This window comes from Linepithema humile, chromosome 1 (assembly GCF_040581485.1).
Source record: "Linepithema humile isolate Giens D197 chromosome 1, Lhum_UNIL_v1.0, whole genome shotgun sequence".
NCBI classification, from domain to species: Eukaryota; Metazoa; Arthropoda; class Insecta; order Hymenoptera; family Formicidae; genus Linepithema; species Linepithema humile.
The window spans coordinates 15,219,388-15,363,566 of record NC_090128.1 but is presented as its reverse complement, the minus strand read 5'-3'; the positions used below and the strand labels follow the sequence as shown (position 1 = coordinate 15,363,566).

Below are 144,179 nucleotides of genomic sequence, written 5' to 3'. Positions count from 1 at the left end.
ATAATTTTATGTTACCTTAAAGAAAAAGTGTATACAGAAGTACCAAATACTCGAGAAAATATGGTGGAACATATTAGATATGCTTGCGCACAAATAACGCCAGATACACTTTCTACATGTGTACAAGCATTCCAAGCTCGAGTTAATAAATGCATCGAAATGGAAGGTTATCATTTCGAGCATTTATTGTAATTGAATAGTGAGAGGCAAGGGGACTCACCGAAATAAAGCACCCCGATGGTGAGAGAAAATGGCAACAACTAATTTTTACTGATTACAGCGCCATCTATCACGAAAAAATGTCTTGGACAAAATTTACGTATTTTTTTCCAAGGAATCTGAATCTGCAATAAAAAATGGGGGTTCACATTTAAAATTTCAAAGTTGCCATCCGCTCCACCCCCAAGGGGCGGTGGGGGTGGGATAATTTTTACACAGGCAGACGTCCCCCTTGATAATATTAAAAGTTTATTTGGGACATTTTTTCGTACAATGCTTATTTTTCGAAATATTTAGTTGTCTCAAGTTAAATGGGACACCCTGTATAATGTCCTGAAATCTGCCGTTGGACATTTGTTTTCCAGGACGGTCCTGGAAGCTGCCGTTAGACATATTTGTTTTCCAAGACGGTCCTGGAAATAACCACTGTTCTGAAATCTACCATTAGATAGAATGTCTTGGAAAACTTCAAATTTAAATTGAAGTTTTCCAAGAATTAATGTTCCAAGTTTTTCAAAAATTAATTTATTATTTTTTTGTTTTTTTTTGTCGTTTACTTGTATTTTGATTTTGTCTTTTAACTAATTAATTTTTTGTGTTTTGACTAATTTCTTATAATCTCGTTTTTGTTTCTCTAATTTGCAAGTTAGACGGTCCGTGGCTTCACACATATATATTTAAACTAACTACAAATAATGTACGACACGTATTATCAGAGGTATTTATACCCATAATTTTTCAATAATTTGTTTGAGCTTTTAGAATGCTCCTAATTTGTGTGTTTTTTCGTTTTACATTAACAGGATGCGTTTCCTAAATAAAAAACTACGCTTATTAATTGATTAATTAAACGAACTTACGTGAAGTTTGATTACAATTATGCTGTCTCGTCCGGATGGATAATCGTAGTAGCGTTCAGCTGCGCTATCCTCAACAGGTTTTTAACACCAGATTCAAAAAAGGCGCCGCTCTCTTACACTGAGGCGCGCCTATCTGCACTCACGGTTCTTCATCAGTTCAAAGCGAACAAATCTGAAAATATGGTGTGGGTGGGAGGGACTCTCCATACGGACGAGACAGCATAATTGTAATTGAACTTCACGTAAGTTCGTTTAATTAATCAATTATGCAATGTCTCGTCCGGATGGATAATCGTAGATGTTTAAAGTTCAGATTTGTAAGGAGTCAAAAGTTAATAAAGTACAACTTTATTTGCCTTTTGAACGTTCTTATTCATTTTATCCGAAATGAACTTATGACCAAATCTACACATATAAGACCCGAACACCAAATAGTCAAATCTTTATATATGTCCCGTTAACCGAGAGCTAATAAATAGGCTTACGAAATATTCGGGATTGTAGCCTGAAAAGAAGAGTCTGTAATTATCGGCCAATTATAAAATCAAGCAAAAACATCCAAAGACTTGCCCCAGCCAGCAGTCCGTCTAATTTTGACTAAACTACACTCCTACTTGCTGCGAGAGGTGTCGAAGCATGGCGAGTAGAATGTACTGAAAAAATATTTATATCAACTCCCGATGCGTCTAGTTCTGTTTTGGCCCCACAATCTAGTGTCTGGGAAGAAACTGAATCGTGTGAAACACGACCAGCGAGAAAGAAAGAGTCGCGGCTCCTCTGACGGAGGTCGCAAGTGACCTGAAGATAAAATTTTATCAAGGAAACAACACAGAATTCTGATTTGTCCAGGAAAGGTTTGAATGCAAATAAAGACTGAGCTTTCCCAACGTCGGAGATTTTGAGTTTAGCCGGGATTTTTAAGATTACGGAATCTGATGTAATAATGTTCGATAGTTGTATAGCTGCAAGCGTTTGCATTTTTTGCGCAGTTGGGAAAGCGAGAGGTGTTATCAACTGCCGCAATATCAATTCCAGCCCGAGACCCTCCTGCGGATATAAAGTGGCCAAATGATTAATTACTGGAGATGGATTTAAGATGTAATCACAACGAGGGCGTTGTGGTTTTAAAATCGCAACACCCTTGAAACAACTTTTTACTAACAGGGTGCAATCCTCTTTCTTTTGAAGAAATAGGAGATATGGCCAAGCGATATTTAAAACAGCATAAAAGCCTACATCTGAAAAGGAGGAAGATAAGGATTCTAGAAAGACAGGGACCGACGGGGCAAAACAGCTGACCCTTTCGTTTACAGAAAGACCAACATAATCTACGGGGTTCTAAATATTGCGCTATTGTAGCGTCCGACCTTGATGCGAACAGTGCAGTCAGAGCTAAGGACTGTGTCCTCTTAAGCAAACAAGCTTGCCGGAAAATTTCGCGGCTACTAAGGAAATCTTGTTCCATTTTAATGAAAACGTATCAACTGTTTGTGCTAAGGAATCCGAATGCCAAGAGCCAAATCGCTGGCACTTACTATTAATCGATGTGGCAAACCATTCAGTATTAAAACGACTAAGATAAAAATTAATTCTGTCGAAATATTCCTGACCCAGAGCGCACTCTGTTTCTTCCAACACGAGGCGAAAAATGTGGAACGCTTTACGATTTTGCGTGTCATCTTTGCGCAGGAGCCATGCTAATCTTCTCTGTATCGTTCCAATTTTAATATATGTACTGCCAAAGCAAGTACTGATTCAGTGCCTGCCTCAATATTTTGAACCGATGGAATATATGAGGCATAAACGAATATATCCCGTTCTGCGCACCAATACCAGATTTTACTGGCAAGTTCAGCTAACCTGAAAAATTTTATTGAATCCACACAATTAATTAACAATGAAAGAGCTGTGGAATTATCTACCCTTAAAAGGGTGTTAGATTCTTGTAAGCGAGCCTCAACGAATCTCAGTGCGTGAAATACGCTAAAAGTTCCACTTAATTAATACAATGTTTATAAATACAGCTTTCTACCATAAAAGGCCCTCTCCGAGCAAAGCTGGAAAGGACATCTGGAAGGGGCTTTGATGTTATCGTTTGTTGCCCTAAAAGTTATAAACTTTACTCTTTCCAGGATCTTAGTATGCAGCATACCATACCCCACGGCCGGGCAAACCGATATCAGAAAACCATTCTAACCTGCCAAAAGACAAATCTTGCATTTATTTTTACTTAATATGATAATAGTCATTTGTAGGAGATTATCTCTTCTGTCTGGCGGAATCAAAACCGCCAAATCTTGGTTATTAAAAATGAAACCCAGAAATTCGGCAAGACTTCGTTGACATGAGTATACTCTTACCTTTGTTAATAATAAATCTTAGAGGATAAAAAACTCATCGTTGTAGCGACACCTTCCGCACATTGGTCCTATGTTGGTGCAATGGGGAGAAGGTCGTCCAAGTAAACCACCGAGAAGAGACCCTTCTTACTAAAGTATAAGACTGATTGTAAGCTCTTCGTGAAGATATCAGGAGCTGAAGCCAGTCCAAAAGGTGGGACTTTAAACTGAAAAAGTTGATTTCAAAAACGAAAGCGCAAAAACTTCCTATCATCCTGTATGGATTAGTAAAAGGAAGAATGCGTCCTCTAAATCAATTAAAACAAGAGATTATTTATGGAGAGGAGGCAAATTACCGTTTTCTAGTCCTCTAGCTTGCACTGCGGAGCGATAATAAACTAATTGAGGCAATTTATATTAAACATAAATAACCCTCCTCTCGATTGATTTCTTAATAACCAAGAACGGAGATAAAAATTAGACCTTACAATCCGCTACAATCTCGATTGTTCCTCTATCGAGAAGTCTGGAAATCTCCTGGGAACAAATCTGTTCCTCCAACTTGGATAAGTGTTATGTGACCGGTGGCCTATAGCCAGCAATAGGCTGAAAGATTATCCGGTCTGATATAATTTCCTTCCACCGGGAAAAAAATAAGACAACCTGCCAGCAATATTTACTTCCTCTCTGTCTAGTATCTCCTCGACTGGGATCTGGAGCGGTATGATGATCGGCGACTGTTGTTCGTTGCCCCTGTTCTCCTCGTTGCTAATCTCAAGTATCTCACAGGGGCGCGGGCGTTACCCGGTCTAACGGGGGCTACTTACGATGGTTGCTTAATTGGTTGCTGAATCTTCCGAGATATTGTTAGCGGCGTTTTAATAATGTTCCTGGATGATTTCTCCATAGAGGCCGCTGTTCTCATCTGCTCTCCAAAAAAAGAGAAAAAGAAGGTCGTCAGCTGGAATGGCATCCGTTGTATTTTTGGCGATCAATTTAAGGGCGGGTGTAATTCGCGCTCTTTTACTCAAAGAGAGTCGATAAAAAGGGCCACCAGGATCCTTGTTTCGTGTTCGGTCAACTCCGCGCGAGCGGAGAGACTCACACGAGCGTCCGAAGACGCCGTGCTTTATCTAGCGACCGAATCGTCGCGCGTGTCTTTATTGCCGCCGGTATTTTTTGATCCGGTCAGCGACACTCGCTCCTTCGTTGACTTTTGTTACAGCCACTAGGGGATCCTGATGTTGATAATGGGGGGGGGGGAGGGGGATCCGACCTGCTTTAATGCATTCTTTACCAAAATTTTTGAAACGGATTCAGCAAAATTGATTTTTGACTTGGAAGGGGGGGGGAAGGTTTAACCCCAAGCCCTCCCTCAGGATCCGCCAATGGTTACAGCTATGCGAGCCTCAGGACCGAAAGCATTCTGCGTAGCTAGCCTGAGAAAATCCGAGATGGCTTCGCCTAAAGCGCACAGCACCATGCCCACTTGAGCCTGATTCAAGGTGGGGGCCTGAGAAATGTTACCTCGGGAGGGGAGTATTTTCTTAGTAAAAGCTCCCATTGATCTGCGAGAAGCCCGTTACGCGTTAGATCACGCCACCTCTGTGTCACTAGCTCGTTCCAGGATAAAATTTCCTCTCCCTCCAGATCGGAACCAAACAATTGTTTAGTAAGAGAATCCGCAGTATCCTCTTTTAAGGCCAAGATTATGGACAAGGAGTCTTCTATTAGCGTGTTTCGCTTAGATGGTAGATTTCTTAGATGGTCTAAGGGACGTGTCATCCTTGACTAAGATCTCACCTGCCACTGCCAAAATCCATTGGATGTTCCGAGTATTCGGACAAAAAAGGTTGTGTCGTCATGCCGCCTGTATTTCGCAAATACAGATCCAGCAATATCATACACACCTGAATTGTGGGTTCGTTGGTTCCACTTGTCTCGCAAGGGATACCAGAATATTCGAATCAGATCTCTGATAGATTCTGACTTGATACGTGACCCATGATCCGCCTGTTGCACAGGGAAAAAAGACGGGGGGAGGGGGGGGGGAGGGAAGGGCAACTGGGCGCCTAACCTAACTTTGCGTCAAAATGTCATTTAAGCGGGACATTCTCTTCCGAGTCCGCCAGACGTTTGTTGATGACGATCTCTTACTCTTCCTCGACCTATGAGGAGACCTACCCACACCTGAAAAAATTAAAAACCAAAAAATCAAAAGGAAAAACTACACCTAACGTGTTGAGGAATCGCACAACAGGAAAACAATGAATAACCGTGAGTGCAGATAGGCGCGCCTCAGTGTAAGAGAGCGGCGCCTTTTTTGAATTTGGTGTTAAAAACCTGTTGAGGATAGCGCAGCTGAACGCTACTACAATTATCCATCCGGACGAGACATTGCATAATTATCATTATCAACGCTTCTCTATTCATGTAATAATTTGTTTGTAAAAATTGACACTGAAGATGGCCACATCCCTTGGCCGAAACGTCCGTGTTTAATTAATAAAAGTGAATTTTTGAGCATCTCAACCCAGCTCTTGCTCTATTGCTGTATATTAACACAATTCTTAATTTAATTAAGGAAGAGCAATAACCTAATATTATTTGTAATTTTAATTACACGCTAGCCTTAAAAATGCGTTATCGTTTTCAAAATTTATTTATCTATACTTTGGCAGATATTTATGCGGTTTATTAAAAAATTGTATGAAGTTGTTTGATTTAATGGTGAAAGTACGATCTCGCATTCTGTTTTTGAAAAAATGTATCCGTTATAATGTCACACCTCCGCATCTTAAATGGTCACTTACAAAACATTTACATCAATACCATGTGAACTCATTCAAAAGGTTGACAAATATAAACAAAGATGTGACTACCCGACAAAAACAGTTACGTTACATCCACGTCGAATCTACGTAATTTACGTGGATTATGTGGATGCGGATTTATCCATGAATTATCCATATTCAACGTTCTTTTTTCATCACTATATCGAAGTAATTTATCCTCGAAATATCGATATAGATTTTATGTGGATATTTCTACTGAAAATGACGATTGTTCAATCAAGATATATTATGTTCATCAAAATATGATTTTCAATAGATAATCAATTTATTATCTTTGTATATACAGAATATAAATGAAGTATACTTGTCATATGTAAATTATATATGACATTAAACACACACACAAGATAATATTATTTAATAAAGAAAGGAAACATAGTGATAATAAGAATTAAAATAATTGTTACACAGTGAAGCATTAAAATAATTTTATTTTGATCGACATACAATGAATCTATCAAATGCAATAAATCTATGAAAAATAACATAGCAAAGCTGTTTGTATTTACAATATTTATATATATGTAAATACGCATATCTTTTTACTGTAGTTATAATGTTTCAGAATGTGGCATTGGAAAACAAACACGTCTTGAATTAATCCAATTATCTTCCGCGTCTTTTTCAGGAAGAGGCAATATAACCATTTTTTTTTAAATATCATCTAAACACCATTTCTTTAGTGATCCAAGATTGTTAACGATATATATATTTATAAAACTAGAAAAGAATGGATAAGAAAATAAATTTGATTTTTTTTCAAACTTTCTGCCAATCAAATAATTGTCTTCATTACATTTTATAATATTTTCGATTTTAACTATTTTATTAGCTTTTGTTAGACAATATGCATCCGCAGAATTTGAAACGAATGTTTTATCTGGCATATGAATTTTGTTATATTGTTCGCCTTGACAATTTAGAGTTGGTCCCAATATATGGCGTTTTTCAAATGATAAATTCTTTGCAGAATAAAAAGAGTGAAGCATATTTGCTTTTTCTATAATACGGCAAACTATTTGAGAAAGCGTCTTCCCTGGTGCATGCAGAAAGTTTTTCATGTGTCCTAAAGAACTCTCAAATTTAAAAGCATTAAATTCTTCAAGATGTCCATGTAACTGACAATCTGCAACAATGTGTATTAAATGATGAACATTATATACTACAAAGGTTTGATCATACATTTTATAATTGTGCTTTACAAACAATCTAAGTAATTTGTCTGCGTCAATGGCATAATCTTTGACTAACACAGGATCGACTAGAATTCGAACAGCACTGGCAAATAATAGAAAATTTGTATAAACTTCTCGCGGCATAAATCTAAAAATTAAAAAACCCTTTATACACTGAGAAAAAAAATATAAAAAAAGAAAATTTCCTTAAGTAGTATAGCTATGGGAGTTCTGATCCAGGCATCTGAGGAGGTGCGCGGGTGAAGGGGGGAAGAAGTTGAGGGGGAGGGGGTAATGACGTCATCGTTTTAGAGGAGAGGGGGTAATGACGTCATCGTTTTGTAGGAGAGGGGGTAATTTCGGAGTGGAGGGGGTGACAAGGAAGGTGCGGGGGAGAGAGGAAGGTATCGGATTACATAAATTCCTGGAAGAGATAAGGATTCCTGGAAGAGATAAGATAAGGATTGTTTATATAAACATGAGTCATATAGAGATAAGGATTGTTTATACAAAAGGTATCGGATTACACTGCGTCAGCACTTTTGGAGTGGAGGGGGTGACGAGGGAGGTGAGGGGAAGGTATCGGATTACATCAATTCTTGGAAGAGATAAGATAAGGATTGTTTATATAAACATGAGTCATATAGAGATAAGGATTGTTTATACAAAGGGTATCGGATTACACTGCGTCAGCACTTTTGAAGTGGAGGGGGTAACGAGGGAGGTGAGAGGAAGGTATCGGATTACATCAATTCCTGGAAAAGATAAGATAAGGATTATTTATACAAAAATGATTTATAGTTCTAAGAATTATTATAATGGCGTTATAGCTATTTTTAGGCCGCTCTTAGAGCGCCAGATTTAAGATAAGGACTGTTTATATAATAATGTTTATGTTAAAATGTTTATATAAAAGTAATTTATAGTTCTAAGAACTATTATAATGACGTCATCGCTATTTTTAGAACCTTTGCAGGCATTTGCAGGTTCGTGCAGGTTTATAAATTACGTCATTGCAATGTTTATACAATAAGGCCCGCGGAAAAATTACGAGTTTTCAAAGTCATTCGCAGGTTCGTGCAGGTTTTTTCTCCACATCAAAGGGCAGCGCTATTTTAGGCAGCGCTATTTTTAGAACAGACAAGTGGAGGGGGTGATAAGGAATGTATATACAAATATTAGGCAGCGCTATTTTTAGAATAGACAAGTGGAGGGGGTGTTAAGGATTGTTTATACAATAAGGTTATATAAGGCTCACAAAGAACGAGTGGTATAACAGTCGAAATGTTCATCGCACTCTCAGATGAACGTGATATTCTCAATTTAACAGCTGCGGAGTTAGAATTTGTGCCGAAGGTGATTTTATTAAACAAGTTTGCTCGGTTCGTGGACCAAGTGTGGGAGAAACTTCCGGAACACGTAAGAGTGGACCCAGAAGTGCAGGGGTACCGTCGGTGCAAGAAACATCACAATCAGCCGTGGCAGCGCGACCACATCGATGGACCCGCGCCATATATTAAAGATTGCACTCTGTGCGAATTAGGTAAAAAAAATATCTCTAAAAATAGAAAGTGAGAAATATTCAGCGAGTAGATATTTAGGTGTATTGTAAAATGTTTCAGAATCTCCACGATGCGACAGCCGAGGAGTCTCGTTGAACTCACCAGGAAGGTCATAAACCAAAACGTTGCAAGCAGATACCTATTGAGCGATCTACCGCTTCCGGAGAAGTATATTCGGCAATTGTATCAGACATATAGTCGGGATCGCTTCGCAAAATTGTTACCAAAGTGTAAGACGCAAGCCGAGTACTTAGGTATCATACAGTTGATGTGTTGTGTCGATGCCGACGAAATGTCGGAAATGCTTGTATGCGAATATTAAAATAAAAAAATTTTATATTTAAAATGTAAGTTTTTTTATCATCATCATCCCGCTGTAGTAATATAAGAGAACGCGTCGATTGTACCGACTTATCGCGCGTTAAGTTACAGCGATCACATCTAACACTCTTTACAATTCATTTAAACAAATGTTTTCGGTATATAATTTCTTAACTATTCTTTTTTTATTATGTTTTTTAAATCTGAATCTGTATTCTGTCTATAGTAAAAACTTATTTCTTACTAAAATATGGGAGAAAGGTAAAATAAAGAGGAAAAAAAAAATAAAATTTAAATTAACTGTCTATAGTATAAACTTATTTCTAATGATATTTTTAGGATGAGAGGAAAAATAAGAAGGAAAAAAATAATAAAATTTAAATTAACTGTCTATAGTATAAACTTATTTCTAACTTAAATATGGGAGAAAGGTTAAAAAGCGCTATATTTTATAACAAAATTTATTTGGAATATATTGTTAAATTAACTGTCTATAGTATAAACTTATTTCTAATGATATTGTTGTGCCCGTACTATTTCGCCGCTGATGCTGTGTGTTACAGCTGACGGACCAATCGATAATATCGATCGGTCATTAGAGAGTTGAAGCCATATGGCATTTATTAATAATCTTTCTTATATTCGTTGTCAAGACAACGAATATTGATTAACAGTTTAAAGGGTCTCTATGACAGTTATAAACAAACTGTCATATGTCAGATCTGAGATAGCTGTCTGCTCGGGCGGACGTATACGACAGCTCCGGTCTTTAAATCTTATTTTCGGTTATTTATTGTATGAGTTACTGTTGAGTTACTGTTCTTATTAAAGTGTTCTCTGTTTATTCGAAGTGTTGTGTTGTGTTGCTTGATTTCGTGAGTTTCGTTGTCGTGCGTGAAATACCGGTTCGCGGACGCAACAATATTTTTAGGATGAGAGGAAAAATAAGGAGGAAAAAACAATAATAATATAATTTAAAATATAAAATTTATTAATATTTTTTTTGGAATACAAAGAGTATGTGTGTAAAATAATAATATAATTAAAATATAAAATTTATTAATATTTTTTGGAATACAAAAAGTGTGTGTGTGTGTGTGTGTGTGTGTGTGTGTGTGTGTGTGTGTGTGTATGTGTGTAAAATAATATAGAGAAAAGATATAATAATCCGCGAGTCCATCATCTGAAACAGAAAAAATTTTATTAATAATCCAAAAATATTAAGTATGATACTTATTGAATGTAATACTTACGGTTGCACATCATCGTCCGCAGAAAGCGCTCCCGCCGTCGCACAGTGGGGCGAAACGTTCAAAAATCGGTCAATGGGCGGAAAAAAAAGTTGCATAAATTTTAATTTTTCACATATTTTTATATTCTTTACACTCTAATCTATCTAAAAATATGTTTAGGGCATTTATTTTTATTAATATTTGTACTAATAATAATTAATGAATTTAGTATTTTGAAGAAATAGTGAATTTACTGTAGATTGTAGCTTGAGTTTAAGAACTCTCAGATTGAAAATAGACGAAAACTCTTGTCAAATTTCTATTACAACAAAATAAATATGTTCCAAAGATGACATAAATATTATTTTTATGTTGTCAAATAATTTATTATACATAATATTTATATTTCAATACATGTAGTTAAAGAGAATTGAATTCAAATGTTTAAAGTACCAAAAAGTTTACGGTCCAAAACGGTCCAGACTGAAATATACGTCAATCTACAGAGCAAAGTATGTAGTTTCTTAGCATATACGTTTTGTATCCCCCTTCGTCCCCCTTTTGCAAAAAATTTCTAATTAATGTTAGTTCGATGCGGCTAGTAGCGCCTAACTGGTTCATTTTCTTTTGAAATTTTTAAATTTAATCGCGAAATCTGATGCAAACTACACTTTGTTTTGAACCATTGTTATGACTAACAATTTTATATAAAAAAATTGATAGAGAAAACAAAAGTTATTAATTTTTAAATAAATTTTTTCATAAAGTAAAAAAATTATAAACTAATTGTACCGCATCAAATTTCAAATTTTTCTTTACGATAAAAATAATCATTTGTTGATTACTTCTCAACTCCTGCATTTTTTTTTATGTCTTCCATTGAGATTTTGAAATTTTCGATCTATTAGACGGCATGCGCGATGATCTAAATATTCAGTATCTTGTCTGAATGAGAAAGAGAATTTCTTTATTACACGAAAAGAATTTTTCTGGAAAATAATAACACATATGATATATGCGCATAATAGTAAATAAACATAGAATGATGTTTTTTATCTCAGCAAGTTGGAAACATGTAAAAATCAAGCAAAACTCCGCATTTACACACCACTGAATGGATTTTAAAGACATTGTAGGCATATAATGTAATATTCTTTAGAGATCGTCGCTATCACGATCGAAAGTCGAGGACATGTTTATTTATTTAATTGCTTGCCTCGAAAAGTTGTCATGAGCGACAAAATGTGGACCCTATCAATAACTAATCCGGGGGGGGGGGAAGGGGCAATAACTAATCAGATTCAAAGAAATTGCGTCGTATAATTGGCAGATTAGAGTGATTTTTGGGGTGGGTAGGGATATGATAACTCTCAGGAAGATATAAAAATCGCGAAATCGCTCTCAAAGACATAATTTGTTGAGCTCCTCGAACATTAGCCAGCAAAAAGTTAATTTATACTTGTTTGACTTTACTCGTATCTTACTCGACTGTACCGTAATTGACTCGTGTCTACATCATGGATAATTTCAAAACAAATGGTGATGTATTTACCTTTATACGTGATAATAATCTGAACAAATATGACTGCAATGCCGTGACAGATGTCATCCTAAGAACTCTCAAGATCGAATTATCTCAATCTGCTTTCGAAGCATCACGATCTAAATTTTCAAATTTCTTGAAACATTTCAAAGCAAGATGGGCAGCAAGTAGATATAACGTTGAAAAATTTTGTAAAAAAAACGAGACATGGTTGAATAGTAAATTCTCATTCCCAGACGAGATACTACGGTCAATTCCAAGTTCATCATGCACACCGCCTAATAGATCAAAGTCTTTTGAAAATCTAAGTGAAAGACATAAAAGAAAAAGAACTCAGGAAGTAAGAAATAATCAAGAAATGGTCGATTTCATTGTAAAAAAAAAATTGAAATCTGATGAGGCGCAATTTGTTTACGATTTTGTTCAAAAATATCCAGAACATGTTGAAAAAGTGAAGCAATTCTGTGAACAACTATTAGATGGGACGGGATCTATTGACAAAGAGACTGCGTTGAGTACTTATGTTTCAGCGAAATTAACACAAAATCAATATAATATTATTCGTGATGTTACAAAATTTGAATTTAGAAAATTACCAAATTTTGCAGTGCAATTTTGCAGTGCAAAATGTTCGACTTATTATTAAATGTCAACTACATGATTATTTAATTTGACAATAATAATTGAGTTATTATTAAATTATTTGATATTTTAGGAAGATTAGAACTGTTCAGAGATTGTTATTCTTCAACAAAAAAGTTAATTACACTGTAATAATTCTTTTTTTTCTTTATTTAAGTGAATGAATTTTGCTATATGTCGATAAAGCATTTGTTAACTGTATAAATTATTTTAATTATAATTAAATTGATTTTTTAGTTTACAAACTTGAAGTATATTATTCTTAGTTAATATATACCAAATTTCAAGTTTTTTTATTGAAAAATATTAAAACTATACGTCAATGACCGCGAAAAGAGGTATTCGCCCCACTGTGCGCCGCCTGCAATACTACCGCGGTGCGCGCCGCATTACATTCCATCTGCTGGAACTGTGTATTTAAAATTTCCAGCAGCCTTACTGCCGTCATCATGTTGCCCCTTATATCCTGCCTACAAGCAAAAAAAAATAGTATAAGAATAAGAATAGTATAAGATGAAGATTAAATCTTTCATATGTAATAACAGATAGCAATACTTACATCGATGCTAGTATCACCCCGTTTCCATTTCCGTGTACATCGTAATGTACTTGAAAAAAGTGCAGCACGTGTTGCTGCTGCACAAGCCTCGTCGCCTCTTCGAATTGGTGGATCGCACCGTGCAGGACGGCGATTCGGTCCGTCAGGGCCCTCATCAACTGCTCGATCTCATGTATTTCCAAACTGTATAATGCAGCCATTGCTAACGTAACACTTCCGTTAAATATCTTGCGTGAACTTGTGACCGTCCCAGCCTCCGACGCATTTTTATAGTACATCCCTTAGATGTGGTGCAAATCTATGTGACCGCTCTACGGGGGTTATCTTTTCAAACATACTCCAAATTTATAATTGTGAAACATAATTCTTCTCCCGAGTAACCGAATATCGGTCGATAGGTGTTTGATAGATCTAGTATAAACTACTGCAGGATAAACAAATTGTACAAAAGATATCATAGCGATTCCATAAGATAAAATCTTCGTAAATACTCGAGGGTATCTTACACTCTTAGTATAAACTACTGCAGGATAAACAAATCGTACAAGAGATATCATAGCGACTCTATATAATGAGTTTGACACCCGTGAATATTTCTCTCACGAGGTTGTATTACTATTATTTACAAACTATTGCTGCAAAAACAAAAGATACGTATGACACACGTAAATACTTATCTCACAAGGATGCCTTACACTCATGAAAAGTTAAATTAATGTATGATAAATGTTAAAAATTGTTTCAACTGAGCCTCTAACGCCTTTCACGATTACGAGGGGGGACGGGAGACGCTTGAGTCGTCCTCGGACGAGGCTCGACCACAGCTATCGGCTTGTGGTACACTCCGCAATCCTTACACTTCTCGTATTCGGAATTTTTTCTATTCTGATCACGCTCCATTTTCTATACTTTTTTCTCCACCGCATGCACACTTTGAACTGATAAATTACTCTCTTCCGCACACCTTATATACAGCTCGACGCAAAAACGTCAATTTCGCTGTAGTAATAAACGTTGAAATACGTTCGATAGATGTACAAAAGTTGTACGTAAGATGTTCAACAATACGTTCAAAGACGTTCGATAGACGTTCGATAGATGTTAAAAGTAGTTCGATTGACGTTCAAAGACGTACGATAGACGTTCAATAAATGTCTGAAAGATGTTCGATAGACGTTCAAAAACGTACAATAGACGTTCAATAGATGTTAAAAGTAGTTCGATTGACGTTCAAAGACGTTTGATATACGTTCAATAAATGTCTGAAAGATGTACGAGATAAGCGATAAGTCATATTACATGGTGGATTATGTGATCGGTAAAAGGTGGAATAAAAGTCATACGAGTGTGATATACATCATTTTATTAGAATAAATCATAGTTGTTTTACACGTTTGTTACGCTCAAACCACCACTTGTACAATTTGCAAACATTCCGCATAGCACAATGTCTCGTGTGATACCCACAACGCAAGGTTCCGATTACATCCAAGTTCGTCAGGCGTGCGATATCTTCGTAATCCATATCGATCGTTTCGATCTCTACATCATCTTCCAAAATCTCGCACAGCCACTTTTTCTTCTCAAGTCCTTTTACGTATATCGGAGGCGGTTCCATACCAATAGCATTGTTGATAAGACTTTTCATCTGACTGTACGAGACGTGTCCATCTTCCCATCGGAAGCCGTGGTGGTGTATCCGTAACCAACACACCAGCGATTTTTCCGATTTTGTCAACAAATACCACGGTACGTGTTCACGAAATACGTAATGAGATAACGTTTCGCCATCTCGAAGTACCGCTACCTCTTTCACAATAAAAATGTTGTTGAACGCGTAATCTTGCAGATCGACGAAAATTGGTACGTCAGACATCGTCGTCGACCGTCGGAAAACTGACATGTCCGCGTACGCATCTCCAATTTATAAAAAAATCATACGAGTTTGCGCACAATGTTGTTCAGTGGATTATATTCAACCATTCGATCGTGTATAATGAGACAATAGGCGGTGGTGTTGGCCGGTATATTTTCCTTACAATCAAATTCTATTCGCACGTCAACGGTAACGCTCTTGACAGAGTCGTTTTGTCGCGAACAATCTATGACTACGAACGGACCGGCTTTCGAGAATTCATCGATGTCCAAATACGTATTATCGAATCCGTAATAAGCTTTGCGGAAACGCGCATACATGTTGTACAGTATAGCGTATCGATTTCTGTCGAAATCCAAGTTCATGTCGTCGTACGGATAAAAATCTGAATTCAGATACAGTCTCACATTGGTGAGTTTACAAGCGTCAAATTGCGTAGCGTTTTCAGACAGTACGTTTTTTCGACCGGTTTGGAGAGCAAAAATTACGTATCGCGGTTTTTCCAATTGCGTCGCGGCTTTGACCGCCCAGGAATGCTTCGTTGTATTCTGCAGCAGAGGAAATTCGTACGGATCCCACGAACGGAAGCACACGCTCTTAGATATCTTCCGCTTTCCAAAGTTCGAAGAAGAGACAGCTTGTTGACTTCGCTCAGAGATACGTGCGGCATTCGCCACTGTATCTTGAGTAGTTCGATCGTTGGATTCGTACCGACTCGTCCAACGAGAGAATTATTATCGTTGCGCGATCGTATCAATACAAGTTCGTGACGAGCGTTGATTACAATCCGTTTGTAGTCCTCGCAGAATCCTAAAAGAGTATTGAACAGAACGCAAAAATTAAAGTTTCCATCGAGCAATGGATTTCCATCCGGATTCCACGATGTGTATTTCAACATCTTGCTCTTCTCCGTCGTCAGCGATACATAGTTTTTGATCGTGCTCGTTATTCCAACGTTTCTGTTACGATCGATTTCAACTCCGTCGAGCTCGTATCGCATTTCATCAAACATGAACGCGACACAATTATTTCCCATTATACACACGTTATCTCTATTCTCATCGGCAGGAGTAACGAGTTTTCCTTCAATGTAGAGAAAACTCTCACACGGCAACGTGTACAAATCCTGTTGCTGTATAGGTATTTGTATCTCGTCGCTGTGTCCCAACGTCGTGTTAGCGTACGGATTGTACGTGTGCATCTCATATTTCACAATACGCTCGTCGAAGACGGGCTCGTCAGCGATGTCGAGTATATCTATCTCTTTAATCGTTTCTCACAACGAATCCCAATGATTTTAAAAAGTTTACGTTTGTCGTACTGAGCCTCTTGAATGGCGATGTTTTCTCAATTTTCGTTGTTCTCTCAATCACTCGCTGTTTGTTCAACACGAGCATTTCCTCGCACCACGTCGCCGCAAGTGCAGTCTGATGGTAATCTCCTCTCCGCGAAAATCAATCAATCGTCCGTCTTGATCCACCACACGCAAGGTGATATCGGTAACGCTCCTCGCGATGACCGGAAGGTAAATGATTTGCGCCGGTGTTTCCGGTGTTTCCGAGACTTTATATCCCGGAGGCACGTTTGGTGAAAATTCGTGTATCGTGTGCACCGACCTGTTGTTGGCGTACGCACCCGCGGTAATGCTGCATTCCACTCGAATAATGTTTACGTTGACGATGTTTACCGAGGAGTCTGATTCGTGCAACTTTCTCGGTTCCAGTATACGACCCGTCGAAAATCCAAACAGCGGTCCGATGGTATTCGGTTTGGCGAAATTTATTTGAAAAGCGCACATGATTTCACTCTTCATGGTATTAACGTTGGGACGAAGTGACAATGGATAATCTTGCTCTTCACCTTTTCCTCGTTTTTGCAGTATCGCGCGTTTCAGATAAGAAGCAATGGCGTCCAATTCGTACGATCCTTCGGGAATTGTAATTTCTTCGTCATTGTCATCGAAATAAAATTTATTGTTCGCTACTGTCACGTTCGGAATCGTGTTGTAAGTCTCCATCGTGGTTAGGCCGAGCTCGTAGTCCCCATCGCTCAAGTCTATCGGTGGAAAATAATCCACCGTGAGAACGCTGCTTTTACCGCTTAGAGTGAGCGTCAGCGACATTGCCGAGATTCTATCGACGACTGATGTCGATCGATGGCGGATCGATTTTTATATCTATTTTCTGGAGGAACAGGAGGCACAATTGTCCGCAGATCGTTTGATCGTACGTCTGGTAGACTGTGCGATTGTACGTTATCGTTGTATCGGTGCCTCCGAGGTAGCATGTAATCTCGTTCGGCGGTTGCAAATTGCCAAAGCTGTCAAAGTATACGGCGCGATCGTCTCTCTTGTCGTACGCCACCCAATGCGTGCCCGGCCCGTCGACATCATCCAAATTCACGATACCGCTCTCATTTTTATGTATCTTGTCGGGTAAAGTGTTACGCATGTAGACACCTCGGAAATATGGTATTCGCATACGCTTCGCTATTTGTAACAACTGTAGATTGGTGGTGGCACCCGCGGGCATCTCTATCGTTTTTTCGACGTTTTTTTTTTTTCTTCAATCCTTTGCCCCGCTTGTACGGAGCGAGATAAATCCCCCGTCCTTCCATTGCTTTATTGTGACGTTTCGTTTCTTCGAGTTGTCGTCGCGCGGCCTTAGAGTCGTTCACCACCTTTGCAACACCCGCCGCTCCACCGGCAAGCGAACCGATGACTCCCAAGAGCGGTAACAACGGTAACATACCACCGCGTTTCGCAGTCGGAAGCGTTCTCTTCTTGGTCTTCTTCTGTCTCTTTGTCATACCCATCCCCAATTTCGTCTTTGCTTTCATAGCAGCCCATACGGCGGTAGCAGCGGCCCTCTCACCGAGAGTCGCGTCCGCAGCGGTGATCCGCACCCGCGCTTTATCGGCGAGAACGCGATCGGCTGCGTGGCGGTCCGCTGATTCGCGGTTTTGCGAGTACGCAATGTCGTGATCGCGGCACGCCGCGTCCAACGGATTGATACCTCGATCCCCTCGCGCGAGTCGTTTCCGCAGACGAGTCCCCGGCCCGCAAAATTGGTAGCCGGGTATATGCAGCTCCAACGATAGTCGATTTATCACACTGTTCAGTAAACCGGCACCCTTGTATCGTTTCATAGAGCGCGAATTCTAACGTATCGCGTGTAAATCATATTTCCAACTGAGGTGTGTTTCGACAGCGCTCACCTATAAATAGGAGGCGCGTATCGATCATTAACTAGTAGAATATCAAAGTTTGTCGGACGACGAAGTACAATGAATAACCGGGATAATAAGAAGAAACGGAAGGAGGTGAAAACGCAAACGTGTATTGCTAATCGTGTGTTTGAAACAATATTTTTTTTTTTCAGGATAATGTCCGAATCATGTATGGAAATAGAGATATTTTAGATCTAGCGACAAATATCCGAGCACCGCTCTTTCCAACAACCGATGCTGTGCACTCGTCGCGTAGTAACAAGGATGAGAAAGAGTCTGGTAAAAAATGAAATTTGTACAACAACCGTACACGATCCGTGTGAAAAACATGGATGATAAGACGCAAGGGGTTTGTGAGAAGGCGTGCAGACATGGTAAAATGTTGCCAAACACGATACGCGGTATCATTTGCGGTCTCTCGAATTGCGGTAAAACCAATGTAATGATTAGTCTGCTGGAAAGTCCAAACGGTGTACGTTTCGAAAACGTGTACGTGTACTCGAAATCGTTGAATCAACCAAAGTATCGATATCTCGAAAGATTGCTCGGATCGATCGATGAAATCGGCTACTTTACATTCTCGGAGAACAACACAATTGTACCGCACAGCGAGGCATTACCGAATTCCGTATTCGTCTTTGACGATATAGCGTGCGACAAGCAGAATGCGATACGCGAGTACTTTGCTATGGGTCGACATTCGAAAGTCGATTGTTTCTATCTGTGCCAAACATATGCAAAAATACCGAAACATCTCGTGCGCGACAACGCGAATTTACTCGTAATATTCAAGCAGGATGGAACAAACCTTAAGCATGTCTACAACGATCATGTGAATACGGACATGACGTATGAAGATTTCAGTACATTGTGTCACGCATGTTGGCAGCACAAGTACGGATTTTTAGTGATAGACAAGGATAGTACGATTAACGATGGACGATACAGACGTGGTTTTAACGAGTTTGCGGCAGAGCTACCAGTTTTCCCCGGAGAGCTCCACACGCACACAACCGAGACCCGCTGACGTCACGTGTCCGTGTGCGCTCGGCTGTCGACTGGTAGAAGTAAGCGGACCTATGTCTTGTATCTCCTTCCCACCAAGCCTAGCATCAAACCGGTTTTGACGCTCGCACCATTTCTTCTGCCAAGCGTTGGCAGCAAAAATGCTTTCCCGAATTTCGCTCCACGCGACTAAGTCGACTAGCGGCATGTTGCTTTCGCTCGACGCGATATTTTTTCTGAGATTTAGTCTTTTATGAAATATATATCATATTCATATTAATAAAATATTTTAACATTATGTATTTGCAGAATAATATTTTTCACGTTAATGTATAAAATAAGAATAAAGTAATAAAAATTATATATCGCAATATATAAACAAAACAAGTAACATTTCTACAATTTTAGTAGAAAAACATTTTTCCTATTAAGACATATTAACATGAGTTAATTGCGATAAAAATAAGCTTTAAACATATTTAATATATTATTTATTTATTTATATGTTCCAATTTTACACATTAACGTGAAAAATCACATTATAAATGCATAATATCTTTTGTAAATAGCAAGATACATTGAGAAGTAAAGGAAAAAATTGATTGAAAATAAAAGAAACATGTTTTTACTTAAAAAATATTTATGACTATCTTATTCAACACAAAAGTAATCTGGACAAAGCATACCAATGTGATTATACATTGGATAGTTTAGTATTTTAATTTTATTTTAACCATTTTAATATAGTGGTCTTCCGCACCACCCAAGAGGTGGATCTTCGCCAGGAACCCTATTGTACCACTTTTCATTTTTCTTTATACATTACCTTTATATAGATGTGGTGTCGTTTGCAGACAAGATACTTATCATACACTTGTCGGTCATAAATGTGGTGTCATTTGTAGACAAGATACTTGTTACATATCGTTTACAAGTGTGTCATTTGCAGACAAAATACTTGTTACATGCCTGTCGTTTATAAGTGTGGTGTTCTTTGTGGACATATTAATGAAACTTTATTTATCTTAATTAAAAATGATAAGGGTCAACAAATAATAAAATTATAAAAGGAAAGGAGCAATAGGAATCAAAACGCTAGATTTTAGTGCGAACGAACTTGTATTGAGTTATAATAAACATCAGTATAAACAGACATTTCATAGCCTGTCATCAGGCTATTCTTAGTGTGGAATAAATAAAATTCATATGAAAACGCACGCTGATTTACATTAAGATTTGAGTTAAAACAAATATAATTTAGACGCAAGATTTGTTGTAAAATTAATAAAAAAAGTTAGTTTTAACATTGATATAATCAATGTTAGCTCGTCGGTTTTACAAATAAAAGCTCGTCGGTTTTACAAATAAAAGATAGAAGAAAAAAATTAAAAATTGAAAATTTGTCAAAAATTTTATAAAAAAAGTTAATTAAAATAAAATAAAATAATAAAATTAATTAAAATCATTCAATATTCGAGATCAACAAGTTAAAGAAAAGTTAGTCAATAAAAAAATAATAAAATAAAATAAAATAAAATTTACAAAATTTATGTTAAGATAAATAATAGTTTTTTATTATTGTATGACCTCTTCCCCGACTGCCTCTTCTGTTCCTCCGGCCACCTCTGTTGTTTTGGCCTCCTCTTCTTCTTGTTATTCCAGAAGAACCTGGTCTAACATGATTGTCATATTGTAAATTTCGCCGAGCGTACCACCGTGCACGCGACCAACCACCTCCTCTTCTTTTTTTTCTAAAAATAAACACATTTATAGTGTAACGTCCCCATATTTTAGCAAGTAGATTTCCACTCGTAAATTTTTGTCTTAAACTTTCTAGTTTATCGCCTCTTGGAATTATCGCTCGCTGTATCAATAGCGCTCGACACATGTCGCCAGAAAGGCGCAACACGAAACCTTTCGCGTAACGTAAACCCCTTGTTGCGTTTCAAAGCGTACGACTATAAATTATCTGTCGTCGCTCTCAAAACTTAGGTCCGGATATCACCTACGGTTTTATGTTAACCATACCACTCTCAAAACTTAGGTTCAAGTATCGCCTGCAGTTTTATATAAACCATGCCTCGAACATTCGATATTCTAAAGCGAGATTACATTCATGTGCGGTCCTATTGCATAGGACAAACCTTTGTCTCTGAAGATCCAGAGGAGTATAAATACGGGCCCTGCGATGCCGCCGAGTCAGTATTCAATTTTTCAGTAAGCCGTCAATACTCAGTCAGAGAGTCAGTTTCGGTCAAATCGTTAGTTTTCGCATTCGCAATTTCAATTCTGACTCAGTCTCGGTCTGTGGGGAAACGTTACGCTTGTCGGTCGCCTCGATTGGAATATCTTTATAGGTACTCCTTAGCTAGTTGCGTTCGTGAAACCAGCTTCGTGAATCCTACGGCAAAAGAGCGTCTTTGCAAAGAATGCATCGCTAGCGAACCGATTGAATATAAAAGTTTATTCGTAGTTTTAAATGATAGGCATTACGCATCCGTCGGGCGTCGCCGCCCAAGATTACATTGCATTATTTGCCATCGCTACCTCGCGTTGATTCAACCGATTTCCGAGTGTCACGAATGCGAAGACAGGTACCTTAATTATATGCAAAATCTCGCTGAAAACGGAGAAAGTTTTTATGATCAGCGAAACCCAATGTTACTCTCTTAAATTTTCGGTCAACATATACTTGATGCATTCTAATGGTATTAAGCGATTCTTTCATTTCAAATGCATGATAATAAAACTTAAATAATTACATGTCAGTCACAATGGTTGATTACTATTTCTTACTACGTTGCTGCATTATTATCATATTCATTTTCTTGTGGTCTTACTCGGATTCATTATTCGCCTCTATTTAAATTAACTATTCATTAAAATACGGCCCTAATTATTACTATACACGTTGTTTTGCAGAGTCGCAACAAAATATCGATGCGATACTGCTTTCCTTAAGATTTATTATTTGAATTTATTATTCATTAAAATACGGTCCTAATTATTACTATACACGTTGTTTTGCAGAGTCGCAACAAAATATCAATGCGATACTGCTTTCCTTTACGATTTATTATTTAAATTTATTATTCATTAGAATACGGTCCTAATTATTGGTCATACACGTTGTTCGCGTAAGGAGCAACAAAATATCAATGCGATACTGCTTCCCTTACGATCTCTCATTTAATTTCGCTACCCATTAGAAAGGGATTTTGGTTACGATTTTTTATATTAAACACAACATTTGTGTTTCACGTTCTTTTTCTGATCTTTTACTTTTTCATTGGTTCATGAATCTTACCGATTGAGTCTCGCGTAAAGGTGCGAACACTACGTGTTACCGCCACCGCGCCGGGACGTGACATTAAATTTGGTGACAGCGGTGGGATTGTTCGAACAATTAATTAAAAAGTGTCGCATAGGCACGCACGCCTTACGGTAAAATTTTGGTATTGCTACGTCTATTAAAATGGATACGCGAAATAAAAAAGGGCCTAAACCAGAAGGGGGTTTTAGTGAATCAGAAATTGAAATTATGAGCGCGAAACTCGCCCAGCAACAATCGCAATTACAAATGCAACACGCAGAATTGCAAAAACAAGATCAAGCTCTTAGGATTCAGCGCGAACAATTCGAACGCGAAAGAGACGAATCTTTACAATTGTTGGCCGGAGAACGACAACAAATCCGACAAAAAGAATTAGAATCCCGACAGTTACAAGAGAGCGAAGACGCGTTTAAAAATGAGATTTTGCGGGAGTTGAGTCAGTTACGACAGGAAGTAGATAGTACGCGATTAACGAATAGGGAGCGGGGGTATAATCAACAGGAGGAACAAGCGGAAATGTCGCCAATTCCGAAGGTATCTTTTCGCGAAGCTACCGAATCCGTACCTACATTCGACGGATACAATGTTCCATTATCACAGTTCGTACGCGCTTGCCGTCGCGCTAGAGAACTAGTGCCTTCATTTTCCGAGCGAAATCTCACGAAACTATTAATTAACAAACTCCGCGGTAGAGCCTACTACGCCGTCGAAGATGAACCGTGCGAAACAATAACACAGTTGATTGATCTTCTAACTACCGCATTCGGTTCACCAAAAACAGTAGACCAATATCGTGGTGAATTGAGCACTGTGTATATAAAACCAAACGAACACATGCTCGATTACATCAGTCGTATCAAAGAGCTTCGCGCCGCTATTTTAGACACCGAACGACGCGAAAAGGGGTCAGTAACCCATTTGTTAGTCAAAGAAATCGATAAATTAACCGCGAAATCATTCCGCGACGGGTTACCGTTAGAATACAGGTTGCAAATGCCGTTAGATGAAGAATTCGATCCGTTTAAAGCTTTCGGTGTCGCCAAAGCCCTCGCGAAAAGGCATGAATTAGATAGGCAAAGATATGATACGCGACCGAAAAACGAGCGTATCCCCGAAAGATACCCGGTTACTTCTATCGGACGTCCCCTCGCGCAATCGACACCCAATCATCGGTACAATAATAACATCAACTCTCGAAACGAGCCGATTTATCGTGATTCGCGTGGACCCGCGGCACCGCGCCACGGTTTTGCAAATAAAGAGAATGCACCCGATCACAATCAATCAATTTCACGAAATCAAAATCTGCGGAACGAATATCAAAATCCGACTCGGGTAGAAACCGCGCGTAATTTACGCCCAAATAACCATAATAATAATAACAATACTGTGGAAAAATGGTGCCGCTACTGTAAGAACCGCGGGCACGAAATCGAAGAATGTCGCAAACGAGAATATAATAACTCACAGAAATTGCAGTCGGGAAACGCGCAAAATCCCTCGGGACAAACGGGCGCACCCCGAGTGGACTTCGTAAAGAATTCGCGTCCAATAAACGTAATCGAAGCCACCCCGAGCACATCATCGGAGTCGCAACCCTAAACCCGACTGAATTTTCGCATGCTCCGACTGTCTCTATATCCGCAATTGGGCTTCTTCAACGAATAGATTTTATGTTAGATACGGGCGCCGCGCCAAATTTAGTGAAAAAACGGAGCGTACATCCCGAGACTCCTGTCCATACACAGGAAATATTATTCCTTAGCGGAATAACTAATGGTAGAATTAAAACTCTCGGGTCTATTGAAGTAAATTTTATGGGTTATCCTGTCACTTTCCATATCGTTCCTGATAATTTTCCCATCGCGCAAGAGGGCATCCTAGGATTTGACTTTCTTCGCGATGCTACTAAAATCGATTTTCATGGAAAATGTATGCATTGGCAAGGGGTGATCATCCCCTTCGCGCTACGAGAAACTATCGTAGTACCTGGTAGATCAAGCACGACACTTTGCCTTAGGGTTACTAATTCTGAAATCTCCGAAGGTTACATTCCGCGACTTAGCGTCGGACAAGGAATCTACTTCGGTGATGCGGTCGTGACGAATCGAAACGGAAAGGTATACACTCGAATAACTAATACGAATAATTCTGATATTCGACTCGAAATTCCTAGTATAGAATTACAGGAAATCGAGAAAATTTCTAATCGTCCTAGTGACAAATTCAATTCTATTTCTTGCGATAAAGATAAAGTAAAATCAAGCGATATAAATATCGATTGTCTTAGTGACAAATTCAATTCTATTTCTTGCAACAAAGATGAGGCAAAAGCAAGTGATATAAATATCGACTGTCCTAGTGACAAAGTCAATTCAATTTCTTGTGGTAAAGACGAAATAATTTCGAGCATTGATTGCATTAGTGACAAACTTAATTCAATCTCTTGCAATAAAGATAAAACAATTTCGAGTAATAAAGATTCTAATAATGTTGGTGACGGATCTGACTCTATTTCTTGTAGTAAAAACAAGACTATTTCGAATGGTAAAAATTTTGATTTTTCAACCAACGGGCGTAATCCTAATTTTCATGGCAAAAATGAGATAAATTCAAAAGGTAGATCGACGCGTTGCGCTACAGTTCATACGAAAGGAAACGAGAGAGTTCAAATCATCCGGGAACTCCTTCGGCTAGATCATTTAAATAAAGAAGAATCGGAACACATCGACATGCTTATTCAGAAGCATAGCGATCTCTTTCGATTACCGGATGATAAACTTACGTGTACAACCGAGATGAGCCATAAAATTACGACGACCGACAATCTACCTATTAACACTAAACAGTATAGATTCCCGCCTATTCACAAGGAAGAGATTAACAAACAAGTCAAAGAACTTTTAGATAATAAAATAATTAGATCATCTGATTCACCATACAATTCTCCCTTGTGGATAGTGCCCAAAAAACCAGACTCCAAGGGAAATAAAAAATGGAGAATGGTCATAGATTATCGCATGCTTAACGAAAAAACGGTAGGCGACGCTTACTCCCTTCCGAATATTACCGATATCCTAGATCAATTAGGGAGCGCGAAATACTTTAGCGTATTTGATCTTGCGTCCGGTTTTCATCAAATTCCTATGGACACGGCGGATGCACCGAAAACAGCATTCTCGACGCCGTATGGTCATTATCATTTCAATCGCATGCCTTTCGGGCTCAAAAACGCGCCCGCTACTTTCCAGCGGTTAATGGATCAAATTTTATCAGGCCTCCAAGGCATAGAATTATTTGTTTATCTCGACGACATCGTGATTTATGCAAGTTCATTGGAAGAACATAAAATAAAATTTAATAAATTAGCGGGTAGATTACGACAAGCGAATCTTCGGTTGCAGCCCGATAAATGTGAATTCTTGCGTAGAGAAGTAAATTATCTCGGGCATGTCATAAGCGAAACGGGTGTCAAACCCGATCCAAAAAAGATACTCGCTGTACAGGAGTTTCCGAGACCCAAAAACGTTAAAAATATAAAACAATTTCTTGGTTTGGCTGGTTATTATCGCAAATTCATTCCTGATTTCTCCAAAATTGCCAAGCCATTAACCGAATTATTGAAGAAAGATGTAAAGTTTATTTGAACGAGTAAGCAGAAAGATGCGTTTGTTTATTTGAGAAACTCCTTATGCTCGGAACCTCTTTTATAATATCCGGATTTCACTAAACCGTTTATTGTAACAACCGACGCTTCAGGTTACGCGATCGGAGGTATTTTAAGTCAAGGCGTGATAGGTAAAGATTTGCCGATAGCGTATACCTCGCGTTTATTGAATAACGCGGAATCAAATTATTCGACCATCGAAAAGGAATTGTTAGCGATAGTATATTGCGTTAATTATTTTAGACCCTATCTTTACGGGCATAAATTTTTACTTGTGACGGACCACAAGCCGTTAGTTTGGTTACATTCGGTTAAGGATCCGACTTCGAGGCTTGTTCGTTGGAGACTTAAATTGGCGGAATACGAATACGAGGTCATTTATAAGGCCGGTAAAATTAACATAAATGCAGACGCTCTGTCTAGAAACCCAATAAGTGATCCTACCTTCCCCTCCAACATGCCAAAATCGCTCCAAATCTTACCACTATTCACAGATAGCGAATCTGTTAATCTTTCTCCCAATCATAGCATTGTACAAGACGATACGAACTACCAAGACGATGACGATGACATAGAGGAAATTGAATCATCTGTGATTCAAAATATGAATAACAATCGAGAGACGGCAGATATACATGATCTGACGGATTTTTCTGATGACGATTTGTCAGATGATGATTTTTCCAAAAACGAAACAAATAATGATAACGCAGTAAGCGAAAATTTTAATATAATTCACGATTTTGGACTTCACGAAATTCGCGACAATTTTTTATCGCGAAGTGATGATTTAGTGATATTCGTCACACAGAAGGGTGAACCTTGTGACAAGGGAGCGCGAATGCTCGCTGACGTTGGCAAACTCCCGCCTATTTCTGAGAGTGCTCTTGCCCGAGCCAGGGTAATAAATCACGAAAATAAAAATATAATTGCTTTAGTGATAAAAGAACGGGTATCAAGTTTGACGGAAATTGAATTTATTGAAGAATCTTTGCACTCGTTATTAGATGTGGTAACTGAACTTGATCTTAAAACTATTTCAATTTGCAAAGGTGATGTAGCTAGTATCGGTTGGAATGTGATTGCTTCACTCCTTCGACGGATATTCTCCGAAAGCGAAACAAAAATACTGATTTGCAATAACGAAATAATTTTACCACCCGAGGAAGACCGTTTTAAAATAATAACGGAAAACCATTCGTCCATTATCGGAGGACACAAAGGTGTAACCAAAACGTACGATCGGATTAGGCAAAAATATTTTTGGCCCTATATGAAACGAACTATACAAAATTTTATACAAAAGTGTAAAAATTGTCAGCTTAAAAAACTGGTACGCGTAAAGACTAAACAACCAATGACTCTGACTGATACACCCGATACGGCATTCGACAAAATCTCTATGGACATAATGGGACCGTTACCCGCCTCAAGATCAGGCAACACTCATATATTGACGATCCAAGACCTCCTTACTAAATACTGCCTTGCGATTCCTCTCAAACATACCACTGCTACCCATGTAGCCGATGCATTTATCCAAGATTTTATTTGTACATTCGGAGCCCCGAAAGCTCTTTTGACTGATCAAGGTACAAATTTTGTTAATATTTTGATGCGTACTGTTGCGCATAAATTTAGAATTAGGCAATATAAAACTACTGCCTACAGGCCTCAGTCGAACGGTTCGGTAGAACGCTCACACCACGTTTTGTGGGAGTATTTGAAACAATTTGTTACCCGTAAAGATTGGGACGAATATCTAAAATTTGCATGTTTTTCTTATAATACAAGCGTGTATGAAGGTACGAGATATACGCCTTATGAATTGGTTTTTGGTAAAATTGCTAGAGTTCCAAGTAGCGATCCATCTTTGGATGATATTCGTAACGAAAGTTATGCTAATTACTTGACTCAATTGTTTTTTCGTTTAAATGAGGTACAAGATAATGCTCGAAATAATTTAATCAGGTCAAAGGAAAGGTCAAAGACTTATTACGATAGGCGAATTAAGCCGTATGAGTTTAAAGTAGGTGATAAAGTTTATTTGTTAAAAGAGCCGAACAAAAACAAACTGTGTGATTAGTATATCGGCCCTTACGATGTTATTCGGGTGATGAACAATAATAATGTTAAATTGGCAATAAGTTTACACAAGACTCGAATTGTGCACGCTGATAAGTTACGTATCGCAAAGGATGCACCTCACTCTACGGATCCCCCACCAGTCATCAATGAAGACTTATATAACTGGCCATCGGAACAATCAACAGCCAGTTCATCAAGAAGGAATCGGACGACATCATCATGAAGGCTACTCTAATCATACTCCTACTGCTCGTACCCCTTTCACTGGGACTCACTGGGTACGATTGCACAGGAAACGGATTAAATATAACGACACTCTCGCTCATTGATATTGGTGATTGCAATTTGGATAGTATCGAACCCAATCGAGAGGAAACATACATCCAATGCTACAACTGTCCGACTTTCATCGTATTAAGGTCATACAATGTAAAGTGGAAATAGACCGCATTGTATATCATTGCGGAATGCATTCTCACATTTCAATAGTGCACAATGGACAGAGAAATTATGTTCAAGAAATTGGATCAATTGGCTGCTCTCGTCTTCACGAAACCGGAACTGTCGTGATCGGAAATGCAATAATTGATCGTGTTCCGCAAAACCGTACTAGCCGACACAGTATTACTCTGGCCGGATCGGTTGCTACGGATGGGCGCTGTTCTGGTGCACAATATACCGACGGACAGGGATCATGGGATAGCGTTGTTGTCCAAGCCACCGTCAAGGTGGAATTACACTCATTTGAAGCTCCAGTAAAAAGAGTTTCAAATCTCGTGATGCTGCCATCGGGAACAACATGTGATGCCTTCACAGGATACTGCATAGATTCAGAAGGAAGTGAATCTTATTGGCCTATAACATCAATCGACAATTGCCATTTCGACCAGTATGATACTTTATACGAGGGGTATGCTACCAAGCTTACACCGCGAGATAATCAATCCACGCCTGTAGTATATGCAGTTACAACACATGGAACGACTTTCGCACTGGCAAAAACTACAGAAGTTAATCTTTGTGGATACAGAATCTACCACACGGAACATCCGAAGCTCTTCATCTTCGAAACCCAGCAAGGGAAAGCATTCAGAACACGTTCTAAAACGCCTGTAGACAATTTAGATATATTTGCTTACGTGAATTCTAAATTTGTCTACATCGAGAAGCATGTCCAAAGCCAACTCTCAACACTATACCAAGACATCATGGAACAGAAATGTGCTCTAGAAAAACAAATCCTGAAGAATGCACTCTCACTGGCCAGCATCGCCCCGGACGAGATGGCCTCTCGAATTATGAAAAACGTTGGTTACACAGCAGTAATCGCCGGTGATGTTATTCACATCATCAAATGCGAGCCTACCGAGTGCAAAATTAGACACACAGAAGACTGCTACAACGAGCTTCCAGTTTATCATCGGAATATTTCCATGTTTCTGCTACCAAGATCAAGAATTCTTTCCAAAGCGGGAACTCGGCGAGACTGCAACGAACTTTTGCCTACGATGTACAAGTTACATGGAATTTGGTTTCGGACGGGACAACGTCCAACGGAGTCACTGCCTCCACAAACCATTCAACCTCTCACCAATCCAAAATGGAAATACGTCAACCCTTCATCGCTTGCCACAAGCGGAATTTACACAAACGATGATCTGGAACGATTGCAGGACCATATAATGTTTCCAGTCGAAAAGCCGTCAACTTTACATAATTTGGCTCGAGGAGTGATGGGACAAACCGTTCCATCCGGGAGCATTTCAATTTTGGGTCTTCTGGACGAGAAATCTTTGGATCAGCTGGCTGAAAGCACCGGTAAAAGAATTTGGAGGGGCTTTATCAGTTTTGGATCCGCGAGTGCAGGAGTGCTCGGAATTTTTATCGTTATTCGAGTAACGAAACTTGTCATCGATACGATCATCCACGGTTACGCTCTACATTCTGTTTATGGATGGAGCTTACATCTTTTGGGAGCCATCTGGACTTCCATCACTCATTTATTACTACATCTGGGACAAACGGCACCAATCAAAGAGAAGAAGACTCCAAACCAGGGTGAAAACGTGGAACCATCCGCTCCATCACCTGTGCCGATCTGCGAACAATCTCAGGAATCGTCCTCTGGTGAAAATTGTAATGTGAGTGAACATAAATACTCTTATAAAGAATTAAGACAATTGTTAGACGACTGTCCACGCGACATCGTACCCCAGGTTAAAGTAACGAAATAATATTTTGAACTATCTTGTACTCTCATATATATATGGTTGCGTATATTTCATAATCTCTCCTTCATCATATTATCTTGATAATTTTATGGTTAAGTATATTCCATTATGCTTCGGTAATTTTATATATGGTTGCAAATATTGCACTATTTCTTGTCCAAATTTATGTTTCGCTATTTTTGTATTGTGTGCTTCATGGTTATAATTGGTATACGTCCAAATATTGGATCAATTTTGTCAAATTTTATGTTTTATTTTTGTATTGCGCGGTTTATGGTTATAATTCGTATACATCCAAATATTGGATCAATTTTGTCAAAACCTATGTTTTATTATTTTGTATTATGCTTTGGTTCATAGCTATAATTAGTATATGTTCAAATATTGGCGCATGGTCCAATATTTTATTTTAGGGGGGGAGGTGTAACGTCCCCATATTTTAGCAAGTAGATTTCCACTCGTAAATTTTTGTCTTAAACTTTCTAGTTTATCGCCTCTTGGAATTATCGCTCGCTGTATCAATAGCGCTCGACACATGTCGCCAGAAAGGCGCAACACGAAACCTTTCGCGTAACGTAAACCCCTTGTTGCGTTTCAAAGCGTACGACTATAAATTATCTGTCGTCGCTCTCAAAACTTAGGTCCGGATATCACCTACGGTTTTATGTTAACCATACCACTCTCAAAACTTAGGTTCAAGTATCGCCTGCAGTTTTATATAAACCATGCCTCGAACATTCGATATTCTAAAGCGAGATTACATTCATGTGCGGTCCTATTGCATAGGACAAACCTTTGTCTCTGAAGATCCAGAGGAGTATAAATACGGGCCCTGCGATGCCGCCGAGTCAGTATTCAATTTTTCAGTAAGCCGTCAATACTCAGTCAGAGAGTCAGTTTCGGTCAAATCGTTAGTTTTCGCATTCGCAATTTCAATTCTGACTCAGTCTCGGTCTGTGGGGAAACGTTACGCTTGTCGGTCGCCTCGATTGGAATATCTTTATAGGTACTCCTTAGCTAGTTGCGTTCGTGAAACCAGCTTCGTGAATCCTACGGCAAAAGAGCGTCTTTGCAAAGAATGCATCGCTAGCGAACCGATTGAATATAAAAGTTTATTCGTAGTTTTAAATGATAGGCATTACGCATCCGTCGGGCGTCGCCGCCCAAGATTACATTGCATTATTTGCCATCGCTACCTCGCGTTGATTCAACCGATTTCCGAGTGTCACGAATGCGAAGACAGGTACCTTAATTATATGCAAAATCTCGCTGAAAACGGAGAAAGTTTTTATGATCAGCGAAACCCAATGTTACTCTCTTAAATTTTCGGTCAACATATACTTGATGCATTCTAATGGTATTAAGCGATTCTTTCATTTCAAATGCATGATAATAAAACTTAAATAATTACATGTCAGTCACAATGGTTGATTACTATTTCTTACTACGTTGCTGCATTATTATCATATTCATTTTCTTGTGGTCTTACTCGGATTCATTATTCGCCTCTATTTAAATTAACTATTCATTAAAATACGGCCCTAATTATTACTATACACGTTGTTTTGCAGAGTCGCAACAAAATATCGATGCGATACTGCTTTCCTTAAGATTTATTATTTGAATTTATTATTCATTAAAATACGGTCCTAATTATTACTATACACGTTGTTTTGCAGAGTCGCAACAAAATATCAATGCGATACTGCTTTCCTTTACGATTTATTATTTAAATTTATTATTCATTAGAATACGGTCCTAATTATTGGTCATACACGTTGTTCGCGTAAGGAGCAACAAAATATCAATGCGATACTGCTTCCCTTACGATCTCTCATTTAATTTCGCTACCCATTAGAAAGGGATTTTGGTTACGATTTTTTATATTAAACACAACATTTGTGTTTCACGTTCTTTTTCTGATCTTTTACTTTTTCATTGGTTCATGAATCTTACCGATTGAGTCTCGCGTAAAGGTGCGAACACTACGTGTTACCGCCACCGCGCCGGGACGTGACAATAGATTAATAATTTAAAACAATTATGCATATGAATAAATCATTTAGTTACAAAAAAATAAATAAATATCAATATATATGAAAGAGGCTAATGGAGCCACCGTTGGTTGTTAGTGCGAAATTTTTTATGTTTTGTATAGAAACTTGATTCGTCTGCATTGAGACATTATTAAAATGTACACTGATCTCAGATTCGAGACACTAAAGTGTACGAGAATTGCATACATCGATCTTATTATTCAAGAATCGGAATGTATGATTAAAGTAAGCAAGTTATTTGAAAGGAAGGAAAACGGGAGGAGAAAAAATATAAGAGATAAAAAAATTCGCACTAACAACCAGCGGTGGCTCTATTAGCCTCTTTCATATTGTTAAGGTTGTACGGGATTTAGAGAATGCACAGTATAAAGGATATAAAGTTTATTTAGCGCATACTGATTGTACAGCGTGATGACACGGCGAGCTACACAAGACACACACACAGTCAGACCTACCCACAAGAGAGAGGGCAGAACGGAACAGGAAACCGGATGCATGCGCAAGACGCTACCGCACACATTACGCGCCAGAATACAGAAAACAAAAATAGAAACGCGCTATGTAGGGGAAGGTGGGGTAAGACGGACCGCGGGGTAAAATAGTCCATTTGCTAGATCTTATTAGTACGTACCTCTATCTGCTGGATAAACATAAAATTAATTTCCTTTTTGATGCTTTTTAACTGTTTAAAAATTACGTCATTATATCATAAGACTATCGTAAGTTATTTATAAAGAAACGTCAAATTCTTGCAAATAGATCTCGTGATCTAATTTCTTAGTATTACATTTTAAGTGACTAAGATTGCAAAACTTAAAATTTTTAAATTTTTTTACAAGTTCCATATTTCTGGTTATTTAGAAGTAATATTTCATCAGTTACATTTCAAAAATAATTTTGATACAGGTAAATAAAAATAAGATAATGTTAATGTTGTTATGTGGGGTAAAATGGACCAATTTAAATGGGGTAAAACGGACCAATTTATATATTTGTTCTACTTATATTTTCTACTTATACTTTCTACTTATAGTTTTCTGCTTATATATTTGCTCTGATTTGAGAAATATTTTATATTTCATTTTTTTTACTGGAAAAAGCTATGAAAAATAAAAAACGCACTGTTAAAAGTAGAAGAAACTTGAAATTTATTGAAAATAATGTCTCCAAATAAAAACAGATTTTATAATAATTATTTATTTTATTTACATGCTTTATTTTAAAATGTTATATTTAATGTTATATTTAATATAAACGTTAAAAATTATAAAGATTATAATTATTTTAAAGATTTGTGTGTATAATAAAATAATTAATGTTAAATTAATTTCTATTCTTATTCAAAAATATTTAATAAATAATATATAGTTTTGATTTTGAGTTAATCAGTTAAATTATTTCTTGATCCATATTATCTCGGCTTGGTCCGTTTTACCCCATGGGATGGTCCATTTTACCCCACCCATGGGGTAAAACGGACAAAAGTTAAGTTTTTAAAAATCTTAATAATAATTCAAACTTTTGCAAATTTTGAAAATTTAACATTATAATCTTATAATAAACATTCTACAGTTTCTTCATGCTAAATTTCAGTTATTTTTTGTCATTAATATAAAAAATATAGCCATTTTCGCTTAGGGGGTCCGTCTTACCCCACCTTCCCCTACTAAAGTAGATAACGGGGCGCATTGATTAATTAAACCTTACGCTCTAACACATATATATTGATATTTATTTATTTTTTTGTAACTAAATGATTTATTCATATGCATAATTGTTTTAAATTATTAATCTATAAATGTGTTTATTTTTAAAAAAAAAAAAGAAGAGGAGGTGGTTGGTCGCGTGCACGGTGGTACGCTCGGCGAAATTTACAATATGACAATCATGTTAGACCAGGTCCTTCTGGAATAACAAGATGAAGAGGAGGCCAAAACAATAGAGGTGGCCAGGGGAACAGAAGAGGCAGTCGGGGAAGAGGTCATACAATAATAAAAAACTATTATTTATCTTAATATAAATTTTGTAAATTTTATTTTATTTTATTTTATTATTTTTTTATTGACTAACTTTTCTTTAACTTGTTGATCTCGAATATTGAATGATTTTAATTAATTTTATTATTTTATTTTATTTTAATTAACTTTTTTTATAAAATTTTTGACAAATTTTCAATTTTTAATTTTTTTCTTCTATCTTTTATTTGTAAAACCGACGAGCTTTTATTTGTAAAATCGACGAGCTAACATTGATTATATCAATGTTAAAACTAACTTTTTTTATTAATTTTACAACAAATCTTGCGTCTAAATTATATTTGTTTTAACTCAAATCTTAATGTAAATCAGCGTGCGTTTTCATATGAATTTTATTTATTCCACACTAAGAATAGCCTGATGACAGGCTATGAAATGTCTGTTTATACTGATGTTTATTATAACTCAATACAAGTTCGTTCGCACTAAAATCTAGCGTTTTGATTCCTATTGCTCCTTTCCTTTTATAATTTTATTATTTGTTGATCCTTATCATTTTTAATTAAGATAAATAAAATTTCATTAATATGTCCACAAAGAACACCACACTTATAAACGACAGGCATGTAACAAGTATTTTGTCTGCAAATGACACCACATTTATGACCGATAAGTGTATGATAAGTATCTTGTCTGCAAACGACACCATATCTATATAAAGGTAATGTATAAAGAAAAATGAAAAGTGATACAATAGGGTTCCTGGCGAAGATCCACCTCTTGGGTGGTGCGGAAGACCACTATATTAAAATGGTTAAAATAAAATTAAAATACTAAACTATCCGATGTATAATCACATTGGTATGCTTTGTCCAGATTACTTTTGTGTTGAATAAGATAGTCATAAATATTTTTTAAGTAAAAACATGTTTCTTTTATTTTCAATCAATTTTTTCCTTTACTTCTCAATGTATCTTGCTATTTACAAAAGATATTATGCATTTATAATGTGATTTTTCACGTTAATGTGTAAAATTGGAACATATAAATAAATAAATAATATATTAAATATGTTTAAAGCTTATTTTTATCGCAATTAACTCATGTTAATATGTTTTAATAGGAAAAATGTTTTTCTACTAAAATTGTAGAAATGTTACTTGTTTTGTTTATATATTGCGATATATAATTTTTATTACTTTATTCTTATTTTATACATTAACGTGAAAAATATTATTCTGCAAATACATAATGTTAAAATATTTTATTAATATGAATATGATATATATTTCATAAAAGACTGTAAATCTCAGAAAAAATATCGCGTCGAGCGAAAGCAACACGCCGCTAGTCGACTTAGTCGCGTGGAGCGAAATTCGGGAAAGCATTTTTGCTGCCAACGCTTGGCAGAAAAAATGGTGCGAGCGTCAAAACCGGTTTGATGCTAGGCTTGGTGGGAAGGAGATACAAGACATAGGTCCGCTCACTTCTACCAGTCGACAGCCGAGCGCACACGGACACGTGACGTCAGCGGGTCTCGGTTGTGTGCGTGTGGAGCTCTTCGGAGAAAACTGGCAGCTCTGGTTTGCGGTACCGCGGAATGGTTAGTCGTTCTCGAGACGTTGACGATGACGCTCGACACGAAAGATATTGACGAGAGGGAGAAGATCGCGAAGGAAATCGCTCGTACGAGCGAGTCGATTCGCAAGAAGCATCGGACGTTGAAGACGGGTAGAGTGGAGCAAGAGGTGCAATTGGAGAAACGGTTGAAACCGATCGTAGAGCCGTTGAAACGAATCGTCGAGAACATCAAGGGTGATGATAATCCTATCAAAGAGCCGTCTACACCGGAGTTGAAGAAGAAGAAGAATCGAAAGCGATGGAGCACAGTGCAGCACAGCACCGTGCCAGTGGGTAAACGAATAAAGCCGGATATCACGCTCCAACCACAAAAATTAGCGTTCGAAAGCCCGATGAGGTTGAATGAAACCGACAGCGTGGATCCGTCTCTCGTGCCATCCTTGCGAGAGACGATGCAAACGTTTGAAAACCAGGAAGCTCTGTATGGTCAAGTGGTTCCGCTGGGCCAAGAGTACATCGGGGAGCTCTTGAGCGGTGACAAGAAAAGAGGGATCGACAACGTGTACGGCGTATACTTCAACGATGCGGGAACGTTTCTCGGAGACAAGGCCTTCGACATTGATAGAGACGACAATTTGATCGTGGACGGTGTGAAATACGCGGGCACACCCGGTGTGTTTGAATTAATATTCAAAAGACTTCCCGACGAAACGCTGTGTACGGAAGATGACAAACAAAAGTACAAGAGCATACTACTCGCTACTAACGCTCACAGACGCGGTCATAACACGCATTTACCTATTTTGGGAAACAAAGGATACAAATACAAACATATCATCACACCTCTGATATCTAAGAAAGGTGGAGGTGTTGCACATCTCGACAAGAGAGGTGCGGGTCACACGTTACCCAAGTGTAACGTACCACAGACCATGACTGTGACCGACAACGCGGTCGATTACGTGCACTGGGATGATCCGAACAAATTGGTGGATCGCCTTCGATTGCTGGACGCCTCCCGTCAGGCGGGAAACAACGCGCACGACAACGAGTTTCTCTCGATTATCGAGGAACTGCGCGAAGCTGGTCTGATTATAAATTGATCACAGCTTTTCAACTATCGCCAGTATTGCTCGTGCGATGCTACAGGAATGTCTATCAACAAATTCGGACTACAGCTAGGAGGAGGAAGCGACAGGGTGACGAGACAGAGCGGCGGAGTCTCGAAGAATTACGTGCGCGAGCATTGTCTCTGCAAGGATGGTGAGGTTTTCAACGCCAAGTCACGTGTAATCAGACATCTCGCCGACCCTGAAGCGAACACCGACGCCGTCAACAAGCTGCATCTGGATCATCACCTCAAGCTTATGAGCGATCGTGAGAATCGAGATCGTATGCTCTATGAAAATTTTAAGCGAGAAGTACTTTCGAGACTCGAAGATTCGGAGAATACCAAGCGGACCTGGAAGAGAGACCACGACGATTACATCGAGACCAGATACGTGGCGTTGGAACGACAGATTCACGATCTGAGAGGTCTCCTCGACGAGAGTGTAGCGCGACTCGATGGAAAACTTGTCGATCACGAGCGAGAGACGAAGAGTCTTGTCGAGCGAGAGATTCACAATCTTCGTAGAGCTGTGAGAAAAAATTTCATCGAATACTACGATGAGGCGATGAAGAAGAAGAAGCAAAACGAATCACAATGAGCAAGAAGGAAGCAGTGAGCCTGGAGAGGAGATCGCTCGTTGACGAGCTCCACGCACCGGCGAGAAGAAACTTTACGCGTAGGCCAGTCGTCGTGAAAGGATACGACGATTTGTGGCAGGCTGACATTGTCGAGATGAGACCGTACTCGCGATCCAACGGCAGCTGCAACTACATTCTAACCGTTATCGATGTGTTGAGCAAGTACGCGTGGGCCATGCCCTTAAAGACCAAAGGTGGAATTGAAACATCTAAAGCATTTTCCGCGATATTTAGGAAGAGAATTTCGAAAAACTTGCAGACCGACCATGGAAAAGAATTTTACAACAGAGATTTCCAAAATCTTGTCAAGAAACACGGCATCAATCATTATTCGACATACTCGGTCATGAAGGCTTCGGTGATGGAACGATTCAATCGCACGTTAAAGAACGAAATGTGGAAGTTTTTTAAGCTCATGGGATCGTACAGGTGGATCGACGATTTACCGCGATTGGTCTCAGAATACAACGGTCGTAAACATCGTACGATCGGTATGCGCCCGATCGATGTCACTCCCGAGATCGCAAAGGGACTCTTGAGCACCGTGTACAGTAATATAAAAATTGCCGCGCCGGCGAAATTCAGGGTGGGTGATTCGGTGCGTGTGAGCAAATTCAAAACTGTATTCGAAAAAGGATACACGCCGAATTGGTCGACGGAGGTGTTTAAGATCACCACGGTGCAACGTACCAATCCTGTGACGTATCTGATTAAAGATTATCGCGGAGATCCGGTCACGGGAGGCTTTTACGAGTACGAATTGCTCAAGACCGCTCAATCCGACGTTTATCTCGTGGAGAAGGTGTTGCGCCGAAAGGACGGTAAGGTGTTTGTAAAGTGGTTGGGATTCGACAATTCGCATAATTCTTGGATAAATAAAGACGATGTATTGTAATAAACTATGTATATTTTACATTGCATTATAATAAACTATTATACATTTATATACAATGATGTTCTTTATTACTACAACATGTTACAATATATACATTTAAAACTAACAACGATAATAATACATAAAATATTAAACTATATAAATTACTACACATTATTTACAATTGTATTTTGTGATGTCCCCATGGTAGAGTGTCGGTGGAACCGGATACGACGTGCCGCTTATCGTCGTACGGACTGAGCGCGAGCTTCGACTCCGACACTGTGTACACCTCGTGCATCTTTGAGCGAATGCACGATTGACGCCGCGTCAGCTCGATTTCGTCGTTGAGACACCGAGTGTAATCGTCGAACGTTATTGTTCTAGCGACTACACTCTTTTTTACACCTTTCACCTTTTTTGTATCTTTTTGGCCGGTGACTCTCAATGCGTACATCTTCGCTCTCAGTCCGACAAATTCCGTCATGATCGCGCCGTTATTCTCATCTTTCATCAGACCGGGTACTTTTTTGTTGGCGCGCGGTATACCGTAAATGTTGTCCTCGGAGTAGTCGCTTGTGTCGAATTTGGATATATCGCGTTTCATATCGTGATATACGTCCTCGCAATGTAGAAAGTATATCAGACTGTCGGTATCGGTATACAAAATTTTACACTTGTCGCGGTAGAGAGGCGCCATGTACTCGTAGTGAAACTCGTACAAGCAGGTCTTGGATATGTCGAGGATACACATACCCACGTAGATCGGCTTGTTGAATTTCACTTCGAGTTTTCGCAACTTTACGGCGACTAGATTCTCCGAGAACACGCTTCGACTGTGGAAATTTGGTCTGGCGATCATAGCCTCCGCTCCGTACCGACCCTCCCACTGTGTAACGAGCCGTACATCCGTGTGATTTCGCACATTCTCCATGGTTTTGCCAAAAACCGCGTTGTTCATCAATTTGTATAAATTTTTCTTGAAATCGTTTGTCGCCCGTGTCCGAAACTGCGTATTTAATTCTATGTATCTGCGGAGCCATGGAGATTGCACAAATTGCAGTACGCGGTGAATCTTTGCAATTCGCAGACCATGTAGCACGCATTGCTGCAGATTACGGTAGTGGATGACATAACGCTGCTTATCGTACAGCGTTGCGAGTAACTTGACCTCCCGCTTGCCGGGCGGCTTATCGCGCGTCGGGCAGAACGGCAGGTCGGCGTGCGCGTCGTGAAGATTCACCGGATACTCGAGATCGACTTCCAGCACGTAACCGGTAACCGAATCGGATGCAACGGACATTACGTCAAAGTTTTCGACATTGTCAACTCATCGAAATTTGGCGTAGGGCAGCGGTTGACACATTGCCCACCCGTACAAGTTGTTTACATCAAAGTACATTAAGTACGATGACGGTTCCGATGGATCGTACGATGGCATGTATTTGTTGTTGGCGGCGGCGTATCGGTTGGAGCATTGGCTGAGACCGCCGCGTATACCGCGCTCAACAAACAGCACCATATCGATGTCCGTGAGCAACTCGAATTTTACGCGCGTGTACTTCATTATAGCGTCCCACGTGTACCCCGGTAAAGTGTAATAATGAGCGGGATCTAAACTGTAACTCTTTATCAGGAGACGCGGTAGTGTCTCCGGCCAAGTTCAAAAAACGACACTACTAAGTCAGGAAAAGAATCTCTGGCAAAGTTCAGAAAATGACACTACTAAGTCTCTTATCCTGCGCGCACAAAGTCGACTTTTCGGGGGTTTGTAGCAACTAAAATATAAAAAATTTTATAAAAACACATAGTATATCCTTAAAGGCGGCATCGCCACGACTAATTTAAGCCAAAAAAAATTTAAATTGGTCCAGCCGTTTCAGAGATACAAGCGGTCAAAAAGTGATGTTGGTAATGCAAAAAATTAAGAAACGTCGTCTCCTTATTCTTCTCCTCTGTCCGCAGGGACGAATGAAGAATTTACGGGGCCCAGAGTATTATCATTATCATTAAAATTTACGGGAATTTCTCGCACCAGGTGCCAAGAGTCGACGATTTCGACTTCCCCGAGTTGCGCTACGGGAATTTCTCGCACCAGGTGTCAAGGGTCGACGAATTCGACTTTCGCGAGTTGCGCTACAGGAATTTTTCGCACTAGGTGCAAAGGGTCGACGAATTCGATTTCCCCGAGTTGCGCTACGGGAATTCCTTGCACCAGGTGTCAAGGTTCGACGAATTCGACTTTTGCGAGTTGCGCTACGAGAATTTTTCGCACCTGGTGCCAAGGGTCGTCGAATTCAATTTCCCCGAGTTGCGCTACGAAAATTCCTCGCACCAGGTGTCAAGGGTCGACGAATTCGACTTTCGCGAGTTGCGCTACAGGAATTTTTCGCACTAGGTGCAAAGGGTCGACGAATTCGACTTCCCCGAGTTGCGCTACGGGAATTCCTTGCACCAGGTGTCAAGGTTCGACGAATTTGACTTTTGCGAGTTGCGCTACGAGAATTTTTCGCACCTGGTGCCAAGGGTCGTCGAATTCAATTTCCCCGAGTTGCGCTACGAAAATTCCTCGCACCAGGTGTCAAGGGTCGACGAATTCGACTTTCGCGAGTTGCGCTACAGGAATTTTTCGCACTAGGTGCAAAGGGTCGACGAATTCGACTTCCCCGAGTTGCGCTACGGGAATTCCTTGCACCAGGTGTCAAGGTTCGACGAATTTGACTTTTGCGAGTTGCGCTACGAGAATTTTTCGCACCTGGTGCCAAGGGTCGTCGAATTCAATTTCCCCGAGTTGCGCTACGAAAATTCCTCGCACCAGGTGTCAAGGGTCGACGAATTCGACTTTTGCGAGTTGCGCTACAGGAATTTTTCGCACTAGGTGCAAAGGGTCGACGAATTCGACTTCCCCGAGTTGCGCTACGGGAATTCCTTGCACCAGGTGTCAAGGGTCGACGAATTCGACTTTTGCGAGTTGCGCTACGAGAATTTTTCGCACCTGGTGCCAAAGGTCGTCGAATTCAATTTCCCCGAGTTGCGCTACGAAAATTCCTCGCACCAGGTATCAAGGGTCGACGAATTTGACTTTCGTGAGTTGCGCTACAGGAATTTTTCGCACTAGGTGCAAAGAGTCGACGAATTCGACTTCCCCGAGTTGCGCTACGGGAATTCCTTGCACCAGGTATCAAGGTTCAACAAATTCGACTTCCCCAAGTTGCACTACGAAAATTTCGCAAACACGAAAGAGAGAGAGAGAGAGAGAGAGAGAAATATGACATATTTTGATATAAAATCTAAAATCTCTTAAAATATTTAGTTATCGATAATCTTACCGTAATATTTTTATGCACAGAATAATAAAACAAATCAATACGTGTAAAAAACCCATTATTTGAAGAAAAAGTATGCAATTTACAATGTACTTTTTTAACAATTATGCGTTTTCTTTATACCACTTGATTCTCATTATTCTAATCATAAAAGTATTACGGTAAGATTATCCAGAACTTAATATTTTTAGAGATATTTTAATTTAAATTTTATATCAAAATATGTCAGATTAAGATATAAAATAACTCGAAAAGTATTAAAAAAAACTTCTGAAAAGTATGAAAAAAAAATTATATTCTTTAATCTTGTTAATAATATTTTATTAACAAATAAACTGCCATATAATAGAATTTTATTAGTATTAATGAACGAAGAACATCTCATCGACGTTGACATCGATCCAGTCGCAAAACTTATAATTTAAATAATTTAATTAATATGTTATTAAGTTAATATAAATGTTACATTCAAAATGTAGAAAAATAATTTAAATTTTGTCACATAATTAATTTTGTACATTTCTGTACATTTTTATATTAACTTAATTACATATTAACTAAACTATTTTACATTATAACACGTCTTGTGTTTTATATAGCATTTAAGTCATGTGAAACAGATGTTTCATTGATAATATTAAAAAATAACTAATAATATAAGTATTGCGTTTGATATATCACAATTACGCTAGATGAAACATAATTAGTGTCATTTGAATGTTCTAACTACATTATTTTATGTTTAACATGTCTTTGATATCATATCATAGTTTTTTTCGCATATTTTGTAAAAATTTTAACATAACCGTGATATGAAGCCAAAGATATATTTCATATCAGCTATCCATAACTTTATATGAATGGGGCAGTTAAATCATAGACATGTTACAACTAAAAATAGTTTAATTTGAATATTTGAAATAAAACATAAGTATTGCGTTTGATATCACAATTACGCTAAATGAAACATAATAAGTGTCGTTTCGAATGTTTTAACTAAATTATTTTATGTTTAACATGTCTTTGATTTGATATTATAGTTTTATTTCGTATATTTTGTAAAAATTTTAACAAAACTGTAATATCAAACCAAAGATATTTTATATCAGCTATCCACGGCTTTATATCAATGGGGCAGTCAAACCGAAGACATGTTACAACAAAAAATAGTTTAGTTTGAATATTCGAAATAAAACATCTGTTTCACAAAATGTAAGTGTGATACAAAATACTTGTGTTAGAATGTAAGATAATTTAGTTAATATACAACTGACTTAATATAAATGTTACATCTAAAATGTGCAAAAATAATTGAAAAATAATCTCAATTTTGTCACATAATTAATTTTGTGCATTAATATTAACTTAATTACATAGTAACTAAATTATTTCGCATTCTAACACAAGTATTTTGTCACATCACACTTACATTCTGTGAAACAGATGTTTTATTGGTAATATTAGAAAATAACTAAAAAAAATTTTTTCTTGAGCGATGCGACGAGCCGCTTGAACACCATGACTTGATAATACTTAATTGTTTCTGTAAAATAAATGTAATAACTATACATGTAACTATAACTTGTAATTTTTAGAAATTTTTTAATGCTTTCTTACCTTCTTCCTCTGCCTCTTCCCCTGTGTCTGCCCCAGTGATGTGGTGCCATGGATAGCTGATATAAAAATTTCATAAATCGTTCCTGCTGTCGGCGAGCTCCTGCGGCTCTACCTCTCGGTCTATAATCTGTAATTATTAAAATTAATTTAATTACATATGTGTTTTTATAATAGTACAAAGAAAAATATATTCTACGTAATTACTAAAAAATAGTGCGTAGGAAAATATGCAGTACGTAAGTACTAATAATTATACACTATGTAAGTACTAATATATGGTACAATCTTTAATAGATTAAAATTATGTTACCTTGTCTGTTTTGTTTCGACATTGAACCAGCGGCGACGGGACCGGCGGCGACGGAACCGGCGGCGACGGAACCGGCGGCGACGGAACCAGCGGCGACGGAATCAGCGGCAACGGGACCGGCGGCGACGAGACCGGCGGCCACGTCCCGGACGGCAACGGAACGGGCGGCGACGGAACGGGCGGCGACGGAACCGGCGGCGACGGGACCGGCGGCGACGGGACCGGCGGCGACGGGACCGGCGGCGACGGGACCGGCGGCGACGGGACCGGCGGCGACGGAACCAGCAGCCACGTCCCGGACGGCAACGGAACGGGCGGCAACGGAACGGGCGGCGACGGAATGGGCGGTGATTAAATCGACGTCGACGTCGACATCGCCGTTGAGGAGCGATTCTTCGTTCATCATTAGTATCTGCAATTTTATTGTATTAATTTTATTTGTTAATAAAATATTAACAATATTAAAGGAGTTACTTACATCGTCCTCCATCCTCATGCGTTCACAAATGTCGAAGCGGTCCGCCATAGGTCCCCACAGGGCAGAGATCATTGAAGATCATTGAATCGATAATTAGTACAGATTTGAAACTTTCACAATAATATTGTCATCACTTCGACAGCTGGTAATGTAGTTTGGAGTAAGTTCGTGTAAATGTACATTATGGATTTAGTTATCATCGAGATTATCGATATAAGTAGATCTATATGTCGCGACTATGAATTCGGGATGTCAATGTTCAGTACTTCATTGATCAGTGAGTGTAAATATTGACGACAGAGTGTACCAGGTTAACTGCTTAAGTAGTGTTTGGTATAAAGAAGTGGCTACATAAGTAAGTAATGCATAGTTATTATTGTTACATTACATTTCCATTTATTTTATGTATTATCTTGTAATTATTGTATATGTTTTCCTAACTTTTACAGGTATTTGTCGATATGATTTTCTTGCGCTTACGTTTCCATTTAATATTATACATTAGACAAACGAAATCGTTGTAATATAATGGTCTATTGCCTTCTTACATAAATACAGTTCGTCGAGTCAATTCAATTGTCTTAGGAAATAAATTAGTTCTGCGATTTATTTATCATTGATGAAAACATATTTCTTTAAAAATTCAACAAACCGTTGCTTGACCAATAAATAAAGTTAGATTTATTTATAGATATACAGACACATGTGCAACAATTTTTGATATTCTGTTTTTCTATCCATTAGAATTTGTTCTGTGGGAGTTACATAGAAGAAGCCTGAGCTATAAAATAAAATAAATCTGCGGCTTTATTTTACTTTGAAGATTTTTACGCAAATAACTGTAATAGTACAGACTTTCTGAAGCTTACTTATATATTATCTATACTTTCTGGAGTTTAAAATCAGGTAAGAAATAATTACTATTATTAACATTTCTATTTATTCTATTTATGTATTATCTTGTATAATTATTGTATACATATGCTTTCTTAGCTATCACAGGTATTTATTGAGTAGATATGATTTTCTCGCGCTTACGTTACCATGTAATATATTATGCATTAGACCAGTGCTCGGAATTAGTTGAACATTTGAGCCGATTTCCGCGGGATACGCCTCCTTTCCTCTTCTTACCGCGCGCGCCGCAGCCGCTAGGGCCAGCGCCGCCGAGCGTTAGGAGCAGCACTATCTGATTATAAGTGGGTTCTTCTCCCTATTTATTAAAATTAAAAAAAATGTATTAAAATTTATTAAAAATTAATTTTTTATTTTTAAATTTATTAAGTGGAAATATTTCAATAGATTTCCATGTCACCTATGAGGTACTAATGCTGACGCTTTTTTTTTTTAAGTGGTTTCCCCCGTAGGCCTATTCCACTAAAGATAAAAATAACAAATTCTTAATTTAAAAAAAATATATAAAAGAGATTTTCTTAATTAGATTTTCTTGGCCTTTTATGAGAATGAACAATTGATGCAATAATGTAGATAGAAACCACTTTTAAAAAAACGCGTCAGCATTAGTACCTCATGAGTGACGTAGAAATCTATTGAAATATTTCCCCTTATTAAATATAAAAATAAAAAATTTATTTTTAAATTTATATTTAAATTTTAATACATTTTTTAAAATTTTAATAAATAGGGAGAAGAACCCACTCATAATCAGATAGTGCCGCTCCTAACGCTCGGCGGTGCTGGCCCTAGCGGCTGCGGCGCGCGCGGTAAGGAGAGGAAAGGAGGCGTTTACCGCGGAAATCGGCTCAAATGTTCAACCAATTTCGAGCACTGCATTAGACAAACGAGATCGTTGTAATATAACGGTCTACTGCCTTCTTACATATTTCTTGGAACATATTTCTTGGAACATATTTCTATTATTCATTTGTTGAATTTATTATTGAACAATTATTGCAGTTGTTTAGTTAATAAAATTTTATTTATTATTAATATATATACATATATAGGGTGCGGCATTTTAATTCAGACTCCAAAATATACAAGGTGTTTCTGAAAGGTCTTCTCAAACTTCAAAGGCGTATTCTAGCGGTCATAAGGATGAAAAAAGTTCTTATGAACGTGTCCTACAACGCTTTCTTTTCGAGATACCTTTTTTTCTCGACAATACTGTTCTTGGGCGCTGAATTGCGGCTGGCGAACATTTCGAACATTTACTTTGATTGTTTTTTGGATTTAATACTGCACTTTCCAATAAAATTAAAAATTTCATTAAAAATTAAAAAATGATTGTATCTTGAAAAGGAAACATTGCAGGACATATGTTTATAGGAATTGTTTTCATCAGGACCGCTAGAATACGCCGTTGAAGTTTGAGGAAACCTTTCAGAATCATGTATAAAAAATAAAAATGAAAAGAAATGTTTTAAACAAAAGTTGTTTGCTTCATAAAAGAAAAAGAGATAGAGATATTAGTTACACCTTGGGTGGAGATGCTTCAAAGATTTAAAGATCAATCAAGTTTTCTTAAATGGAACTCTTCTAATTTTTTTATAAATCGATTCTTCACCATATTCGACGTAAGAAGTTGTAATGATAGGATGGCCAAAAATTGAATAGTTTAGGAGAATTTTTATACTTTAATTTGACATAATTTTACATAAAGTATGAAATATTTCGTAATATAATCATTTTTCAATTATCTTATCTATATACTCTTCTGCACAAAATAATGAGAGGAATCAATTGGTATATAAAAAACACAGTTATTTTTAAGAAAAAGTATGATAATTTGCAACAAGCAGTAACATATTTTTTTTTAAACATTGATTCCTCTCATCATTTTGTGCATAAAAGTATTGAGATAAGATAATCGAAAAATGAATATATAACGAGATTCTATCGTTATAACTTTCTACATCGAATATCGCGAGGAATCGATTTATTTAAAAAAATTAGGGTGGCATTTAGACGTTTCAATTTAAATGCCGCACCCTGTAGGTTGTATATACAGTGTGTCCCAAAAGTTCAAAAACTGTTAAATATCTCGAAAATAAAACATTTTTTTATTTATAGGAAAATGTTTTAGAAAAAACTTGTTCGCTTTGAAGAGGAAGCAAGGAAAAGGATATTAGTTTGACTATGAGTGAAGGCGCTTCGACGATTTGAAGGTAAACCTCATTTTTTTAAATGGAAGCGCTCTAATTTTTTTATATAAATAGATTCCTTGCAATATACGCTGTTAAAAGTTATAAGGGTAGGATGGTCAAAAATGGAATAGTTTTCAAGATATATTATATGCATATGTTTATTTTCATTTGACATAATATTTCTACCTGAATATTTATAAGCACAAAATAATGAGAGGAACAAATTGGTGTAAAGGAAACATATAGTTGTTTTTAAGAAAAAGCATGAATTTGCAACAAGCAGGTACATATTTTTTTTCTAAACAACTATTTATTTCTTTACACTAATTGATTCTTTTCATTATTTTGTGCATACAAGTATGCAGATAAGGTAATGGAAAAATGACTATTTTATGAGATATTTTATTGTTTTAGTAAAATTATGTCAACGTATAAAATATCTCATAAACTATTTAATTTGTGGCCATTCTACCTATATAACTTTTAACACCGAATATTGCGAGGAATCGATTTATAAAAAAATTAAGATAGAGTTCCATTTAAAAAAACTAGATTGACTTTCAAATCTCCGAAGCGCTTTCATCCAAATTAATATGTCCATCTTTTTTCCTTTTTCGAACCAAACATCTTTTGTCTAACACATTTTCCTATAAAATGTTTTATTTTCGAGATATTTAATATAAGTGTAGAATTTATGGAATAATTTTTTTTTATAAGCAAGGTTTATAAACAGGATTTATTTATATAGAATAGAAAGCAGCAAAAATTTTTAGGAGATTGCATTGATGATTTAGTGATAATAAATAAATACTATTTTTAAATGTTAATGTGATTACTTGATTTTCAACTATTCAGAAATACTATACAGAAGATAAATGTAGCTTCACTTCTTTATAAGCAAATTTTCTGCAATATTTTATTTAGTATAATAATTTTAAATCTCTGCATATGTTTATTAAAATTATTTTAAACTGTTCGCTTGCTTATTGCAAAAAAACTTGTACAAAGTTTACAATTATTAATCTAAAATTTATAACTTGTTTGTTTTATGTATTAATACACTTTTTTTATTTTTCAGATCCAGAAAAAAATTAGAAAAAATAATCGGCTGCTCTGGCGCTGTATAACGGCTGCCGTAAGCGCTGAATTAAAATATCGGCTGCAATAGCGCTGAGTTTTGGCCCTGGCTGGCTTGTCCTAGGCGCCAAATTAAAAAATCTGATATAGAATTCTGTAACTTTAATTATTCGTTTAAGGTGATTGTGACACTTGCATGACTAAAAGACTGCCCTAAGCGCCATATATCTGTATAAGGCTGCCCCGAGCGCCAGCTCAAAATGCATCATCAGTGTCACAAGTTCTATTATGGCAATAAGGAAAAAGACATTTTGATTTCCAAAGAATGGTTGACAGAAACGATGATAGATAGTTTCCATGCGTTACTCGAAAGAAATTCTGAATATGCACCTCGACCTGTATGGTTGACGATATTTCCTGATCAGATTGTTCCACTCGAAAATCTAAAAAAGAAGCATTTGCAAATACTGCACAGTAATTTCGCGGGCGGACATTGGGTTACTTGTCATTACGACGCAAAGTCTGTTATTATATATGATTCTCATGAAGGCAGTCGTAATGCTAATAAGCAAAATTTGAATGGAGAAATTCGAATTTTTGTGGAGAGATTATTTCCTTTTCATGATTTTCAAAACAATCCGATAGTCTTTCCTACAGTCCAGTCGCAAGTCGACGGTTGTAATTGTGGTCCTATGGCGATTGCGTTTGCTACATCGATTCTGTTTGGCATAAATCCTTGTATTGTGACGTACGATCGATCTTTGCTAAGACCTCATTTGTCTGCAATGTTTGCAGGACAAACAATCACTCATTTTCCGTACCTCTGTAATTCAACTGCTCCATTAATGTTATGACCGTTGGAGACATTGAAAATACGAGAGGCGGATGCACTGAGAAAAAGGCTTGCACGTAGCAAGGAAACTGAAGAACAGCGTTCAAAACGACTCGAGAAAGATGCTTTTTCTCACAAACAACAATATGCCAAAAACGCTGATTTTTTATGCACTCAAAAGCGCAATAAATATAAACAGGACCCTAAAATAAAATGTTATAAAATGTGTGAGGTATATAAAAAAAACCCCAAACCGAAACGCCAGATAATGTGTGATCAGTACATACAAGATCCCGAAACACAACGTCAGAGAGTGCGTAATCAGTACAAAAAAAATCCTGAGGAACAATGTAAAAGAAAACGCGACGAGTACCAAAAAGATTTAGAAAATAAACGAGCTCAAAAACGCCATAATTACTCACACCAATTGCTGTACAATCGGCAAATCAAAAGAAAAAATTATTTTAAAAATGCTGCACGTGAAAGAGATCGCCGAAGAAAATTTAAACACAAACATTCTGACTCAAAAAAACTGTACAACAAAAAGTATTATGCAAAACGTGGTAACAAGTCTATCGTACAAAGATCAAAGACGATCGAGAGAGTAAAAGAAAAATTCAGTACTGTCCGATCTTGGCAAAAGTGTTTTAACTTTCCAAAATGATCAGAGTTCTATATTCGACGGATATCGAGGAAAATTAATAAACCGGCGATATGTGCTCGATTGGAAGCCGAATATATATTCAAGTGGTGCATGATAGCAAAAAAATCGTACGTCAATGCAGCAAGAAAAGTGTTTTTGTATTTGAAAAATGCTGCTGAAACCGCACTATTGCGATTCAATGAATGTAAGACTTTGAAATATCCAAAAAGCGATCGAATTAGAGCTCTTTGTGGCTCATCCAAACATACTTCGTCTTCCGAAGCATACTTTTTTGAAACTGCTTACGAGCAAAAAAAAAAGTTTGAGCAACCACTTATAATAGGACAGTCCTCTTCTCATGGAGTGATAAATGTTTTACCGTTAATGGATAACAATGATAAAAAGTCAAAAATATGGCACTGTGACGAGAAACGATGCCGCATAAGTGATATTTCCTTGGAAAAGTATGTGAAATTGTTGGAAGAGTTTGAAGGAGCTACTATAAAGAAGATAATGAATGCTAAATTCATGGCGCGGCTCAAAAATTGTTCTGTTTCACATATGAGTAGCAGATTGGGACATCCTCCGGACTGTTATGCGAATCCAAATATTTGCGAATCATACATTGCAACGATAAGCACTTTATCGCCTCATTTTCCTCTCGTGAGAAATATTCGAATAAATGTCTACAAATTGATAGGCAATTATAAAAAATTTCATCATTTGTTTTCAGCTTTGAGATTTGTCAATATGGATAAATTGCTGGAAATTTCCAATGATGCAAAGGTTAAAGCAAGATTTTACAAAAACAATTTGACCGTTAGTTTGGACGAGGAAAAAATTTTGTCGCAAAATTACGAAGCGTTTACAGTTATGAAAAAGAGATTGTTGGATACACCACGTTTCCCTTGTGTCTCTTGCGAAAAACTATGTGTGAATAGTGACGTTTCTGAGCTAAAAAAGCTGAAAAAACCAGTAGAGGGACCTTTTTGGAAAAACTTGATGACTTACGTAACAGAACACAATAGCGATACTGGATTAATTTGTAAGTTTTGTTTGGGCAAATTTCGGAAAGGCATGTTGCCTTCTACTTGCGTTTTGAATAATCTTGCCGTAAAACCATTACCGGATGTTTTGTCGGATTTCAATGATTACGAAAAAATGTTAATCAAGAGAATGAGCAGCTTCCAAGTAGTGCAAACAATGGGCGCTGTTTCGAACAAACATTTGCCGCACAGACAAATGATCCGTAAAGTAAAAGGTAGAACATTTCATTTGCCACTTCCTTTACAAGAAACATTGGATAAGATATGTCCTCCGGAAAATCCTATAAATTTGAAACACGAGTTGCACATTCTCGTTCGAGGTATGCCTAAAAAATCAAAAGTTGTTTGGGAAAATTTGGTGGATATTAATAAAGTGTTTAAGGCTTTGCAATGGTTAAAAGAAAATAATCCGCACTATTCGGAAATTCGTCTTCCAGCGTCATCTGATGATTTATTAAATGAGAAGTTGCAAGAAACAGAATATCAGATCGTCGATGATGGGGGCGAGGAGAGCAATAATGACGAAATAGATGAGGTGGTTGAGGACACCGTACAGCAGATTAAAGATAATGACCAAATCGTTTTGAAACGTAAGGCTTTCCTGACACAAATTACCAAAGACTCGAATATTAATGATCAGTATACGATATACCCAATGCGCGTGAAAAGGATTGATAACGAATCTGCACTCAAACTTTATCAAATGTTAAAAATCGAAGATGTTCCAATGGATAATCGTTATAAATATCTGGATGTCATGTGTTTCCCCGATTTATATCCAGAGGGTATCAATGGACAACGAGAAGATAGAAATTTTGCATTACCGGAATATTTATTCATCAGAACGCGATTGATGTCGAAACACAATAGATTCAGATTGAATCCGCAGTACTTGTTTTTCCTTCTTCATGATACTAACAACCGACAATTGAAAAACGGTATATATTATACGATGATGGTTGCTAACGCACGAGAGAGATATACTGCTGATAGATACTTGAACGAATTGAAAGACGAACAATTGGAATCGAATTTAATGAGTATTTTCGGAAAACTGAGAAATACGGATCAATTTTGGCGACAACCATCCAATAATGTGAAATGCATGACTCTGCATTACGGCCCAGCAACGTGGTTTTTGACTTTGAGTCCTAGTGAATGGAAATGGTCCGATTTGGGTGAATATTTACGAGACATGAATCCCGATAAAGAGAAGTTAAGCATTAACGAACTAATCGCATATGACCCTGTTAGCACGTCTAGATTCATGTGCATAAAATTCAAAGCCATGATTGATTTTATTCGTTCAGTTGATAACCCAATAGGGGAAGTAATCCACTACTTCTGGCGATTAGAATATCAAACTAGAGGTATCCAGCACATGCATTGCTTGATTTGGATAAGAGATGCTCCTGTGCTAGGAAAATCGCCGGATGAAGAAGTTGTTTCGTTTATTCAAAAATACGTGACGTGCGAAATTCCAGATAAAAACGTTTCGCCAACATTGTACGAAACGGTTACAAGTGATCAGAATCATAAACATAACTCGTATTGCATGCGTACAAAGAAAACCGAAACAAATATTTACAGAAAGTGTCGGTTTGATTTTCCGCGATCAGTTACGACAAATTTCGTTTTAAGAGACGTTGTCACTTCAATAGTGGGTAGAAAAAATTTACGCAGTAGAAGCAGGTTGTACGATCTTCCTCGCAAGAAGTCGGAGAGGTTTATTAATGATTATAATCCGGCTATCAAATTGGCTTGGGAGGGAAATATGGACATACAATTTGTTGGAGAAAAATCAGAGTTTTTAAACTCGTATTTAACAAAATACACGACAAAGTCGGAAAAATGTAACATAGACTTTGAAATGATAGATTCCAATAAGCCTTTGGCATCGAAATTGTGGAATTTTGCGATGCGTCGTTTGAATAACAGAGAATGCGGTGCTTTAGAAGCTGCGGATACACTATTAGGGCATCCCTTGTATGGTACGGATTGTGATACCATTATCAAATGGATCGACGTCAATGAAGTGAGAAACAGAAAAGTTAAAACATTCAATGAAATTACAGCTCTCGATAAAAATTCTACGAATATCTATTGTCCGTCGCTCATCGATGATCATTATCCAAACAGACCTAAAGAACTAGAATCATTGAATTTGTACGATTTTACTAGATTCTGGGACATTGTAAAACAGATGCCAAAAAGTGACGAGGTCGAATATTACGAACTGGTATCGCGTTTATTTGTAAAGAAACGAAAAAAGGGTAGTTTAATAAACCATTACCGATTCAATGTAAAAACTGAACCCGAAAAGTACTTTTACTCGCTGCTTCTTCTGTTCAAACCATGGAGAGATTCGAGTGAACTCAAAGGTGCGTACGAAACTTACACGGATGCCTTTAAGAATTCAGAGACTGGATTGACGAAGGCAATGAAATATCACGAAAGGCTCGAAGAAATACAGAAAGCTTTTGAGGATGTTACTGAATTGATCGAGAAGCGTGAAAATGATTTAAAAATAGCAGACGGAGACAAATCTGATGACGATGAACTGGATTGCAATCCAGTACAAGCTGACGACGCGATGAAAAATCTGGAAGATTTTGGTAAGATTGACGCCCCGATTAATTTATCGCAAATGATGTCGCAATTGAACAAAGATCAGAAAAGAGTCTTCGACAGGGTATGCCAAGTTTTACAAAATAAAAATCATATTCTACGATTGTACGTAAGCGGTGAGGGTGGTACAGGAAAAAGTTTTCTTATTGAAACGATCAAACATTGGATCAAAATAAATTTGAAAAAAACGACTGCGATATCTGCTCCCACGGGTATTGCAGCATTCAATATCGATGGCCTGACAATCCATAGAATGTTTCAGCTACCCGTCACTCATGAATCTACGCCTAAGTACGTGCAATTGTCAGACGTAATCTTGAAAATTTTGAGAGACAAATTGAAGAATGTCGAACTATTCATAATCGATGAAGTATCCATGATTTCGAATGTGACACTTATGTTTATCAATCTACGATTATGTGAAATTTTTGATACGACAGATACAAATGATGGTTTCTTTGGTAGAAAACACATTCTCTTGTTTGGAGACTTGTTGCAGCTTCCTCCTGTAAAAGGACATCCTCCGTTCGTTAAAATGTCTCGATCAGATGTTCAGAAGTATTTAGGTACCATGGGTGGATTTGACTTGTGGAGATTGTTTGATTACGACGAACTCTTGATAAATATGCGACAAAGAGGCGACAACAGATATCGCGATATACTTTCTAGAATACGAATAGGTCTCATAACGGATTCTGACATCAATGTACTTGAATCAAGAAAAATCATTTTCAAAGAAAATAGTTGCGACGAAAGATTGAATGAACTTTACACTTATATGAATCAATTACCGACCGATACAATATGTTTATTACCTACGTGTTATTTGTGCAAGGTTTTGAACACGGCAATGCTTAATAAAATCGACGGCGAGGAAATTCTACTAATAGCAGAAGATGATGTCGACTGTGCTCCAGCAATGAGAAAAAAAGTGCAAAAAACCTTGGAAGATAAAGATGACAAAGTTTCAGAAACGGCAGGCATTGAAAGAGTAATAATGATTAAAATTGGTGCTAAAGTGATGATTCGACGAAACATTGACGTAACTCTGGGACTTGTCAACGGAACAATAGGCAATGTAGTTGCGGTTAATCGTGCTGCTGATGGAAATATTTATTCCGTCACATTAGTTACTTCGGATAACAAAGAATTCGCAATAACGAGAGTAGACATTAAATTCGAGATATTTCACAAAATAGTGGTACATCGCAAACAATTTCCATTGTCCCTCAGTTATGGAATAACTATACACAAAAGTCAAGGCGTTACGTGTAAAAATGCAATGATGGATCTGGGAACGACTGTATTCAGTGATGGTCAAGCCTATGTAGGTTTGTCTCGAGTGAGTACATTGGAAGGCCTACATTTGATAAACTTCAATCCGGCATCAGTTCAAGCACACTCAGGAGCCATTTCGGAATATAATCGACTAAGATCTTTGTTCAAATCTCAGCTGCCACAAATCGATTTATCCAAGAAAAAGGCTATAAAAGTTTACGATCGTCGATGGACCATACCTAGTATCATTGATAATGTACAGAATCATGGTTGCGAGGAATCAAAAAGTGTAATTACGTGGAAAATATACGGCCTTCTTAATGACGATAATGTTTCGTGTTACGCTAATGTAATATTGCAGTGTGTATTTCATTGCGTGCGTATCAGGCAACAAATACTAAAATATAAAGCATCGAACGCATTGACTGATGCTATATGCGCGTATACTGAGCGTAAATATTGCAACGTTCAAGCGGTTAGAAGATCTGTCGGAGAATGCTTCGAAGAACGAATACAACAAGATGCTTCGCAATTTTTCATGGCTCTAATGTCGACGTATTCTGAAATCAATGATATATTGGAACACGAATTGAAGCACGTAACATGTTGCTCAAATGCCAAATGTAATTACACGGTAACTACGATGGAAAAAAGTTGTTTGCTAATATTACCTATACAATCGACATTAAAAAGGAAAAGAGGTGTCACGCTACAAACTTTGATTGATTCGGAATTTTCCAAATGGGAAACGATAGACGGCAGTTGTAACGCATGTAAAGGTTCCGTTCTGAAAAAGAAAACCGTAATCGAATCGACTTTATCCATCTTAGTGATACAGCTCAATTTATACACTTTTGTGAACGGTGTTTGCAAAAAAATTATCAACAATCGGATTAACGCCGTACCGACGAATAATATCACGATAGATAAAAAAAAGTACAAGGTAATAAGCGCTATATTTCACGAAGGCGAAGAAATGAATCGTGGTCACTACACGTGTATGTTGAGAGCAGAAAAAAAATCAGAATGGTATTGCTCTAATGACATGAAAGTCATTAAGAAAAACTGGCCCAAAGGAGCACAAGGGGCGTACATATTGTTCTTGGAGCAGATTAAGTGATTTTGGAAATAACTGCATTTAATGACACTTTCCTCGAATGTAAGTGTCGGAATTTCTTTGTAGTAAATTTACGTGAATTTTTTAGATCCGGAAAATTATAACAATTAATCGGCTGCTCTGGCGCTTCATAAAAGCTGCCGTAGGCGCTGAACTAAAACATCGGCTGCCATAGCGCTGAGTTTAGACTTGTCCTAGGTGCCAAATTAAAAAAATTATTTTTGGGCCCCAAACAAAAATTATTTTCGCAATTATAGCGTTTACGGCTGCAATAGCGTTGAATTCAGGCTTGCCCTAGGCGGTCAATTAGAAAAATCTGGGATAGAATTCTGTGCACAAAATGTAAAAAAGTAGGTGATATAGCACAAAAATTCATAAATGATAAGATCAGGCCAAGTTCCAAAAAAGACACTCCAATATGTTTATATTTTAATAATAATCTGAATTTTTAATATATTACCAACATGAAAAGTAACTGATATATTGTTCAAGGTGCAAATTCAAAATAAACATACATAAAATATACATAAAATGTATAAATAAAACTGATCATAATTTGATTCTAGAAAGTAAGTGATATATTATTCTTAGTGCACATACAAAATTTTTTAAAATTTAATTAAAATAACAAAATATTTATTAAAAAATACAAAAACACTTGGCGCTGCCACACCGAACAACATGTTAACTTACATAATGTCAATTAATTACATGATGTCAGTTAATCATGCTATTATTACATTATTACTCATTTTCGTTGTTTCATAATACTATAGGTGTAAAGATGTAAAGGGGTGGAGGGGTGGTGGAGCCTCTTGACGGGGGGGGAGGGGAGGAAAGGGGGAAATGGCGTAAAGGGGTTGCGCTAGGGGGAGGGGGGATGGTGAAGCCCGTTGGCAGCGCCAAGTGTTTTTGTATTTTTTAATAAATATTTTGTTATTTTAATTAAATTTTAAAAAATTTTGTATGTGCACTAAGAATAATATATCACTTACTTTCTAGAATCAAATTATGATCAGTTTTATTTATACATTTTATGTATATTTTATGTATGTTTATTTTGAATTTGCACCTTGAACAATATATCAGTTACTTTTCATGTTGGTAATATATTAAAAATTCAGATTATTATTAAAATATAAACATATTGGAGTGTCTTTTTTGGAACTTGGCCTGATCTTATCATTTATGAATTTTTGTGCTATACACATGTTTCGAAAATTTTCAAAAATATCCGCCAACAAAAGAACGTCTGTTTTCAAATACAAATCGCTGTACTGTCCAAGAGTTTCGATTGAAAAGGTTTGCCAGACGTTTGTCGCGTGCGCGTAATCGCTCTCGGATACTGTTTCTCCAGTGAGCGAACTGTAAAACGATTCGCGCGATGGTAGGCTTGTGTTCCGGAGCTTGTCGACGCTGTCGATGTACTCGTAGGGAAACACGCCTTTCCAAGTAAGCAGATTGAAATTTTCCGCGGATAAATGTTTGAATTCCGATCGTGAAATTTTTAATTCATCTACAGTTAAATAAGATGCCAATTTGTCAAGACTTGTACTTAGAAATCTGAACGAATCGATGAATCGTAATTTGACGCAAATTTTGAAATTTTCATCCTCGGTTTCTTTAACGATTTTTGTGAATGATATGTAACGTTCTTTCGTCAGCGGCAGTAAATCAATGTTGCCTTCGAAAGCATTGGCAATGTCTTTAATAATGAAATGCGCGTCGTAACCGGATAAATTGTGAAATATCACCGGGATAACGTGGGAGTCTTTGTAATTTAAATTGCACAATGAGTGCGCGGCACCGCGGTAACGCCCGGTAAGATGACAATGATCGCGCACCCGCGTATCGTCCGGTGTAAACGGTTTCTCGCACACGTGGCACGTCGCGGTGCTACGGAATTTTTCCGATTCCTCCCGCGTAAGATCCGCCATGGGGACGACGGTGGTGAGGATCGTTTTCACACGGCGCGCCAAATCGTGGAGTTCATTGACGAACCATGCTACGCAATCCTCACCGCGATAAGACTTAAAACTAGATAAAGAATTATCGTACGTACAACTTACATAATATCCTACACTAAATGCCTTGTGATGCTGGTAGGCGTAAGTAGTACCGTCCTGATCCTCCTTTTTCTCGAGCGTACATTCGAGATCGGCGTACATTACAAACGGGAGCCGCTCCTTCCGGTTGTAGTTGCTGAACGTCAGCCACTTGTCGTCCTCGCTGGGAAGAACGACGGCGCAGTCGTTCATCTTGCCACAATCGACGCTGTGCGCCGATAATTTCTCCCGTGTATAAAAGTAATGTAGACACCTGTAATAATTTGTATAATTAATAAAGTTTCGAATTATTCTATAAATGTGTTTTTACTTACCGATCACAAATGTACTTTTTGCCATTTCGCTTGCTCAATTGCGAGCTCACTAGTCGAGACAGATCCTTGATGTACACAAAATGTGCCTCGTTGTTTCCGTGCACATAGAGAAGGTTGACATGCTTCTCTTTTTTATCATCAGTGAGACGCAGAGGGATGATTTTGGAGTCTTCTATAGTGAAAACGTTGACGGAGATGGTGTTCAGTTTCTCGAATTTTGATATTTGTGGAAGCGTCATGGGGAACTCTATACCACACAGATTCAGCACCGTCGAGTAGTGTGGATATTCGATTGTTCTTTCCGGGTGTTTTTCCGCTGGATGTAAAGCGGCGACGACTGCCCACGCAAAGCACGCATTATCGTTTGATTTCACGTTGACCACCGCTTTTTTTAACATAATTTTCCGCGGTAACTCGATGTGGCATCCCGCGCGTAGAGGATTCAACTTGTTGACGTTGATTGTTAGGTTCAGGATACGTGACAACGCCCATCCGCTGTCGCGTTCCTGAAACTCCTCCAGAGATGCCTGTATGACGTCAACCACATGCTTCGTGTACCGCTCTTGTAAATCAGATGTTGGATATATCTCATGATTCTTCGTGGCGATGGTCTTCACGGCTGTCTTGTTACCCGCGATAAATTACCCGTTGAACGCGGTGTTGATTTTAACGTTCCCATGCTCCACCATGACGCTCTGGATCCGCTCAATAACCGTATTTCTTATACTTTCCAAAAATTCACGAGGATCGATGAAGTCGGAATTGACAACCGCACCCGTCAGCACACGGTTTCTAAACGCCGTCTCGATCTCCTTTCACGTGTAGCCCTTCTTCTCGTATCCGCCGTATCCAGCACCGATGGGTACGAATCGCTCATGTAGGGTGTTCCTCACACCCTCCAGACGCACAATTTGCGCCACCAGAGAGTTGACTACTCCGGTTCGTTGTCTCTTGCGACATTTTTCCCTCAGAGAATCGAGGTACTCGTCGCACTCGTAGTCCCATGGGAGAAACTCTCCCAACGTTTTAATGTTCACTGCTCGTACGGTAAGATCGCGCTCCTTCTCCATTGCGATTGCCTTTGAAAATTCATATTTTTCTAACTTGCTTTATATACCCGCTTGTTGCACACGACACTATTTAAAATTTGTATAAACATTCCTTATCACCCCCTCGATTGTCTGTTCTAAAAATAGCGATGATGTCACGCAACTTGAAATCTGGCAACATGGCGCCTAAAAGTGGCTGCCTAAAGGTCTATGATTTAAAAATAGCGATGATGTCACACAAATTGAAATCTGGCAACATGGCGCCTAAAACTTGTGTAAACAATCCTTATCACCCCCTCCATTGTATTTTCTAAAAATAGCGCTGCCTAAAATAGCGCTGCCCTTTGATGTGGAGAAAAAACCTGCACGAACCTGCGAATGACTTTGAAAACTCGTAATTTTTCCGCGGGCCTTATTGTATAAACATTGCGATGACGTAATTTATAAACCTGCTCGAACCTGCAAATACCTGCAAAGGTTCTAAAAATAGCGATGACGTCATTATAATAGTTCTTAGAACTATAAATCACTTTTATATAAACATTTTAACATAAATTTAAACATTATTATATAAACAGTCCTTATCTTAAATCTGGCGCTCTAAGAGCGGCCTAAAAATAGCTATAACGCCATTATAATAATTCTTAAAACTATAAATCATTTTTGTATAAACAATCCTTATCTTATCTTTTCTAGGAATTGATGTAATCCGATACCTTCCCCTCACCTCCCTCGTCACCCCCTCCACTCCAAAAGTGCTGACGCAGTGTAATCCGATACCCTTTGTATAAACAATCCTTATCTCTATATGACTCATGTTTATATAAACAATCCTTATCTTATCTCTTCCAGGAATTTATGTAATCCGATACCTTCCCCTCTCCCCCGCACCTCCCTCGTCGCCCCCTCCACTCCGAAAATACCCCCTCTCCTACAAAACGATGACGTCATTACCCCCTCTCCTCCAAAACGATGACGTCATTACCCCCTCTTCCTCAACCTCTTCCCCCCTTCACCCGCGCACATCCTCAGATTCCTGGATCAGAACTTCCATAGCTATACTACTTCCTTAATTTTAGTAAATCGTTAGTTTGCATACAACTGTGAACGCATTTTTTTAAAATAAGAAAATACATGTATTTATTTGAAGAACATAATTCCATTTTAAAAGAAATTATTTATTAATTATAACAAGTATTTTGTATAATACAATCAATGATTATTGAAATATAATTTTTATTTTTTAATTTCAAGAAAATATTTTTTTTATCAAGTAAAAAAATCATTAATTGTAAGAATTATTTTGTACATTATAGTCAATATTTATTGAAATATAAATCCTATTTTTTAAAAATTACTAATTTTATAGTAATATTGATTTAATTTAAGACAATGATTTTTCTATTAAATAAATTATTCTTAATTTGTAAAAATGATTTTTTTTACAATATAGTTATTATGTACTGAATTATACCTTTTATTTTTTACTATTTAAATTTTGAACATAAAAATGAGAAAATGTTAACCTAAATTTTGAATATTTTTCTTACATACAAACAAGTTTGACCATTTAAAAAATTTAAAATAAATTTGTTTTATTTTTTTAAAAACAAGAATTTTTTTTTATATTTAAATTTAGTTTCTTTGAAGTTAAATAACCACTTTTTACACTAAGAAAAGCCTTAATTACATGTAAAAAAATATATTTTAAACTATAAAATATTCCTTAAATCTAAATGACTTTTTCTAAAACAGAAAATCTGTTTCCTAATTATTACAATTTATTGAATAAAAAGGAGAAAAAGTCAGATGAAACAAAGTGAATTTTTCACCAAAAATTAAGTGAAAAACAATTAGCAATTTATTAAATATAATATATTAAGATTAGAGACAAAACGTTTCGATTTGACTTAGTCATCTTTAGCTGAACTAAGAAAAAATTATGTTAATTTTCTATTTATTCGGCTGAAGATGACTGAGTTAAGTCGAAACGTTCCGTTACTAATTTTAATATATTATATTTAATAAATTGCCAGTTGTTTTACACCTAATTTTTGGGCGCATATTTCATATGCGCTTCTTCCTTTTCATTCTATAACATAAAACGAGATTTATTATTGGGTTTATTATTAATAATTTATTATAATTCATTTATTTATTTCAAAAAATACTTATATGTATTGTACACAACGAGTTCCACACGATTTCTCCAATAAAATCACAAGCACATCAAATGGTAATGATTACAAGTCATTACTCAGATGAGTTTGCGCAGTATTCGATTATAATAGAAACTGAAATGACAATCAGATATTCGATGTTACAATTGCAACGGAAGATTCAGGAAAAACGTAAATATTTTTATTATATCCTTATCCAGATCAAATAAAAATTATTATCTAATAGATAAGAATATAATATAGGGCCAATATTTACACCGTGTAGTCATTCATAATCGAATATAACACGAGCCCGCAATTGTGATCATTTAATGTGCTTTTAATTTAAATGAAAAAACGTGTGCAAATCGTTATGCAAACGAGGATATATGTTGTTTAATTATTCACACACTAAGGAAAATAAAAAAACGTAAGTATATATAATACTTTTTTATTACCATTAATAACATTTATAATTCAAACAAATTTTCGCAGAAAATATAATTTTCATTATTTTGAAAATAAACATGGTAATCTATTAAATCTTTTTGTTTTATACAAAAGAATTGGTCCTGTTCTAATATCTTGTATGCACTTTTATGTCGATCAAAACTTAAAGTAGAAAGTTTTACTAATAAAAAGAATATTTCTTTGTTTTGATTTAAAATAATATATCAAATTTTTCCAAAGTAACGGTCATAAATATTCGTACATACAATATTATTGACTTCATATCGTGTACCATTTACTATAGCCCAAGATACTGTATCTAAGTCATCATATATTATTTCTGGAAGTAAAACATTTTTCATAGCAAAGTATTCTAATACTTCAGTAAATTTCATTATTTTAGTATCGTATTGTAAACGATTTGAAAACCCATTTGCGCAAATGAATCGATGACAAAGTCTTAATTGATGCTTGAGAGCAATTGTGTAGGAAGGATTTGTTCGTGAAGTAGTCGCTTTAGCGTAATGTTTCAATTGTTGATGTTTTGCCTCAAAACGAATAGATGACATAATATTTAGTGGTCCATACTTTTTCATAATTCTTGCATAATGTAATAGATTATGATGCTTAGGTTTGAATGCATTATTAAATAATTGTTTATGTAAAGATAAATATTTAGATACAACGTGATGAAATAAATCAATATATTTAGAGGTGAGAAAATGTAAACATGAGAGATTTACAATCTTTTTCAAAAACAAATAGAGTTGCCAAGTTAAGTTCTTTTCTGGTACAAGATCACTAATTATTAATGCCAAATTATTTACCAAATAATACATTTCAGAAGCCGTTATAATAATTTTTTCGGATTTAATTGATTCAGAATTAATTAATAGTGGTACATTATTATGAAATAAACTAATACAATTTAATAATCTCTCATTGAAAACTTCTAAAGTGAAAAATTGCTCCACATAAATAAAATTATTTAATATTTTCGCAATGTCATACCGGCAAACGCCTACCAATAAATCATGCATTGGATCTACAGATAAATTTTCTGATACATGAAAATAAGGTATTTTATTAAAAATGCATTCTTCTTTTATTCCAAACGTTGAGTTTATAACACAATTAAAGTAATCATTTCGTGTTCTAATATACTTTTCCTCTTCATTAAAAAGACTTTGGACTTCTTTTTTAGTGACTGTACAAACGCGACAATAATAATGACTGTTAAATCATTTCGAAAAACCAAGTATTGTATTCAAGCCTAAATTATCCCCAACAATGAACATTAAACGAAAGAATATTCTTTGTTCTTTATTAACATTTATAGTTATTCCATTAACACTAAGATCAATTATCTGATCAACAACGTGCGACAAGATTTTATTTCCTAATTTTTTATGATCTTGATAGTTATGGAGTTGCACAAGTAAAATATTATCTTGATTGCTACGATATTGAGGAGGTAGACCTATTAGACTTAAATAAACTGCACCTAACTTATGAATCGATTTGTGTGATCCTAGCGGATTATTGATTTCAAAATCATCAAAAAATAATGCTATTGGTAGAATACATTCATTTTGTTTTAGTTTTATAGAATTCCACATTTTGCCATGGTAAACTGAAGTTAGCAATGTAGTGTTATTTTTACAGTCATTAATATATTCCATAATACTAGTAAAAACGTTTGGTAGTTCCAAAAATTTTTGTAGAACATTTTTTATAGGAATTAGAGCAATTTTTTTATGATGTAAAACCAATTGTTTTTTCAATTTTTTTTTTCTTGGAACTAAAAAAGAATGCATTTTTATTATTGACGGTTTTATTAAACAATTAGTATTAACTAAATATTTCAAAGTATAATATTCACTTTTAAATTTTTTAAGCTACTTTTTATAACATTTAAGTCATTACTTATGTTATTTGTATTTCCATATTTTTTTTTTAACATTTTAAAACTTTCAGATAAATAAGTATAAAAAATTTGATTAGTAATTTCATGGACATTCTTCCTATTTAAATTTTCGAAGAAATATAATTTTGTTATTAAAGATAATGATAGATTTAATATTTTAGATTTGAAATTTTCAAGAAAAGCATTAGAATTTTCGTTAACATTTAATATAGGTTCTAAACTTGTAGTATGGTCAACCAAGTTCATATCCTGAGAACTTGTTATTTTAATTACCGATTCGTTTAATGGTATGGTTTCTTTATTATTCGTTTTATATTTTTTATTTGATTCAGTATCATGAGCTATAGATATGTGTCAAAATAGTGAATAAACAGTACTGTATGACTGCGTACAATTAAAAAAATTACATTGAACTTCTGAATATAATTGTTCAATATGCTTAAGTTTAATGTGGCATTTGAGATACTTAAATTGTAAAAATCTCGCATTACAAAACATGCAATTATACATTTTGGATATAAAACTTTATAAATTATATTAATGAAATATGTAGTTAGCTTAATATATAAAATTTTTGTAGATAAGTTTAAAAAAAAACTTTTTTAGAAATAGTATTAATGAGTATTCAACTTACAAACTATTACATATAAATTAATAAAACAAATAAAATTATATTATAAACTGTATCATCTATATAAAATATAGTTGCATAAACAAAAAACAAAATCATTCGTTTCAATTTTAAAATCAAAAAAAGACTGCAAGAACTGCAACTTACTTCAATTCATTGTAACTTCGTCGTTTTCACTTGTATTTGTTGTGAGCTTCTTTAACAAATATTCTGTATTTAAAAATAATATGTCCCACTGTGTGTTGAACTTGTATAATCCTTTTTGTATAATCATCCATAAATGTTTACTAGCATCTGGATAGTTAATTTTTAAAACATGGAAAGCTTTGAAACAAATATCTAAAGCCTCTAATGTTGATTCCGTCGAATACAAAACTTTATCAATCGTGACATATGAGCCGGACACGTTTTCAATTGATCCCACAATTATTATATAAGGTTGTACAGATGTTTGTGTTTCTTTTGCTTTATCGCTAGCTTCTTGACGAATCTTCGTAATATCAGCAGAAGTCTGGAACAAAATATTCAAATTTTGTTTTTTACTAGAACATATATAAATATCGAAATAAAAGCTTTAGATATCACATACTAACAGGTACACATTTTATCATGCTATCTCTTGACAAAGCAATGGAGGCTTTAGTGTACTGTTTTTTTGTCAAAGAACCTTTTTGTTTAATCTTTTGCTTCGGAGGTATCATGTACGAAAGAAGTTGTATTGTTATCACCAATTTGGAATCTACAAAAAATAAAAAATTGTTACATTTTAACCAAGTATTAATTACCAAGTAACTAATAATCATGACCAAATAGTGATTTACATTGTATACAGTGCAATATAATATAAATATAATATAAATATATATATATTATAAATATATGAATTACTTCACCTTCAGATATATCTAATTTTAATTTTTCTATTAAATCTATGAAATCATCATTTTTTCTCATAAATTGTGTACGTTGTTTGATTATATTAAAAAACTCATTCCATTTCTCAGAAGTTAAACAGAAATTTGTTAACTGCATTTGGTCAAAATCATGTTTGATAAGTTTATATCCATATGGATGTTTCAAAAGCGGTCATTCCTCAAATATGTTACTCAGTATTTTATCAGAAGATTTTATTAATACTTGTAATCGATATTTAGAGGTCAAACTCCATTTTTCCAAAACTATTTCCCAAGGCGCTTGATTAATTTTTAACCAATCCAAAGCTTTTTTAATATCTTCATCGTTTACTAGAAACATAATTATTCAATAATAAGTGAGATATGGACCGATATGTGAACAATTAATTAATCGCAGAAGGCCTTTATCAGTCAAAGTCGATCTTAATTCCAAATATTTTTTGTGTAGTTTTTTCTAACACAAAAAATATTATTAGGTACCAACATCTGCTTTGACATTTGATAAAGAGCTTCTTCGATAATTGTTTAATATTTACTCGCAAAGATGTTTTACTGAAAAACCTACCATCATCATCAGACAAATTATCGGAATAATCTACTTCATGTTCCTGTATCAATTTGTCTTTTAATTTTAATAAGGCATATTTTCTATTGCGCCAACATGACAGCAGTTTGCCTTTCGCAGCTATTGACTTTTTATTTGGAGTATTGATTTTTCTTTTTCCTTCTATGAAATAGGTACCTTCAGCTTCAGAAGGAAATGTCCTAACAATTAGTTGTGCAATGCCTTTGGCTATTTCATTTGTCATACTGCAAAAATTATTCCGACTTGTTACATAATTATTAACATGTAAAATTATTAAAATAACAATAAATTTTGCAATAAAAATAATTATAATAGTAACATTAAAAACATACATAATATTATGGTCTTCCATATAAGTGACAATTATGTTGCACAACTTATTTCTCATTGATCCATTCAATTCTGTAGTTTTACTACATAAAATTATTCTACCTGTTTTTGATCTTTGTAATAAATCATCAATGCTAGGCATTGTTTCTATTACAAACATATCTTCAGGAATAGAAGCATTTTGTTTGCATATTTTTCTTTCGTTATTATTTTTACAAATACTTGACCCTTGCATTTTTTGAAATTTTTCATTATAAATATTAGTAAAATATTGGCTGCTTTCCGTGCTCTAAAAAATATACAAATGTCAAATCAAATTATTTTTTTAATATTTTGCACTAAGAAAATGCATTTTATTAGAATTAAATTCGAACAAAACAACAATGAATTAAGCATTTGTTAACGTAACTTACTTTACTTTCTGTATCTGAGCTTGTACTTGGTTTTTTCTTTTCTGAATAATTTTTTTTCAAATATGACATAAAAATTATACGTGGACCCACTTCAGGAATAAGTTCAGCAACTAATTTGTCATCTAAATGTTTTAACAGCTCCATTGTGATTCCATTTTCTTCAATTAAAATAAAATTAAAAAAAAAATTAATATCCAGTACTTTTTAGTAAATGAATAAAATGAGTTTAAAATGTGTATGTGTGTGTTGTGTAAAGAATATTATATAAAATATTTATAATTAAAGGCAACGTTACATGAAACGTCATAATAAAATAAGTAAAAGATAATATACTATAACAAATAATATACAGAAATTATGTGCACAGATTGACATAATAGACTTAATAAACCCTTATAGAGATTTAGTATTATAATACTGGCCAATTAATCACTTTTTTTTAGTATTAAAAGTTTTTCCCTCTCCACTTACGCACATAGAGACGTTCTGTCTATCCGTGTGATAAACTCGGATAGACAGAGCGTCTCTGTATGCGTAGATAGAGGAGGAAAAACGCTGATGTACCCGGGTTGGAAATCTCACCACGGGTAGAAATTAAAAAAATTGTGTATTGTGTCATAATAATTTTTTTGGGAGATGATAATGTTTAAAAACACTTATTAATTACTTACTTTCAAAAACATCAGCATAAATGTTTAGACTCAATTGTTGCAAGATATCCTTAATCTGCATGTTTTTATAAGATGTTTAATCTCTTGAGAGTAAAATATATAAAAAAGTACGTCTTGAAAAAAGATACGTCAGAAGCTGTAAAAAAAATAATAATATAAATAATAATATAAATAATAATGCACGATTTAATCATACACGATAAAAAAACAGATTGGTGATGCACGTATCATATATGCCTTATTATGACTAAAATTACTTGTACATACGATTTTAGATCTTGTATGACTTTAAAATCTTAACCTAGATTAGGTTCCAAAATGTCCTTCCCGAGGAAAATTTTACTAGAAATATATAGTACACATAATGTATACTATATTATATCGAATAAAATTTTCCTCGGAGAGGACGTTTTGGAATGTAACTCTAGTTAACTTCTTTAATTAGAACAGCACAATAATGAGCATAATAATCACTTTATTCACATTTTACATGTGTTAAACTCGATTTTCAATCGTATATGTATATACGTCGCTGACGTCTTTATATACATACATAAATACATTTTTATAAATATTATATTTATATGCAAATACCATGAAGTAAGAATAATCTAACCTAACTGCATAGATGAAAAGTGGCAATGAAAAATGTTCCGATTCGCCGAATGGAATAACTTGCAACATTTTGTTGATCATGCAACATCTTGAAATTGTGAATAAAATAATGAAATTGTAAATCTAGTTAGGTCTCTTTACTCTTACTTCATGGCAAATACTATATGAATACTGTGAATGCATACTTACTGTATTTGAAAAGGCTTCTGAATGATAAAGGCTTCTTAATTATTATCTTCAAGCACAAATTTTTCTACGTCGCACTGCCGCTTAGACTTAACATGTACGAACAATAACGTGTCCGGCGGCACTTGCGGCATGGACGATTGCGGCAGAAACAAAAGAAAGTAGTATCACGCGCGCGTAAAGAAACAGAAGTTATGCGCGCGCAAATTTCAGTTTCCAATAAACTAACGTATGTCGTAGGCCGGTATATTTATAGTCCGATTTTATATTCAAGATCATATTAAGTACGGTCTCAAAACGTATTGTACAGTTATTTCATTGGTTGGGTGGAGTCTTGAGAATGCCCACGACGAAATTTAAGATCTTGAATATACGATTGAACTACACTGAAAAAAAAATTTTCTTAATTTTAGTAAATATATTTTTCCAAATAAAATATTCTTTCTCTTGTTATTGAATATATTAATTTTATTCCAGCATATGTTTCCCCAAATGTAATAAATTGTACTGAGAAAATATTTTTTTTTATAAGTGCATTATTCATTATTTTTAAAAGTTTGGAAACATAAATTTAAACAAATATTTATTAAAACACTGTTTTTAAAATTAAAAAATTCGGATTCAGTATTTAAAAAATTCATTTACTACATTTCAACAACTATTGCACTGTAATATACTAAACCTGAATTTGATTTAAGTAAATTTTTTAACAAAAAATGATTTTATAATTTTAATGCATTATTTACTATAGTCTAATTGAGAAGTTTTATATTATAAACATTATTTATTTAAATTAAGTACATCTAATTTTAGTAAATATATTTACTAAAATTTAGAAAATTTTTTTTTCAGTGTATAATAGGAGTCTTCTAAATTCTGTACCTTTGTAATATTTCCAATCACTCAATCTACGTGATTTTTTAGCAAAATCAGAGGGAAAAAAAGATCTTAAAGAATTAGAAAAATTACCTATTTCATAAACAATATCGCAAGGCAATTTGTATTTGCTAGCCTTAACACAGTACAGCCTAGAAAGAATTCGTTTCATAATACCTAGGTATAAAAGATGAAATGATTCCAAAGGAAATTGTGTTAAAGATTTCAGTTGAAGTCTCGTGATCAAAGAACTTATTCCTTTATGATATTCCTTCTGAGTTTGTTTACAAAAAGATTCATCGGTCCGTAAAAGTGCCTCTTCATGAGGAGGATACGTCATTCGATTGCCAAACCATACACCTTTGATAGTACACCTACAAAACAAAATATTTAATATTATACAAAGTATTTAAAATATTATTATAACCATACATACATTAATTTTAAAATAATCTTTAATTAACAATTGAGAAAACGATAACAATGCCAAAAAATTAATTAAAAATATTTTGATATATTGTTTATTATTTTAACTTCTTTATTGTTTTCTCATATCTGCACTTTATATGTATTTGTAAAATAATAATTTGGAAAAGCAAAATAAACATGATAATATAAATATAAATTATTCTTTTAATGTTAATTTTTCTTATATAAATTTATTTGAACTTTTCTGATTTTATGCGAAATGAGTTTTATTTGTATGTTGAGTAATAAGAAAAATGCTACATAAGTTCTGAATTCAAAGAAATAATAAAGATATTTAAACAAGTATAATAAGAATATAAAAATAACATTTATTAAAAATAAACTATTCTATATTCATTTTTCAAGAGAAAAAATATACATTTAATAACACTCATCTTTCACAAGAAAATTTATTGCCATGTTGGTTGACACATTTCAACCACGCTCTAGCAGGAGCATCAGCAATAATGTTTCTAATTTTTAATTTGTAATATTTATCTTTAATAGAGAAACCATTCATTAGTTCTAAACTTTCATTGATGAAGTCTTCTAAATAAGTATCAAGATTTGATGGACATTTTGTTTCTCCGCACCATATGGCTATGATGAAAGCTTCTTACCAGCTTTCTTACCAGCTATACAACCAGCAATTGGCCATAAACATTTCCGTATACTGTGATAGGGTGAGAAACCATCGAAAAACACGTCTATTTCAATTACATTTGACATTGTTTTCAAAATCTCTGTGGACAATACAGTTTTCAGTCCAGAAAGAATACCATTATACCAGAATTGTCCACCATCTTCCAATTCTCTGATTAATAATATAGTATTTCTTGGAGTTTTTAAGAGTGTTTGCGCGCACATATAGGAAGCTTGTGGTTATATTTCTTTAAAATCTTCAAAAGATGGGATAACGCATTAAGTGTAATATTTCTTTTCAGAGCCCATACTCTAAGATCTTTAACTAATTTCAAATCAAAATTAAGAAATTTTTGATTTATTTCTTTCACATTTATTTTGTGCTCATGTAATGTTTCATCACTAGTAGAAGCAGTTACGTTACTAGAGAAAAAGTTCTCTATTTCATATGTGTTTCTGTTTTTATCCCTAGGTAAACACATTTTTAATATATTTGTACTTTTTGTATGAAAAGACTGTGTTTCATCGTCTTTTTGAGTAATAAATTGATCATTGCTTCTGTAATCATGACCTACAAAAAATAAAGTTTATATTAATACATTAATGAACTTACATTAATGTGAATAACAATTATAAACTATAATATTAGAGCAAAAGTTAATAAATATTTATAGATATGTAATTACAATATTTATTGTTGCTTATGAAATCATCATTAAAAGTAATATCTATATCTTGATCTTCATTTTTATTTTGTTGTTCTTCATTACAACGCTTTTTTTTTACATCATAATAAGCACTCCTTTCAGCAATATATTGAAAATATTCTTCCTGTGCTAACATGTGGAGATTCTGATTAGATTTTCTCTTCATCCTCTTCCATTCTGTATTCCATAACCTCTAAAAAATAACAACATTATACATAAAATATTTTCAACAGAAACAGACCTAAATGTTTTAATATAAACATCATATAGCGACTAAAAAATTAACAGTAATATTAATATAGTAATAGTAAAAAAATAAGCATACCTGTTTTGACATTGCAAATATTATGTATCTATCAATTCAAATAACTTATAACTGACTGCAGTCGTTTATCCTCATTAAGATTCAATTGTTCATTCAACTAAGACTCAATTGTGATTGGTCTATTCCCTTAAGCCCGTCAATGCGTAGTCTAATATGGCTACGCCTTAAGACTTATCCAAACGAATAGCGCGAAACGATAGGCGCTTACCCTTACGTCGCTATGGAATGCTATGATGGCTGACAAAGATTGAGCAGGGACGAGATAGCGGAAATCTTATTATTAGTAGAAGAGTGCAATTGTAGTGCAATTTAGTATATTATTCTTCGTATTTTGTTTCTACTATTTTTATTATCCATTTATCATGAGTGAGATAGATATACAAGTAGAAGCGGATAAGCCGGTAAGTTGATAAACAAAAATAATGTGCGAGAGAGAAAGAGGTAATAAAAGGAAATATTGTATTTTATTACAGTATGTTGTACTAGAGTTACATGATGAAGTCGAATCAAATGTTTATGCAGTGCCAGCTTGTACTGCATGGTTAAAAAATATAAAGATGCATGCAAAAGATGGCAAACAAGTTACATTCGCAACTTTGTGCAAATGGCCTCCTGACGAATCAAAACTAAGTGATTATTTAGAAAAAAAGAAGAAACCAACTGATACTTGGATCACATATAAAAATGTTAAAATTTTGAAGTTTTGTAGTAAGTAATTATATTATATATATATAGACACAGATAAACAGAGTACTCGAAAGTGTTAATTGGAAGAGAAAAACGTCGAATGAATAATCGCTACACTTGAATAATTACCGTTTTTATTATTTTTTTTCGGTTTTCTGAAATTTTAAGTATGATCCAATTGAATTTGATAATTTTGCCACGCGCCATTGGAAAGCTTACATTTTTCTGTAAATTTTAAGATTTTTTCAAAAATTTTTAGATCAAATAGAAAATGGGCAGCATGGGTGTAAAGTTGAGAAAGAATGCGCCCCATTGTTTGGGTATTCTATATAAAATATATATATTTTAGCATTATGCATGATTATTATTGTAAATAATCTGTTGGCTTTTTTTTTCTTAACTTTTCTTTCTTATGTAACAATTATACATAAACTAGCTTTTAATACTGAATATATAAAAACTCTTGTTCCTTATACTTTTAATTTCTTAATGTAATTTAATAGAAATATATATGATACTTTCTATTTTATTTCATCCAGCAACTTCAGTAAAGCTTCTTTTCTTAGAAATATTTAGGGCAATATCGTCCAATATGTAATATTAATTTGCAAGACTACTCATATTGATTAATTTTTACTTTTAAATTTGCATACTTTCTTGCTTTTTTGTTTAATTATTATATAGAATCTGTAAGGCGAGCTAAAGAAGAAGCAGAAAAAGCCTTAAATGTCTCAGATCTATCACAGTCAGATAAGGACAGAAAAGTAAAGCGTCAACGATCTGTTATTCAAAGATATAGCCCTTCTTTAACTGAAACATGTAATAGACGCAAAAAAAATATTGCATATGCTGACGATTCGAACAGTGATTTAGAATTAAGAGCACCTGCTGTAAGAAACTTGAAAATAAGTGATTAGTTCTCTCTTTTTTTCTTTTCTATTATACTTTATATATGTCGTAGCCTTTTTGAGATATAGGCTTTTTTGCAGAAAGGCTAATTTTGCAAAAAAAGCTGTAACATATATATACATAATATTTTAATTTATTAGACTTTATCACTTATATGTTACTGTCTATCAATATGAATTTCAAATATATTTTAATTGAAATATTTAATATAATATTTGCATATTTAAGAAATTGCTTTTATAGAAATTATATTACAATGTTATATTTAAAATACTGACTCTTATTTTTCTTTAATATATTTCTTTTCTTTATTAATATGTATCACTTTTTTTTAAATATGCATGGTTATTTTTATCTCTTACATTCAAAAAAAAAGTTTATACATTATCTGTAATTATATAGGTTTTTATATAAATGGGCTTCCTGTATGTTGAGATAAACTGTGACGTTTGGCAGAATTGCAACATTTGTTTTATTTTATGTGCAACTAAAACTCTTTTACATTTAATATAACATCTAATGCCCATTCTAGACTGGAGGATGATCCTACATATGGCTCATCTGAATGCATAGTTTGACAGGTTAAAATTATATTGAAATGATTTCTAATCGTATCAACTGTATCAAATATATTTTCTTTTTTTACAATTAAAAATAGTTATTCGATACGGTTATTCGATACGATTAGAAGTCAACTTCGGTATAATTTTACCTGTTAAACTATGTACTCGGATGAGCCACAAATAGGATCATCTTCCTAGAATGGGCATAAGATGGTATTCATAATCCATTCTTATATTGAAGATTGTTTTAAGATGTTTTAGGTCATTTTATTGATTGAAAGAACTCTTAAGACAATCCAAGCCTACACTTTAGATAATCTTAATAATAAGATTGGACTATAAATATCATTTCTTGTAAAATTCTAATTTTTATTTTCTCTTGTCCATTGTTCTTTATGTCCTCTATGTTTTTACTTATTTTTAACATTTCAGCTAATAATAAGAACAATAACACATTACTTTGTGAAAGTGACGACAATAATGACAATATCAACGACAATTATACAACGCAAGGTAAAGCATTATTATTTGATTGTTAAACATCTCATGTCAGAGTATTTGTCATTCTGACTTCAATGCAACTACTGTCAATATTTGTACTTTTAATAGTTGCATTGTTGATAAATGTTATCATTCCTTTTTCAGTTTTATATGTACCAAACAACAATAATTCAAGGGCAGAAACACCACAGTCACATGAAAATAATTACAAATACAGCAACAATCATATTATGACTAGATGTGACAGTAACATGAATTCTATAAAACAAATACAAAGTATGAGGCACTTATTTGCTTACGAAATATATCAGATCAATACTTATTTTGATTCTATAATGTTAATCATCTTTCAATAATGAATAATATAATAATTTGCATTAATGATAGATTTAATTGTTTTATAACTCTTTTAAGAATTTTATTTACATCTATATTTTTTCATGTGACTATTGTTTGTGTGTGTGCGTGTGTATATGTGTGTGTGCGCGCGTGTGTGTGTGTGTGTGTGTGTAAACAATAGTTACATGAAAAAAATATAGATGTAAATGGAATTCTTAAAAGAATTATAAAACAATTAAATCTATCGATGCAAATTATTATATTATTCATTGATATTATTGAAAAGATGATTAACATTATACATATGAATTAACATTATACATATGAATTTTAAATGTTATCTAGATGTAGTCTCTTTTTCCAAGTCATACAAATTTCAAATATCAGATGCTATACATCCAACTTATTCATTTATTAATGAAAGTGTCAATGATGTCAGATGTATTGGCACTGTAAATCTTAGAAAAAAGACAGAGAGATGTAACATTGATAAAAATTTAGAAATGCATAAGCAAGACAAAATAATGGCTGAGCATGAGAGTAGTGATGATCGAAATTCTTATACAATAATACGACAGACGCAAGGTTATTTTTTAATATTAGAAATACCATTACTAAGTTAATAAATTGCACTTATATATATATAATTTTTAAATAATTATTGTTCATTGTGCTTTTATAGATACATGCAAGTCATATGCAGATACCCATAAGAAATCACCTTTCAAAAATAATGGTGAGTTGTTTTTTCAATAGCAAACACAATTTTTTCTTAATTATTACAATATCTCATTCCTTTTTTTCATAATAAATATACAGGGTGTCAATTAAGTCCCGGGACGGCTGAATATTTTCTCATGTAAGGTATTTTTGAAAAAGGTCAAGGTTATTTCTGAAGTAATTTTCAACGAGGAATTCAGTAGTTTGCAACATGCAACTGCATACTTTTTCTTGAAAGCAACTATGTGTTTTCTTTATACCAATTGATTCGTCTTATTATTTTATGCATAAAAGTATTAAGGTAAGATTCCCAAGAATTGAATGTTTTACAAGATATTTTGTATTTTATGTCAAAATACTGTAATTTACAAGCCTCATAACTCAAAAAGTACTTAATGAAAAATAACTTCATTATAGTGTTTTGAAAAGCTCTTGACACCAGCTATTAGATTTTGGAATCAAAAATAGAGGTTTCTATTTAAAAAACCTAACCTAACCTTGAAATGACCTTGAAGGTCAAGCTCAAGGTCAAATTGAAGGTCATTGTTGAATTCCTCGTTGAAAATTACTTCAGAAATAACCTTGACCTTTTTCAAAAATACCTTACATGAGAAAATATTCAGCCGTCCCGGGACTTAATTGACACCCTGTATATAAATTGTAATAATAATAAATTTTTTTTACAAAATCGCCGGTTTCAACGAAAGGACTATAATGGCTGCTATAAATGATTTGAGAAGTCGTATTGATAAGCTCCATGTTACAGTTATAAAAATTTATGCTGCAACGTGTCATCCTGAAGAAATTGGTGAAAATTCTATCGGAATTCCAAGTCTTCCATTAACTTCCATGGAGGAATTCTACAATTGGAAAGATTTCAATTTGAATGAAGAAAAAAAATTGATAATGGTAAACAAATATTTTTTCTCTTCCTTATTTTAAAAATATTATTTATAGTAGTTGCTTTTATGTATATATTATCATGTTTTACAGATTCGATTATTAGTAGAGCATGGCAGAGAAGATTTAAAAGGTTCGGTGTATTGCATTATGCGCAAGCTGATGACAAACCAAGTCGCAGTAAATTTTAATTTAAAAGGAACAAATAGAGAAGGAGCAAAAATTCAGAAAAAGAAATTTCAAGATACAATATCTTATGGTCTTATCATTGGTAAGATTTATATATTATTAATATTATATAAATATATGGATTAATCTCTATAATCAATCTAAATTTTATAGTTACATCAAGAATATATTGCATTTCCTAACATATTTACGTTAAGAATATATTCAATGATATATGATACTGTTTTGTTTGCAGCTGCTTTAAAGAGGCATTCACAAGAAAGAAAAGATAGAGGTCTCCATTTTGTGTATAATAGAGAAACTACAGACTCCCATGTTGCGAACTGGTTAAAGGATGCAAAAAAGCGTCTTGAAAATGAAGAGCTTAGATTAAGAAAACAACAAAATGAGCAAACGGAAGGCAATGAAAGTGACTAGAATCTAAAACTGCTGTATTTTTGCTTTTATTTTTTCTTTTCATTTATATGCATATGTATGTAATTAATATTTGTTCTTTAATTACATCTTACATATTTGTTCTGTATTTTATGTACGCACGTACATATATTAGAATGACTTAGTATATGTTCTTTCTTTTATTATTTCATATATGTATACATTTCATATGTCATATATTTTTTTGTAATATTGCAATGTTTTAAAAATAAACACTATGCAATTTACATGTTTCCTTTTATTTTTAATATAAAATTCATTCGATTATAAAACAAGAATTCACGTGGATATTACGAGGATATATCTAGAAAATTCGTCGAATTTTTATATGGATTTCCACGTTAAATTGATGATCATAACCACGTGGATTCTAGTACCGTTTGTGAGTGGATCATCCACTCGAACATCCATGTGGAATCCACGATATTCATCCACATAGTAGTAACGTGGATTTCACGTACTGTTTTTGTCGGGTAATAGTATATAATAAGTAATATAATAATTATACGTTTGGAGTTGAACGACGGTTATCTCTTTTTGCAACATTTAAGAATTAATATTTATAATAATTTTAAACATATTTCTGATTTGTTACCGATGAATTTAACTTGCGAATTTTTCACTAGTCAGGAAAGACGTGTGTCAAGATTGTTGTACCAAAAAATTGGGGATTAGGATCGAAAAATCGATTGGCTTATTGCACTACGGAACAAGGAAAAGAAATCTAGAATAAAATCGATTAACTATTCTTTTCACAAGAATGTAACAGACGATCGTATCGGTGAATTATGGTCTTTGGAGAAATCAGATAACGATAACAACGAGAATATTACCATTAACATCACACCTGATAAATTTGATTTCACGAATAATTTCGAAATAATACGCGAAAATTGGTTTCTGAACATCTCTAATTTTACGATTCCTAATGAAGTATCTCTTCTATTACAATTGAGTGATAGATTCAATTTACCTGTCACTAACGAAAAACAGTTTAGTTTAATATGGCGTGGCTCCGAGGGGTCTTCTCTCTTACGACCATTTGGTTGGAAGGGAGTGATAAAGGAAGCGGGAGATTCAAAAGGAGAAGTTAGACATTCTAAGGAAAATCTCGAATGCATGTAAGGTTTTGATAGTTGGGTTCTTTAGTAGAGTAGTTGTTGAAAAAGGGGGGTTGATTCCAGCTTTTAATAATTCCAAGTGAAAGGCAGCTCTAGCAGGATTATAAAGTGGGCACTTCCACAAAACATGCTCAATATTTTCAGACTGATAGCTACATTGACATCTCGGAGAGTCGACAATATTACATCTGGCTAGAGAAGCATTTAAGTTATAATGGTTACTTCTTATGCGAGATATGGAAAAGATTAATTTACGATCTGAAGATTGAAAGGAGTGGAACCAGGGTTTTTTGGCTCTGCTAAAATAATGTTTAAAGTAATGACAACCTTTTATATTTTTCCAACGATCAATAAAAGAGAAGAATCTTGAGTATGCTTTTTCTTTGAAGTGGTAGTAAAAATCAGAATAAGGAATGGGCGCATTTAAGTTGTTGCCGTATCTTATGGCTAAATTTGCAAGGCGATCAGCCATTTCGTTGCCTGCTATCCCTATATGAGCGGGGATCCAGATAAGCTTAATATTCAGTGTGCGGAGTAAAGTTTATTTTTAAGACGGATGACAAACTCATTTTTACAGTGTAGTGGTGAACAATTAGCAACAGAGCGGACAATGCTTTGCGAGTCAGTAAAAATGACAGAACTCTTGAAGTGGTTGGAAATAATAAGATCGATTGCAATGTCAATTGCCATACTTTCGGCAGTGAATATGGAGGCATAAGATGTTATTCTATAAAAAGGTGAATGTTCTAGGGAGGGGGCATACATAGCCAGCCCTACATAAAGGCCGTCGGATTTTTTGGATCCATCGGTATAGAAGACGTTTTTCCTTCTGATTATATTGTCGTAAATCATTTTAAAGATCTGATTAGAATCAGAGTTTTCATCGAAGTTAGATCTATCAGTGATCCTGATGTTAGGTGTCCAAAGTAAAGCGTTAAAAGATATTGAGTGAGCAGGAGCCATGGGTTCAGATTTGATACGATTTTTAAAAGTACGACAGTAATAAAAAGCCTTGAGTAGAAGAAAAGAGTTAGAAATGTTGTGTCTGGTGTGAGTAGAAGTTATGTTAGAAAGATCTTCCAATTTTGTGATTAACGGATGTTTGTTCAGCGAGAAGACCCTTATGAGGTATCTCCGAGTAAGAAGCAAGAATCTAGTAGATAAAGATAGTACACATGCCTCAGCAAGAAGGATATTAATAGGAGTAGTTTTCCTAAATCCAAGTGCAAGTCTTAGAGTCTGAAATTGAATGCGCTCAAGTTTTTGAAACAGATTATAAGGGACACCGGAAAAGACAAAGTTTTCATATTCTAAAGAGGCACGTATAACCATTTTGTAAATATTTAACAAAGCAGAGGGGTGAGCTCCCCACCATACACCTCTAAGCATTTTGAGTATGTTTAGCACAGGGCTGACGAAATGTGGCTCGCGAGCCGACCCCTACTTCGGACGCTTCTCCCTCCAACGCGTCAGCCGGCAGAACCGACCGACGTCTGTCAGGACCGTAGATAGCCCATCGTGCGAGATTGCGGGGCCATCGTGAATTTTTGGAAATTTCGATGTTTAACGACGTAGTGAATGTATCGTGAATAAAATGAGGAATGAAAATATTAATGTGACAAATGGATGCGCTTAGTATTGCTAATAAGTTCTTCAATGTCAATATTAATTTGCGTTGAAGCGAGACGAAGTTGATGTTCTAACACTTCATTGGACGGCGAACAACGTTGAGCAGATTTGATGTGCTTCATAATAGAAAACGTGCTTTCACAGATGTAAGTTGATGCGAATAATGATTTTATATAAAGTGCAAAGTCAATGAGTTTCGGATACCGATTTTGTGGCATAACTTCAAAAATTTTTGAGTCTGTCTCCGTTCTCGATAGCATAAATGGATCGTTTTGTAGATTGCACACTTCTTCTTGAAGATCACTTTTAACGCACTGAACATTTATTTTCATTGGGTTATTGTAAAAAATTAAATCTGTTTCTATAGATTTAAAATCTTGAAAACGACGGTCGAATTGATCGGAAACTTCAGAAATAACGGAAGTAAATCTTGAGAATTTTATTTCCTTGAACTCTTTTTTCAGTTCAGAGCAACTTGGAAAATGGCAAACATTTTCGTTGTTTAATTGGCATTTAAATAATGTAAGTTTGCTTCGGAATCCATTAATATTTGCCAGCATATCTGAAATAGTGCGACCTTTCCCTTGCAAATTTAAATTTAAATTATTCAAGTGATTTGTAAAGTCCGTTAGAAATGCCAATTCTGATAAAAAAGATGGATCCTGTAGTTTTTTTACGAATTTGGTAGTATCCGATTTGATTTCTTTACTCAAAAACTCGGCAAGTTCTTTTCTGAGTGCAAAAAAACGAACTAAACATTTTCCTGCACTTAACCAACGAATTTCAGAATGAAGAAGTAAATCTCCGTATTCAGCATCCACTTCTTCTAAAAATGTTTTCCACTTTCGATGAGACAGCGACCGATTTCCTCCGCGAATAAGGTTCGTAATTTTTGTTACAATTTTCATTGCGGACAGCATTCTAACACTTTTCCCGCATAATGCTTCCTGATGAATAACGCAATGAAAAGTTAAACAATTTATACCGTTTTTTCTTAAGTGACCAACAAATCCATTTTCGCTACCAATCATAGCCGGTGCTCCATCGGTAGCAATAGCAGAACATTTCTTGAAACCATCAATTTCGTCGATACACTTTTTTACAGCTTTAAAAATATCCTGGCCTGTTGTTGTTCCATGCAACGGAATTACAGCGAGTAGTTCTTCATATTCCGAAAAGTCGTCCATTATTATACGAATAAAAATAAGTAATTGACTTATATCTGTTCAGTCAGTACTCTCATCCATACACAAAGAATAATACCGACAGTGAACAACTAAATTCTTCATTTTCTCTTTTATACTATCGCCCATGTCAGTAATTCGACTTTTCACAGTTTGTTTTGACAAGGCAACTGTTGCGAAATCTTCAGCAGCATTGTTATGGTCGAATGCTTTTGCCATTTCTATTGCACATTCTTTAACAAGTGTGTCATCGCTGAAGCATTTTTGGGCTTTTGCTAATTTCAAGCACACCGCATATGATGCAGTTAAACTCTTTTTATTAAGAGATGCTGGCACAGACACTTGCATCTCTTTTTTGAATTTGTCTACAACGGCGCGTCGCTTGTCATCAGAGTAATTTCCATATGTTTTTTCATGAAGTGAAGAGAAGTGTCGAACAAGATTTGAACTTTTATTATTACTCAAACAATTTTCACATAATACGCATTGCGGCTTCTCGTCCGAATTCTGAATAAAGAAATACTTTATTTCCCACTTCTTATTGAAAGCGCGGTTCTCGGTGCTCTTTCTTTTAGACATTTTGACACTTTTATTAAAATAAAGTTATCTGTTTTTTATAGAGTCAGAACTAGCTGAATACGGAGATTTACTTCTTCATTCTGAAATTCGTTGGTTAAGTGCTGGAAAATGTTTAGTTCGTTTTTTTGCACTCAGAAAAGAACTTGCCGAGTTTTTGAGTAAAGAAATCAAATCGGATACTACCAAATTCGTAAAAAAACTACAGGATCCATCTTTTTTATCAGAATTGGCATTTCTAACGGATTTTACAAATCACTTGAATAATTTAAATTTAAATTTGCAAGGAAAAGGTCGCACTATTTCAGATATGCTGGCAAATATTAATGGATTCCGAAGCAAACTTACATTATTTAAATGCCAATTAAACAACGAAAATGTTTGCCATTTTCCAAGTTGCTCTGAACTGAAAAAAGAGTTCAAGGAAATAAAATTCTCAAAATTTACTTCCGTTATTTCTGAAGTTTCCGATCAATTCGACCGTCGTTTTCAAGATTTTAAATCTATAGAAACAGATTTAATTTTTTACAATAACCCAATGAAAATAAATGTTCAGTGCGTTAAAAGTAATCTTCAAAAAGAAGTGTGCAATCTACAAAACGATCCATTTATGCTATCGAGAACGGAGACAGACTCAAAAATTTTTGAAGTTATGCCACAAGATCGGTATCCGAAACTCATTGACTTTGCACTTTATATAAAATCATTATTCGCATCAACTTACATCTGTGAAAGCACGTTTTCTATTATGAAGCACATCAAATCTGCTCAACGTTGTTCGCTGTCCAATGAAGTGTTAGAACATCAACTTCGTCTCGCTTCAACGCAAATTAATATTGACATTGAAGAACTTATTAGCAATACTAAGCGCATCCATTTGTCACATTAGAATTTTTATTCCTCATTTTATTCACGATACATTCACTACGTCGTTAAACATCGAAATTTCCAAAAATTCACGATGGCCCCGCAATCTCGCACGATGGGCTATCTACGGTCCTGACAGACGTCGGTCGGTTCTGCCGGCTGACGCGTTGGAGGGAGAAGCGTCCGAAGTAGGGGTCGGCTCGCGAGCCACATTTCGTCAGCCCTGGTTTAGCAATTTAATGCCTTTGGAATGAAGATAGTTAACGTGTAAATGTCCCGTAAATCTGTAAACCTTTCAAAAAAACCTGTCGTATAGGTATATTAAAATTTTCCAAAAAAGCTATCCTATATACTTCTTACAAAAAAATGTGGTATCAGGAAATGGCACCAAGTGGGACTAAAGAACTATGAAAAAACTTGCACACTATTTCTATAAAACTCTTGTACATAAAGCTCTCGTATATATAATTAATTATATTATATACTATATTTTATCATATTTTACATGTACTATACTATATATACTACATATATTATTAGATATACTATATATATTATAAAAAAATTTTTTAAATATTTAAAAAATAAAAATATTTATTTAAAAACGCAAAAAAACTTGGCGCTGCTACACCTCAAAGTAATGAAATTAACATGTAGTTTACTGTAGCAGCGCCAAGTTTTTTTGCGTTTTTTAATAAATATTTTTATTTTTTAAATATTTAAAAAATTTTTTTATAATATATATAGTATATCTAATAATATATATAGTATATATAGTATAGTACATGTAAAATATGATAAAATATAGTATATAATATAATTAATTATATATACGAGAGCTTTATGTACAAGAGTTTTATAGAAATAGTGTGCAAGTTTTTTCATAGTTCTTTAGTCCCACTTGGTGCCATTTCCTGATACCACATTTTTTTGTAAGAAGTATATAAGATAGCTTTTTTTGAAAATTTTAATATACCTATACGACAGGTTTTTTTGAAAGGTTTAATATATACGACAATTTTTTTGAAAAGTAAAACAATACTGTTTTGTTTTAGTTGTGATAAGAGCGTGTACTTGGCGCCTTTTTTTTACCTTTTTTTAAAAAAGGTAATTTTTTGATAGATATTATTTCTTTTTTTTTAATAATATATATACGACAGTTTTTTTTATTTAATATATACAACAATTTTTTTGAAAGGTAAAACACTGTTTTGTTTTGATTGTAATAAAATTGACTGGAAATAATAAATATTGTTGGAACTAATTTTGTATACATAGAACAGAAATATTAAACTTTGAGCTATTTAATTTTATTTATTTTAGACAAATCATATACTAAAGTCTCTAAACAATTGTCACATAAGACAGTGATAAATGGTGTGATTGTATAAATTTTAATTTTACCATACATTCTATTAAAAAAGCACATGTTTCAAGACTTTAGTGTATGATTTGTCTAAAATAAATAAAATTAATTATCAAGGTTCAATATTTCTGTTCTATGTATATACTAAATTAGTTCTAACAATATTTATCATTTCCAGTCAATTTCATTTTGTGTTTTACAAGATTTTTTGTTTAGTTATGTTTATAATCTTTTTTCTATGGATAAATAAAATTCAATAATATACTTAAAATATGATATAAACATTTTTTTACACTTAATTCTCTGCCCACACTGTGATGTGGATAATTTTGTTGTCAATCATAGCGTTAACTACAGAAGGCGACTTATGCTATATTTTTTAAAATATAAAATTGAATGAAACCCATACAGCACAGAATATTGCAGCAACATTGCGGCAATATTGCAACATTCCAGCAACGTTGCAAAAACATTGCAATATTGCCGTAATGTTGCTGCAATATTCTGTGCTGTATGGGAAATTACAAATATTGTTGAAACTAATCTAGGATACTCAGAACAGAAATATTAAACTTTGAGCTATTCAATTTTATTTATTTTAGACAAATCATCCTCTAAAGCAGCGCTCGGAATTAGTTGCACATTTCGAGCCGATTTCTGAGACGACGCCTCCTGTTCCCCCACTACCGCCCGGCCGCTGGCGGCCGAGCCGCCGATAGCTCTGGCGCAGGAGCGTTTTATATAAGATATAAACTGGGTTGTTGAGGTACCTCTCAGAAAATAGTAATATTTTCTTTGTTACATAAATAATGTTTATTTTTATTAATAATTAAATATATATATATTATGTAATAATAAAAATAAACATTATTTATGTAATGAAGAAAATGTTACGATTTCCTAAAAGATGCCTAAACAATCCAGTCTATTTCTAATATAAAACGCTCCTGAGCCAGAGCTATCGGCGGCTCGGGCGCCAGCAGCCGGGCGGTAGTGGGGGAACAGGAGGCATTGTCTCGGAAATCGGCCCGAAATGTGCAACTAATTCCGAGCGCTGCTCTAAAGTCTCGAATCATGTATGAATAACCTGCAAAATAAAAAATTTTCAAAGGTGTAGTAGATAATTACTAAGGCATTCACATTCACCAACATATCACTTATTTCATTTAATACAAATTTCTAACAAATTTGGTCACTCGCACTACACTGCTCTGGATTGATAAGCAGTCTTGAGTGTGCACCAAAGTAACAGAACAATGTAGTGCGAGTGACTAAATTTGTTAGACCGAATTCACTATTATTACTTTTTTATAACACTTTCTGATCTGAAAGGTTATGTAAAAATATCAAATCGTAAGCGCACGCAGCGCGGCTTCTCAGCGCCATCAGCGCACCTAACGTCAGAAATCGGAAACTGGACATTTTAGCTGGACATTTTTATCGTATTATTTTAGACATTTCGACTTTGGACTATTATAACTTTTTTTCTACAGCACCTACAGTAAAAACAAGCATACTTTTCTTATATAATTTGGGTATGCGCTATCGATTGAGCCTATTATCAACTCAATCGGCCCAGCCGTTATTGAGATCCGATAATCTCGGCTCGTCTCAACTTTCGGGCTCGCGTAAAGATACACGGTCGGTCTTGCGCTGCGCGTGAGCTTGGCGCGAGACACTACCGTGTCTCGTGATCAAAGAAAATGCCCAAAAATTTTGCTCTATTCGTCGAGTCGATAAGGCTTTCATTAACATCGATAGAGCAGGAGAAGGGGTCAATCCTTTTCCTAGTGAAGATAACTAAAGATGATTTGGAAGGGGAGATTTCCAGTCCAATGTCTTCAAGGTATCTAACAACTTTGGATGCAGATAAAGACAGGTTGAGGAGAATTTCCTCAATATTATTTCCTCTTATATAGATGGCCGTGTCATTTGCAAATTGAAGAATGCGACAGTTGTTAGATAGTTATTTACGTAATTTATTAATATATAGATTAAAAAAAAGAGGGCTTAGTATTGATCCTTGGGGCACGCCCTTATATGTATAGAATGGTTGAGATAAATCTCCGTTCAGGTTGAAGAAGAGAGTGCGAAAGGAGGTGAGATTATAAATGAATTTACAAAATCTCTCCGGAATTTTTAGTTCCCTTAAGATGTGAATTAGAATGTTGGAAAGAAGGTTATCAAACGCTCCTTTGATATCGAGGAAAAGACATGGCGTATATTGTGTCAGAGCGAGACCTGTAGAAATTTCCGTTGAAAGAAGTGCTAAGTTATCGTAGCATGGCTTACCCTTACGAAATCCAAATTGAGATTTAGCAAAAATTTTATTATGCTCACACCACCAATGAAATCTTGAGGCGATGATTTTTTCCATGATTTTAAGAAGACATGAGGTCAGTGATATAGGACGATATTTACCCGGTGTGGCTTTAGGGATTAAAAAAACCAAGGTTTTCTTCCAGTCATGAGGAAAAAATCCTAAAGATAAAATTTGATTAAAGAGTTTACAGATTAGGTCATGCATGAAGCTAGATAAGTGATAAATCATGCGATAACTGATACCATCAATACCCGGGGACGAGCGTAAATTAAGCCTGGCTATAACATCCGAAACCTCAAAGATTAAAATTGGTCGAGAGAGTATACACTCCCCTGAAGAAAAGTTTGAATTCTTGAAAGGAGCAGGAGGAGCACAGGAGTCTGGGCAAAGAGAGTGGACAATACCCTTGAGTTCCTCATTTTTTTGGCTAGAGTTAGGATAATAGTTTATATCAGAGAGATTACGATTTTTAAAACATTTAATAACCTTCCAGATCTTTCCAGGAGCTGTTTTAAATTCAATTTCACTGCAGAATTTCCTCCAGGATTCGCTTTTAGCTTTACGAAATACTTTTTTGGCTAAAGCTTCTTTCTTTTTGAGAAAAGTGTAGTTGGAGAAGAAGGGAAACTTTTTAAAATTTTGTAAGGCTGTCTTTCTTTCCAAAGCGGCTAGTTTACAGTCTAGGTTCCACCAAGGAGCTGGTGGGGGGCCTTTAACTGAACGATAGGTTGCTTGAGAGTTGGTATGAAGAGATTTACCGTTAGCTGAACTGACTGCCTCTTTGAAGTGAGTAGAGAGGATTTGTTCAGAGACATCAAAGTCCTCACATTGTAGTCTAGTTGAAATTTCATCTTCCAGGAGAACGAAGTATCCTTTAAAAGTTTTCCAATCAGTGGTGTTATTGTCTATTTTGTGACAGAATCTTTTGGAATAGAAGATTGTAATATTGACAGTAGTAACAATAGGGAAATGATCACTATTCATGGAGTCTTCTAAAACTTGCCAAGAGCAAACTGGAATAAGATCTGGATTAACAAAAGTGAGGTCAACAGCACTTTTATTTTGAAATGGAGATGTCAGTCTGGTAGCAGATCCATTGTTAAGAATAGCAAGGTTATGATCAAATGCTGCTTCCTCCAATGATCTGCCGGTTGCGGAGGTAAAAGCGCAACCCCAAGAGAGATTATGTGAATTAAAATCACCCAGAACTATTACATTCTTAAAGTTCATAAAAGAAGAAAAGAACGTATTCCATTAATTGTATCCTATACAAGTCTCTGGATGCTTGTAAAGAGACACTATGAGCAACTGACCTTGTGTAGTTGAAAGAGAAACGCCAAGAGTGTCTAAAGCTCCCTCGTAATGTATAATCTCCTTGTCAACAATAGATTGAATGTCATCACGGATCATGAGACATAGCCCACTAGATTTATGTCGAGATGAATCTCTTCTACAGAAGAGATCGAAGAGATCTACAGATCATAAATCCTGGAATATAGAAATGATAGTTGTGATTCAACCAGGACTCAGAGATGGCAATGATATCGTAGTTATTGATAATCTTAAGAAGTTCGCCCTTTTTAGAAATCAGTCCTCTAGCATTCCATTGGAAAATTTTTATGTTGTTATAAGAGGACTTATCCATTGTAGGAATAATTGTGGGATTGAAAAAATTTTCATTTTGACAAGAAAGATTAGGCTGAGGGGGTCTATTAATGAGATGATTATACAATGACGGGTTTATATTAGAAACTGCAGCTATCAGTTGTGTGAATAGCTAGAGAATAAAATTAAACTGACTTTCTTGGGAGCCAGAAGAAGGAGAGAGGGGAAGAATAGTATTGGGTCGTTCAGAAGGGATAGCACACCCATCTGGAGGTCTGAAGAGAGTTCGACCATTAGGTTCCAGTAAATCAGCGCTCGGAATTAGTTGCACATTTCGGCCCGATTTTTGAGTCAACGCCTACTGTTCCCCCACTACCGCTCGGCCGCTGGCGGCCGAGCCGCCGATTGCTCTGGCTCAGGAGCGTTTCATATAAGAAATTAGGCTGAGGCACCTCTAAAAAAATAGTAATATTTTCTTCGCTACATAAATAATATTTATTATTATTAATAATTAAATATATATATATATATATGTTACATACATTATACTTATACATATATTATAATATACTTTCGCAATAATATATAATAATTAAAAAATTACAATTTTTTAAAAAAATTTTGTAATTTTATAGCCAAAAATCAATAGCTTTCCACATCACCCGTGAGGTACTATTGTGGATGCGTTTTTTTTTTTAAGTGGTTTCCCCAGTAGGCCTATTCCACTAAAAAATAATAAAGATTATGTAATACCTATGTAGATATGGCTTGGCAGGAAATTTTATGTATGGAGGATATTTGGAGGATATTTTATATATAAGAAAACGAAAGAGGAAAAAATAAAAAAATTGAACGACTAGGAAGAAATCGAAATAATTAATTAGTAAAATTTTTATTAGATCTTTTTGGTCGTTTGCACGATTCTACTAAGGATGGTATATCCACAGAAATAGAAGAATAACTAGTTCGCATCAGAGAGGATAATGATGCATCGCTCAAAGAAGAACGTCTTTCCAATTTTATCAATTTTATTTTAGAGAAAGAACATTCGCACAAATATGTGGACCCAAAGATGGAGAAAATTCTAAGACCAAAAGTTCGAAGACATGGATAACACGATGCATCTAAAATTTTAAAAAATTCGATTCCTTTTTCTAATCGCGCCTTTAAAGTAACATCAGATTGCAAATCACAAAGTTCTTCCTGAAATTCGAGATTTTATTCTTTGATTTGCACAGTAAGAGGATTCTCAAAAAGTATTAAATCCTTTCGTAGCATTTCAAAATCACTGAAACGCTTATTAAATTGACTTATTAAGGAATCAATTAAATATATTGGAGTTTTAAAATTACATTTGGTGCCATGTTCTTCAAAAATAATCTGGCAAGAAGGAAAAATGTGAAAAATATTATTTTCTAGATGATTTTTAAATAATTGCAGTTTTCTGCGAAAAGAATCGATATGACTTAATAGTTGAGAAATAATTTGGTCAGTCTTCTGCAATTTTACATTTAAAATATTTAAATAATTCGTTACATCAGTAATTAAAGCAAGTTCGCACAGCGAGTCTAAATCTTCGAAAAAAAATTTAAATTCATTATATTTTATAGGTAATTGTTTTTGCAAGAAAAGGAAGATCTCTTTTCTTATTGCAAAGAACTTTTTTAAACATTTTCCTGCACTGAGCCATCGAACTTCGCAATGCAAAGGTACATCTGTATAAACAGCGTTATGTTCCTCGAGAAAGTGTTGAAACTTTTGATGAGAAAGGAATTTTTTACCGCCTTTAATTACATTCGTAATTTTTGTCACGGTTTGCATTGCAGTGCATAGTTTCACATCTTTCCCACATAACGCTTCTTGATGAATTATGCAATGAATAACAGGGAATTTTAAATTTCGTTGCTTTAACTGATCGAAGAATCCATTTTTCGAACCTATCATTGCTTTTGCGCCATCAGTAGCGATAGCTGAACATTTTGAAAAATTGATGCCAAATTTTTGTAGGGTTTGATTAACAGCCGTGAAAATATCAATACCCGTTGTTCTGTTATGTAGTGGGACAAAATCTAAGAGCGCCTCGACACGTGAAAAATCGTTTTGCACGATTCGAGCAAAAATACTCAATTGACTCACATGCCGATTATCGGTGCTTTCATCGAGACATAACGAGAAGAAAGAACAAGATTCTAATAAAGATTTTAATTTTTGTTCTAACGAAGAAGCAATATTGTCTATTCGAGATTTTATCGTTTTGTCAGTTAAAGGAATGCTAGTAGCTTCTTCAAGAGTCAAGAAATTTCCAAATGACTTCACTGCTGCGATGAGGCATTCCTTTATAAAATTTCCTTCACAAAATGACTTAGAATTTTTTGCGATGAGATTAGAAATAGCATACGATGCTGCAAGAGCTTGTGCCGAAGGCGTAGCGTTATCGATATTCGAACTACGACCTTCCTGATAAATTAATTTTAATCCTTCTATTAAATTAGATTTCTCCTCGTCCACATATTTTGAATACTCATTAGAATGTTTATTTTTATAATGTCTATAAACAACAAACTTTTTAACAATATCGGGTTGATAACCACACAGAAGACAGGTGGTTTTATTATCAATACAAGCAAAAAAAACTTCTTCCCATACCTTATCAAAAAATTGATAGTATCTCTGCTCGCTATCCATTGCTTACAATCAGTATCACTAACACTATCACACTCACTATCACAATCACTATCACAATCACAATCACTATCACAGTCACTATCACTATCACTATCACTATTATGCAAATACTACTTATCGTTTTTTCTAATATGGATCTTTAAAACGCTCACACGAGACTTTTAACTCGCGTCACTGGCTATCGTTGAGAAACAACCGAGGAGACAATAATAAAACAAATGCACATCAATGCTACCGCAGTAGGAGTACGCGCTTAAAGTTAAGTCGCGGAATTGAAAAATCCATATTAAATTAAAAGATCCATATTACAAGACAGAAAATGCTATTTGCATAATAATGATAGTCATTATGATATTGATAATGATAGTAATTGCTGGATTTACTTGAAAAAAGTTGATAATGAGTAAAGATTCGTGTAACTCTTTGATAAGATATGAAAAAAATTTTTTTGCTTCTATTTGTAATAAAACCACTTGTTTTCTATGAAGTGTTATCAATTCTCTCTTGTTCAAAAATATATTCTTTATAGATATAAAAATAAACATTGTAATGATAATTCAAAACATGTGGACGAGAAAAAATCTAATTTAATTGAAAGATTAAAATTAATTATCAAGAAAGCCGAGTTCGAATATCGATAATGCTACATTTTCGGTAAAAGTTCTTACAGCATCATATGCTATTCCTAATCTTATCGCAAAAAATTCAAAATTATTTTGTGCAGGAAAAATTTATAAAAAAAGCCTCATCGCAGCAGTGAAGTCATTTAGAAATTCTTTAACTCTAGAAGAAGAGTCAAGATGCAATTAAAATAGTTCTATTTTTGTGGATGTAGTCGTCCGATTTTTTTATTTGTTCCTCTTTCGTTCTCTTATATATAAAATATCCTCCAAGCCATATATAAAATTTCCTGCCAAGCCATCTCTACATACTTAGATATTACATTATCTTTATTATTTTTTAGTGAAATAGGCCTACTGGGGAAACCACTTTTAAAAAACGCATCCACAATAGTACCTCATGGGTGATGTGGAAAGCTATTGATTTTTGGCTATAAAATTACAAAATTTAAAAAAAAAAATCTAACACATATAAAGGAAAGGCTCAAATGATAACAATCAATTAATATAATAGAAAGGCATAGAGAGCCGTCGCGGGATGTTAGTGCGAAATTATAATTTTTCTTAAAGAAATTAATTTGTTAGTCTACGTGAGACAGTTAAATTTGTACACCGATCTTTGGTTCGAGATATTTAAAGTGTACGAAAATTTTAGTACATTGTTCTCACATATGGAGAATCAGTATGTACTGATAGGAAATATTAGAAAAAAAGGAAGAAAGAAAAAATATCAGGGCGCGAGTGGCTAAGCCGGGAGTTGAACCCGGGTCTTCCGCTTGCCGGGCGAATTTTTTTAAAAAATTGTAATTTTTTAATTATTATATATTATTGTGAATTATAATTCCTGCAAGTATATATGTATAAGTATGTATATATATAAGTATATTATAATATATGTATAAGTATAATGTATGTAACATATATATATATATATATGATATATATATATATATATATATTTAATTATTAATAATAATAAATATTATTTATGTAGCGAAGAAAATATTACTATTTTTTTAGAGGTGCCTCAGCCTATTTCTTATATGAAACGCTCCTGAGCCAGAGCAATCGGCGGCTCGGCCGCCAGCGGCCGAGCGGTAGTGGAGGAACAGCAGGCGTTGACTCAGAAATCGGGCCGAAATGTGCAACTAATTCCGAGCGCTGCAGTAAATAATCATGTCCAGAACCTCGGCCATGCTGATTAGGATGAGTGGGGACATAAGGGGTGGGAATTCCCTTAGTAGAAGAGAACATATGCTTATTAGTTTTATTATTACGGAAGTTAGAGTTATCCGTCGCCTGTGCATAAGAAATACCATTATTACTGGTTGGAGAGTTATTATTATAAGAAGATCTGAACAGGGGTGAAGAAAAGTGAGCAGAGCTGGGTGGTGAGACGGGGGAAGAGCTTCCGTTAAAAGGGGGGAAATTAAAAATATCATTTCTCAGATTAGAGCCAGAGTTAGAGTTTTTACCTGAAAGCAGATCCCTGGCCTCTTTAAGCAGCTTTTTCTTCTCCCATATCTCTTTTCTTTTCTCCTCATTTTCTATTCTTATCCCCACTATCTCTCTTCCTTTCTCTCTGTCCTCTGCTACCCTCCATGTCTCCTCTATCTTTACCTCCACTCCTATGTCCTTCATTAGGCTCCTCCACCGCTTCTTTCCTTTTCCCTTCCTTCACCTCTATCCCTTTTATTAACAGATTCCTTCTCCTCTCCTCCCTCTTTCCTTTCCATTCTCCTTTTTATTTCTTTCACTCTTAATTCCATTTTCTCTCCTTTTCTCTCCTCTTCTTTCCTTTTCCCCTCTCTCTTTTCCTCTCCGTCTTTCTGCATCTCCTCCATTCTCCTCTCCAATCCCTTTATTTGCCTTTTCATTTCCTCTTTCTCCTCCTTCCATCCTTCCTCCCTATATCTCATCTCCTTTATTTCCTTCCTTATATCTTTTATTCCCTCCTTCATTTCCTCCTTCATCTATGTCATTTCCTCTTTCCAATCCTCCAACCCCATCCTCATTACCTCCTTCATCACCCCCTCCATCTCCCCTTTCTATTTCCTCATCTTCTTCTCTCCTCTCTCTAACCCCCTCTGTTCCCCTTCTTTCTTTTCTTCCTTTTTTTCCGGCGATCTTGTCGCTTTTTTACTTTTAATAAAAATCTCTTTCTCCTTCTCTCCTTTTCCCATGCCTCCTTTTTCTTCCTCTTCCACATCTCCTCTATGCACCCATGGCTTCCACATCTTACTCTCCCCCTTTTTGCTTCTCTTATTTCTTCCGCCATTTCCCACTTCCTTTCCATCCCGCTGTGTTGCTACCAGTCACCCACTCCTATTACCTTCTATGCTCTGTCTATTCTTTGCTCTCTTTCCCTAATTCCGTTTGTGCCCGTCTCTATGTCCTATATTCTATGCCTACTCAACCCTCGTCTTTTCCCTTGCCCTTTCTCCTTCTCCCTGTTCCGCCCTGCACTCCCTTCACTCACACACACTCTCTCTTACCTCCACTCTTTCCTCCACTCACTCTCACCCTTTTTTCTGCTCTCCTCTTGCTTCCCAAGTCACCCAAAAAATTTTCTCTGCTCCACGTGTCACACTCTATCGCACCGGAAACAGAAGTCCTCATTATAGTAATAATGTTATATATTATTCATGAAAGCTTTGCGTACGAGTCGGTAAGTGTTGGATGCATGAGAGACGGCGCCACTGATGGGACAAGCAAAAGAGTTACCGAGCGATAGAGAGAGGGAAAGATAGGAGGAAATGAATAAAAGCTGAATAAAAGCCACGTGGACCGTTTTCGATTGAGAGGAAAGCATAAACATTTAATTGTCGGTTCTCTACATTTTTAGGTTCGTATAATACTTCTGTAAATAGGAAAAAGGAAGGAGAACTTCATAAATTAATAAAATCTCTACATTTTTAGATGAATCTATTGGTGTTTTGCTTTTCGAGAAAATCCAAGCACATATTATAAATCGACAATTTTCCACGTTTGTGCAACAGTGCTAAAGGAATAAAGCAAAAAAAAAAAAAAAAAAAAAAATTAACACATAATAATGGAAAGACTAAAATTCGAGTTGGAAGTTGTGGCGGCGGAAGACCCGAAAAATAACGTGATTGTGGTTAAATCAATCACCAATGAAGAAAACACAAGTTTCAGTGTACCAGATGGTTTACAGTCGATTAAATATCATCAGCATCTCGCAAGTCTACCAGACTTCAAGAAAGTGAAAAAAACACTTGTAAAGCGGGGACAAACACGAAAGGTATGGTTTAATTTAGATAAAAACATACTAAGTATGTATAAAGACACTAGTGGAAATATGGTTATAGAAGATATTTTGGAAGAGATCCCTAACCTCAAAGAACAACAGCAACAACAGAGTACACCACAGAAATTAGATGAAAATCTAATAAAAATTCTAGAAAAATTAGTAGAAAAAGAAGAAAGTCAACAAAAATTGAAAAACAATCCTAATTTAAGCAAAGCTTCTGAAAAGTTTATAATCGACAAGTTCAATGGTAAGAATGTAAGTGTAAATCAATGGGTATCAACATATGAAAGTGAGTGTGACAGATTGAATATTACAAAAGATATTGAAAAGATTGAAATTTTAAGATTATTTCTGGAAGATACATGCAAAGACTGGTATAGCTCTATGTTGATTAAACATACGTTAGATTCAGCGTGGAACACTTGGAAGGAAAATTTTCTAGAGACTTTCGCAGACAAAGGATGGTCTCCAATAATTCATGCATTAAATTATCGATTTTTAAGTGGCTCACTTTTAGATTATGCTTTAAAAAAAGAACGTTTACTACTAGAGACAAACAAAAACATAGATAAATTAACTCTAATAAATTTGATCGCAGCAGGACTGCCAGCGTTTGTAAGAGAAAAAATTGATAGGCAAGACTTAAAAAATTCAGAAGATTTATTTAATGAAATCAGAAGATATGAAAAGATAGCTAATAAAAAGATGATTTATGAAAATAAATATGTAAAAAGAAATATGAAATCAGAAACAAAAAAGTATGATAAGAAACCATGTAGAATTTGTGAAGAAAAAGGCAAAAATAATCGTTACCACCCAGAAGAACAATGCTGGTACAAAGAAGAAAAAAGAAGATCTGAAAATAAAACTTTATCTACAAACTCAATATTGGAAGTGGAACTACTAAACACAGAGGACCAAAAAAACTTGAAGTCCCACCATTAATCATGGTAGATGTGCTGCTAAATAACGTGTTGAAAACCACAGGAGTATATGATCCCGGTTCAAATGTTACAGTGGTAAACTCTAGAATAATAAAATTGAAGAACAAAGAAAAAAAGATACATAATAGCACACTAAAATCGATTAATGGTAAGGGAAAAACTAATGGAGTAGTAACGCTTAAAGCAAAAATATTGGACGAAGAAAAGAATATAAACGCATTTATACTAGAAAATGAAAATTTTGAACACGACCTTATACTGGGATTAGACACAATAAAAAAATTTAAATTAACTCATAATGAAAATTTAGAAATAAAAAAAAATAATACACACACAAATATAAATAAAGAAGATATAAAAAATAAAGATATTAATAGAAAGTTAGAACTCCAAAGGAATGAGAATAATTATAAAAATAAAAATGAAGAAGAAAAAGGAATGGAAATAGAACTCAAAGAATTTGAAGTAAACTTCAATGAAGGAATAGAGACTGATAAATTTACAATTGATACTGAACATCTAAACTCAGATCAAAAAGAACAAATAAACGCCATATTAAAGGAATATAAACAGATTTTTGTAACAGACAAATTCGACGTTGGAAGAGTAAAAAACTATGAAGCATTCATTGATTTACAAATAGACAAGTACTGTTATAAAAGACCATATAGATGTTCGATACCAGATAAAATCGAAATAGAAAAACAAATCTCAGAACTATTAAAACATCATTTGATTGAGGAATCATACAGCCCTTTCGCAGCGCCAGTAACCTTAACATACAAAAGAGATGAAGGAAAAAGAAGTCGGTTATGCATAGATTTCAGAGAACTAAATAAAATAATAGTTCCTCAATCGCAGCCATTCCCTCTAATAGAAGATTTAATGATTGAAACTATAGATTGTAAATATTTTACGACACTGGATGTAAACTCAGCTTTCTGGGCCATTCCATTAAGAGTTCGAGATAGACCCAAAACAGGATTTGTGACACAAGAAGGCCATTACCAGTGGACATGTCTGCCTTTTGGACTAAAAACATCTCCGGCAATTTTTCAACGAATTCTAAGGAACATCATAAAGAAATATGACTTATCAAGATTTGCTGTAAACTACATTGATGATATACTAATTTTTTCAAGAACATTCGCTGAACATATAGAACACATAAGAAAATTATTGAAAGCGATTCAAAAAAAAGGGCTCAGACTAAAATTTACAAAGTGTAGGTTTGCATCAAACTCGGTGAAATACTTAGGACATTTAATAAAAGATAATACAATTACACCATTGAAAGATAATTTACGATCAATTAAGGATTTTCCAACTCCACAAAGCAGAAAACAAATAAGACAATTTTTAGGTAAAATTAATTTTCACGGTAAATATATTCCAAATGTTACAATAACACTTGATCCACTACACAATCTACTCCGGAAAAATACAAAATTTTATTGGTCAGAAGAATGCCAGAACGCATTTAATAAAATTAAAGAGTATTTATGTTCAAAACCAGTACTTGCAATTTTTGACCCAAAATTACCAATCTTGATCTACACAGACGCCAGCATAAATGGTCTGGGAGCTGTCTTAAAACAGACTCAATTAAATGGAGAACAGAAATCAGTAGCTTACTTTTCAAAAAAGCTGAACGAATCACAGAAAAAGAAAAAAGCTATATTTTTAGAATGTTTAGCCATTAAAGAAAGTTTGAAGTTCTGGCAGCATTGGTTAATTGGGAATTTCTTCACTGTATACACAGATCACAAACCACTGGAAAACTTAAATGTTAAAAATAGAACTGATGATGAACTGGGAGATATGACCCACTATTTATCACAATACAATTTTGTGATACAATACAACCCAGGAAAGACAAATACAGAAGCAGATTGTCTCAGCAGGAATCCAGTTTTTGAAGCGCATGAAAACAATGAAGAAACTCTAAAAACAGTAAATATTATTAGCCTACAAGACATAAAAATGGATCAAAAACACAATCAACAAATAAAAGAAGGCGAAAAGAATTTAACCATGAAAGATGGTGTTTACTATAAAGAGAACAAGAAAAAGAAGAAAAAAATAATTCTAAGTAAAGAATATAGTAAAATATTAATAAAGAAAACTCATGAAAATTACTGCCACATAGGGATAAATCAGATGGAAGCCAAGATAAAACCTTTTTACACGGCATCGAACATATTGGAAAATATTAGATTAATATGTAAGAATTGTGAAATTTGCATTAAAAATAAAACAAGATTAAATAGAAAATATGGTCTAATGTCACAATTAGGCCCTGCTGAAAAACCATTCCAAATAATGTCTTTGGATACGATTGGTGGATTTGGTGGACAAAGATCAACCAAGAGATATTTACACCTGCTAGCTGACCATTTCACAAGATTTGCATACATCCTATGCTCAAAAAGCCAAAACGCTCAGGATTTCATCAAACTAATAGAGAAGGTTTCTAAAAATAACACGATTGAAATACTGCTTTCAGATCAATACCCAGGCTTAAACTCCAATGACTTTAAACATTACCTCAGAGAACGAAATATACAATTGATCTTTACAGCAGTGGATGCACCCTTTACGAATGGGTTGAATGAAAGATTAAACCAAACATTGGTAAATAAAATACGTTGTAAACTGAATGAAAAAGAAAAAAAATCAGCATGGTCCAGAATAGCAGAAGAGTGTACAAAAAAATATAATGAGACAGACCACTCAATCACAGGATTTTCACCAAAATACCTGCTAGATGGAGAATCTACTGACTTGTTACCACCGGAATTAAAAGAGAAAAATGAAGACATAAGAGACCTGGAACAAGATAGAGAAACAGCATTACTCAGAACAAAAAAATCACATAATTATAACAAATCCCGATCTGATAAAAACAGAACGCAATATGATTTTGAAAAAGGAGACATGGTTTATGTAGCCAATGGAAATAAACTAAATAGAAAAAAAATGGATGAAATAAGAATCGGCCCCTTTGAGATAGAAGAAAAGATATCAAATTCAGTTTATAGGATAAATACTGGTCATGGAAAAAGGTCAATTGGATTATATCATGTCACAAAGCTCATCCCAATATCTATGGATCTTCAGTAATTGATACTTAATTTACACCTCAAGATGAAAATTAAGCACCCTAAGGGGGGGAGATGAAAGCTTTGCGTACGAGTCGGTAAGTGTTGGATGCATGAGAGACGGCGCCACTGATGGGACAAGCAAAAGAGTTACCGAGCGATAGAGAGAGGGAGAGATAGGAGGAAATGAATAAAAGCTGAATAAAAGCCACGTGGACCGTTTTCGATTGAGAGGAAAGCATAAACATTTAATTGTCGATTCTCTACATTTTTAGGTTCGTATAATACTTCTGTAAATAGGAAAAAGGAAGGAGAACTTCATAAATTAATAAAATCTCTACATTTTTAGATAAATCTATTGGTGTTTTGCTTTTCGAGAAAATCCAAGCACATATTATATTCATATAAATTTTTATAGATCTCTTAATTATGGTTTAAAATTGTCGTCAAAGAGATGGAATTTCTCGAAGAATGTTTTTAGTTCGGGCTTTACAATACAGATAATCATCGCTAGCCGATCAAAAACGTTGCGAAGAAGACAGACGTCCCCCGGCAATAAAGCTCTCTTTTTTGTCCAGTGGAATCAGCCCCACTCCTTCAAGGCAGTATGTTATATAGCAGAGCTCGGAATTATTTCAGCTTTTCGGCCAATTCTTGTGGTACATGCCTCCTTTCCTCTCCTTACCGCGCGCACCGCAGCCACTAGGATCAGCGCCGCCGAGCGTTAGGAACGGCGCTATCCGATTAATGTTAAAAAAATTTATTAAAAATTTTTTTTTCCTTAATAGCAATAGTACCTCATGGGTAACGTGAAAATCTATTGAAATATTTCTACATAATAAATTTAAAAATAAAAAAAATATTAAAACAAATTTTTTTAACTTTTAATGATCAAGAGAGAAGAACTCAACATTAATCGGATAGCACCGCTTCTAACGCTCGGCGGTGCTGGTCCTAGCGGCTGCGGCGCGCGCGGGAAGGAAAGGAAAAAAGGCGTGTGCCGCGAGAATCGGCTAAAAAATTGAAACAATTCCGAGTACTGTTATATAGCTCAATGGTGCTGTCCCATGACAGTCGGAACTTCGGAAAACGAAATCTCGGAAAAGTAATGTGGAGATCAACTAATCAGAATCATCTAAATTTAGCATATTTGTATGAAATCGAAGGCATTGTATCTCCTGATGCTAAATATCGTAGGCATATTTGTAGAGAAGTTGCAGGGATCGGTGTTCATGTTATTTTTCAATTTTTGCACTGAAAAAAATGTTTTGTTGATGTAGGTAGATTTCTAGGTGTCACAACAAAAATGTATCGCTATTTTTTGTATCTGCTAAAATATTGTTTGTCACATGTAAAATTTATGACAGCAACATTCTAGCAATATCTTCTAGAAAATTTAGGTCTCATTGCCAAATAATAATAATTGCATTGTGTAAATGAGTTTTGATACTGTAGCTAGAACGAGCTATATTTCTTGTGAGAAATATAGCTGCCGATTATAACGGGCGCATTATACAAATTATGTTAGATGTGAGGATCATACTCCCATAGCAAAACAAATCACAGTGATATCATAATGATATTTCTCTGTGACGCTCAAATATGTCATAATAAAATCGTGGTGACATACGAATGTCTGCTTTATCACAGATATAATGTCGCTATGACATCATTGTGATATGAAAAATAAAATAAAAATATAAAATAAGAAATAGATATTTATCTACTCAATTTCTGAACAATCAGTCTATCTAAATTCCCTGTTTGGATTCAGATATTAAACTGATAGAAAGTTATTACATCTTTAATATTATTAGCTGCCTTTTGCAAGTTTTATATCATTCTCATGATTAAAACTTAAATACGAGATAGATAGCGCATAAATGCGTTACATAGCGGCAAGCAAACGAATTAATGACTAAATACTGTTTTTGGAATGTTGTAATATTTCTGCGGCATTTAATGTCATATTATGATGATATCACCACGAATGTAACTAATGATATCACTGTAACTTTCTGATAATGTCACAATGACATCACAATTTTGCTGTAACCTTGTGATTCTATTGTAAGTCTGTTGTAATGTCACTGTGGTTTTTTTTGCTATGGGGGTATATTCAGTTGTCTCTCGCCGCTAGTTTTTTTGTGTACCACAGTCAAACTTTATAACAACTATTAGCTTTAACATGAATAGGCGTCGCAGGAAAACTTTCTTTCTAAATTTCACAAATAGTTCATATATAAATTCTGTCTCTGTCATTTAGATTGATTAAGTGCCAAACATATTCGATATCACAGTATTTGCTAATCATTTATCTACTTTAGCTAATTTTTCGCACCCAAAAAAATTTGCTGTAGTTGCAAGATCATTTTTTCCAGTGTGATTTAATTAGATTTAATAATTCATTAAATGCTGGTGTATCCATTCTTAGATATTAAAAAATTTATCTCGATCAGAATTTTCCATTTCTTTGATGAGATTGTTGCTTGCATCTTGTACCATTCTTTGTCTTACGGTAAATATGGGACGGACCCAAAAATTCCTCTGAATACTTTTTTCTTCTCTTTTTTTCAATCTTTTATACAATAAATATAATTTCAACAATTTTTGTCGTATTTCGTTAATTTTTGTTGATGATTTTGAAGTTGTTGCCATTGAATAATTTCTTTCGTCAAAAGTATCTTAATTTTTTTCAATTTTATGATGTATCTACAAAATAAAATTGATATAAAAATTAAAAATTATTAATTAGTTCATTACTTACCAAACAATTATTTATTAACAATGAAATTCTTCTTATACACATAAGAATTCAACCTCGATAATCTTTTGTATTTAATTAAAATGATAATAATAATGCATATATAAATATATATAAAATAAACATTTAAAAAATGTTTAAGAAACGTTTGAAGAAAGAAATTGTTCAAAAAATTGCGTGCTTGTCGGTTCAAAATTTTTGTGGCTGGGTTCCCCATAAACTAATATTTCTAAAATTTTTAAAAATTAAAAAATTTAATTTTTTTGTTTTATAATAAAGAAATAATTGCTATAGTAGAAAAATCCGTAAAAAAGTGAAATTGAAATGTATCAAGCGACGCGGTATTGTCGCGATGCAAGTACATAAAGTCAAGAGTTTTACGCCTATACAGGGTGATTCAAAATAACCTGATGTCCTTGTAATGCCATATTCTTGAGCGAATTCTGAGACGATTTTTCGTTTTACAAAATTTTGTCCGAAGCTTAGTTTTCGAGTTCTAATTGAAAATAGTTTGCTACTTACGAGTTTGATACAACGGACAGGTAGGGACGATGCAATGCGTCATGAGACGATAGTCAACACTTGACAGTCTCATTATACGTTGCGCGTTCCTGCCTGTCCGTTGTACCAAACTTGTAAGTTGCTACCTATTTTCAATTATAACTCAAAAACTAAGCTTCGGACAAAATTTTGTAAAAGGAAAAATCGTCTCAGAATTCGTTCAAGAATATGGCATTGCAAGGACATCAGGTTATTTTGAATCACCCTGTATACAGGGACCGCGGCGCTACCAAGTAGCTTATCCGGAATTTTACGTCAAGTGAATTTTACGATTAAGATATCTCAGGAACTAAAGCCGTAATCAAAAATCTAACTACACTTTTATATTACATAATGTAAATACAAGCTTTCGATTGCGATCAGTCCGAATAAGATTAATGCAGTAAATCCTGAGATATGATAATCTTATCGCAGAATTTCCCAGAATTGGGACCTTTAAGACGGTCATCATAATAAGACTCACGTACAGGCGCCGCGGAACCGGAGGGGCAGAGGGGGCGACCGCCCACCCAGAGATAATTCAGGGGGGGGCTACGTCCCCCTAAAATTTTTCTGTTTTCTTCAGGTATTTCATGACCAAAAATATTAAGCATCAAATATTTGCATCAAAGGTGGAAAAATGAGTTATTTTTCTTTTCTTTTTTCCTTCTTTCTTTTTTTTTTTTTTTTTTTTTTTTTTTTGGACTATTTACTCGTTTAATTAAAGTACACTATATAACGAAGAAAATTAAGCGCATTAAGTTAATTAGAGCAAAAGATATTGCATATTTTTTGCACATTTATACTACTTACTGAGTGCCTATTATATGGTGTTTGAATGGGGTTACATACATCAAAAAATTGTTGTACATATTTAGAACCTTTCCAAAAAACCTGTCGTATATATCTAAAAAAAAGCTGTTGTATATACCTTTCCAAAAAACCTGTCGTATATATCTAAAAAAAAGCTGTTGTTCGTATATGTATATTAAAAAAAAATTGTATATATTTATTATAAAAAACCTTTACAAAAAAATTGTACTTTTAAAAAAAGTTGTAATACCAAATAAAAATTCGCTATATATTCTGTCTATGAAAGAGGTGATATCAGAAAATAACGCCAAGTTTAAATAAAAAACCTTTCAAAAAAAGTTGTACGTATATTATACCTTTCAAAAAAACCTGTCATATATATTAAAACCTTTAAAAAAAAATTGTATATATTAATTTCAAAAAAGCTATTATATACATATACTTTCTACAAAAAAATATGATATCAGGAAATGGCACCAAGTGGGACTAAAGAACTACGAAAAAAGTTGTACACTATTTCTATAAAACTCTTGTACATAAAGCTGTCGTATATATAAACTATAAAAAATAAATACATAAATAAAAAAACAAAAAATTAAAATTAAAAAATTTTTTTAAATATTAAAAAAATAAAAATATTTAATTAAAAAATTAAAAAATTTAATCGAAATAAAAAAAATATTTATTAAAAAACGCAAAAAAACTTGGCGCTGCTACACCACAAAGTATTATAAAGCAATAAAGTAATGAAATTAACATGTAATTTACTGTAGCAGCGCAAAGTTTTTTTCGTTTTTTAATAAATATTTTTTTTATTTTGATTAAATTTTTTATATTTTTTAATTTTTTAATTAAATATTTTTATTTTTTAAATATTTAAAAAAAATTTTTTAATTTTAATTTTTTGTTTTTTTATTTATGTATTTATTTTTTTATAATATATATAGTATATATAGTATAGTATGTAAAATATGGTAAAATATAGTATATAATATAGTTTATATATACGACAGCTTTATGTACAAGAGTTTTATAGAAATAGTGTACAACTTTTTTCGTAGTTCTTTAGTCCCACTTGGTGCCATTTCCTGATATCATATTTTTTTGTAGAAAGTATATATAATAGTTTTTTTAAAATTAATATACAGGGTGCGTCAGCTAAATCCGGACAAAACAAATTGTTTATTAAAACACTCTTTAGACTCAGAAAAAACTTGAAATTATGAAATATTTTTTTGTACGTTGCTTAAGGGATCCTCTCTGAGTACAATTATTCTATATAACCCCCGTTTGCTGCGATCACCGCTTCAATCCTTTGCCTGAAGCGTGAGCACGCTCTCTTCAACTGCTCCTTGTCTAAATCAACGAATGCTGCTTCAATAGCGGCTTGAAGGGTTGCCACATTGGGGTGCCTGGACTTGTTAGACACTCTTTCAATAACGCCCCAAACATAATAATCTAGGGGGTTTAAATCCGGACTATTAGGAGGCCAGAATTCCTTGGACCAAAACGCATCCACGTTATCGTTAAGCCAATTTTGCACTAAATGGCTTGTGTGAGCCGGTGCACCGTCTTGTTGAAAAATGTACGGCCTCCCGGAGGCCGTAGTTTCCATCATCCATGGCTTTATTACAGTCCTCAAAATCCGGAGGTAAACCTCCTTCCTAAACGTCCGGCGCGAAGCGCTTCAATTATCGTCGCTCTTCGATTGTATTCCGCACTTGATTTTATTAACGCGGACATTTTAAAGGTTATACACGTTTTACACAAACATTTGACTAACGCGAACATTAACAATCATTTGTTCCTAAATTCACACGTAGCAAGGAATTCTAATTTAATTTTGTCCGGATTTAGGTGACGCACCCTGTATACAATTTTTTTTTAAAGGTTTTAATATATATGACAGGTTTTTTTGAAAGGTATAATATACGTACAACTTTTTTTGAAAGGTTTTTTATTTAAACTTGGCGTTATTTTCTGATATCACCTCTTTCATAGACAGAATATATAGCGAATTTTTATTTGGTATTACAACTTTTTTTAAAAGTACAATTTTTTTGTAAAGGTTTTTTATAATAAATATATACAATTTTTTTTTAATATACATATACAAACAACAGCTTTTTTTTTAGATATATACGACAGGTTTTTTGGAAAGGTATATACAACAGCTTTTTTTTAGATATATACGACAGGTTTTTTGGAAAGGTTCTAAATATGTACAACAATTTTTTGACAGGTAAAGCAATAAATATACTGTTTTGTTTTGATTGTGACAAGAGCGTGTACTTGGCGCCTTTTTTTTACCTTTTTTTTAAAAAGGTAATTTTTTGATAGATATCATTTCTTTTTTTTTAGTAATATATGTATATATAACTTTTGTTTTGGTTATGACAAGAGGTAAAAAAAATAATTTTTTGATAGATATTACTTCTTTTTTTTTAGTAATATATGTATATATAACTTTTGTTTTGGTTATGACAAGAGCGTGTACTTGGCGCCTTTTTTTTACCTTTTTTTTAAAAAGGTAATTTTTTGATAGATATTTCTTTTTTTTAGCTCATATATATATGAGCTAAAATAATTAAATGTCAATTTTAGATTTTGCTAAAGAGGGCCCACCACCACCCCCGTCGTATTTTCAGTATGCAGGATACGACGGTCCTCTTTGATAAATTATGTTACAAAAATACAAAATGTGATATAAATGTCACATTGTTTCTAGGCCTTTGCGTTTTTCTAATTCTAGCATAATCAGCTTAAGTCCAATCATTTCCTTTTCTACATATACCTGTATAACGAACTTTTTCAATATATACTATATTAAACTAAGAAGACTTTCATCACTTTCTACATATTTTAATAATTAATAGAATATTGCACTATATGACAATTCTTCTTACCACTTATTATCAAGAAGCACGGTCAAATACTGAAATAATACCAACAATCACTCATCAATTTTCTGTAAGAAAATGATACAGATATCTTTAGCGCCTCTAGGCCATTGTCTTTTTGTAATCTGTGCATCGTTAGCTTCAATCCAAGTGTTAGACATTCCTTCTCTACATATACTGTGACGTGACGCTTTTCGAGCGCCGTCACAAGGGCGATAGCCCGGCCGAGGGAGCAAGGAGCCCTGGTGTTGCTCCTCGCGTAGAGAGAGCAACCCGCGAGACTCCACCATTTTTGCGCGTCGTTTGTATTGTAATTCCTGTTTTTGTACCGTAATACCGTTTTTGAGTTGTAAGGCGAGACCCCGTGCGGGCGGCGTTGCGTGTTTTGTGCCTCAGGGCGAAGACAGCATCGCCAGGGAAGCCGGACACCGGGGGATCATCCGCAGGGGCCACGCGTTAGTGACCCCACGAAAAAGGTCAGGTACCGCGATTCCGTCGCCTCCGCCATCCAAGCCCTATCTAACTCCGCTTTGGTTTCAGCCACAAAGTCAAAAGCAACACAAAGACACGCAGCAGCGGACCTCGCCCGGCTGCAGACGGCTTCGAGGACCCCGAAGATGCTGCACCCGGAAGGACCGGAGTATGGCCCGGCCAGCCTAACCAGTCTCTTCCGGGAACATCGACTTACCGACACGCTATCAGCCGAAAGACTTGAGGAAACCACAGTGAGCGGAAGGGGGCGCCCTGGATGAACTGTGGGCGGTTCTCAGGGGCCCCCCTTTTCGGAAAATCGGCAGGATGCGCAGGGAGGCGACGCGAATCTGGAAGGACCTAGAGGCAGAGCCGAGAAGAGTCACTGTTCGGTGTGCCGCAAGTGCGTGAGGACGAACACGAGGACTCAGCCCCACGACGCCGAAGACGCCGAAGACGTCAACTCGATGTAAGCCGCCTCTCGGGTAGCCGTAGAGTTCCGTCCGGTTATGGCTGGTAGCGTGAGTCTGTTTTGTATTTAGTGTCTCTCACACAACTAACCGAGATTTTTGATACCGTGAGCGCGTATTGACGCTCAATTACCGCGTGTCCAGCCGGCTCCGGATATCGCGTAAAAGTCTCTCCGTCTTGCGTGAGTTAAGCGCCGACAGTCTCTTTCTCGTTGCCGTTTCGTTTGCCGTTCGTTTCGTTACCGTACCGTCTTCCCGTTACCGTTTCTTTTTGTAGAATACTGACTAATTGCTACCGTCTTTCCGTTACCGTTTCTTTTTGTAGGATACTGATTAATTGCTACAGTCTTCCTTACGATATCGTTTTGTTACCGTTTTTTGTCGCGTTATCACCGTACCGAAAGTACCGTGGGCGGATGTCCGCGGACGGATTTTGCTCGGGAGCGTTCTCCGCGAGACCGCTGTTACCGCCACGTTAGCGTCTCGGCGAGAAACGTGAAAGCCCGCGAAAATAGCTGTTCCGCGACATCGCATTTCTGGCCGTTAGGCTACCGTCGTTCAAAGGATATTTATTTGGCCTTCACCGACCGTATCGGATGGTCGTAATACAAGTCATTTGTTTTGTCAAATATCGTCGGATCAGCTGCGAATTATCGTGATCGCGTTTCCGAGATTTCATATGGTTACCGAAATTGGTTCTCGTTATCGATTGATTGAGCGAATTACCTTACTACCGTACTAGACTATTTCCGCCGTATCGGCTCAGGCCGAACGATCTACGCATCTTTACCCTTGTAACCGAATCATGGAAATACATTATTGTTAAATATTAATGATTGAGTTGTCCTTGTGTTCACCTCTCACTCCAGATATCTACGTTAAGTAAAAGAACTGCGCCCCTCTGCCATACTGAGCGGGGAGCGGCCGAGCAAATTTTGAGAACTATTAAAGTTACCGATACCGCGGTGCGATTATTCGCACCTGGCGCCCATTTCCCGTTACCGTTATCGCGTGAGTTACCTTGCTCCCGAATTGTGTGGAGTACCGCGAGTTACCGAATCGTGCAGTCATTGCCGATTTCGCGAGTTACCTTGCTCCCGACGAGCGTGGAGTACCGCGAGTTACCGAATTAAGCATCTGTTTCTGATACCGTAAGTTACCGAGTCGAGCAGTTATTGCCGATGCCTCGAGTACCGATTTCCATTGGGCGTGCTCCCTCGGATCTGGCGTGATTCCGAGGCTAGTTCACGTCGCAATACTTATGTAATGACCTTTTTCGATACTTGGTCCATGATGAAATATAGCACTTATTACTTTGTACAATTGTCCAATAATAGTTATTTTTGTTGTTGGGACAGCACGCAAAGTAAACTTATCTGTTTTTGTTGATGTACCGTTTTGAATTGATATTAAATGAATGACAATTATATCTCTGGTTAATGTAAATTCACTTTTACATAATATGTCATTTCCTGTACAATTTTCACATAATTCGTTGTATAATTGACACCAATGAGAAAACGTTACATTAATTAACTCATTAAGATCACAACTTGTTTTCTTCCATTTATTAACAGGAATTGAAAGAAGGATATTGTTATTAACAATAGTCGTATTATCACAACTTTTACATCGTTTAATGGAAGTGACTTGATGTTCGATTAAACTTTTTATATAATCGTATTTTGTGCAAAGAGCTATAAGAAATTCACATACATCTCGTTTAACGCTTTTTGAAAAAAATTCTCCTAAACATTGCCGTATTACGTATGTATTTAAGTTAGACACTTTGTTTTCATATTGATGCATTAATGTACCTAAAACATTTAATTTATCGCAATCAAATATTTGTTTTCTAATAACACTTAAATGTAAGAGACATTGCAATACTGCATTTGTATAACAAGAAATCTCATCTGTATTTTGGAAACCATGCACGACCCAAGCAGTATTTTTTCGAACTATATCATGTGACTTTTGAACAGAACTAATCACTTTTACCCATGAAATATCTTTTATTTTACGATACTTTTCTTTCGAAACAGAAATTATTTCTGTTGCTGGTTTGTGTATCTGTTTTAATCGATTATATTCAATAATAGCTTTTTCATCAGCTGTTACAGATGAAGGATCAAAATTAATTAAATGCAACCCATCTAAAGATGTTACTCGTGACAATGCAACATAAATTTGGCCGTGACTAAATACAGAATTACCTATGTCCATAATAGCATTCTGCAAACTCAGTCCCTGGCTTTTATGAACAGTAATTCCATAACTCAAGCACAATGGAAATTGTTTTCTAATAACATATGCTTTCTCAATCACCGCAAATTTAACACTTACTCTTTCAATTAAATATTTTAAACCTGATGGCAAAAGAAGCTTGATCTTTTCTACATAACCGGTAGACACATCTTGTACAATTAAAATGACTTTAGCAATTGTACCGTTTACAAGACCCAAACTAGCGTCAATATTACGTCTTATCATTACTTTTGCCTCAATTTTTATAGCAATTTGTTTCGAAAGCCCAGCTGTCTTGGAATTATCATCTTCATTATTTGCCAACACTTTTAATACTTTTTTTTTTAAATATGGAATACATTCGATTGTATCTTCAGCAATTAATAATATTTCTTTCGAAGCAATACAACTTAACATTGCAGTATTTAAAACATCACACATATGACAAGTGGGCAATAAACAAACGGTGTCTGATGGCATATTATTAATAAAATTACATAATTTATTTAATCTAGACTCGAAGGAATCTTCTTTAAAAGATATTCTTCTATTTTCTAGAATTTCATAATCAGACTTTGTTAATAAACCAATACAAATTCTTGACAGTAATTCACGATAAGACTCATCTCCTTGCTGGCGCATATTAATTATCAATTCATCGTAACCAAATAATGTAGTCCACAAATTCACATTCCCTAGGCAACCGATATATTTATCAATTTTTTCATTTGACATATCTACAAAGACAGAATTTTCACGTACAGTAATTGAAGCAAATCTCCAAACAGAAGAATATGTTTTTTACCAAACCAACCATCATCGCAATCATTTGAATCAAATATTTCAGACAATCGAAGATGTATGTACATTAGAGTCAAATTAGATATCATTGATACTTCATCAATTATAAAAAGAATAACATCATTAAGCTCCGCTCGTAAAAGTTTTAACACATGATCAGACAATCGTTTATATTTAGGAGTATTACCATGTTCAACAGGTAATTGAAGCAATCTATGAACTGTCAAACCAGCTATATTAAACGCTGCTATGCCAGTAGGTGCTGCTACAGCAGTATCTTTTTTTAGATTTTGTTTTATCCAACATTTAATAGTTTTAATTAAATAACTTTTTCCAGTACCACCTTCTCCACTAACATATAATCGCAATATTGAATTATCTGACTCTACAGTGGTAATACCCTGCTTAAAAAATCCAATAGAAATAGATAAAAAAAAAGTCTATATAATCGAATCGTGTTTTTGGTTCGTAAATATCAGATTCCTTATCTGATGTATTTGATAAGATTTGTATAATTTTCTATTCTATTTTGCATGTAATTTATTTATCGTTTTAAATCACTATTTATCGGATTTTCAAATAAACATTGATTAAAAACGATAAATAGATTATATGTAAAATAATATAAAAAATAATAGAAAACTTATCAAACATTTCAGATAAAAAATCTGATATTTACGAACCAAAAACACGATAGGATACTATTAATTTTGATAAAAACACGGTCCGATAAATATTGATTAAAAACGATAAATAGATTATATGTAAAATAATATAGAAAAAATAATAGAAAACTTATCAAATATATCAGATAGGAAATCTGATATTTACGAACCAAAACACGATAGGATACCATTAATTTCGATAAAAATACGGCCCGATAAACATTGATAAAAAAAGATTAGATTATATGCAAAATATAATATAGAAAATGATAGAAAACTTATCAAATATATCAGATAGGAAATCTGATATATTTGAATAAAATATGATCCTATAAACATTGATTAAAAACAATAAATAGATTATATGGAAAATAATATAAAAAATGATACAAAACTTGTTTAATATATTAGATAAAGAATCTGTAACATTTATGAATTAAAATTAAGATTAAAAATATAATTCGATTACTTTTTTCTCTTTATCTAATTATATTAGATTTTTTAAATAAACATATATAAATATACATATATACATATATATGCATATACTATATATATATACAACAAAATAAAGTTCAATTGCCAAAATAATTTTGGCAATTGAACTTTATAACTAAACTTTACAAGTGATAAATTCATAATTTTTTTATGTACTTTTATTTTTATAATTAACATATATTTTTATATATATTATATTTAAAATATATATTTTTTTACCATAAATAAACTTTGTATATATGATTAAATTCATATATGAGATGTTTGGTAAATCTTATGAAAATGAAATATACGCATATGAGATACAAACAACAAAGTAAAATACATGTAGAAAACAAATTAGTAAAATGGTCTTATTATGATAAAGTGATTGACTGATGCTTAATAAAAAAATGAAAAACAAAAAGAACAAAACAATTTTTCTATAACATTTTCTTTCATTTACCTTCCGTGGCGGTATACCAGTTATTACAAGAAAAGATAATCGAGCACTACAATGTAATAATTTTTATAAAAGCATCAATCAATTATTCTTATAAATTTTTTTGTTATTTTATTAAAGTTAATTTGTTAAGTCTTCAAATATAATTTTTTATGATAATTCTTTATTTTCATCCAGGCTATCAGAATTCTCGCTGACTGAATTATCATCCATAATAGCTACATCAGCTTCTTTTGTAACAGGCACTGCAATTTGAAAATTGTACATTCTTCTGACATTCAAGACATAAAATCGATAAGAATTAAATTGATTTAAATAATTTGTTTTGTGATATTTAATAAAAACAGTATGTACAAAAACATAATGAAATAGAGATACAAAATTTTTAAATTATTTTTTGTAAGTTAAATAAAAATATCTTGACATTTTTGTTTGTCATATATTTACACAAATTAAATATATATTTAAAATATACCTTCTATAGTTGATTGTTCTTGTGTTTTTTCTAAATTTACAGTTTTAATTTTCCTCTCTCTGTTTAATTCATAAATTTTTTGGCTGAGATGCTTGCCAACCAGATTTATTTCCAAATCAATGGCCATCTCATCATATTTTTTTACTGTGTGTAACCAATAACGTACAATATCTATTTAAAAAAGTCAAATTGTTATATTATTAGATAAATAAAAATTTCATAATTGACTGTTTCAAGGAAGTAATATAAAAGAAACCTTTTAGTGCTAAAAATCGCTGTGGGTCTAACTTTGGTCTAGCTGCTAACGTATTTTTTCCTTTTATTCGATTTGAAACAGTTCCTGTGACACTACTTTCTTTTAATACTTGAGCGCCGAATATAGCAAGAGCCATATTTTTTGTGAATACACTTGGTGATTTACTAATGCATACTGCACTGTCATAAACTTGAGATGAAATCCAAATATTTTGACCTACGTGGATCTAAATAATTTGAGATAATACATTAATAATGTATAATATAAAACAAGATAAAATAATAATAATTGAAATAATAATAAAATAAAAGATAATAATCTTAACAAGTAAATATTTCGAAAATATGTGATTTTAGAAAAAAATGTTTCCGATAAAACTTACAGGGTATAAAGGAAAATAAAATGAATCTAATGAAATTTTTCCACAAATAAAAACATTTTGCAGATTTAGACAACTTACTTTTTTTAATTACAACTATTGTTATTGTCTTATATTAATATATTTCATAACATAACATTCTGCATAAAAAGTTAAATTTATTGTCTCCATTTTAAAGGAATCATCAAGAAAATGATCTAAGAAAAATGATCTTTAGAGTTATTTTAAATGAAATAAATGAAATAAATGACGGAGAAACTATAGGCCATTTCTACTAACATAAATTAACTTTAATCTCGGTTCAACTCTTGCTATTCATCTTTTTCTAATTCTTAAAACTAGAAAAAGATGAGGAGTAAGTTAAACCGAGATTAAAATTAATCTACGTTAGTAGAAACGGCCCTAAGAGTGATTACATCAACGAGAAAAGTGTTTAAAATTGTTTTATATTCTAAACATTATTTCTTATAAAAAAACTTTTTAAGATTTTATGATCCTATTATTTAATTATAAAAGAAAGTTTTTTTTATTCTTAAATAATACTAATATAATTAATGGTAAATACTTTTCTAATAGTAAATACTTTGATTTCTTAGAACAGATATTTCCAATTATTGGTCTCAAACTTTAGGCCTGCTGTGTGTGTGTGTGTGTGTGTGTGTGTGTGTGTGTGTGATTTTATAAAAACAAAAGAACTTACATTATTATCAGTTTCTCGTCTATGACCAATAGGGAAAAGTGTTTTATTATGTTGTCCTTCGTCTTTTTTCTTTGTTTGCTGTTCCATAATTATATCTATAAAATGTAATTACATTAGTAAATAAAAAGTGATCAAAAAGTTATGTGTATTACGTAATAACAGTATTTAAATATTATAGCTATACTTTTTAATTCTTTTATTTCTTCAATTACATCTTTCTGTAAAGCTAAATTGCTTTTGAAATAACTTTCTGCAAGATTCTCCTTTTTTTGTAAAGAAAATTTTAACTCTGCTATTTGTTTTTTTAAATATTCTATCTCTTTTTTAAATTTTTCTACTTTGTCATTCTGCAAATAAATATCATTCAAATTATAATCATGCAAAATACATATTTAACACATGAAATATAATAAATAAAAAATTTATTAAAATTATTTAGAGCATAAGATATAATTGTAAAAAAACATACAGTTGTAATATATGGCTTACGACTTGATGTATTCTTTAATTTCTTTGCAAACAACAATTCTTTTTCAATTTTATTAGTAGTACTTTCTTTTGTGCTAGTATTATTATTCTGAAAAAATATTTTAAAGTTTAAGCATAAATATGTATGAACTATTATATATATTGTATAAATTTGTAATGTTACTTCTAATAATTTGCATCCTGTATCATTTTCTGACGCAGACATGTATAAATCCATTGGACGCAATCGTGGTCTAGTCTTTCCAATTTTTGCCTCTAATGCTTCTTCTGATTCTAAGAACAGCAAAAAATATACAACTAAATTAATACATTTTAAATAAACTTAATGCATAGGTTTTGTAATGAATAAAAACTGAAATATAATATAAAAATCTTTTTATAGTAGAAATGATTATAGTAATGATATATGAAGTATAATGATATTATTTATCTCAAATCTTAAAATTTCTCTCATATAAATTAATATATGTTAATACATACACAAATGATTAGTATTAATACAATATTGAACTATATAGTAATAATATAACATTACACTGCATGTACTTTACATATTTTATTAAATAAAATAATTTATAATTACCTGCAACCAAAATAATTACGCCGTCATAATAGGCCTCATTCCACAAAATTTTATATTTTTTTTCAAAATTTATATTTTTAGCGTTGAATCCTTTGATCCGATCTACTGAAATAATTTCCTTCTCTCCAGTACAATATTTTACAAAGGCAAATTTCACATTAATTGCAGACATTATTACACACTTTACACGCTATAAGGCTATTAACAGCCATATTAACAATACTTGAAACAAAAGAAATACTTAAGTCACACATTAGCTGCATTCAGCAGAACAAACCGCTTAGTAGCAATCGAACGTGATTGGCTCTTACTTTTATAACCAACAAATCAACAGTCGAGATTCAACGGAAAGTCTACAACTGTTGAGTCTGCTGAACGCAGTCATTCATATGTTCGTTAGGGCTATTGCACAATACATCGTAAATGCCTCGTCGCAAATCGCAAGTGCTGTCTTTACAGAAATAACTACAAATAGTACTTTTCGAATTAGTAGTTTATACTGTAGCAACAGGACATTTGCGACTTTACGATTTATTGTAGAATGGTTCTAAAGGCCAAAGTCCACGATGCTAGAAATCGGTCCGAGTTCTCGATCCGAGAAATATATAACCAATAAAATTGTCGGCTTTCCATAAGAACTGCAAGTTGATTGGCTATATGTTTCTTGAGAGAACTCGGACCGATTTCTAGCATCGTGAACTTTGGCCTTTAAGTTGGATCTACATTGGTCGTATCGTAAAATCGTAGCATTGAAATTGACCAATCAGAGTCGATTATTCTTCTGTAATTTGTCTGTGATTGGTCAATTTCAATGCTACGATTTTACGATACGATCAATGTAGATCCAGCTTTATGCTTACGGTTACGGAAATTCCTATGCGATAGCCTTAAGTCTTTAGGCACATTACATGCGCATAATAAAAACAGGTCCTGATCATAACCAATATTGTTTAGTAAGTTATAAGAATAATATATACTTTGACTTATAATTTATATAATATGAATGAAAGAGATCTTTCAAAACGTAGAAAAAGAACATATAAATGTTTTTTGGATCCCATGTATAAAAAATCACAAGTGGATCCTCGGACTGATAAACGATGGAGGAATATTCAAAATATGATAGATATAAATAACCTCAACGAATTAGGTATTATTTTATAATATTTTTTATAGGAAATATATGTTTGAATTTATTAGTATATATTTATATATCTATTTCTAAATTCTAGGAGATGAAACATCAACTTCTAGAAATCTTTTTAACAAAAATATCAATTCTGTATATAATGAAGATAATAATACATTTGTTCATACTGCATCTGATACTTCAAAAGACGGACATTTAGAAAAATTTGACCACTATGAAGCTAATGATAGCAACACATCTGAGACGGTTTCAGAAGATTGTTATGGCAAGTTTAATGAAAGAAATGATACAATTATGTTCAAAGCCGCTGGCCTTACAATTTCTGATGTACTGATAATGATAACTGGTGTCTGTCTTCGATACAATTTATCAAATTCTGCGAAACAAGCGATACTTCAATTGATTAAAATATTAGCCGGACCAAAATTTGTTTCATGGAATGTTAGTAACTACAATATGTTAAAACAATATAGTCTACCAGATGATAAAGCTTTATACACATTTTATTGTTCTACATGTTACACGGAATTGATGGACCCTGTAACAAAAAATAATTTCCAAAATCAAACTCGACTTTGCGATAAATGTAATACTGAATATCAGCTTTCAATGCAGTCTCCAAATTATTTTGTACACATTGATATTTCATATCAAATTAAAATGTTATTACAAAATAAAGATATTCTATCAAAATTATTAACAAATTTAAAGTTAATTGATAATAATACAAATTCAGAAAGTTTTTCAATATATGACATTTATGATGGTGAACTATATAAAAAACTGCGTGACATTAAATCTTCTCAATTTAAAATATTAACACTTAACTTTAATACCGATGGTGCAGCATTATTTCATAGTTCAAAGACGTCTATTTGGCCAGTACAATTAATTATAAATAAATTTCCTGTGGAATTGCGATTCAAAAATATTATACTTGCCGCATTATGGATTTCACAATCAGAACCCAAACCTGCGTTTATGAATTTATATTTTTCAACACTCGTTAAATCGGCTAACAAACTTCTGAAATCTGGCATAACAATAATTAATAATCAAAATCAGTCTATTAAATTTAAATTTGTATTATTTTGCGCATCAGTGGATTCTGTTGCACGATCTATTATGCAAAATCGAATGCAATATAACGCATTTCAAGGATGTAGTTGGTGCTATGCATACAGTCGTTATGTGAAAGGTGCCATGCGTTATCCAATGTTCCAAAAAAATCCAGAATTGAGATCACATGAATCTCATAAAAACGATGTTTATGAAGTAACAAAATTACAGAAAATAGTTAGGGGTGTAAAGGGTGAATCTGAGTTAATGAAAATGCCGCTATTCGACAGTGTTTGGGGTTATCCTGTAGATTATATGCATGGAATTCTCTTAGGTGTTACTAAACAAATGTGGAACATTTGGATTATGCCTGGTCATAAATTTTCTTTAACAGCGCAGAAGCGTTTGATTATTAATAAGCGATTAAGAGCGATAAAACCACCTCACGAAATTCACAGAATTCCGCGAGATTTAATATCAAAAGCAAAATGGAAGGCTACAGAATGGCGATCTTGGTTGTTATTTTATAGTTATCCATGTCTGTGTGGAGTCCTTGAAAATACATTTTTGCAATCTTTCTTATTATTAGTGCAAAGTGTTTATATTCTTTTAAAAACTGACATAAGTGAAGAAAATCTATTGCAATGCGAATTAGATTTAGTAAGATTTGTAGGTGAATGTGAAATATTGTATGGAGAAGAAGTAATTACTTTTAATATGCATTTCTTACTGCATCTAGTACAATCTGTTAGAAAATCTGGACCATTATGGGCCACATCAACATTCCCATACGAAAGCAACATATTTTATTTCAAACAATATGTAAATGGGCCCAAAGGCGTGCAAAATCAAATAATAGAAAAACATTTACAGCTTATGACATATCGACATTCTGTAGCCACTGCCGCATTTAACAATGACGATAGTTATCAATACTGTAAAACTTTATTTGAATATCGAAGATTAACGCAATACACAACTACTAAAGATGGTATCGTTTTTAGTGGTCATGGTACACCATTAATAAATATAACAGACTCCGCAGAAGAGCCTTTGCTTAATGGTCTTGTCTTTAATAGATGTATGTTTAAAGGCATAGTATTTCACAGTACTTTGTACGATCGGCCAAAGAAAACAGATGATACTATAATTAAATTAAAAAATGATACTATTGTACAAATTACAAAGTTTATTTTAATTGAAGAACGATGCTGTATGACAGTTCAAAAAATTATAACTGCTCCAATTAAAGAAAATGTACCAATGTTACATTTAATGAAAGTTGTTAAAAAAGAAAAAAATATCATGATAATTTCGATGGAAGAAATTAAGCAAAAAATGATATTTATAGATGTTGGTGAATGTTATGTATGTGAATTACCAAATACAATCGAATTACAATAAACTTAATCATACTTACTTATAGTTTGTTAATTTATTTACTGTGTTTAAAAAAATCCGATAAGAAACGATCAAAACATTGAAGTATTATTAAAAGTGTATATAAATTTATCGTAGCCTATTCGTTCAATCACACTCTTTTCGATGAGATAGAAAAGCTATTAAAATTTGTCTCTTCTTAAACGTTTAAATATTTGAACGTATTTGCTTTTTTATATTTAAGCTGTTTGATTTATCGAATTTGATTAGTCAATTATAAAATATTTATACAAATATATACTCCCCCCCCTACATACTTTTGTATAATTTATATAATTCCTTGCGCTTGCGATGATGTATGTTTATGAGTATATGTGCGTAAGTATTGTGTAAAAATATTTTTATATTTGTATAAATTATGTTACAAAAAACTAATTGCATTCTTTTATATCAGAAAAAAATTATTATTTAAATTTTTTAGGCCAAAGTAATAAATCATTTTTTATAATAATGAAAATTTTATATATACGTGTAATAATAAAAAACGGAAGTTTCTAATTGTTTATTGTAACTAATTATATAGATAGATAGATAATTAATAATAGATATAAGGAAATAAGGATAAAACACAAATATGTATATATTATTTAGATTATATTATTTTCTATATTGTTTAGCGCATCTATATTATTCAATATACATATATTTAAATAAAATTGAACACATCTAAATACAAAAAACGATAAGCAGCCTTTCAAATAACGTGTATTGAATAATATAGATATAATACTAAACGATAGAAAATGATATAGATTAAATAATAAATATACGATTAAATTCATCGAGTAATTTATAGATGAATATATCATATAAAGAACGATAGTCAGCCTTTCGGATAACGTGTATTGAATAATATAGATATACTAAACGATATAAAACGATATAGATTAAATAATAAATATACGATTAAACTCATCGAGTTACTCATGTACGAATACGTCATATAAAGAACGATAGTCAGCCTTTCGGATAACGTGTATTGAATAATATAGATATACTAAACGATATAAAACGATATAGATTAAATAATAAATATACGATTAAATTCATCGAGTTACTCATGTACAAATACATCATATAAAGAACGATAGTCAGCCTTTCGGATAACGTGTATTGAATAATATAGATATACTAAATGATATAAAACGATATAGATTAAATAATAAATATGCGATTAAATTCATCGAGTTACTCATGTACAAATACGTCATATAAAGAACGATAGTCAGCCTTTCGGATAACGTGTATTGAATAATATAGATATACTAAACGATAGAAAACGATATAGACTAAATAATAAATATAAGATTAAATTCATTGAGTTACTCATGTACGAATACGTCATATAAAGAACGATAAGCAGTCTTTCGGATAACGTGTATTGAATAATATAGATGCATAATTGGCTGATCAAATTCTATAAATAGATAGTTTAAATATAAAAAAGCATATACGTTAAGATAAATATTTAAACGTTTAAAGAAGATACGATTTAATTAGATATTAAAACGATAGGAATTGATAGCTTTTCTATCTCATCAAAAACTTGTGTCTGATTGAATTGATATCTTACGATAAATTTATATACAGTTTCAATAAAATGTTAATCTATTTTTATCATTTCTTATCGAATTTTTTAAGCAGGGTAACTCTATCGAATACTCTTTTTTGATCCATATTTAATTTTGCTATCATTTCTGATACATCGATTTCTTTATTCTTATCACCAAGATCTTTAAAATCTTGCATTGCTTCACCAGCTTCTATATTTTGAACACCTATTGGATTGTCAGGATCACCCTGTGACTCATGTTGTTTTTGTACTTCATCTAAATATTGCTGAACTAACTCTTTAGCGGTTTCAAATGCTTTTTGCAATTCTTCTAGTTTTTCATGATATTGTAATGCTTCCGTTAAATGTAGTTTCACCTTGTGAAATGATTCTGCATAGGTATCACATCCATTTCTAAGCTCTTCTAATTCTCTCCACGGTTTAAACAGAAGTAATAATGCAAAGAAATACTTTTCCGGTTGTGTATTAACATTATATCTATAATGATTAATAAGATATCCACGCTGTCGTCGTCTAAGATAACCATTATTTATTTTATAAAATTCAATAAACTCATTTCGTGGTTTGATTTTTGTGATATCATACCATTTTGCAAACTCATAAAGAGATATACATTCTAGATCTTTTGGTCTCTGTGGATAGTGATTATCTATTAAAGATTCACAAAATATATCTGTCGATTGATCATCAAGTGCTTTAATCTCTTTACGAGTTTTTAATTTTCTATATCTTATTCGATTAACATCTAACCATCTAATAGTTGTATTTGGATCAGTTCCATATAAAGCAATACCCAGTAATGTATCAGCAGCTTCAAGAACTCCACATTCTCTATTACTCGTGAATCGCAAGGCAATACTCCAAAGATAGCTCATCGATGATTTATTCGTATTATTTTTAGTATTAATAATAGTATCAGACAACTCACATTTTCCCGCTTTATTCATATATTTAGTAATGTACCAGGTAAGCAGTGACGACTTTTCGCCAATAAATTGTATATCCATATTTCCTTCCCATGCAGTAAGAAGAACAGGATTATAATCATTTATATTCCTTTTATCTTCAGTTCGCGGAAGATCATAAAGCCTGCTTCTATGTTTTAATTGCTTTCTACCTGCTATAGCAGTTGTGACATCTCTTATACTTAACGTCTCAGTGACAAAACGAGGAAATCCAAAACGACATCTCCGAACAACTTTACGTCCAACTTTTTTAGAACGGAGACAGTAATCATTATGTTTGTGTCGTTGATGCGTATTAACACCCCAAATAGCACATGGATGACCTATGCACGTACAATGGATATTCTCTTTGGACATGTCGGATATCCATAAAGTATCCAGTATATGTCCCGCGGATGTCCAATGGATATTCATAGGATAAACATTTGCAACTGCTAAGAACATCCATGAGATATCTGAAACACGTCCGTTTCTAGATATTGCGGGTATTCTATGGATGTCCATAGACTGTACAAGTATATTCTTAACTGGATATCCCAGCAAACACAAATTAACAATAATATATTATTAATGTTTTAATTTTTTACTCAACAATGTAACTGTTGTGTACAAGACATGTTATATTATTGAATAGGAAATTATAACATTAATGTTATGTTATTAATTGTTGCGTTTTGTGTTTGCTGGTATCGTATGCAATGGAAATATTTATAAATATATTATAATAAAAATAAAATTAATTTTGTTAATTTATTGCACATATTTGTTCTTTTATATCACATTTTATAAAATCATATTTTTAATTAGCATGAAATTCGCATATCATTATTTTTCATATGATAAACATTTATATTACGTACGTATTAAACTACATGTGTCTCATCAATCTCGTAAAATTATAACATCTGATAAGGCATTATGTTATTATCACAATGTTTGATTGAAAAAAAAGAAGGAAAGGAAAACGAATAACAAAAGTAAATATATCTTGAAAAGTAATCAAATAGTGTTTCAACTCGGTAACACTGATTTCAGTTATCAATGGTATAGTAATGCATTATGATGCAATTAAAATAAATCATATAATCGTCGAAACGTTTTGTTGAAAACATCGTATCGCATATAATAAAATATAAATTAAAATAAAGACATATGCGTTCTTGAGATTGCAATAATTTGTTATAAATTGCCTGCTGTGTGCGTGTGCGCGCGCGCGTGTGTGTGTGTGCGTGTGTGTGTGTGTGTGTGTAAAATATCTAAACACTAGAGTATATATAAGTATATATTAATTTTCAAAAAAAGTAAATTTTTAGAATCCGACTTAGTTACATATCACAGTCTTTTATAAAACACCTTCAAACTAACCGAGATTGTTAAATTGAAAACAATTATTATAAATGACTAATGCTCGCATCTAAGTTTGCTTGGAGCAAAACAGAAGAAAGTTTGCAAATAACTTAAAGATCTTAATTATCCTAAAGGTGTTTTTTCATATTATCGTCGCGCTCTTTTGCTCTTCTGAGCCATTTTTTAATAGCTTCTTCACATTCCTTCTTCGAACAATTTGGTTGAGATATTTGGGCTGAAGCTGTAAAAAAAGAATTCAAATAGAAAAAAGCCTAATCACACCTGAATGACTAGACTCTAAAAAAGCAAATTTTTAACAATTCAATCTTGAATAAAAAAAGTGATGGTTATTGCAATAAGCAATTATATATTATTTTAATAGTAAGTATTCTATATTTATATAATACAAACCCATTAATAATACAATAAAGATTTATTTCTAAGCAATATATTATTCCTAATCGTTCCCATTGTCACCGCTTATATCTTGCAAAAAAATAATTATAACTTACCGATCAACATATCTGCAATTTTAAGTTTATTGAAAACTTTCTTCTTTCTCGCTCCAAGCCAGCTATATTGAGATGCGAGCTCAGTCATTAATAATTGCAAAGCTCGTTTGACAAAATCATAAATTGAGCTGCCACCAATCTTGGATATTTCTACAACCTAAAATAAAAATATAAAAATAATATGTAAACTAGACGTTCACGCAATGCTCTTTATATTTATAATATGGCTCAAATAGGCTTTCAGAGAACGAAATAGCGATATAAAAGGTAGACATAAATAAAAATAAAATATATATTAGAAAGAGATAAATATATACAAATAATTAACAAAAATATTAAGGCCGGTATTACATTTGTCGTACGACAAACGTTTTAAACCTATTGATTGGCTGCAAAGTAGAGAAATTTTCGGGTCTCCAAAACGTTTTTATTCTATAACCAATCAATAGACTTTAAAATTATCGTATGACAAATGTAATATCGACCTAACACTTTAAAGATAAGTCAGGGATTTGCTTTTTACAAAAAATATAGATGAAAACTCGATGATTGCTATTACCTGGAATTGTTACATCCGCTAATATCAATATAATACGTACCGTGGATTTAAAATTGCTTTCTATCAACAAATAATTGTTGAGAAGTTGTTCCAAATCATCTGTCGAATTTAGCGGAAATTCGAATTTATTTATGATCGAATCTTCATTTATATTGAGATTTATATTACGTCCTCGAACTGTCTCATTGAAAGATGTCTGCAGGTTCCTCATATCATCATTCATCTGCCATAAATGCGCTTTGAACAAATGTTGCTGACGAAGTATTTCTTTTAAATATTTATCTAAAAAATCAATTTTTTCAGGGTTTTCAACTAAATAAATAACAAAAATATTTTTATATATTTCGTAATATTTGTTCCATTATTTTTGTTATAGTAATATAAGGTTTCACTTAAATGATAATACGTACCGGTAGCATTTTGTTTATGTTGTGGGCAGCATTTACACTGTTGCCGATCAATATTATCAGAATCCGGATCTCTCTGAACATTACAATTAGGAATAACTTCATTATTAATGATAGCGTTTTCGTCCAATCTGAAGTTGTCTGAAATATAAGATAAAATACTAATAAAATGTCACAAATGTTTACAAGTGAAAAATAATTTACCTTCCATCGTGAAAGACTCGATCTCGGTCTCGGTTAGCACATTTGTTGAAACATTTGATGGCGAAAAAACAATTTTCGCGTTGTCTATCATGTTTTTTATTGTATTATTATTTTTTAACACTCGTGAATCTAAAAAAGGAACCATAATTATAACTATATGTAATAACACAATAAGGTACTACGCATGAAATTTTATAATATAACTATACGTAATAACACAATAATGTACTACGCATTAAATTTTATAATATTGTTACGTATAGTATTATATGTGGTTAGTAATAATCAATACATTTTGTAATCGAACAAACCTTTTTGAAGAGGTGGAGGCCTGGGTAAATTGGTCACCTCATCAATTTTATCTTCTTCAGATGAAGAGCAGCAATGTCGTTTTGTATATGTTTTTTTTTTATATACGTGGCGAATCTAACTTCTCAATATCAGAATTCAAATCGGACGTGAATTCAGCTTTTTTAGCTTTCTCCTTTGCGATTGAGTAATTTTCTAAAAATATATAGTATAAATTGTTTTAATATACAATTTGTTGATAAAATGCTAAATGTTTTTGACTAAAAAAATATTATGTTTTACAGTCAATAAAATACTTACCATAGGTGCTATTTCGAAATACGGTTACATTGTGTGAAGGCCAGCAAGTGTTAGGTTCCTCATTATTTCTTATCGCAGCTGGTATTTTTGCTATAGAGTACGGGGGCCAATAACATTTATTATTAAATATCCATCTTGATGGTACCGCTTCCACCGTATTTTCCATATCAAATTTTACAACGCTCCATGAACGAGCTATTTTATCTTCGAATTTTTCTGCAACTAAAATTAAAATATGCGAAGTATCGCAAGCTCTACATATGTGTGTGTGTGTGTGTGTGTGTGTGTGTGTTTGTAGGGTGTCCAGTAATTAAAGAAAATATTCTTCATAAATAAACAATATTTACTAATATTATAAAATTATTCGGAATGCAACATAGGAAAAATAACGAATTTATCATTGAACTTAAGTTTTATACATTTATATGCAACTTCATTTATGTTCCATTTTTGCAGAGGACTTATATCATTATTAACTACAAAAATTTTTAATTGGGACGATCTACATGGTTAACTATACAAATCTTGCAGTGTTTGATATTTATGACCTAATAAAAAGTTGTTAACATTATTGCAAACAAAATTTTTAATATTAATAATGCTGCCATCGTGTAAACAACAACAGTTATCTGGCTCTTGTATTTTTAAAGTAAAGTTACAAAATAAAATTTTTTCCCATTGTTTAGAACATGAAATGTCTATTAAAGGTCCTTTAAAATGCTGATCAAGTAGTTGAGGAATCATATTTCTTTCTGCTTTTTCACTATGTATAAAACAGTCTTGTTCATATGTACGAAATATGATCTGCTGTAATGGTTTATCATTTTTACGTATCAATTTTTTTATTGATTGCATAAAATTTTCAAAAGGGAAGGCACTGAATTCTTCCAAACATCCAAAATTTTTGAAATCATCACAAAGGTGTAATAAGTTATGTATATTAAATGAAATATTCTGTTTGCCATAAAGAATAGTAAAAGTTTCTACAAAATAATGAAGTAATGAATTAGCATAATTTATATATTCAAAATGTTTTGTACTTGACAATATAGTAATAGCTACATGTAACGTTATAAAATTAAGATATCTATCATTACTGAGAACTGATTTTAAAACAACAGGTCCTGTATAATGTAAAAATTGTTTGAATTCAGTTGCCTTCCATCTTGCACATTCGTTTAGAGATCTTGGTTTACGGTTAAATTCACATGGTATATTTTTTTTCTAGTAAACTAATAAATTGGATATTTCGGTTATTTGAACGGAAGATAATTTTGAAGATGGCTTTCCATTGTACCATAGTGAAACAAGTAACTTTTTGACAACTCCTAGATATATTAAATGCATTGGATCTAATGGAAAATCAGTTATCATATTTAAATTTGGAATTGACTCTAATATTGACGTGCCCGTGTGGTGTTCTTCTTGTAATTTTAATCTAAAATCGTTATCACTTCTTAAACGCAAGTTACTTGAATTTGGAAAACATATCTTGTTATTAAAAAAACTTCCTTCTATATAACATTTCGAACATGAATAATAACCCATATGACCCTTAGTGAATTTTATAAATGCCTTAGCTGGTGTGTCACATATAAAAGCTTTAATTTTAAAAGGATATATACGACCATTCAGCAATATACCGTCCGTTGTTAAAGCAATAGCTTCATCGACAAATTCTCTTAAATAAACATTTGCATCTGTTGGCTTTTTGTTACCGTGATATACACCCACAATATCTACTACTGAACGATTTTTTACTAAGCTACAAAGTATAGGATATAATTCACTATTACTACTTTTACTAAGCGGTAAGCCATCAATGTTAATATAAACTTCTATAATCTGAATATTTTGAAAAGAATAACGTGAAAACAATTTTTGAATACAATTTTTTAAACCAAAATGACAGTAATGTCTTGGTTCGACATCTTTAACAACAACTTTTCTAGGAGTTTTCAGTAAAGTACGTGCATCACTTGGTAAATTAGGATATTTAGATTTTAAAATTTCTAATAATTTATTTAACGCGACATGAGTTATGTTATTTTCAATAGCCCACTTAGCAAGTTCTGATTCAAAAGATTTAGGATTATTAATATTATTATTCAAATGATTATTGTACTCTTCATATACATTGCCATTAGATCTATCGCTATCATGTGCATCGGTAATGGATGAATCATCATTAGATATGTAGTTATCGGATGCATTGTAATCTAATTCATTCAATTGTTCAAACCTATTAATAAGAATTGATTCATTTGATGACTGAATATTATTAATCCCTACTGCATTTAACAATTGAAAATTATTTCTCTGCTCATTTATTAATTGATCATTTAAAGTGTTTTCAACATTGCGCAAAGTAACTGGCTGATGAACAAAATCAATTAAATCAATTAAAGAATCCTTATCAGCCTTTGCTCGTCTATAATATTTGGAAGAAATTGTTTTTGGCATTCTCGTTAATTTATAATAACTGATAATATTGAAATTAATTATAAATAAATTTTCTGATTCTAAATAAAACTAATTAAAAGAATAATAGAAATGAAAAAGTAATAAATAAATTAGATTTTAATGAATTGATAACAAAGTCAATCGCGAAAGACGTGTATATAAAAATATATCATGTGAATTCAATCTTATAAAAAATGATAAAATGTAAATATGTATAGTTATACTTACACAGTAGTATAAAGGCGAATTTTCGCACTTATTAGCACTTGTAACTTGTAACACAAGTAAAATCACAGTAAAATCACACTATAAAAATCACAGTAAAAGCACACGAGGCACGATGCGATTCGCGTACATACAAGAGGTTAGAACTGCACGCAACCTGCACGTGATAATTTAGCGCCGAAAACATAACTACACAAGTCATTTACTATCTATTATCAGTAATTAATTATAAATCGATGACAATATACAGGGTGAGGCAAAAGTATGGAAACCCCCGAATAAGTTTTGAGGAAGGCATTTTACGAAAAAATGTTAAATACAAAAGTTTTAGGAAATTTCTCTGGCTTTTCAATGGTGACCTTGGATTTGACCTTGACCGTGACCTTGAAGGTCATATGAAGGTCAAGTCCATTTTTTTAAATAGGAACCCCCATTTTTCATCGTAGATTCAGAAAGAGCGGAAAATTTTACATCGAAATATGACCTTGACCGTGACCTTGAAGGTCATATGAAGGTCAAGTCCATTTTTTTAAATAGGAACCCCCATTTTTCATCGTAGATTCAGAAAGAGCGGAAAATTTTACATCGGAATATGACCTTGACCGTGACCTTGAAGGTCATATGAAGGTCAAGTCCATTTTTTTAAATAGGAACCCCCATTTTTCATCGTAGATTCAGAAAGAGCGGAAAATTTTACATTGGAATATGACCTTGACCATGACCTTGAAGGTCATATCGAGGTCACGGCCATTTTTTCAAAAAACAAGAACGTCTATTTTTATCGTACATTTGGAAAGTTTTAAGATAAATGTCACATTAAGCTCCCCCCCCTCCACAAACGAGAGGAAGATATGTTTTCCTATGTATTTTGACATGCTGATTTCAAATCCGGAGCAATTTTTTGGCACTGTTCAGTAGGTTCCGAGAAAAACATAAAAAATACCAAAAAAATTGTATGTAAGTGAGTTAACCAGGAATGCCTGTTATCATCGGACACCGCGTGAAGGTGAACTCTTGTCCAGCGCGCGCGTGTGTGTGTGTGTGTGTGTGTGTGTGTGTGAAAATGCGATCGTTTCCGGTCTGAAGCTTTCAAACCCACCACCGTGGCGTGATCGATGCCTTTAAGGACACTCTTAAGGCAAGTGTTCAAAGTGTCTTCCATCGACTATTTGGCAGCGCCCTAGTCGAATATAAAAATTCTCAATAGCACTGAACACCATTTCAGGCGGTATTTGTGTGCAAACATCTACGATTCGCTGTCTCAATTCTGCTAAATCACGAGGTTGGGTTATGTAAACTTTACTTTTTATGTAACCCCAAAGAAAAAAGTCAGGTGGAGCCAGGTCAGGGGACCTTGCTGGCCATTCGATTGTTCCTCTCCGACCTATCCACCGATTCGGGAATGTAACATTCAAGTAATCTCTTACAATATTTCGATAATGCGGTGGTGCACCGTCTTGTTGGAACCAAACCTCATTAAAATCATCGCCAGTTATTTCTTGTATAGCTGGAACGATGTCGTTTATGAGCAAATGCAGATATTTTTCTCCATCCAAATTGCCTTGTATGAAAAAAGGCCCAATTATTCGATCTCTAATTAAGCCTGTCCATACATTCAACTTTTGTGGTGTTTGTGTATGAGCTTCAAGTAGCCAATGAGGATTTTCATCGCTCCAATACCTGACGATTAATTTCCCCATTAAGTTGAAATGTGGATTCATCTGTAAAAGCGATAAGGTGCAGAAAATTAGGATCCTGATGAATTCTATCCATCATAATTTCACAAAATTGCACTCGACGGTCAAAATCATCTTCATTTAACTCTTGGTGAAGATGAATTTTGTAAGGATGAAATTTTACGTGTTTTAAATTCCTAAGAACTGAACGTTGGCTCATTCCAAGCTGTCGAGCTCCATTTCTAGTAGATAATCTACGATTTTCAACGAATGATAGGGCTACTTCAAATTGATGTTCTTCGTTTGTTTCGGATTTCGGCCGTCCAGGTTTTGGACGACTTTTATTACTTCCAGTTTTTTCAAATCGCCGAATAGTTTTAGAAACAGTTCCCTTAGAAATACCTGCTTCGCCAACGCGGAACGTCGCATTAAATAAATCCACAACTTCATTGTACGATCTCTGCCTGTCCCCCCAACCTCTCATCATTAAAAAAGAAATTCTTTCTTGCTTTGTTAGAGAAGCCATTTGGAAGTAAACTACCAGAGACAGTAGTAAGGAAACAGAAAATGTCACACTGAAGTAATCTTTTATTAACCCAAAAGGGACCTTACAAAAATTACTGTGTCGTATTCTTCACTAACTATGGTACCCTGACAAGAACTGTTACTCTGCTTTTTGGAGGACTATGCAATTATCGTGAAAATAAATTTTAGAACTTCTTTGCACTTCGCCAATGACCAAAGTACCAATAGATAACCACTTGTCCCAATTCCTAGAAGGCCCCTTGGCATACTAAATTGACATGTAATACAAGGGCCTTCTAGGAATTTTTTTGGTATTTTTTACGTTTTTCTCGGAACCTACTGAACAGTGCCAAAAAATTGCTCCGGATTTGAAATCAGCATGTCAAAATACATAGGAAAACATATCTCCCTCTTGTTTGTGGAGGGGGGGGGGGGGAGCTTAACGTGACATTTACCTTAAAATTTTCCAAATGTACGATAAAAATAGACGTTCTTGTTTTTTGAAAAAATGGCCGTGACCTCGATATGACCTTCAAGGTCATGGTCAAGGTCATATTCCGATGTAAAATTTTCCGCTCTTTCTGAATCTACGATGAAAAATGGGGGTTCCTATTTAAAAAAATGGACTTGACCTTCATATGACCTTCAAGGTCACGGTCAAGGTCATATTCCGATGTAAAATTTTCCGCTCTTTCTGAATCTACGATGAAAAATGGGGGTTCCTATTTAAAAAAATGGACTTGACCTTCATATGACCTTCAAGGTCACGGTCAAGGTCATATTTCGATGTAAAATTTTCCGCTCTTTCTGAATCTACGATGAAAAATGGGGGTTCCTATTTAAAAAAATGGACTTGACCTTCATATGACCTTCAAGGTCACGGTCAAGGTCAAATCCAAGGTCACCATTGAAAAGCCAGAGAAATTTCCTAAAACTTTTGTATTTAACATTTTTTCGTAAAATGCCTTCCTCAAAACTTATTCGGGGGTTTCCATATTTTTGCCTCACCCTGTATGAATTTTAAACTATTATATATTATTACTAATGAACTGAGAATATTATATTTTATACTCTTATTAAAATAAAAGAAACAAAATATTAGTGTTGTATTACATACGATATAGAGTATCCATAGGATATTCAATGGATGTCCAAATTGGACATCCGTTAAATATCCATGGACAGTTATACATTGGATATCCATATTATGTCCATGGACATACGGACATGAAAGGGACATAAAATGAACGTTCATAAGATATTTGGTGCTATTTGGGACGTCTGTACAATAATGGTGAAATATTTTTATCTGGCATTTTACAGCTTACATATTGTAAAATAAATTTGGAAACTTCTTCAATAGAAGATTCACCAAGAATTGGAGCATTTTTTATCCAAATTAATAAATGAAAATGTTGTATGCCTCTACCTTGGTATTCTCGTCGCCAAAAATAATGAGTGACTTCTCCGATCGGATGATCTTTGGAACAAATAAAGTCAAGCATCGCACGAAACGTATTATCGAGTAATCTCGATGTTGACACAGGATCTCTAGCAACAAGAACACTAGTGCATACCGAAGAATTGCACCATCCATTTACTTCACGAATATATTCACCTAACTCTTCCCATAACCATTCAGCGGGACTTAATGTTAGAAACTATGTTGCAGGTCCGTAATGTTGTGTCATACAATTTAAATTATTTCGCGGTTTACTCCAAAATTGTTCCGTATTCCTTAGTGTCGAAAATATTGTGCTTAAATCGGATTCTAACAATTCTTTGGACATTGCTTCTAAATATTCCGCAGCCGTATAACGAACTTGTGGATTAGTTACATTCATCTTGTGAAAAATTCCACGATTTAATTGACGCATATTCGTATTATTTAACAAAAAGAATATTGTTGTAAAGGTATTGTTGATTTAATCTATACTGTGGATGTTTAGACATCAAACGACATTTAATAAATTCATGATCATGAAGCTTGACCTGCCTAGTTTCGTGCTGTCCATTAATACCAAAACAATATAAATCTGGAAAACATAACAAATCCAAACATTTCTCACGATTATCCAAAGGTAAATCATAGACTTTTAACATTTGATATAAAGCTGTTGCAGTTTTATTTGTTCTTTTTTCATATAATGGATATATAGTATATTGCTCATAATAACCATCATTTTTATCATTAATAACCTCAATTAACATTGCCTCATGCTGATTGAATGCAGCGTCTCCAAGATTTTTTGTTCCCTGTATTTCGGTTTCTAAATTACTTGACACATATTCCTCATCCAATACATCTTTTGCAAAATTTTCATCCTCTTGCATCTGAAATTCCAGATTATTTAATTTTTCCAAAGATAATTTATTATGACTATTTGGTAATATTATTTCAGAATAGAAAGGATTATTATTCTTTAACCATATTAATGCATCAAATACTTTTTTAACATTTACCATTTCTTCCCATATAATTTTTGATTTTGTGGGAATACCTCTGACTAAGATATATAATTCATGATTAATATTTATCGCATCAGTATTAGAACATAATTTGTTTAATGTCTCTTGCATAGGAAGTGGTAAATGAAATGTTCTACCTTTAACTTTTTGTATCATTTGCCTTTCAGGTAATTTTTTGTTCATAACAGTTGTCATTTTAACAACAGTTTGAAATGCTTTAGCTCTCTGTATAAGAATCTTTTCAAATGTGTTAACAGATGATATTACTTCAGGCACATTATTTGTAAAAAGATTATTTAAGATGCAATACGCAGGCATTAAACCTTGACAAAATTTTTGTTTACAATAAATACATATATATTGTGGATTAATTTGTTGTTTTTTCACGTGTACCATTAAATCTTTCCAAACTGGATTATCTATTTTTGCTTTAATGATTTCAGAAACATTTTTTTTATAACAAAGCTTTTCGCATGACACACAAGCATAACGCGGTGTGTCCATTAGACGTTTTTTCAAGGCCTTAAACGCATTTTTATACTTAAAAAAGATATCATCACTTATAATTGCATCGGTTTGTTGATGTTTGTATATCTGTATATCTGCTTTCTCTTGTGCAGCAATAACAGTTTTATTTAACGTTTTTAAATCAGCACAATTTAATGCTTCATCAAAATTCAATATTTTTTGATAAAAATTTATAAGTTGATAAATCAAACGCCTTATATTTCTCACTTTCGAAAAATGGGGCGATAACAATAGAATTGGTAGAAACATCGCTCCACAAATAGTAAAATTAATATAGCAACTCTGTGCATGACCAAGTTTCGTATTTGATGTTTTTACTGTACATGTACGAATACTTTCTATCAGTCTAGGAACATTCTTTACAGTACATGTACTAACAGTTTCAAGAAATTTTTCATATCGTTCAATCAAAACTGGATTGTCAATTTTACATGAAGTATTGCACGACCACGATTTTTTTTGCTACTGCTGTTATCAAAGGTAACACATTTACAATTTGCCCTTCCATGTTCATTACTAAAGATTCTTTCAAAATTGCATTACGATATGTAGACTACAAAATAATTTTCAGATGATGCTGTGTGTCTAGATATCCCACATAACACATCTAATTTTTCATCAATTCTACAACACTTATCTACAACACAACAAGAGTCAAGCATACTTCTGATTTCTTTTTAAGTACAGTTAATATATTATACATCTTGCGAATATAACCGTTCCTAATATGCATACACCAACGTATTATTTTCTCGGCTTCTAATTGTTTTTCGATCTGACCTCTAATATTTAATTTATTTGAAATATTTTTAATAATTATTGTCAAAGAAGTATGAAGTTTTATTGAATTCTGATACCGAAAATTTTTATATTTTTTAATAATTTTATTTGCAGCATTGCATTTATTTATTACAAATTTGCTTTTATTCTCTTTTCTTTTTTCTTCTCTTTTCTTTTCGTAATGTTGTCTGTTACATTTACGCTCTAATATTTTTTGTCTACTTTGTTTGTTTTGCATAACTATAGCACAACGTTTGCGTTTTTGTGCGCGTTGTCTTACAGAATCTATTTCATATCGCCTTTTCTTTTTAGCGCAATTATTTTCTAAATCTGTATATCGTTTCCGTTTTAGAGTACAAATGTTTTCTACATTTTGTTTATATCTAAACTTTTCTTCTTGATTTTTATGTTTATTTTCATTTTTCTTACTTAAATTGTTTTTAAATTCACGATTCTTTTGCAATCGATTTACTTTTTGTTGCTCTGTCTCTTTTTGACACGTGATCGTATGATACGTTTACGATTTGCATCAACTTCTCTTCCTCTTATTATCTCTAATGAAAATACTTTTTGAGGAACACCATATTTAGAATCCTGAGAAAAATGCTCAATCACATTAGATTCAAAAATTTTTGTTAAATGCAAACGCATTAAACTGTAGTCATATCTCACTTTTTCGGGTTTAATATTAAATAACAATGAAATTGCAAAAGCTATTGCAAAAACACCACAATCGTAATCATTCGGTTGACTTTGCACAATAGGAAATCTGACAGGCCGTTTATAAAAAGGATAAGTTGGAAATAATTGTCTTAAAAATTGTTCATGATCTTTGTGCAACTTTTTTATGTTTAACGAATCATAGATAAATAAGTTTTTTGTATCATAATGACTACATATCCAATGTTTATTTGAGCTATATAATATCTGTATATGTTTTTTATTTTCTGGTACAGGTTGTATTTCATGAAGATTTAGTTTTCACGTTTCAACAAGTTTATAATCAGAGCAATTTGTTAAAAGTTGTGCAAAATGATTCATATGTGCATTGTCTAACCAGTCGTTTCGAGCAATGATATTTTTCTGATTTTTAAATTCATGATTTTTTTGTAATCGATTTGCTTTTAGTTGCTCTGCCTTATTGTGACGTATGATACGTTTACGCTTTGCATCAACTTCTTTTCCTCTTATTATCGCTAATGGAAGTACTTTTTGAGGAACACCATATTTAGAATCCTGAGGAAAATGCTCAATCACATTAGATTCAAAAATTTTTGTTAAATGCAAACGCATTAAACTGTGGTCATATCTCATTTTTTCGGGTTTAATATTAAATAACAATGAAATCGCAAAAGCTATTGCAAAAACACCGCAATCATCACCATTTGGTTGTCTTTGCACAGTAGGAAATTTAATACGCCGCTCATCAAAAGGATAAGTTGGAAATAATCGTTTTAAAAATTTGTCATGATCACTGTGCAACTTTTTCAAATTTAATGAATCATAGATAAATAAGTTTTTTGTATCATAATAATTACATACCCAATAATTATTTGAGCTAAATAATATCTGTATATGCTTCTTATTTTCTGGTACAGATTCTATGTTATCAGGAAAATACAATTTCCACAATCCTTCAGGTCTATAATCAGAACAATTTTTTAAAAGTTGGTTAAAATAATCCATATGTTTATCATTTAACCAGTGACCTTGAACAATAATATTTTTCTGATCTGGTTTCAACGTCATCTGTTTTTCTGTTTCTGTAGACATTTTTGTCTTATTAAAATAAATATATATTATTTTCTATTATATCTTTATAGGCGCACAGCAGCCTATTTTTACAGGCGCTCAGCAGCTTATCTTTACAGGCGCACAGCAGCCTATTTTTACAGGCGCACAGCAGCCTTGTATCGGCGGACAGCAGCCGGTCTTTACAGACGCACAGCAGCCTTGTATTGGCGCACAGCAGCCGGTCTTTACAGGCGCACAGCAGCCTTGTATCGGCGCACAGCAGCCGGCCGGTCTTTACAAGCGCACAGCAGCCTTGTATCGGCGCACAGCAGCCAAACTTTATACCAAACGTTTTTAATGTGCACCTTCTTTTTAAATTCTGAAATATAAAAAAAATTATATTAATTTTATACATTTATACATATAAACACTTTAGAGGTAAACTGTTAACTTTATGTTAATAAACATAATATCAAACTTCTATTTAAAAACATTAAATTGATTGCGGAACATAATATTAGTGGTTATATTGAAATGACCTTTATGTGACCTTGAAGGACATCGCAAAGGTCAACTTTGAAATCTTAAATGGAAACTCCTATTTTCTATTACATATTCTTAAAGCTGGTGTCAAGACATTTCCGAAACACTATATTGAAGTTATTTTTTATTAAGTACTTTTCTAGTTATGAGGCTTGAAAGTTGCAGCATTTTGACATAAAATACAAAATATCTTGTAAAACATTCAATTTTCGGGAATCTTATCTTAATACTTTTATACATAAAATAATATAAAGAAAACACATTGTTGCTTTTAAAAAAAAATATGCAGCTGCATGTTGCAAATTACATATTTTTTCTTAAAAGCAACAATGTGTTTTCTTTATTATATCAATTGATTCGTCTCATTATTTTATGCATAAAAGTATTAAGGTAAGATTCCTGAAAATTTAATGTTTTACAATATATTTTGTATTTTATGTCAAAATGCTGTAACTTTCAAGCCTCATAACTCGAAAAGTACTTAATGAAAAATAACTATTATAGTGTTTCGGAAATGTCTTGACACCAGCTTTAAGAATATGTAATAAAAAATAGGAGTCCATTTCCATTTCCATTTAAGATTTCAAAGTTGACCTTTGCGGTGTCCTTCAAGGTCACATGAAGGTCATTTCAATAAATATAACCATATAATAGACCACTTGATATATAATAGACCACTTGATATACTAAAACTTTTGTATTGAACACTTTCTTCCATAATCATTATTTTCCAAGATATTTAATCGTTACAGAACTTTTTCCCATCACTGTATAGACAACATCTATATTTAAATCAAAATATTCATTGCAAACATTTTCCATTGAGTAAAAACTAGAATATAGAGTCTTATAACAAAATAACTTAATTATTGGAACAAATGTGACAACATAATTTATCTCTAAGATGCTTAATTATAACATTAGCACAATTTTTAAAAATATTTTTTATAAACAAAAATAAAAAAAATTATAACAATAATTCCAGTGAAAATATTTAAATATTTAAATATTTTGAAGGGAAATACATGATAAAAATATTTGAAGGAGGACACATGATGAAAATACAAACTTGACCTTGAGTAATCTTTTCAAGATCAGGACAAAGTCACCTAAAGTCGCAAAACTTTTGTATAAAATAATTTCTTTAAAATGCTTTGTTTCCAAGATATAAACTTGTAACACTAACTGTCGTATGCAATGAAAAATAGGGATTTCCATTTAAAAAATTAAAGGTGACCTTGGTGATATACACCATGTTGAATGTACTATTTTTTTAAATGGTGAATAAAGAGCAAATTTAAATTTAATTTCTAATATATTTTTCATAAAAATTGCAATCATGCTAGTTAAATAACATGAGAATCAAACAATTATTAATTTCATTATTAATTATCAAACATTAATTAATTATTGGTTAATATAATTTAATTGTTTATATAAAATATAAAATATAAAATATATATATATATATATATGTAGGGACTTGGTAGAAACGACAGCGAAATAATTAATAAAAGTATAAGTATATTTTAGAATAATTACAAGGATGTGTTCACTAGCCGACGGACGAACGAGAACTCTGTCTCCGTGGCTCGCATCGGCGGTCAGCCTCATGTTTTTCGCTAAGTCATTTAGCTCGTCTTTCGTATCGAGAGGCGTTTATTGTTTATCAACTGCCTTATATCGGCTAATGTTTTGAAACGCCGATGTCTCGCTCGACCTAACCGTCTCGTTTTCTAACATTCGCAAATGTGATATTTTACTTCTACACTCGGCCGTCCTGATACTGTAATCTGACCTCAGATTTCGTCTTGGCTGTCGGAATCCTCGAGAGAATCGACTGTTCCCAACCAGGGCTTCATACAATCGGCAGCCGTCGAGGTTTCGGATGGTCCCTCGTGATCACCTATCTTCTTTACCACATATCTATCGTTACGCAATGCCTTAATTATTTGATAGGGCCCTAGAAATTTAGCGGCGCATTTCAAACCTGGACCTAATTGAGTTCTTTTAATCGCTACTAAATCATCTTCGCGGTACTGTCTCGCTTCTTTCCGACGCTTATCATAAGTTCGTTTATTTTCTTCTTGTGTACGTATTATACATTTTCGCGCTTGTTCTCTCAACTCATCTCGACTTTCTTGGAATATTGCTTCCCATTCGCCTTCGATCAATTCTTTTATCTCAGGATCGTCTTTTAATCTCATATGTGTACCGAACATTAGTTGAAATGGAGTTTTACTTGTACTTCGATTCGCTACCGCATTTAGATATTGCTGCGTTCGATCTAAATATTTATACCATTCCTCCGGCCGAGGCGCTGTCAATTTTGTCAGTATCGGTATCAAGGTTCGATTTATTCTTTCTACTTGGCCGTTTCCTCGCGGAATACCCGTGGTAATAAGTACATGCTTAATGTTTTCCTTTTGACAATATTCACGAAACTCGTTTGATGTAAAAGCAGTTCCCCTGTCCGAGATAATTCTTTTTGGATTTCCAAAAATAACGGCCAATTTATTCAATTTATCTAAAACTTCTGCCGAGCTAGTTGATCGCGTCCCGAACAACCACACAAACTTTGAAAATGCATCCACGCTTACAAAAATATATCTATATCTTTTTTTAGTTGAAGGAAGTGGCCCAAGATGATCAATATGATAAGTTTCGAGAGGCACATCACCTTTAGGTATAGGATTTAAATAGCCATCCAGCCTGCCTGCTTTCTTATTTGCTAAAATACAATTCACACAATTTCGAATAATTTTTTCGATTGTCTTACGCATGTTGGGAAACCAATAATTTCGTTTTATAAGCGCTTCTGTTTTTTCGACCGCAAAATGCCCATTTTCATGAACACGCCGTGCTATTTGAGATTGTAAGCATTTCGGCACTACCAATTGTATATCGCCGTCGTTTTCTTTGAACAGTAGTCCGCCTCTCACAACATACCCGTCGCATTGTCGCGTGTCCGCTAGCAAGTAAATATTTTGTAAGCTTGCATCCTCTCGTTGAGCCTTTCGAATTCTGGCTATAACGCTTTCTTCCGACTCATCTATTAGCATACTACATGGAAGGGGATATCGGCTTAGCGCATCTACATGTATCATATTTTTGCCTGGGCGATGTACTATACTATAATCGAACTCTTCAAGTAGCAAAGCCCATCTGGCGACGCGAACACAGAGATCCTTCTTATTCAATGTCAATGAGAACGCCTGGCAATCAGTAACAATTTTAAAAGTAATTCCTAATAAATAAATTCTAAATTTTCGCAGCGCCTTTATTATCGCTAACGTTTCCAATTCGTAACTCGTGTATTTCATCTCGGCATCGGTCGTTTTTCCGCTCGCATAATATATCGGATGTAGTGCATTATCGTCGTCACATTTCTGAAATAATATAGCGCCGTAACCGTACATGGAGGCATCCGTGTGTAATTCCGTTTCTGCTTTTTGTTTATATAATTTCAATACCGGCTTAGTACTTAATATAAATTTTAATCGATCAAAAGCTTCTTTTTCTTTCACACCAAATTCAAATTTTGTATCCGCTTTCAATAAATTACTCAGAGGTCTGGCAACCAGCGCATAATCTTTAATAAATTTACGGAAGTATCCCGTTAGACCTAAAAAGCTCTGTATTTGCTTCGCGTTTTCCGGCTGCGGAAATTTTATCACGGCTTCGGTTTTACTTTCGGTAGGGCGCACCGTACCTTTCTCAATAATATGACCTAAAAATTCGATTTTAGTCTGTAGAAATTGACACTTTTTCCAGTTGATATTTAATCCAAAGTCTTCGGCAACGCACAAGGTTTTCTCAAGATTTACTAACGCGATTTCAAAATCCGTGGACGGAATAATTAAATCGTCCATGTATGTCAAAACCACGCCGTCTCTAATCAAATCCCTAAATACCCAATTTATGAACTTCTGGAATATTGCCGGAGAGTTACATAAACCGAAAGGCACGTAAAGGAATTCATATTGACCGTCTGGAATTATAAAAGAGGTATACCTTCTGCTCTCCCTTTCCACCGGAACATGAAAAAATCCGTTCTTCAAGTCAATTGTACTAAATACCGTAGCTCCTTAAAGAGCGTCCAATTGATCGTCAATTAACGGAAGTGGGTATCAATCTTTTATCACCCTTTTGTTTAACTGCCTATAATCGACACACAACCTTGTTTCCCCCGTCTTTTTTTTGACTAAAACCACTGGACTCGCGTATTCCGAAAGCGATGGTGTGATGATACCCTTGGCCAGCCACTCGTTCACGTGCGCGTTTACCTGTTCCTTCTCTCCAGGTGACAAGCGCCGAGGTCTCTGATATACTGGTTCATTATCTCTAAGAACTATATTCATTTTAATTTCTATCTCGTGCTTTTTTTTTTTAGGATTATACTTATCGATTAAAACTTTTATAATGCCTCTATGTTCGGTAGTCACGTGAGATAAATCGATATCGCTATCTTCGCTAATACAATTTATTTTAAATATTTCCGGAAGACTATCCGATGCTTGCATTTCCGAACGCGGTTTTCGCATCGTAATTTTCCCTTCTTCAACATACAAATTTACTTGGTCAAGGAGATCGGTTCCTAAGAGCAAATCGTGTCGCATCAAGTCATTTGGCACCACTGACAGGCTTATCGCAAAGTTTTCGTCGTCAATCTCGATTTCCGCATTAAATTGGCCCATAGTTTTATGATTTTCTGCGCCTATACCGCGAAATATGATCTCTCGACGTGTCAAGCTTGGCGACCCTAATTTTAAATACTGCTCTTCGCGTATCAACGACAAATCACTTCCCGTGTCGATCAAAGCGATTAGATTTTTACTATCAATTTTTACATTTTTATAATATTTACGGCGATCCTGTCTGGAAATATCACACATATTTTCAACTTCGCTAACGTTCTTTCTCTGACATCTTGCCGCAATGTGTCCGAATCCTCCGCAATTAAAGCACTTCATACCTTTTGCTTTGAAAGGGCAATCCATCGCATGATGACCCTGTGCCCCGCAATTATGACATCGCCTTACACTTTTTGTCCCATCCTGTCTCTCCCCCTCGCTACTTCCTTGCGTCCGTTGCTCCCTCGCACTCCGTTGCGGACCCTGCTGACTCCTTCCGCGTAATGATATTCTCTCGAACGCCTCCAATAATGCTCTTCTAGTTTTAAGTCGCTGAACTCGCGCCTGATCTCGCAGCATCGGATCGGGAATCCCCTCGATTATGTATTCGATCATCTCGACTTCGTCGATCTTGATCCGATTACCCATTATCACTTTTTGATGCAGGTACTCATTGAAGGTCTCATCTCTTCGCCACACGCGTTGTTCGAATTGCCTTCTCGCGTATACTCTGCTCGGTTCGTGAAAGAACATATTCTTCAACTCGACTAAAAGTTCATCGATAGTTATTTCTGTATAACTCGGATTCGAGTGGAACCATTCTTGCGCTTTGCCCTTCAGACGTGATCCAATCATAATTCTTGCCATATCATCTGTCAATCTATATGCATTTCGCAGGGATCTTACTCGGTTTTCCCATGCCGCGAACATGCTACCGTCACCCTCAAAATATCCCAATAGGCCCGCAATCGCGCTCACGTTCATTGCACCCGATTCATTTACAATTATTGGACTTCTAGTTGCCGTATCGCTTGCCGACTCGCAATATGTGCGTTTTGCGATCGCTTCAACAGTTCGATCTCTCGTCGTGCCACCAAGAGCTCTCGCTCTATCACTTCCTTCTCCCTTCGACAAAGTTCCATCTCCCGTCGAAGATATTCGGAATCGTCGGTATTCGCACTCTGTTCGCTCGTATTCTCAAAATTCTCAATTCGTCTCTCTCCCCTTTCTCCCGGTACTCGCAACATCCATTCGCCCGTCGGATCCTTGTCTAAAATTCTCGCTATCAGCTCAGTTTTTACACCTCCTGTTGATAGGCCCATCTCTCGCAGTATTTCTTTTAATTCGCTGACTGTAAACTCATTTGGGGTTTTCTCCACACTCGCCATCTCTCACTTGCTACTTCTCGTCAAAAATATCGTCACAACTCAACTCAACTCGTCGTCACAACTCAACTCAACTCGTCGTTTTTGTTGAAAATTCACCGTCTTTGTGATATCGTTTTCAGTAATTTTTTTTTTTTTTTTATTATCGCTATCGCTCACCGTCCCCCGCAACGTCAATTCACGTCAGATCCCGGACGAGCCCTCAAAATTGTAGGGACTTGGTAGAAACGACAGCGAAATAATTAATAAAAGTATAAGTATATTTTAGAATAATTACAAGGATGTGTTCACTAGCCGACGGACGAACGAGAACTCTGTCTCCGTGGCTCGCATCGGCGGTCAGCCTCATGTTTTTCGCTAAGTCATTTAGCTCGTCTTTCGTATCGAGAGGCGTTTATTGTTTATCAACTGCCTTATATCGGCTAATGTTTTGAAACGCCGATGTCTCGCTCGACCTAACCGTCTCGTTTTCTAACATTCGCAAATGTGATATTTTACTTCTACATATATATATTTATATATGTATATATATTTATATATATATATACAGGGTGTCTGGCAATAATCGCCCCACCGGTCATATACAGGTAGAGGAGGTCAAATCGAGTAGAAAAGTCCTTTACCATTTTTTAACTCAGTACTTATTATGAAAATTAAAAAATGGTAAAGGACTTTTCTACTCGATTTGACCTCCTCTACCTGTATATGACCGGTGGGGCGATTATTGCCAGACACCCTGTATATATATGTATATGTATATATATGTATATACAGGGTGTCTGGCAATAATCGCCCCACCGGTCATATACAGGTAGAGGAGGTCAAATCGAGTAGAAAAGTCCTTTACCATTTTTTAATTTTCATAATAAGTACTGAGTAATTAACGAAAAAAGATCGGCGAATCTGCGCGAATAAAGCGCGCGCGGTGAGGACATCCCACTGCTATGCGATCACTAGGCGCGCGATGAAGCGTTGGGAGGAGCGCTCTACAAATGACAATGGCAACATACGAGCGGCGCGTAACGCTAGATCCTTGTGTCCTAATGATCGCGTAGCAGTGGGACGTCCTTCTCACCGCGCGTGCTTTACTCGCGCGGATTCGCCGATCTTTTTTCGTTAATTACTCAGTACTTATTATGAAAATTAAAAAATGGTAAAGGACTTTTCTACTCGATTTGACCTCCTCTACCTATATATGACCGGTGGGGCGATTATTGCCAGACACCCTGTATATATACAGTTTCATATATACATTTCATATATACATTTTCTTTAATTAATTTCTCATTAGTTATTGCGAAAATCGCAAAACAGTAGAGGACTTTTCTACTCGGTTTAACCCGCTCTACCTACACCCGAGAAGAGATTCAGCAATTGTCGGACATCCTGTATATTTCATACTCAATCTTTTTCGTTTTGGTGTTCTGTATACAAAACACTTATATAAAATATAACCTTGTGTTTTTACATTGCTGGCTTGAATAGTCTTTAATAGACTATTTCAATATTTATAAATTATAATCAATTAATATAAAATATGTATATTTTATTTACCTTCAGGATTCCAGAACATAATTTTATTTTTATTATTTAACTGCATAATTGGATTCTTATCTGTAGTCATCTTTCGCTTTTATTTCTATGTTTTCCCGTACTTTGTGTGCCAACTTTTTCGCAGGGTATAAAAGTCTCTCGAGAGCACCCGAAATGTTTCTGAACAAGCCACTTAGATAGTGGCACTACCGTAATGTTGAGGTACTGTTAGTTGGTTTCTAAACGGTGTTTGGGTGCACTCGAATATGGTTTTTAAACGATGCTTAAGGATTTATCTCCCAATGCACCTTTCAAAATCAATGCAAACCGGTTTTTTTCTGCATCCTTTTCAAATATAGAGCAAATTTTTCAATAAACTTCTGATACAAGTTTAAATTCCTTGGATACAAGTTTAAATTCGTACAATAAATAAGTACGAATCACGCTTACTTAACAGAGCTCATTTTAAGGAGTTAAATATTTATTTAACTTAAACTTTACAACTTGAAATGCAGTATTGAAATAAAATAATGTATGTATTTTATGATAAAAAACAAATTTCTTGCAAAACTAGTCATGATTGACATAAACAGTTCCGAGAATTAATGAAAAATGGCAAATATTTTTTGGGGTTACATAATATTTTGATTAACAAAAATAGTTTGAAATCTATTTATATAGTCATTTATTATGAATGTCGCTATTAAAACAATAATAACAAGAAACTATTTCTTTTAATTTAAATTCAACCTTAGACTCTAATAAAAATAAAATTTATTAAAAAAAGCTAACAGGAACAAAACTCCTACCATTTGTTAAAGAAAAAGATTAAAGTCGAAGATTTGTTATAAATGATAAAAGTTGTCGACTTTTATTAATCTTTTATAATGAATTTCTTTTAATTTAGTTAATTGTGGATTTACCATTATTCACTTTATGCAGCTATTTGAAAGGCTTAAAGACAAGCAACCAAACTTCTGGAATCAAATAATTGCTATAACGGGAGATTGTAACCACCCGAATCTCGGAATATCTTCGGAAGATCGGGCTACTTTCACTCGAGAAATTTCGATTGTCTTCTATACCGCGGCAACAGTGAAACTCAATGAGAAGTTGAAATTAGCAGTAACAATTAATGTCGAAGGTACGAAAGACGTTCTAAATCTTTGCAAGGAAATCCCTAATCTGAAGGTATTTAAATATATTTAAGAAACAAAAAACGATAAGAATTACTAAGATGCATCTTACAATTATTTCATGATTTATTATTTATTTATTTAATTATTATTATATTATTTATTATTTACGATTTATTATTTATTTATTATTTATTCAATCGGATGACTTTTCTCGGAAATTTAAAAATTAAAATTTTATAGTAAAACAACGCGATTGATATTTTACTTGTTCAATTTCTTCAGTCATTTGTGTATGTATCAACTGCATATGCAAACTGTCCATAAAACATAATAGAAGAAAAATTTTACGACGCGCCAATGGATTCCGACAAACTATTCGCTTTAATGGATGATAAATTGGCTGATATGACACCGCAGTACATGAATTTTTCTTTGTTTAAATTCTCGAAAAGAAAAAAGCGAAAAAAAAATCTTATTTTTTTATCTTTTACAGATTATTAGGAAAATGGCCAAATGCCTATACTTTCACAAAAGCGATGGCGGAGGATGTGATTAGGAAGCAGGCTGGTGATTTGCCAATCGGCATTTTTCGTCCTGCCATTAGCACAAGTTTAACATTTTTATTATATGTGTATGTGCGCAATAATATTATGTGTGCAATGTGTATGTGCGCAATAATGTCATGTGTGCAATGTGTATGTGCGCAATAATGTCATGTGTGCAATGTGTATGTGTGCAATAATGTCTTGTGTGCAAACGTACGTTTGTATTTTTAATTTTTAAATGTGCGCAATAATGCTTGTAGGCAATCGCTCTGTAGGCAATCGGAAATGTCGGTAATTGAAGCTGTCGGCAAAATGTTGTGGGTGCCGTAATGTAAGGTTCCAATTAAAGAATAAAACTTTTATTTCTGAATGATACAATGGTATGA

At 34.0% G+C, this 144,179-nt stretch overlaps 12 protein-coding genes, 1 non-coding gene and 1 pseudogene across 15 annotated transcripts; 4 read left to right on the top strand and 10 right to left on the bottom strand.

Moving 5' to 3' along the window:
• Positions 1–2,723: 2,723 nt before the first annotated feature.
• On the bottom strand, positions 2,724–2,830 carry LOC136997557 (U6 spliceosomal RNA). The gene has a single exon (XR_010888271.1). It is a non-coding gene; the product is annotated as a U6 spliceosomal RNA (small nuclear RNA).
• Positions 2,831–28,891: 26,061 nt separating this feature from the next.
• LOC136997442 (uncharacterized) lies at positions 28,892–31,022 on the top strand. Its single transcript, XM_067348193.1, has one exon. The coding sequence runs from the start codon at positions 28,892–28,894 to the stop codon at positions 30,737–30,739; it is 1,848 nt and encodes a 615-aa protein (XP_067204294.1). The 3' UTR covers positions 30,740–31,022.
• Positions 31,023–39,000: 7,978 nt separating this feature from the next.
• On the bottom strand, positions 39,001–41,213 carry LOC105679413 (uncharacterized). The gene has a single exon (XM_067355215.1). It carries the CDS (start codon positions 40,274–40,276, stop codon positions 39,152–39,154), a length of 1,125 nt encoding a protein of 374 aa, XP_067211316.1. The 5' UTR covers positions 40,277–41,213; the 3' UTR covers positions 39,001–39,151.
• A 1,422-nt stretch (positions 41,214–42,635) lies between these two features.
• LOC137000464 (histone H1-like protein HC2) lies at positions 42,636–47,542 on the bottom strand. Of its 2 annotated transcripts, XM_067357018.1 has the most exons (4): positions 44,705–47,542; positions 44,227–44,638; positions 43,917–44,043; positions 42,636–43,842 (listed from the first exon to the last, which is right to left on the bottom strand). In XM_067357018.1, the coding sequence occupies exons 1-4, from the start codon at positions 44,774–44,776 to the stop codon at positions 43,833–43,835; spliced, it is 621 nt and encodes a 206-aa protein (XP_067213119.1). In that variant the 5' UTR covers positions 44,777–47,542; the 3' UTR covers positions 42,636–43,832. The 2 variants fall into 2 exon arrangements, with proteins under 2 accessions (XP_067213119.1, XP_067213116.1); XM_067357015.1 differs by having other exon boundaries at positions 44,227–47,542.
• A 3,571-nt stretch (positions 47,543–51,113) lies between these two features.
• On the top strand, positions 51,114–56,435 carry LOC136997440 (uncharacterized). Its single transcript, XM_067348186.1, has one exon. It carries the CDS (start codon positions 51,114–51,116, stop codon positions 56,433–56,435), a length of 5,322 nt encoding a protein of 1,773 aa, XP_067204287.1.
• A 2,373-nt stretch (positions 56,436–58,808) lies between these two features.
• LOC105674945 (uncharacterized) lies at positions 58,809–59,453 on the bottom strand (the record flags this gene model as incomplete). The annotated part of the gene is made up of 1 exon (XM_012371638.2): positions 58,809–59,453. A coding segment is annotated over one exon (645 nt), but the record flags the coding sequence as incomplete, so codon positions are not given.
• A 4,789-nt stretch (positions 59,454–64,242) lies between these two features.
• LOC105674947 (uncharacterized) lies at positions 64,243–71,900 on the bottom strand (annotated as a pseudogene).
• Positions 71,901–71,989: 89 nt separating this feature from the next.
• On the top strand, positions 71,990–78,574 carry LOC105674946 (uncharacterized). The gene is made up of 9 exons (XM_012371639.2): positions 71,990–72,162; positions 72,235–72,469; positions 74,353–74,433; positions 74,566–74,697; positions 75,106–75,345; positions 75,443–75,496; positions 76,247–76,389; positions 76,474–76,651; positions 76,805–78,574. The coding sequence occupies exons 1-9, from the start codon at positions 72,124–72,126 to the stop codon at positions 76,984–76,986; spliced, it is 1,284 nt and encodes a 427-aa protein (XP_012227062.2). The 5' UTR covers positions 71,990–72,123; the 3' UTR covers positions 76,987–78,574.
• Positions 77,358–81,286, bottom strand: LOC136997438 (general transcription factor II-I repeat domain-containing protein 2-like). The gene is made up of 3 exons (XM_067348185.1): positions 81,058–81,286; positions 80,740–80,976; positions 77,358–77,464 (listed from the first exon to the last, which is right to left on the bottom strand). Exons 1-3 carry the CDS (start codon positions 81,284–81,286, stop codon positions 77,358–77,360), a joined length of 573 nt encoding a protein of 190 aa, XP_067204286.1.
• Positions 81,287–88,625: 7,339 nt separating this feature from the next.
• LOC136997210 (general transcription factor II-I repeat domain-containing protein 2B-like) lies at positions 88,626–90,439 on the bottom strand. Its single transcript, XM_067347679.1, has one exon. The coding sequence runs from the start codon at positions 90,358–90,360 to the stop codon at positions 88,894–88,896; it is 1,467 nt and encodes a 488-aa protein (XP_067203780.1). The 5' UTR covers positions 90,361–90,439; the 3' UTR covers positions 88,626–88,893.
• A 2,181-nt stretch (positions 90,440–92,620) lies between these two features.
• On the bottom strand, positions 92,621–92,953 carry LOC136997437 (uncharacterized). The gene has a single exon (XM_067348184.1). It carries the CDS (start codon positions 92,951–92,953, stop codon positions 92,621–92,623), a length of 333 nt encoding a protein of 110 aa, XP_067204285.1.
• Positions 92,954–107,499: 14,546 nt separating this feature from the next.
• Positions 107,500–109,363, bottom strand: LOC136997431 (uncharacterized). Its single transcript, XM_067348180.1, has one exon. The coding sequence runs from the start codon at positions 109,234–109,236 to the stop codon at positions 107,500–107,502; it is 1,737 nt and encodes a 578-aa protein (XP_067204281.1). The 5' UTR covers positions 109,237–109,363.
• An 861-nt stretch (positions 109,364–110,224) lies between these two features.
• On the bottom strand, positions 110,225–113,961 carry LOC136998011 (BEN domain-containing protein 5-like). Of its 2 annotated transcripts, XM_067349791.1 has the most exons (8): positions 113,790–113,961; positions 113,370–113,479; positions 113,187–113,294; positions 112,902–113,064; positions 112,718–112,812; positions 111,639–111,864; positions 111,383–111,553; positions 110,225–111,152 (listed from the first exon to the last, which is right to left on the bottom strand). In XM_067349791.1, exons 1-8 carry the CDS (start codon positions 113,959–113,961, stop codon positions 111,058–111,060), a joined length of 1,140 nt encoding a protein of 379 aa, XP_067205892.1. In that variant the 3' UTR covers positions 110,225–111,057. The 2 variants fall into 2 exon arrangements, with proteins under 2 accessions (XP_067205892.1, XP_067205885.1); XM_067349784.1 differs by having other exon boundaries at positions 113,187–113,479.
• Positions 113,962–114,781: 820 nt separating this feature from the next.
• LOC136997430 (uncharacterized) lies at positions 114,782–117,402 on the top strand. The gene is made up of 2 exons (XM_067348179.1): positions 114,782–114,945; positions 115,022–117,402. Exons 1-2 carry the CDS (start codon positions 114,789–114,791, stop codon positions 117,400–117,402), a joined length of 2,538 nt encoding a protein of 845 aa, XP_067204280.1. The 5' UTR covers positions 114,782–114,788.
• The last annotated feature ends 26,777 nt before the right edge of the window (positions 117,403–144,179 follow it).

Coding starts and splice junctions, on each gene's coding strand:
- LOC136997438 (XM_067348185.1), bottom strand. CDS start 81,286: ATGCAAGTGTCTGTGCCAGCATCTCTTAATAAAAAGAGTTTAACTGCA. Junction 80,977..81,057: donor AATTACTGACATGGGCGATA/GTATAAAAGAGA, acceptor CTGACTGAACAG/ATATAAGTCAATTACTTATT. Junction 77,465..80,739: donor TGGTCACTTAAGAAAAAACG/GTATAAATTGTT, acceptor CGACAAAAACAG/TACGTGAAATCCACGTTACT.
- LOC137000464 (XM_067357015.1), bottom strand. CDS start 44,776: ATGATCTCTGCCCTGTGGGGACCTATGGCGGACCGCTTCGACATTTGT. Junction 44,044..44,226: donor GTCGAAACAAAACAGACAAG/GTAACATAATTT, acceptor TAATAATTACAG/ATTATAGACCGAGAGGTAGA.
- LOC136997437 (XM_067348184.1), bottom strand. CDS start 92,953: ATGAAGGAGGAAATGAAGGAGGGAATAAAAGATATAAGGAAGGAAATA.
- LOC136997431 (XM_067348180.1), bottom strand. CDS start 109,236: ATGTCAAATGAAAAAATTGATAAATATATCGGTTGCCTAGGGAATGTG.
- LOC136998011 (XM_067349784.1), bottom strand. CDS start 113,961: ATGTCTGCAATTAATGTGAAATTTGCCTTTGTAAAATATTGTACTGGA. Junction 113,065..113,186: donor GTAAGCCATATATTACAACT/GTATGTTTTTTT, acceptor ATTTATTTGCAG/AATGACAAAGTAGAAAAATT. Junction 112,813..112,901: donor AGAAATAAAAGAATTAAAAA/GTATAGCTATAA, acceptor TACATTTTATAG/ATATAATTATGGAACAGCAA.
- LOC105674946 (XM_012371639.2), top strand. CDS start 72,124: ATGAGTGAGATAGATATACAAGTAGAAGCGGATAAGCCG. Junction 72,470..74,352: donor TAAAATTTTGAAGTTTTGTA/GTAAGTAATTAT, acceptor TTAACATTTCAG/CTAATAATAAGAACAATAAC. Junction 75,497..76,246: donor ATCACCTTTCAAAAATAATG/GTGAGTTGTTTT, acceptor TCCATGTTACAG/TTATAAAAATTTATGCTGCA.
- LOC136997210 (XM_067347679.1), bottom strand. CDS start 90,360: ATGGATAGCGAGCAGAGATACTATCAATTTTTTGATAAGGTATGGGAA.
- LOC136997442 (XM_067348193.1), top strand. CDS start 28,892: ATGCTACAACTGTCCGACTTTCATCGTATTAAGGTCATACAATGTAAA.
- LOC136997440 (XM_067348186.1), top strand. CDS start 51,114: ATGGATAAATTGCTGGAAATTTCCAATGATGCAAAGGTTAAAGCAAGA.
- LOC136997430 (XM_067348179.1), top strand. CDS start 114,789: ATGAATGAAAGAGATCTTTCAAAACGTAGAAAAAGAACATATAAATGT. Junction 114,946..115,021: donor CCTCAACGAATTAGGTATTA/TTTTATAATATT, acceptor TCTAAATTCTAG/GAGATGAAACATCAACTTCT.
- LOC105679413 (XM_067355215.1), bottom strand. CDS start 40,276: ATGTCCGTTGCATCCGATTCGGTTACCGGTTACGTGCTGGAAGTCGAT.